This window comes from Rhinolophus sinicus, linkage group LG09 (assembly GCF_036562045.2).
Source record: "Rhinolophus sinicus isolate RSC01 linkage group LG09, ASM3656204v1, whole genome shotgun sequence".
Lineage (NCBI taxonomy): Eukaryota > Metazoa > Chordata > Mammalia > Chiroptera > Rhinolophidae > Rhinolophus > Rhinolophus sinicus.
In genome coordinates, this window is record NC_133758.1 from 92,859,758 (window position 1) to 93,003,936 (window position 144,179).

General features: G+C 34.5%; 1 protein-coding gene across 12 annotated transcripts; it reads right to left on the bottom strand.

Moving 5' to 3' along the window:
* Positions 1-1,287: 1,287 nt before the first annotated feature.
* Positions 1,288-93,748, bottom strand: ETV1 (ETS variant transcription factor 1). 12 transcript variants are annotated; one of them, XM_074340796.1, is made up of 15 exons: positions 93,305-93,677; positions 93,047-93,206; positions 92,745-92,876; positions 91,844-91,931; positions 90,363-90,410; positions 81,184-81,237; positions 75,930-75,965; positions 46,661-46,790; positions 42,873-43,061; positions 38,595-38,842; positions 21,802-21,870; positions 20,114-20,182; positions 16,941-17,110; positions 11,832-11,933; positions 1,288-6,363 (listed from the first exon to the last, which is right to left on the bottom strand). In XM_074340796.1, the coding sequence occupies exons 3-15, from the start codon at positions 92,787-92,789 to the stop codon at positions 6,142-6,144; spliced, it is 1,470 nt and encodes a 489-aa protein (XP_074196897.1). In that variant the 5' UTR covers positions 92,790-92,876; positions 93,047-93,206; positions 93,305-93,677; the 3' UTR covers positions 1,288-6,141. The 12 variants fall into 12 exon arrangements, with proteins under 12 accessions (XP_074196897.1, XP_074196894.1, XP_074196895.1 ...); XM_074340793.1 differs by having other exon boundaries at positions 93,012-93,206; XM_074340794.1 differs by having other exon boundaries at positions 92,745-92,903; positions 93,012-93,206.
* Positions 93,749-144,179: the final 50,431 nt, after the last annotated feature.

Sequence of the window (144,179 nt, forward strand, 5' to 3'; positions counted from 1 at the left end):
AGCCACTGAATTGTACAATTAAAAATGATTAAAATAGCAAGTTTTATGTTATATATATTTTACTACAATTTTTTAAATGGAAAAAAATAGAGAATTCAAGGTGTAAGAGTATTTTAAGTATAAAGTAAAATATTTCTGTCAAATTAAAAGGTAGGATAAAATTTTGCAGTTTAAAACATAGTGCCACATGCATTCTTATCTTCTTATTTTATCCCCCACCACATTTTTCTTCTGCCAATAAAATTCACTTTCTACAGGACAAATAGTTTTACTGGATATGCAGAAAATTAAGAGGTATGTAAGAGGTCACAATCCCCTTTGCAGCAATGTGACTTTTTTTAAATTAAGACTATTTTTATAAAATAGTTTCTATGCTTTCAGTTCTACCTTCTACTTCAAAAATCCAGTTGTTGTTTCTTCTGAATCATGTGACTTCAAATCTTCTAGGTTTTAAAGTGTTCTGGGGAAAAGTCATAAAAGCAGTGTTAATTTTCTGAGGAGTTTGATCAGTACATCTGTCTCTGGAGATCATTAAGCTCTATCCCTGTCCAATAGGAAACAAAAAAATCACTTTGATTTCTAAATACTTAAAGACTCAAAATACATACATATACATACATACATGCATACATACATACATAATTATGGCTTGTGTTGGTGTTGTTTAAATAGTACTTCATTTTCTTTTCAGATTTTTCTGTAGACTATTCAAAAATTGTTAAAGAAATAAATTCTAAGTAAGAATGTTTAAGGAAAATGTGAGTCATGGTTACCTACATTTTTAAGTTATTAAAAATTTAAATCGAGAAAGGTGCTAAGTCCAGATTACACAAAGAAAGTAGGGCTTATGAGTTTGCTTGGGATCACATGACATCTTGACACAAAGACATTTTGGTTTTACCATTAGCCTCAGCTTCTCAAAGCCAATCAAGCGATGGAGGCAGTAATGTATGTCACGTTGACTGGCTCATGGGAGTCACTGAAATAATTTCGATAGTTCCTTTACCAAAATTTCTTGCCAATACGGTTGCTGAAGGGAAAGAGGAAAAAAGTATTTAAAGAGAATAGAACATAGAACTAGAAACAGTTTTATCAGGTATCCTGGGATCTGTTACCAGAAAGAGAATCATACTTGATAATTGACAGAAAGAGTACAGACACGACTCAAGTGCCTTGATCATAAATTAAATGATTAAGATGTTACAGATGCTTAGAAGCAAGTCAAAACTTTAGACTTCATCGGTTTTAAAATGTGCCGTCTTCCAGAGTGATCACGATAGTCTAATATTTTCAGTTTCTGGGCTTTTATTTTATATTTAAATTTTGAGTATATTTAATTTGCTATAATCACATAAATTTCATAGCATGTTTTCTTAATCCATAAATATTCTAATACATCCAAGCGAATTAAAAAATTTCTCAATAGAAACATCATTTTAGAATGGAATATCAGTCGATATGCAAAAAAAAAAAAAAAAAAAAACTACCTTACATGTGAATTCATAAACCATAGCTATTCTATGTATACTTTTAATTGAACGTTCTCAAATGATCAATATTTCTATAAAGGCATTCACTACTCTAATCAAAGTATCTCTTCTTAAACTATATTTTTCCATAATTTCTTTTTATAAATCTTTCTAAACCAAATCTTATAAGTTTAAAAAAAAAAAAAAAAAAAGAGCCAAGCCCTGAAAGTACTTGCTGTGTTGAGCAAATTGGGCCAAATTCTTCAGTATCATGTCCAACACTGATAGCTTATGGAAACTTGGCTTTTATGCAATTCTTATCATAATTGCTCAATATGTCCATTTGCTTTCTTTAACTTCCTCCTATTACTTTTACCCAATTACTATTTTTTAATACGTCCATTTCTCCCCTGCCTCATATCAAACTGCAACTGGAAAATATTTCGCACTCATTTCTTTTTAAGTTTTAGGTGTTCTCTTTTAAGATACCAAGTAAGGAACATTCAGATGGCCTTCTCCTCTGTAATGTTTTGTCATAAATTCTGGAAATGCTGCCTTATAGACAAAGCGGCTCACTTTAGAAACTCCTATAATCGAGCCAAATGCTATCTTGGATAATAGATTTATTTCCTTGTCATATAAAGGTAAGTTGACTCATTCTAGAATTGTTCTTCTGAGTAACAGACATATGCTACATATTATTACCTAATAGTAATTACTTGCAGATGTTAAGACGACATAGTAACAACTCACTAGCACCAAATTTATTTTAAAAAATATAATCGGTCTTGGACAACAGAATTAACTGTGCTACTACTCTGTAATTATCACACCTGTGTTTTTTTCCCCTATTACATAATGTTTACATGAAGGGGGATTAAATAATCTAAAAGCTTGATGGGATTACCAGATGCTTTGATGAAATAGATGAACTCTAATATAGAATGTGATCTGTACCATTTATGCAGAATAAAGCAGAGACTATCTCAATGGTAAACAATGTTTTTCAGTAATTTCTAATCACAGTTTCATCAATAGAACTTTTTAATCCATAGGTAAGTCAATCAGTATTTTTACTACAGTGTCTTCCTCTGTGTGGTAGGCTGAATAAAAGCAACTCCCCACTACCACCTCCATACTCATGTCCTGATCATGGGAACGTATGAATATGGTATCTGGCAAAAGGGACTTGGATGATGTGATTAAGTTAAAGATCTTGAGAGAGGGAGATTGTCTTGGGTTATCTGGGTGGACCCTAAATGTAATCACAAGTGTCCTTAAAAGACACAGGCAGAGGGAGATTTTGCTACAGTAGAGGAGAAAGGGATGTGACCATAGAAGCAGAGATTTGAATGAAGCCAGGAGCCAGGAGTCAGGAATGTCAGCAGCCTCTAAAAGTGGAAGATGCTAGAGTGGGATTCTTTGCTGGAACCTCCAAAAGAACCAAGCCCAGCAGACACCTGATTTATTCCCTTTAGACTCATTTTGGACTTAAGATCTCCAGAACTGTAAGAGGATACATTTGTGTTGCTTTAAGCTAATGAATGTGTGGTAATTTGTTACATCTACAGGAAACTAATACAGGCATACCTCAGAGGTATTGTGGGTTCCTTTCCAGACCACCGTTAATAAAGCGAGTATCTCAATAGTGAGGCATAATCTTTTTGCTGATGGACGGTCTTGTCTTCAGTTTGTAAAAAAAAAACACAACACCTTTGAAGCACAATCAAGTAGTGTGCAATAAAACTGAGGTATGCCTGTACAATCTGTAAAAAGTTTCAGTTAAATGACCTCCAAGATCCTTCTATGATTTGAGAAAACTGCTCTGCACTATCAGCATTGTGGATTTTTATTTTTAAGCATTTTTAATAGGCATAACTTAAGAAAAATTATGTTTCGTTTGTTATTTGGGATGTAAAATTGTTTGCTGTTATTTGTCAGTTGAGTATTAGTATGTCATCATTAAGAGACAGTAAACACTAGGGGAGATATTTTAGTTACTCTTACCAAGTTGAAGAAAAAATGTTTAATTTTTAATTGATTTCTATGTTTGAGTAGCCAATTCAGTTAGAAATTCAAAACACAAGAATGTTGCAGAAATCAGCTGCCAGATTTATTAATCTATCTGAAAATAGAAACACAACCAAACAAAAAGTAGAATAAAAATAGAACTTAAAGAAAAAAAACAAAAAACAAAAAACTTCAGATCCATTTCCCAAGAGTGTATAATGCAATGTTTTAAACCCTTCTGTATTGGAAATATCCTTAATGTTGGCCAATTACTTATTTTGTTCAGTGAGTCACTACCTTAAACAGCAAAATATATAGTTTGTCCTTAAATATTATATAATTAATAACAGTTTCTCTTTTGAAACCTTAAGATAACTGATAGCTCAATTCTTCCCTCCTGGCAAACTAGGAGTGTAATTTTAAAAAGGAAAAAAAGAAAAGGAAAAAGAAAAAGGAAAAGAAGAAGAAATAGAAAAGGAATACAATTTTCATTTAAATCATATTTTAAAGACCCACTTTCAATTTTTCCTTCAAAAAAAAAAAAGAATTATCCTTCAATTTCTCCAAATATAACAATTTTCCTCTCAATAAAACTTTAGCTGGCTATTTTAAAACCTGTTTTTTATTCTAAGTACTATAAATGGCTACATGAGCATAGTAGGGTGAAAAAAATGTTCTGATTTTTAAGGCATACTTATTAGCCCACAGTGGGCCTAATGGTATATAACGTATGTGCAGAACAATCATTGAAATCAAAGGTTACACACATCTTGAAATTAGAAATTTTTTATAGGATTAAATGTGAATAATATTTATTATGATATGTGGATTTCCCAATAACTGTTCAATTTAGCGATGTGTGGGAACATGGGTGGCTGGAACATCGTTCAACAATCTTTCCTGTGCCCATCATGAAATGGCTTTCAGGGGTTGTTTTCAAATTTGTGTTTAGAATTTTTTTTTTTTTAACATTTTGCTATAAACTCTTAAAAAAACTGTTGTTCCTCTGGGATACTGATGGACTGAACAAAATTCACTTGTGTTACTTGGCTTGGTTAGCAAGTTATTCAAGAGATACCATGACACCATTCACTTATGGTTGTTTCAACGTGAACGGAACAACATACATATCCTGCTTTCAAAATTTTCTCCAAATGCAAAACAGAAACAAAACAAAAACCTTTGAAACTTTAAATCTTTAAATCTTCTTTCAAACAATCCAATAACATTTACATGAGTGTCAAAACAAGATGATGGATATCAGTGCCAGCACTATGTCATACAGCAACTTCCTCATATATTTTAACAGTTTGTAAATAATTTTCCATTTCACGAAAAGTTACAAAAGTTTCCACAGTTTCCTTAGCAAGCTGAAGCTTACTCTTCATTTGTCAGTGTGCATCAAAGCTGCTTATAGCATAGCATGGCATAAGCTACTTCTTAAGCAATAAATGGTTTGAGTCATCTATTTTGTCCTGAAATGCTATCTGTAGTTAATTGCATTGCTTATAAATGTAATAGTAAGTTCAGCATGAAAGAGAATATTACAGAAAAGACAGCAGCAGAAGCATTAGCATTATCTAATATTTATATATGTTATCAACATAACACAGCAGTAAAAGGTTTAAATGCATATCAGTGGGTACCATCTCTAAAAATTACTATAGTACCTATTTAAGTGTATTGGATATTTTTCTTAAGGAATGCTTGCTGTGTCTAGAACAGCATAATATGTGATTTAGTACAGTTAATTCTTATTGATTAAATAATGTTTTTATGTGCTGAAGGAAGTGAAAAGACACGAATATTTTTTGCTTCATTGTGATCCCAGATTTAACATTTAAATGAAGGTCTCAAAGGACCATGATGTATCTTTATTTAACAGAAATGGGCTTCAAACTTTTTAAATGATAGTATGATTTGTATCTAAACAGCAAGGTGGCACCAGATACATGTAATGCTACTGGCCTGTGACTCAGTTTGAAGCCAGAGTCCAAAATCGTGCCCCTCATTTACAGTTGTATTGATTATTCAACTTCAGAGAGAATTACCCATTTTATGGTTATCCTCTGTGAGTCATATATAAAGCAAAACAAACAAACAGACAAAAAAACAGCAAATGCAATCTCTAAATACCTTTCTACAAGAGGTGCAAAAACAGTTATCTCTAACAATTAAACTGCCATTTACAGATTTCTTTGTACACCTTACACTCAGAAATGACAGGGGAAGATGCCCAAGGCAAATAGTCTCCAAGTGGATATTTACACAATGTGAATTAACTGTACCATAGATACCCAGAGACAATGAACATTTTTTTGTTGTTAGGAAATCAAATAAACATGATATAGCTTCATCATACTTAAAACCTGTAGGACCCCATCCCAAGCCTAAGTAAAAAGTAATCCCCAATGCCCCCCACCCATTATCTTCCTGTTACACAGAATAAATGTTTAGATTACTCCCACCCACCCTCAAATAAAGTGCGCAGTCCATGGCAGACCATAGAATAATGCAACAGGAAAAAGCCCCTTCTTGTGTATTATTATTTTAAAATAAAATACAAACAACAAAAATCAAAGATTCAAGAGAATTCAGAGATTCTCTGCATCTTGCAAAAAGACGGCAAGAGCAAGGAGGCCCTGCTTGGCTGTCACTTGTGTTAATATACGTAGCCTTCATTGTAGGGGTGGGGGTTGCAGCAACCCCCTTCAGGCATGTAGGCCATGCTTTCATCAAAGTGAGACAGCGGCACTGTGTCCTCTTCATTGATGTGACGTTCCATGTCTGTCTTCAGCAGCGGGCGCTGGTTATCTGGAAAGGCCATCGAGAAGAGGGCTTCTGGATCACACACAAATTTGTAGACATATCTCTCTCCAGCCACCTAATGAAAACATGGAAGAGAAAAACCCATCCTTATGTATGGAGCTGGATGTGAACTAGACTTACTATGGTGATCATTTAGAAATATTTACAAATATCGAATCATTATGTTGTACACCTGAGATAAATCTAATGTTGATTGTTAGTTATACCTCAAAAAACAAATAAACAAAATCCCACACATCTTCACCATACCAGATGGAGAAGGAAAGGGAAGGAAAAGAACAAAAACATGGTTTAATACACCAGAAAGGATGGATCAAAGAAAGAGCAACCAAGTATTTGCAGATACACATAAAAGAAAATAAAGGTTTTACTTTGTGAAATAAACTATGGTTCAATTGAGGGAAGTGCAAAACATTGGGTAATATTTACATTTATTCCACATATAAGTGAAAAGATTAGCAGTTTGCATGTTTTAATATAAAGGTAAACTTACATACATTGTTGGGAGAGGGAACAATGATTTCACGCACACATCTCACACTAAAAGTTTTTTTTTTCTTGTTTTAAAAGGTAATATCTATACGTGTAAAATAACTGGACCTTTAAGGTATAGTGTGTCCCTTCTGATATTACAGTTCTGAAATTGTAGAAAACTAAACTTCCAAACCGTAAAAGTAAAACGTGCTGTGTTCCTAATAAGACTAGACTAGTGATTCACCAATTCACAGGGTGAACTATTTTTTTTTCCCCTACTGTGTATTTTCATAAAAAAAAAAAGATGCATACCCTTATTTAAATGAAAGATGGATCAAGACGACAGCATTATCCTGGGTACATCACTTTTAAAAATGAAGGCAAGATGCATTAGACAGAAGTTAAGGATGTGTGTAAAGTGTCAAATTGAAGTAAGAGGTGTAAAAAAGTGAAAGGAATTTAAAGTACACAACGCATAGGAAGGAGAGGAGAAAAAGAAATGTGACAGCTACTTGAAATAAAGAAATGGCATAATTTGTAGGGAACGACATGTTCTAGACTTAAATTTTGAAGAGTAATGCTTTTCTAGGAAGTTATAAACAATTGAGTGAAACAAAGATGGTCCCCCTTCGACCCACCGCCATTAATAAACAACTCCAAGTTTCTCAAAACGGGGGAGGAAGGAGGTGTAAGGATGAATATGATTCTTTGTATTAACTTTGATAGTAACTTTTTGTGCGTATCTAGAGTTCAGTAATTTTAGAAAGGTGAAAATTAATCCTATCCATCAAATAGGCACGGCTAGTTGCTTTTTGATGTGGGGAATAACGAGTTCATAGTTTACTAACGATCTGTATATGTTTGGAAAAAAAGAAACGATTCCCAAAGAGCACTGCTGTTCTGGACTCAGATTTACAATATTTTTTGCTCTGGGTTTTTAACCCTGTAAGAGGAACCAATTTAGAGAATCCAAATAATATGAATACTCTTAGATTTGAAAACAGTCAATACTTAGTTTTTATGAATTTGGATATGTTTCTTAAACTGCCCTCAGTTCCCCCTTTCTAAAAGTAAAATGGGGATGGGAATGGCTCCTTGGAAAGAGCGTCTGTTGTAAGATTGAGATAGAAGTCCCTGGTATACTGCGTGGCAAACAGAGGAGCCTGGCATAAATGTATTCACTTTAATCCTTTATAAAAAGGAAATTAAGTTCATAAAAGTGAAATTGTGATATTACCATAAAAATAAAAATATCAGAAACAAAGCTAAGATGCTGAATCCTGGTTTTCCTATTTATATTTGTTCAAAGAATTTTGAGAAAAAAATAAAATGAATGCTTCTCATACCTCAGAGCCTCAGACCATTTAATAACCTGCTTGGTTTTGTTTGAGGCTGTGGAGAAAAAGGTACTTACTTTAGGCTACTGGAGTTTTTTTTGTCCAACCTGTTGCTATTGGTTATAATTGGAAATGATTTGATAAATCAGTGTGGAATTAAAATGTGTAACATGCAATCAAGATTATAAAAACCTCTTAAGGATTCTGCCTTGACTCACTGCTTCCTTCCATTTTTCTTTTGAATAAACATTTTTAAGACTATTACTATATTTATTGGACTATGTAAAAGACTGCAGAGTTTACAACAAGGGATGATAACCAAAGTAAGGAAATAACAATGTCTTCCATTACTAGAGTTGCAACTTCAAAATGGAAAGTATGCCCAAATTGCAAAGCTGAGATAAACAAAACATGACTTCTGCAAGAGAGATGAATCAGAATAAAACAAGGAGGAGTTTTTTGAACTGCGCTTTAAAAGACTAGATATTTAAATTATGTGTTAAGTTTTTAAATTTCAGAATACAGGGATACTGGAGGAAAATGAACAATTACAGATTAAGCCCCCAAAATAATGATCTATCATTATATCTTCCACAAATAACCACTATTAAAATATTTGTATATACTTTTCCAGGTATTTCTAAATTTTGAAACAGAAGTATACACATGTACTGTCTATAAGGTATAATAAACATTATTACTCTGCCATTTCTTAGTTCTCCCATGACTACTGAAATAATCTGTGTTGTGGTTTATTTTTTACACATTTAGATCCACTTGGTCATTTTTATTTTATTTTATTTTTATTTTATATTTTTATTTTTTATTTCATTTTTAATCTTTCCACTTAATTTTCTATTACATACAACACATATATAAAGTTTTAAATTCATTTAACAAGTGTAGTTGTATAAATATTTTCCCTTACACATTGAAACATATAATTCTACACCACAGTTGATTTTCTTTAAAAAAAAAGGACTGCATAATTTTCCTCTGAATGACTATACTAGAATTTACTGAACCATTGGAGTGGCACATATGTTAACAGATAAAAACAACAATTCAAGACATTCTAGAAAGCACGGATAATGAGGGAGTCAGGAGCAGCAAGCAGAAAGGCTCAACACGTGTGAGGAAGAAAAGTTAACATGAGCATCCATAAAAATTGTAAAAAGCCTTGATCGTTGTGCTAGTTATAAGTAGACTTCAACTTTTGCATGTTTCATAGTAAACGATTACCCTTTCTTAAGTTATACAGCAACACCCCAAAAGGTCAGTCATACATGGCATTTTGCTATCCTATATTAGTTGATGAATAAATACAGAGGGTGCCAAAAAATGTAAACACATTTTAAGAAAGGAAAAAAAAAGTATTAAAATTGTAATACAATGAATTACGCTAGCATTCATTCGATTAATGCACACTTTTGAGCAAATGTCATACTACACATTGCTATCATGTAATTCAATTCAACTTCGAAAAGTAATACGTAGATAACATCTCTAAAAATGTGTACATTTTTTTGGCATCCTGGTACTCGCAAATAGTTTTCTTTGGCAATTAGAGCCTAATAGGAAAAAAATGTGAGGAGCAGCCACATTTGTATCTGCATTTCAACATCTATGCCATTATTTATTTGATAGTATCTTGCCTTATTAATTTATTAAAATAGGAGGTAAATAAATGAGATAACTGGAAAAATAAATAGGAACATGCAAGTGGTGATACTAGTACTAAGAAGCATAAGTTTGAACACTTTTGAGAATATTTAAGACCAGCGATGACATCCTGGAGATAGCCAGTCAAACACTGTGTCTGAAAGCAGAGGTGTGTGTGCTTAGAGATCTTTTAATACTTTTTAGTGCCCTGTGAATGATATCTTTAATGAGGTGTTAACAGTTGAGACACAAAGCCAAGTATGCCTACATTGTGAGATGCACTCAGAGCTACCATTTGTTTGAGACTTTTATTGTGCCAGATACAATGCAAGTGTCTCAAACACATTATTTCATAATCACAACAACTTTTGAGAGGTAAGCACACCACCATTCAGCAGGAGAAGCTAGCTTATCTGTTCAAAAAGGTGATCCGATAAGAAGCTAGCATGCAAACCTAAATCATGACAGCATTTTCCTTTACTGCTGAGCAACACAGCCCAGGGGAATTATTGAGTACCTACTCGATGTGCACTGGAATTAGAAAGATGGTGATGAAAATGAAAGGAATGGGATGCATTTGAAAGGATTTGGCTACCAATGGAAGTGGTGAATGATAGAAAGGGAGGAATTAAAAATGACCCCAGGGTTGGGAGAGAGAAGAGAGGAAAAGCAGGTAGTAAACACTTATACATTTTGAAGGTAAGACTCAGAGACATAGGAAGCAACTGAGAATCTAATTCAGCCTTATCTTTTAAAGTATCCTGGAAGTTCTAACTTCTACCTGGCAAACTCCAGAGCACTGATTTCCTTTCGTCTAGAAAACTCAATAATGCTGTTCTCTCTGTTCTAGTGTTTCATGTACCAACTGGTCTAGTTATTTGCCCCAACTATGGTGACATAAAAATATGCCACAACCGTAACAGTTCATGCCCTCCCAAATGAACAAAAGATGCATAATAAAACTGTAAATTTCACAATGGACACACTGTAAACTTAGTTCACAGTCAAGACAATTAGATTGAATACATATGCAAGGCTGAAGGATGTTATAATAACAAATGTTCAAATATTTTACTTTCATTTATTCATTACTGTCTTCAAAAATGTTATATTCTAAGTGTAATTCATTGTTTTATCTCACTTTTTTAACTCTTTCGCTGCGTTGATTTCAAGGCTTTTTTCAAAATGTGTCAGAAATCCACAAAAAACAACAAAAAAGTTGGTATTTTGACTATTTTATGCATTTAATAACAATTTGAGATGCTTTGCATATAAATGACGTTATTTTTATGTATAAAGTTTCCTATTATTACTCATTCTCGCAAAACACAAAAATGTGGGAAAATGTAGATCTGCTTTCCTAAACTTCCTTTCTGGAAGTTCTTATCTGTACTCACGGATGTAAATATTCATTTGGATATTCCGACTATCGAGGCAAAAGCAGTAAAAAGCTACTTTCAAAGATTAAGGGAAGCTCATTTGAAATAAAACAAAATATATTTCACTTAATTCTACCAACAAAATAAGATCAAATACTTATTTTTAATAAATAGTTTAGGGTGTTAAGCTGTCAGGTATTGAGACCAGGCAAGATTTCAGGCAAGAAAAATGTTTTTCAGAATGAAAATAAGAAATGTTCTGAATGTTTTAGGAATCAAAACAAAGGGAGAAAAGTAAGAATTTGGTTAGAATTGGAATTTATAAGCAAAAGCATTTCAAAATTATATAATTCTTGAGAATAGCAGAATATTAACAACTTCTGGGAATACATACATGTAATATTAATGCAGAAACAACCTCTTTTTATGAAAGACAACAAAGTAGGAACTTCCAGAAAGTCTACTACTTGGTATATCATGTTATTACACATTTGTCTATGATGTCCACAAATTTAGAAAAGGAAAATCTTGTAAAAAGCAAAACCAAGAGCTAAGCATATGTTAAAGTGACTGAAAGCTTGCTTCAGCAATGCAATATGTGGTTTTTAAGTATGACATGCAGATTTATGTGCAACATTTCAATGAATTTTAATGCTGTATTAGCTGCTCACCTTTTGCATGATTCCTTTCTCATAATAATACCGGAGTGAACGGCTAAGTTTATCATAGTTCATAGCTGGCCTGTTTTTCTGAATGCCCCAACGCCGGGCCACCTGCCACCAAAACAGAATTACATTGTAGTGTTAAGTATTAACTTATCAACATATTCCATAGAAATTGTTCATTCATTAATTACATCCAACCAATCCAAAACACATCCAAATCAAAGAGGCAAAAGCTACCATAATCTGAATTTCCTGTGTTCCGGTTTGCTTTTTAAACCAGGCATGCCGTGATCACTCTGAAACATCACAATAGAATTCTTTGTCATTATTGTTTTGGATACAAAATGAAATGGAAATAAGGGAATGTGTTTACAGAGGGAATGAACAGGCTACAATTCACTAAAATGAGGCAAGTTTCCCATTCTGAGATACACTGTGGGGTTTTTTTTCCCCTTCTTAGTTTTTCAGATAAAAACTATAGATTAAGAGCAGCTTAGTGATCGCTCTATAAAGGTGTTTTTGTGAGGTTATGATAAACCAAAGGAAACAGATATCCTGCTTGACATTAAATAAAAGTGAACAAGTAGCACAGTGTGTATAGCACAGGAAACAGTATACAAATTAATAATCTGGACTATAAATGATTTTCATTGCCTGAAGCAGCATCAGAATAAAATTGTAGCCAATACCAAACTGGGGAATTAAACATTCATTTAGAGAATAGTAATTGGATGCTAAAAATAAGAAGGAAATGGAAAAGGTCACCATGTATATGAGCCCACAAACAAAAATCTCTAAAGCAGAATGTCCACTTTGTTGTTTAGCAAAAAATCATCGGAGCTTTCTATAATGTGGCTTTGGAGGGGCAACTTCTTTGGCAAAGAAAAGTCTTCTATGGAGCTTTAAGAAAACCTCCTTCCTCAATATTTATATATCCCCCCAGTCGCCCACCCCTAACCACCACCCTGGGCTAGCTGAAACATTATACAGACCAGTGTAGCTAAAGTCACGTTCTCATTAATTTCCACTTTTTATTAGTCTGAGCAGAAACTGCAGCTGCCACTCATACCTAGCCAACCCCAAGAGAGCATTATCTAACAGGGTTAGTGTTTTCTTTCATGTCCATGAAATTTCAAGTTGTTGCTATGTCACATATACTAAAATAGAAAAGAGAGATCACGCTGTCTCTCCACTTTATTCGCAATATATTTTCTCCAGCGTATTTTTTTTTCTTTCTTTTTAAAAACACTGATCCTTGAGCTATTTTCTCTCTCACTGACTTGTACTCCCTCAATGAAGATACAATGTAATTTAGTCACATGCATCAGTGTATTTTTTTAAGAGCACAGAGTTGGGATTTAACAGGGACATGACTATAGAGCTTAGCAAACTGTCACCGTGGCAGGTACATCTTCATTTTCCAAAGATAAACTTCATTTTAATGTAAATGTTCTGCGCAATAGTGAAATGGCAGGGTGGCAGTACGAAATGAAAGCAATACTTGTAGAAAATAAAATGTCTTTTAAAAACCTAACAATGGACATTGCTTAATAGATTTGGCAATTGAGCAGCATGTGATCCAGGAGGGGACGTGGACATAGATTATTAATATCTCCTTAAATAAACAATGATTTCTGGAAACTTATTCATTTACAAATGATTTATTTCTAGGAACTCACCAGGATGCATCGAGAAAGTAAAATATTTGCAACAAACTTTAAAAAAACATTGTGGAAGTCTCTGCGAGAGAAAGATACATTTTTTAATACTAGAAGCAGAATTTGACTTAGGATACCAGTGAATTCTTATCACTGTGGGTATTGGTAGACATTTTGAAACAATAAAATATGGTTTTAGAGCTGTAGCAATGTCACGTTCATCGTAAAGTTGAGGGAAACGGACCAATATGCCTATGAGATACAGACAAGCTATACAAGAGAAGTAGGTTCTAGAACTCTGCTGTACAACCCAGTGCCCGTAGGTAACGAACAATACTATATGGTGCACTGAAAATTTTGACGAGAAGGTACGTCCCATGTTAGGTGTTCTGAGCACAGTAAAAAAGAAAGATTGAAAGTTAAAATTAACAATTAGCATAAACAATTTCTAGGATAGTTCAGACCACCCACCAACTAGGAAAGTCCATTCAGCCCTGACATAGGACCCACCAATCACCACGACATCCAGCACCCCTAAAAGCCAAGGTACCGTTTTCAACATAAAGTGGGTGCCATGGTGGCAGTAACTGCCGTGACATCCTTATAATACTCCTGCAAATGAAAACTTTGGTTGGAAGTGAGGAGAGTGAAAAGATGATGGTGCTATAGGAGTCACTCTTATTGTCAAATGAATTAAATAGGAAAATGTAATAGTTCATTCAAGTATTATTCAACGTATTTTTTTAAAATTATGCTTGAATATGCAACAGTAAATAATGGAAACCACAAGCAGGGCCTGACTCTCAGACTTCTTGGTAACTCTTCCACCTTAAACAAGTGTAAATATCATCAAAAACTTCTACCCCGAGTCCATAGATGCTTTGCTATGTTAATAAATGTTCCCTGGAACAATTCCCTCAGATCCATGATTGATTTGAAAATAATATCTCATTGTCTTAAATATCTCAAAAAGGAACAGTTAAGGATGATATGCTTGCTGAAGTTATCCAAAGACATGGAGCGGATAATCAGCGCAGATCTGCAGTCTCACTCAGTATCATTTTAAACTGCAAGAGGAAAATATAAATGAATTGAACCCAAGGGTCATTTCAACAAGGACAGCTTCACAGCCACCTTTCAAGAGTGTGCTGACATCAACCCCCAACGAGCTGCTGTATAATACACAGAGGGTGAACATGGGCCACACAGGCTAAAGAAATTTCAAAAACACTTTCCAAAGAAGACATTTAAACATAAACAGCACCTTCATGGCCTGATGGAAGCAATTGCCACAGTGAACAATGCAACCATCAGAAATGGGATGTTTCATTTTGAACAAAGGCCTTAGGAGACATTTAGTGCGTATCGCACAATTGCCACTGAGTTAGTAGCTATTTGGAAACGGTCTACTGAGTCTGAATTACCCAGCCCTGTTTGACTTTATGAGTCTGCTATAGACAAGGTGTCTAAATGTTCGTTTGTTGTATGGAACAGATGTAATTGTATTTCTTCCTTGCATTAAAAAACAAAAAAAAATCACAGTAATTTACAATTTGATGGAACTTAGTGATCATCTGGTCAAGGCTTCTACTTAATTTGAACTTGATCATCATAAAAATCAACAGTTGCTATATAAAGAATTTAAACACTTGCGTAAGAATTTTCACTCTTCTGAATGGATCAATAATTACTGTCATAATTCAGCAATTTCCCCTAACTTAACAATCGTATGGAAAAACATTAAAGATGTGTTTCTGCTCAACTTTATTTTAATCATACATAGAGGGAAAGAACTGTTTGCTATAAATTCCTATTGTATGCACTCAGTTCTAGCATGAACCAACTCTTGCAATGATTATTAAACAGCACATATTTCCATCATGTTAAAGGGTTTTGAAATGACTTTATGTTAAGGGTTCCTAGTCTCCATTTGTTAGCGCTTCACGTTTGCATTTCTTTCACTGACCTCACTTAAGTACATCTACACAAAAACTAATTTCCTTTGACAAATTAAGCTGTAGAAACATTACAAAATTCAAACACTTATTTAGCCCATGCTAGATAACGGACACTTTCAATTTTTAGTATTGAGCCCTCTGTATGTGTGTTCTTGGTGTGGGCAAGGGAAAGGCAGCCAGATTAATCCCTAGTGTTACCAGTTACTGATATAACCTGGAGAAGACTTAATTGTGCTAACCGGCTCCTCTGTTTCTTATTTCTTTTGAATACATTTGACTCAGATAATCTCTTAAATCTTCATAAATTATGTGACCTTATCTTCAGGATATCAAATTAAAGCATATGATCTGATTATGACTGAACACATGGTTTCATAGGGCAGAAGATTTAAGATGTATAGGCCCATTAGCCTAAGTTGTAGTTGTCCAGTCTATGTGAATCTAGTCACTTTAGGTTCAAAATTAGCTGGGTACTTACTGAATTTTTCTACCTTTCTGGAATGTTTAGATACTATAGTCAGTATGACCAGTTATAGGTATGTTGGCTAAACGCCTTCCATTGCTTTCTCGGCTAATGTAAACTAAAGTTGATTTTAATAATAGCGGAGAAGATGTAAACATTTTGTATAACAGTCACCTTTCTATATGGGTCCAACATGTTATTGGTGGGTTATGCTGCAGTAATAACAGTAGCCTTAAGCCTAAAGCTAGTCCTGGGAGGAAAAAAAAAAACTGAACTGAGTTCTTCAGGAAAATACTCCACTTGTATGTACTTGGGAATGAGGAAGCAGTGGGGGACAGAGATAGATAAATATGTTTTCCATTTATCCGTATTATCTGTATCCGGAGTCCTCTCTCCTCTCGTTTTGGTAATGTCTTATGAATTATGGTGACATTTTAAGCTTCATCCCTACCTTCCAATGGATTCCACATGGCACAGTTGACTTGAAACATGTCACCAACAATCAAAGGGAAACAATGTTCCTGCCAGGTCTGTGTCTCCTGAGAATCACTTAAGGAGTGAAAATTCCCGACTGTGGCCCTTGCGTGCTTGATCCCCCCCCTCCCCACAGTTGTTTCTTCCCCATCCCATATTGCAGAGACTTTAGTCTCTAAATATTCCCCTCTAACCCCCTAAACCAAATCAAAAATGTTCAAATAATAACTGCTAATTTGCAAGAACGATACCTCTATATCCAAAACAAGTTGAACCTCAGCAGACACCCCCACTCTCCTCCAAATACTATCAAATGTCTCCAACTTAGATGCTCCTTTAGAGACTTCCTAAGCCCTGCATTCGTGAATAAAGGTTTATACTCATTTTTTATTTTTGAATATATGCATGCATTCCTCCCTCCCCGCCCCCCCAACTTCTGATTTGAGGGTTTTCTCTAAAGTTTTAAAATAAAGAAGGTACATATTTGGCATGTTAATCAAATATGTTTCTTTGTATTGTGAAATATCTGATTTTCCTAACTAAAATCTACTACTAAACTCACCTCTTCAGGCTCAATCAGTTTAAATTCCATGCCTCGCCCAGTCCAGGCAATGAAATGAGAATTTGAAGGGTCGTCCAGAAGAGCTACCAAAAACTGCCAGAGTTGAAGTGATCCTCGCCGCTGGTATGTGGGTCCTTCCCGATACATTCCTGGCTCTTGTTTGATGTCTCCTAAATTAAAATAAAAAAATTAAAAAAATTAAAGTTTCTATTATAGTATGACACATAAATTTACATTAGACCAATCGCTAAAATGGCTAAACCACAAATACTTTATTGGTTTATATGAAATATAATGTTACCATTAAGTAGCGATTTAAAATACCTAAAGGGTTGAATGTAAACCAGGAGTCTGCACAAACTTACGCACAACTATATATAACATATAAGGGTCAAAATAATTGCACACAGGTGCAGAATAAATCCACAGATGTCATTACTTATAAAAAAAAATTGTATTCCTTTTTTTTCCCCATTGATTTCTTTAAAAACTATAGCATCTAAACATACTTCTTTGCTTTTACTGTTAATGACATTTACTCACTGATCTAAGCAACACTGAGGAGGGAATAATCAATTTTAAACTCTGGGCTTTTTATTTGAAGAAATTATATTCTGTAAGTTACAATTTATAAATATCTCACTGACTCGCACATGACAAACTATTGCAAATTTAAGCTAATTTAATAGCATCTTAAACTCTGAATTAAGTAATCTGCATTTTATATAAATTAGGAAAATCTCATGGGCAATTCGGGGCATACTGGCTTACCATCATCTATTTCCTGCACAACTTCATACTAATACTACCACTTTCTCAACTGGAAACAAAGGAAAATTCTCTCTCATTTTTCTTTATTTCTAGTTTGTACTTCACTTACTTAAATTTAGTTTGCTACTCTTTATCTGAAAGTCCAGTTTAAAAGTGTACACACTAGAGCTTTCTGTAAATCTATTATTTTTCTGCAAGAAAAGTCTGTTATATTTATTTGGCATTCATATAAAGTGCAATAATCTATTAAATAGATTATAGCAATAAAACTGTTAGTGTTGAAATGCTTCTGGTATAAATCTGGTCAGTTATCTTGGTTTTACCAAAAAATTAAAACAAAAACAAACAAACAAAACTCGGTTCATCACTACTGATTATTTACTTGTCTCCTGCCATTTCAAAAATATGTGGAATTGGTCACGATGGGGATTGACTGTCTAGGGCCCGACAACATATCATTGTTAATGCGTGAATTTCTCTTCTCCACTAAAGAAACAATTCAGACAGAATATATTCAATCTGATCGACTCACATTAAGAATGAATTATAAAACAGACCAAATCACAAGTTTTTAAAAATCTTTCCTTTGGTCAGTAGACAGACATACACCTCTTAAAATAATTACAGAAAAAAAAAAAAATGAAAAAAAACAACCCTTTAAAAACCTAAACCAAAGTAAACTTACGGTCAGTAGCTGCTAAAAATCATTATATTATTTTGGTTTAAGCTAGGTCATATAGAAGTGTCTCTTCACATTGATTTCAATGACAGCTTTATTTATCTCAGTTTTTCCTTCTGAGATTTACAAATTTTTCATGGGAAAGCAGCAATTATAGAGACACTGAAACACTATCAAATTTTATAATCTCTAGATTGCTTCTGCCTATAAATGTGACTGATTGAACTGGCCTTGTATGATGAAAAAAATTAACCTTCTGTTACTCTTTCTTCTTGTTCTCTATTCCTTATAAATTGTAAAACTGAAGCTATCTTCCAAAAAAATGTTTTATTAGTGTAAAACTGAGGAGTATTTAAAAGTCAAAGGTAATAAATAATCAAGACAGTTAGCTTCCCTAAACATTAGTATGACTTTGGCCTGTTAGATTATGTCATAATCTTCTCTACAGTTTTGAGCTATTTTTCTTCCTTATATGCCCATAGTGATTACCAAGATTTCTTAAAGCTCACAAAGACTGAATGAAACTATAAAGGTCATTCCAAGAAGTAAAGGCTTTATGCTTTCTCTCAAGAGAAAAGGCTGTAGTTTTAAGAATTGTGATGCTCTACTAATGTTTAAAAATAACATAGATCACACGTCTGAAACTCAAAGCTTAAAATTAGTATCTATTGTAGGAAAAGGCCAAAAAAGTGACTCCTACTAGAGTTTTAACCCTGTGACCTTGAGTTAATTTAGCAATTTAAAGGAAAGCTAAGGAAACAGGTCTTCCCAAGACTTACCATCTTTTGAGAAGTATAAGAGTAGCAAAAATGTTGAAAATAGAATAGTCCACAAGCAACTAATAGAGACTGAGAAGCAATCTGAGCATGACTTTGCTGTTTAAATAACGACAATTAAAAACTTCTGAAAAAACTCAGTACAGCCAGGTTCCCCAAAGTTTGTGCAATTAGCTAATCAGAGGGTCCCTGCTCGTTTCCTGGTAAACAATCAAAGCAGGAAATATGGAGACCACGCTGAAGAACCACTAAATCAATTAACTGTTCAATTTTTACCCAAGCTTCCTTGTAGATGCCAATTTTTGCAACCGTTGTCAAGAAGATTCTGTCTAACTTGACACCCCTTTGAAACATCTGGGACCTTCTCATTGCAACAGCCCATGATATTACAAAAGGTAATGCTTTCCTAACTCCCTTTTAAGCAATTACAAAGTAATGCCACATTAGTAATGAACATCTTCCCAGAAATAACAAAAAAGGACTGACAATTACTAACTAAATGGGCAGCTATGTTGTTCCTGTGTTTCATAATGCATCTTTTCATGAACAATAAAAAGGAAAGAGGCTGCATTAGTCATCTGTGCATCCACAGTAGCATGCTTTCTGTTCTGCTTTGTTAATTATGGGATCAGCTTTCAATAAATCTCGAAAAACAAGCTGCATGTGCTCAGCAGGGCAATGGAAAGGCCCCTCTTATTCTACACAAAGCTCTGCAAGAACGACACTATGGTTATATTTCTACAAATGAGATGTTATGAGACAAAAGAAAAAAGCTTTCTAATGGAGGAAAGAAAAATAATTTATAAAAAGGTAAATTTTTAGCAAGAGCTGAGTGACTCGTAAGTGATGTGCATAGAAATCTTTAAGTAGGGATGTCGACTGTTTTCAAGAGACTGTTTTCAAGATTGCTCCTCTACAAAAATCTTGCAGCACAATGAAAAACCTACCATCAAATTTCTCTGGGACAACACAGGTGTCATCATAGAATTGCCTGGGACCCTTTTCAAACATACAACCTGTGGGTGGAAATGGGACACATTTATTCATGATAGAAATAAGGCTCACAAACAATTGGCGTAGAAAAGAACTCTGCCATTTTTCAGCTCTGGAACCTTGGACACATTATTTAACCCCTGTGTCTCAGTTTTATCAATAAAATGGGGATAATAACAATCCACTTACTTTATAGGGATGTTGTAGGATTAAATTATTTAATATATGCAATTTAGAATAGTGCCTGGCATACAGTGACATATATATATATATATATATATATATATATATATATATATATACACATATATGTCATAGAGTTAGCTATTTATATTACTACTAACCCAAGCACAGAGCTCACCTAATCACTGGCACACCTAGGAATTATAAACATATCATCTCTTTTTACATTTTCTTCCAAGTTTTATTATTCAATGAGACAAGAAGGAAATCAAAGTGAATTACTGATATTTGCCTTGCATTATTACCTTGATGAACTAAAAATTGATTTAGTTTAGCCCCTCCCTAGGAGAAATATGTATCTGGGTTAGGATTCTCATGTTTTTATCTTCAATAGACAAGGTAATTAAAAATAATAATAACTTTCCTTTTTTTTATAAGTCCATAAGAAAAAATGCAAAATAAATTGACAGCTTTTTACAATTATTTTCTCCCCCAAATATCCTTGACTGTGGACCTTTATTTAATTGCTGATAGCTTTAATCACCAGGAGGAAATTTCATACAGTCAGTTTTATTTCACAAATGTATTTGTCTCTATGCTGGGTACATACTAATAACAACAGCATCAACAATAACTGCATTGCATTGTGTAAAATTTTTGGTCTCAAATATTTTAGATTTACCAGCTCATTTTACTATCCTTTAAACAAAGGAATTTACTTCTATTAATATAATTCATACAAAACAACCAATATTAGACCTAACCTAAAAGAATGCATCTAAATCATCTTACTGATAACACAGTATTTACAACATGAACCATGCATACACATATTTTCAGAAATATTTAAATGAGGGTTATACCCAGATAAAAGTATGTTTATTCATTACTTTGCAGGTATCAAACAAAGTCCATTAGATCAAAGCTTTCTCACCATGATTACCATAACCACGTCCACATTAAAATCTCCTTCTCTTGGCCTCTTATGTGAATTTCCACTCTTAACAATTACTTGTCCAAAAATGTAAAATCCAGGGTATTTAAAGGCAAATGTATTTAAATCTGCTGTTTTATTTCCAAAACAATGACTTAGGGCTGTAAAGCAAAATTGAAAATTCCTCGAAGATACATTTCAGTACTGAGTAATAAGGTGGGGTAATCTATAAAGCACATGTTTTATTTCAGGAGGATGTGGTTGTTGCCAAAAAAAAAAACAAACACACAGACATCTACTTTTCAGCTTTTTATATGCACAAGACACTCATGTTAACCACCAAATGCAAGATATAATGACCTGATAAATCTTCCTTTTACTTTAAAAAGATAAAGTTTAAAAATAATGGTTTAGGGAACATAAGCAATGTTTCCCATAAAATATAATGATGAAGCGACTGCATCCTTGGGATGTGTGATGATTTTGACAGGTATTTATAAGGAATTTCAATAATGGAAAACTTAACTTCTGTTCTGCTGGGATGAGCCAGGAAGCCTTCTTGCCTCATATAAATCGAGTGGCAGCTAGGCACTTCTGAAAGAGGAAACAACAGTGGTCACACACAGTCTGGAGCTGAAAACATGTTGTAACAATGGACAGAGGGCAGATAGGAAAGTTACAGAAAGTGACATGAGTCTCCATGAGGGAAACTTGTCAACACATAGTGAACATTTCAGGCAGGGCCCACCTAAAAATGCAAGAATGAGTAGTTGATCATGTTGTACCAATTCTCTTGAACAGGCATGGGAATTCAAAGTTTTATCCACGTCAACTATGCTAAAGGTTGTTGGTTCTACCTACAATCCTACATGAATGTGATGGTATCTTTGAAACAAACAATTTCATGAGTTAAAATATATTTCAGGCCATTTATGTAATAAATTTATATACCCTATGGCATCAAAGCAAAAGTCAACAAAAGACCCCTTCATAGTTTATTTCATGAACACTGGATAAAATCATGAAAAGATAAAATCGTTAAATCTCTTAAAATTACTCCAGCTCTTTAAGGTAATTTTTTTTTTCCCTAGATAAAAAAGCATGACTGGCTTTTCATTTTGTTAAGTACACAGTTCCAACTAAAAACCAATGAGGCTATAAAACAGAAATCCAAAAATTTCAGCAAACACTATTATTATCCTAAGAATGGGGCCTTTCCTATGTGATCTAGTTAACTCATCACTGAGAAAATAAACTTGGTTAATGATTAAACTTGAGTCATATTGATGGCTGTGTATTTGATATGTTCAGTAGCTTAGAGGAAAAAAGGACAAGAAATATGGATTACAAGACAAAATATTAAAATTCAAGTCCTTCGTTCACTACTAATTAAGCTACATGACTTTAAACAAGCCATTTTGTTCACTGTTTCTATTAAATAAAGGGTTTGATCAGATGTTACCTAAAGTCTACTATAGTCCCAAGTTCTTTGATTTTGAGTACAGAAGTTCACTCATATAATCAGAGGTGGATTAATAGTGAAACCAATGAGGTTTAAACTTTAAGACTCTTCACTTGCATGAGTCCATTCTGAGGCCCTGAACCTAAATTTGTATATAGAATTTCATTTTCTTTTCTTTGAGATTCCCCAAATTTTGTAAGTTTTAGGTTCCACAACCCTGACCCAAAGCTGCATGTAACATATATAGTTTCTATAGGAAGGTATAAATATATGTGATCAAATTAATTCTAATTTCTATATGTATTATTAAAGCTTTTTAAATAACATATACAAAAATAAATTTATAAAATGTATATGAATGTGCCATTTCATATAAGAATATGTCCTCTGCCACCACTTGGAGTAAGCACATGACCTAACAAGTAATGAAGAGCATTTCAATTAATTTGAACCTAATGTCCCTTATCTCTTCTTAGCTATCCATCTATGGACTTTCATGCTATAATAGATAATGTGGCCCAGATGTCATTTTTCTTGACCTGGAATGTTCCATTTTTAAAATCTGTCTTATTTATTTTTAAATTTGTGTTGTGATGAATGTCAACCAAAATATGAGATTTCTTTTTTCACAGAAATTTTATCTTATGTGGGTTTGTCAAAAATATCTTATGGCAATCCATAATAGCAAAAACATTTGAAAGTATGTAGGAGTCAATAGCTTACAAGTTGAAAACAGTGTAAAATTCATTATCAAACATTTTATTATACCTCGCCTTCTTTATATAAAGTATTATGTAGTGTACATTCTGAACCTACAAAAGCAGCGTGAACCTTGTTTCCTCATATCAGAATTTATAATAGGTGGCAATGTAGTTGATCTTCTGGGTTACCAAATAGCTAGCAATCCATTTTATCCCAACATTTTAACCAATGGTACTTCAACTTAATTTTTAATATTATTTTGACTTATTACCAGGGATAAGGTCCCTCAAAGCAGCTGGGCCTGAAAGGGACAGTGTTAATGACTCTGCCATCAGCTCAGCAGCTGCTTAGAGGCAAGCATTTAGTTGTACCAATGTTGACACCCTGCTACAAAATACTTTTACTGACGCTGCCCAGCTGGAGTGTAGCTGTAAAACAGCTGGCTGGCTCTGGAGGCAGCTAGAGGAAAACATATAGGCTAAACTCTATTATATATAAGCGTGTGACTAAATGTAGTCTTTCCTCCCCAGAGGGCGAGAAAAAGAGAAAGAGAGGAAATGCAAGCTTTTCTGAGAAACCCACTATTCCAAGTTGAAGGAACATCTTATAAAAGTGTTCTAACACAAAATAAGCATAATCCTGGAAAGATAGACATTTGACATCAAAGATAGGATTTGATGGATAATTTTACTTATACTCATGTATCTTCTGAATGGGTTGATTTCTTGTTCTTGTTGCACTTACTCTGGAATGTTTATTAATCTATGATATTTAAAGTATACTGATTTAAAATACACAATGAATTAATGACATAATAAAGATAAAGCCAGAACCTCCATTACATTTCCAAAGGTACTTGGGATCTAAGTTCTAAAAAATAGAACTAAATGGCAATTTAGGGGGAAAAAAAATCATGAGAATATAATTGTGTCTTTGCCAGTTCTTAATACTATTTATTATAACCCAGAGTGAATAAAATTAACATTTAGCTCTTAAAATTGAGACACTGAGCTAGCACTGTTTAAATCCAGTCTATCTTTAAAATCAGTATCTTTCATACAGTCCAGAGAAGCCTGAAAAAATATGGCTAATAGGAGTTTATTCCCCTAAAGTAACTAAAGTCATGTTATCCTAAAGTGATATCAGTTAATTTATGACTATTAGAGTAGGTCAGACTCTAATCAAATTGTAGAAACATTTCCAAAGTGATTATTCAATCAAATGACTAACATGGTTAATTAGGAGCCATAAACATTGCTCTGAAGTTCATCAAAGTAATGACTTGCCCAGAAAAATTACTGTTAATTAAATTGCCTGCTGCTTTCATTTCTACCTTATCTAATAAAAAATCTAGCCAATGAAGTTTGGCATTACATTTTAACTTTTGCTAAATGCTCATCTAAGACCCAGCTAGCTAAGCGGTGACTTCAAAGGCAAATGTTTTGTGGAACAGCATGGAGGCATTGCATATGTGTTCACTTATATTTTTTCATGGAATAAAATTCAGCAACAATGATGAGCTGCAGTTTAACCTATGCACAAATGTTACTATGACAGCATTTTTGCATTGCACTCATCTATAGATTATAATCTTAGGGTTATTAGTATAGCCCAGTATTACAAACGTGCATCTTGTCATTAATTAGACCTGGTTTTGAATCTCATTTATGACATTTTGTGGGAGTAGGACATTTTGTTAGTTATTTAACATCTCTAATTCTCAACCTTCACATATGTAAAATGGGAATCATCATAGTGAAATCCTTCAAAGGGTTGTTGGGAGGACCATATGGATAAATGATAGATAACATTTCACCCCATATCTTTAAATAGTGAGGATTCCATATATAGTAATTATTACTAATAAAATAATCTATTTTTAAGTGAACTTCACAAATATTTAAACAGAATGAACTACAGTATTTAAAACTAGAAATAATTATACACATCCAAATTATTTTGTATCTTGATTTGCTGTTCCTATGCCACATATCTATTGAGATAGTTAATTTGTTGCTCATTAGTGCACTTATTCTGTAATACTCTTCACAAATCTACTAACCTGTGATATTTAAAATGTATCAATTTTAAATTCATTAGAAATGTATTATTTCTGAGTTTTAATTGAGAATCTCCATTTCATTTTAAAAATATTTGGAGACACCTCTTTTTAGCTTCTTTTTATAGTATCACTTCTTGATATTTGGTACTAAATAACCTTGGTTTAAAAAGTTTTAAATTCTATCTGTAAATCAAATTATGTAAATTCAATTTAAGAGAAAGGATTTTTTATTATTTTGAAATGTACAGATCAAAGAGCCCTACAACATGACATTAGTACTGGGTGAAATCAGCTTGCAGAAACTGAACTGCCTATAATTTGTCACAGATGAGTTCATGGTGATGAAAGCTGATCTAATATACTGCAAAAATTCAAAGCAGAAAAGCACTGTTGTCATTTGAATGCACTAGTCAGAGGAGGAGGGAGTTAAGAAGAATTGTAAACTAACACTCCAAGTTACCCAATTTGATTAGTCTTCATCTGTAGTAACATTGTTAAAATTCTCTTTAAATTAAGTGAAACTAAAAAGTTGTCCCTTGATTTGCATTTTAAAGCCATATTGGGAAATATAATACTGATTTGGGAAATTTTACCAAGTGTTTGACCACAAAATGTAGTTTTAAATTTGCACATATACTACTACTAGGCACTGCTCTGATTTGCATATCTGCTGCCTAATCACAAAGAATGAAGGTTTTCCTGAAGGGCATGGTTTGCCTAAAGTTTCTAGTAGCAACATCAGGCCAGATCAGAAAAAGATATTTATCACGACTGTTTGAGCTATCCCTACAATATGTTGAAATTGTTATCAAATAGTATACAAACCTGGATATATTTCAGATAGTAAACTCTAAACATGGAGGGGGAAAAATAAACACCTTTCATTTGATGCTTCTGGTTACACATCTATAGCAATTATCAGTGTGATAACTTAAGAGTAAATCTCTAAAAGTAAATGAGAAACCCCAGCAATTCAGGAATAAGTTTGATGTTGCATTTTAATAAGATTTTGCTTTCATATGCATGTCCAAAGCAAGGACAGATTGAGTATACACTTGACTAACTATTTGAGGAGGTAATATGACAAAATCAAGCGCACCTCAACTTGTGTATTATATATGATAGCGGGAACCTTGACACAGTAAATGTCCAGAGCCAAAATGTGTGTGTGGACATATGCTTGCTGAAATATATGTGTATGTGCATGTTTGTATTTCAGTGTATACATAGGAGTTTTAATAAGTTTTTTTAAAAACATGTATCTATTATCTAAAGAAATATTGAGTAGTATCAAGAACTAGTGACACCAATCTCATTCAAGATAAGCATTATGGCATATCTTGCCTAAGTTTCATCTGTGCTAAACTTCATACTTTACTGTTTTGTTCGTTGTTTTCCTCATTTCCTGCAATCTCAGGTAATGTTTAAAACCCAAAGATTTTCTAGAGTACATAAATAACATGAGTTTTATGAATATGTGTTTAAATGCAAATACATTCACATACATCCTAGTATAGCATCCTTTTGCTCTGCTATTTGCACGTGTACATGAATAGATTTTATGTAGCTAAAATTTTATAATGCTTCCTGAAAAGGATGCAAATGGGAGGGAATTTTTTATTCTCACATGATCTCTCTATTACAGATCAAATCTAAAAGTAAGCAACTCTAAAAATAAGGCCCAGTATTAGTATGTCTGAATTCATTTGAAAAATAAATGAATAAGTATGAAACCAAAACAGTTGAGTTTTATAAGGCCTATTTGTTGTCACTCACAAAAGCCTTGTTTCCCCGAAAACAAGACCTAGCTGGACAATCAGCGCTAATGCGTCTTTTGGAGCAAAAATTAATATAAGACCCGGTATCATATATTATATTATATTATATTATATTATATTATATTATATTATATTATACCCGGTCTTATAGTAAAATAAGACTGGGTCTTATATTAATTTTTGCCCCAAAAGATGCATTAGAGCTCACTGTCCAGCTAGGTCTTATTTTCAAGGAAACACAGTATAACATCTTAGTCACTGAATCTCAGGTGAAGGCAGGAAAAATTGGAATTTGTCTGAAATCTTAAGAAGAAAGTGATGAATTTAGTATTACCTCATTCACACTTCGATGGAATTTTTTTCCATTAGGATTGTAGTAAACCATGAATATATAAAACTCCAGAGCTATCTATCACTTTCACCACAGCTCAGGTGGATTGAATCTACTACTGTTGATAGACTTGGAGGACAGAAAGAGAATGTGCCCAGCATAGTATTTGCAAAATTAAAAAAAATAAAAATAAAAAAGTAATGCAGTCATCTGCATTCAGATGCTTTTAAAACTTAAAATCTATGTAATGTGAAAATACATAAATAAAAAATTAAACAAAAAACCTTAGAGGCTACATAATGTGAAATAACAGTGTGGAATTTTACCTACAAAACTACAAGCATCTGGGGTTTTTTTGGGGGGAAAGGGAGGGCAGTGTTCTATACAAATAAGGACCAGATTCAAACACGATTAGTTTATTTGATCTAATAGGCTCAAACTTCTACAAGTTTTACAAGGCTGGAAGGTGTTATTAGAGTTAAAAAGTTGAAGTGATAGGAAACATAAGCACAATTGTAACTTTGACTGTTTATTAGATAATGTTGTACTCTGACAATTAACAGATGTTTGAAAAAAAATACAAGAAAAGATGCCTTTAGCTGCCCAAATAGGCCAGAAAAAAATTCTAAAGAGGTGGAAGTTTTAATGTTGAGCTTCAATACTGAATCATCCACCTTCTGGACTCTACATGATTTGAAACAAATGCATCATGGGTTGCTTTGTCCTCTCACTTTCATCTCTCCTTGGATCACCACAACATTCAGACGATTTATTCTACTTGCTTTGTACATGAAACTACTAGTATTCAAGAAGTTCACTATGATTGTTTCATTATCAGAAACAACATAATAGTACAGTTATCATGTTTGCCTTGCACAACACAATCGTTTAAACATAAGGATATGTCTCTTATTTTATTATCTCCTCTAGTCCCAAAAAGTGTATTCATAAATATTAGAAATAAGAACGGCATCTTATTCAAACACTTGCAGTCTTTGAGGATGTCTCTGGAAGTCAAGATAAAATTGGAACAGAATTCCTTTATTATTGCCTCTACCAGTAATGCTATATCTGTAACTTTACAAACATAACCATATTTAATCCTTATAGAAACAGAAAAGTATGAGAATTATTTGGCCCCTTTCATAAATGAGGAAATTGAGGACAAAAGAAGTAACAAAACATGCTCAGTGTGACATAGATAGTAAACAGACATCAGGCCCAGGAGTCAGTATAATATTTTCAGTGTCATACAAAGTGGGTGGTTTTATTTTTTAATGCTAAGAATAACAAAAACATGTGGATGAGGCAGTGAACTGTGAGGGCCAGCACACTGAAAACAAGGATCGTCAGAATGGGGCAAAGATACTTTTCTAAATTTAAAAGAATAGTAAATAAATCACAACAATACATGCTGTCAATCTTTGGGTTTTGTTTTATTTGTTTTTCACATGTATCTTTGAATATCGATCCTTGTAAAATTTTCCAGAATTAGAAACAATTAACTAAAAAATTCATACACACACACACACACACACACACACACAACACATGATAAAAACAATCATCTATTTAATCTGATAATAATTCCTTGAAAAGGTCTAAATTAAGTTATTTATATGCTAGGTAAAATTATTTTATGAAACAAAAAAAGTCTTGTCCTCTAAACTATTAAATAGTTAACCCTCTTATTTAGAGAAATCCTTTAAGCGTAAAAAAAATTATCTAACTATATTCTAAATCTAAACTTTAAAAAAATAAATAATATTTATCTCCTCTTTCCTGTTCACATTCATGAAACACACACACACACACACACACACACACACACACACACACACACAAAGGAAGAGATCCAAATATGCACCCTTAAACTGTCTCATTTAATTGTAAATCTTAGTTGCACATATAAAAACAGTTATTCATTTCATCCACTTTCAAAATGCAGTTCTGGGCCTAAGCATCCTGACTGTTTTCTTTAAAAAGAAACTAAAATTCTCACACTATAAAAGTACTTTCTCCTCCCCCTTCTAATTCCCTTTTTTCAAGCCAGTACAACTCACAAGCAGATTAGCCCTCCCTTCCCCCTTTCCTGCCTGTAAAATCCAAGTTAGACAAACACTGTGTGGCTGAAATGACATATTTGAATGGAATTCAGACCCACCAGTTCCTGTTTATGTTTCTGATTTGAGAATGTTGTCTTCTCATTCACTATACATTAGGAACGCTGCAAGGCCATAAATAGTGTCGGGTTACATGCAGGCAGGACCAATGAGCATTAATCATTACTTCCAGTCAACTGGCAAAAGCAGCAGCTGATGGAACACTACACCCTTCAGCTCTGTATAAATGAACATTCCAAAGAGTAAGAGAGTGAGTGTGTATGCGCGTGTGTGTATGTGTGTGTGTGTGTGTGTGTGTGTGTTTCCTTTCAGTCTCCATTTTATGAATGAAACTCCAGGCTCTATAGAGTCCATTCATGTAAGAGAAATGCTTACGGATCTGCCCCTAGGGTCCAATCCATCATGGGGAAAACTGATGTGATTGGTTTAAGACAGCCTTCAGCCTTCCATTACTGATTTAAATGCAGTCCCTGTCCATTTGACCTGTGTTAATGCATAAAGAGTAAATCCAGACCGTAGTCTCAATTCTCAAATCAAATCACTAGCCAATGCCACTTACTGTAACCGTAGATTTACAGCATATTTAAGTATTTCTTAGAAAAACTGACAGAGTGGACCAGAGTACTGCTTTGGGAGATTTGCTATTTTAACTCATAAAGGAATGAGGAAAACCCATCTGAGATACACTAAACAATAAAAAGCAAAGTCAAATCGTAAGGCCTATCCATGACCTCTATTGTAATAACAAAAAATCAATTAGGAAGACATCACTGTCACTTTTCACAATTGAGGCACCTAAAAATCAGAGATCAAGTGATCCACAAATCACTGGTTGAGTAAAAGAAAATTATCTTTGGATGTTAGAAACAGGTAAGATGTTAACATTTTCTAAAGGATCAATAGCTCATTCCTTTAAATTCCAAAGTGTTTTTTCACTTGAATTTCTTGAAGCGATAAAGTTAGGAGGGTAAATAAATGAGCTGCCATGTTTCAGGAGAAAGTGTGGGCTAAGCAACTGCTGCTTAGTAATGGCACAGGGCAAAGGCTCGGCTTTTGGTAGTGTTATATATCAGGTACAAAAAGCCAAAGTTCATGGAACCATAACCATCATTATCCTAGAAATTACTAAAGATGGTTATGTTTAAAAATATTTACAGTTTTGAGGAGGGAAAAAAAGGCTATGTATGATAAATTATGGGACTGATTTGTGAAGAGTCAGTCCTATACTGCACACTGTTAAACATACACATTTTATCAGCCATCTGTAATCTGATCCTTCATTCCAGAGGAAAGAAAACACTTCTCTCTTCCAGTGAACTGAATCCATGTAGGAAAACAGTTGCAGTCAAAATCCCTATATATATCTCTAAACTATTTCTCACAGGATCTTCACCATGCCTGTAGAAGGAATGAGAAGGAGAAACATTGAAAATGCCTAGTTTTTGGTTTTAAACCTATGAAGGATTATCTACTACGATGTTATGACAGTTTATCTTCTAAATTTGTAATATCTAGTAAATAAAATGGCAGAGGATAAAGTTACTACCATATTTTGGAGTTCAAAATTGAAATACTTGACACAGCCAGATGTGGAGGTGATAAGGGCTCCTCTAATCTACCATCCAGAGAAAAGATGGAACAAAGCAAGACCACTGAAGAATAAACACACATAGAATTATGAATTCCTAAATAACATTTTTTAAAGACTTTAGAAAAATTCTGTATTCTTTTAGGAATTACTTTTTACAGTGATTCAAACATACGTAAATGAAAATGAGGAAAAGAGGCTAAATATTTTCAAATGTAATATTTCGTATTTTTTTAAATTTAAATTATAAGTATTAATCATGGGGCTTTCCACTTTGGAAATGACAAGCTGCTAGTTTATGGGACTAAATGTTCAAAATAAATATCAGGACCTTTACTTCCACTCCCTTTTTGCCATCTGACTTTAATTAGCATTTTTTCAAGTTTCCTTTTGTAATCACTGTATTCCTTGTGTTTCGTGAACAATATTTTTATTATTTATGTGCAACTCTATTTCCAAAGGACATAAGGAAATTTATTAGAATATATGCATGAGTTCAATTTCCCTATAATATATAACTCCTCTTATAAATAAATAAATATATACATAAATACATAAATAAAAATTAAAAAAAATAATATGCCCTAATGACAGAATTTCTGAGATATTGATAAAGTAATAATAGTAATATTCATAATGGTAATCATTTAGAGGTAAACTTATACTGAGTAATTTTAGCCTTCTGACTTTTTAGAAATTTTGTGCAAGTTGAGTTAGTTGATTGAGGCCCTGACAAATCATGCCCAAAAACATAAAGCACTATTTATTTATATTTCTATGTGGCTGATGAAAATAACTATGTTCTTGCTCTGATATCCACTGATTTCATCCTAAAACTTTCACTGTAAAACCATATTATACTACTCTGCCATAAGAACAGATGAAATAGTGCCATTTGCAACGACATGGATGGATCTTGCGATTATGCTAAGCGAAATAAGTCAGACAGAGAAAGTCAAGAACCATATGACTTCACCGTTACGTAGGAAATAAAACAAAGGAACAAGACAAACAAATAAAGAAACAAAAACTCATAGACACAGACAATACTTCAGTGGTTACCAAAGGGTAAGTGGGGAGGGACGTGGTAGAAGAGAGTAAAGAAGGTCAAATATATGGTGGTGGAAGGAGAACTGACTCTGGTTGGTGAATCCACAACGTGATATATAGATGATGTATTATGGAATTGTACATTTGAAACCTATATAATTTTACTAACCACTGTCACCCCAATACATTTTAATTTAAAAAAAAGAAAATGTATCTGCTAAATAAAAAATGGATATGTTTATAATTGAAAAAAAAAAATTATAAACTCTGCAAGAGGAATCCCCCAAGCAATGCTTATTAGAAGTAACATTAGGAATTACTTCCCTACTTTCCATACTGTTTGATTAAGATGTGTACCCACCAACACAGCAAAACACAGAATAGCATTTACAACATACAAACTTCCTCTTTTGTCATTTCAGAAACCCATGAGTATTTAACTCTCTTGACTAAAGTGCCAGCTTGGGCCTACATGAGTAGCAGGTATACTAGTCAGCTCTGACAGACGAAAGTTACATGTATTCCCAGTTTTAACCTATTTAACATGAGGAAAATATTTTTCAGTATTTATTTTATCATTTCTCAGTCTATACGTAAATTTTTGACATGCTAAGGACAGTTATTCTTTCTCTAAATTTAAAGTTTTGTTTACTGGCCTTCATCAAAGTCCCAAAAAGTGTGTGGGGAACTTGGGGGGGGGGGGGTTGTTTGGGTGAAGAATTAATGAATTTATAAATGGAAGATAGAAAAGGGCCATCTTATTCTTCCAAATGAAAACTTTCCTTACATCTGTTTCATACATTGCAGTCTCTCTTAAGCTTCCTGGTGAAACATGGATTCAGCTGACAAAAATTTAAAAAGACTACTTTAGTTAAATTTTAAGCTATCAAGCTATCAGGGGTTTTAACAAAGAGTGAAGTCCAATAAGAAACTTCAAACAAACTCAAAGTTCATTTAATCAAAGAATTTTAGATCTGGACGGGCCATTAATTTACCACTTTCCTTCTAATTATTAATTCAGCCATTTCCAGAAAAACTATTAGGAAAAGTCACTTCCTCAACAATCTCAAATCCTGACAATATATATTTTTTAAAAGAAAATAGAATGCAATGCTAAATATCATTTGAGGTCCTATATTTTCCTATCTTTCAACAGTGAATACCTAACAATTAACCTAAAATTTGGGGACCATCTAATGTGAAATGTACACCTCCAGATTAGGAAAAGCATATCCTCAGTCATAGTACAGATGCTTTTGTTGCCCTGGATCATATAGAGCTTTCAAAAGCCATAGAAAAATATTTAGTCCTAACTTAGAGAACAGGATCAATAATGTATGTAACTAATAATGGGTTAAAGTACTTATTTGGACAATTATATAGAAAGACTGTGAACTATGCATTAAACAAAAACTAAGAAAACCTTGGTTCTAGTTTTGGCTGTTTCACAAAACATTGATGTTACTGTTAACTTGATATAGTATATGTTCAACTGAGATTTGGATAAAGAATTTGAATAGGTAATCTCCAAGAGCTTTCATGAGTTTAAAGACTGATAATTCTATGACTCACATTTGTGCCAATTTCCCAATTTAAAATAGTGCTAACATTTGTCACAGCATCAATATTACATGCCTCCAAATGAAAGGAGGCTGCGTCAGTACCCACAGGAGTAGCCACAAAAAAATAAAACTAAATTAAAAAATACAAACACATTTTCTTCTGGAAGCACATGTCAGCTCTCTCCTGTACCCTCTACTTCTGCCTCTTTTCCCCAAGCTCAAGACAAGCACTTCCCCCTTTTTTTCATTCCAGCAACAGTCTTCATGTCCCTGAAAGTTCTTTCACCTCTTCACTCTCAGCTCTCAGATTATTACTCTAATTCAGGGGTGTCCAAACTTTTTTCAACGTTTTTCACGAAGAGCCATACGAAGTAAAATACACAAACAGCCGGGCCACTCACTCGAGGTGAAGTACGTATTGCCTCACCGGGTTTATTTAAGTAAACTAAATATATTTTTGGAATTTGCTGCAGGCCAATTAACAATGGATCATGGGCCGCAGTTGGCCCATGGGCCACAGTTTGGACACCCTTACTCTAATTAGTTTAAAAGATGCCCCTCGGTTGTAAAATTTTAGTTTCATTTGCCCACCAACCCTTTAAAATACTGCCCTAAGCTATCAAAATAAATAAGAAATAAAACAATAACAATAATAATAACAAAACAAACACAAGACCAACCAATCAAGTAGCACAATTCTAACAACATGGCGTTAAGAATACCTCAAATAATTGTCTCATGGGGCATTCTGGACCTGCAGAACCTCATAGGTGAGCATGAAATAGGGAAAATAATCACAATTTTATGAAAATGGAGCACTGCCTAAGGTACTCCAAATTAAGCATTCAACGCATATTCAACTCTTTTTATGTAGTCAGTTGGCCCTAAGGGCAAGAAAGAGAAAATTATGTTGGATTCAGGAAAAACAACCAACCAACAAAAAATCTGTGTACTGCTTGGTGCTGCACCATTAGGTTACAGAGTAAGGGAAAAAAATAATACTAGATATAATTGGACTAGTTTGAATTTAATAGCATAGTACAATCACGATCACATTGTATAGGTCCAGCAAATTGGCTCCAGCTATTGATGTTTTATCTCCTCAGTGTCTTCTGATCCAAGTGCTTTTTTTTTCTCTTTCCCTGAATAAAAATTTCTACTCTACTAATATTTTGCATTTTTTAGCTTAAATATTCAGCAGTCGAAATTGCATTCCTGTAATTATAATTATAACTAATAGACCTTCCATTTCCCATGTCATAATTAATGTCAGGCTTTATTAGAAGTATAATCATGCTGCCTTTTCACTTATACAGCTTCTTTTATTTTCACAACATTTACATTGTTATATTAAATTAAGCAATAGAGTTCTGATGGCCTTCCGAAAGGACAACCTTTGATCACAGATGCTGAGTAAACTGACTATGAAACATTTTTGACATTGTTTTCAAATCACATAAAATATTTCCTAATTGCTCTTTGTTCAATATCAATAAGTGAACCAAGAAATCAACGATTCAGTGATAAATACATTAGATGTCCTATAAAGTTTACTTAATGTGCCGTCAGCAAAGATAAAAGAACTAATGACAACAAAACAAAATATCTGGATATCATACTTGTTGACTCCAATGTATGACATACAGAGTCGCGCCAACTTAATTGCTGCAATTTGGTGGCACCATGTAGTAAAGTACATTTTGATACCCACTGATTAATTTTTCATAAGCCTTTGTTTCACTGTTATTACAGTTCTTTTAGATCACATCCAGAAGACACTATTTTACTAGTCAACTATTCAAGCAAAACAGCACTGTATCCTATGGGCAATATTAAAATTAGAATTCAAAGGTGTTGTACAGCTTTAGCAATTTGAAATGTAATTTAGAGGGGAGGAAGTTACATAAATTAACAGCTTCTCAAATATTCTCAAGTATTCTACAAGGTATGTGGTACGCTTATCAAAGCGATGCCCTACATACTTTTAAAATAGGATACCGGAACTGTTATGGACTGAATGATCCTGTCCCCACCATTCATGGCTGAAGCCATAATGCCCAATACAATGGTATTTTGAGGTGTGGCCTTTGAGAGGAAATTAAGGTTAGATTAGTTCATGAGGGTGGGGCCCCCAAGGTGGGATTAGTGTCCTTACAAGAAGAGGAAGAGAGACCAGAGCTCACTTACTATCTCCTTCCGCCATGTGGGGACACAGTGAGAGAGTGGCCATCTACAAGGCAGGAAGAGGTTCCTCACCAGGAACTCAATCTGCTGCCACCTTGATCTTGGTCTTCCCGCCCTACAGAACTGTGAGAACTAAATTTCGGTTGCTTAAGCTTCCTGGTTGATCATATTTTATTATAACAAACTCAGTTAAGACATGGGCTATGCTTTTGAGGTAATAAGTGACTGAATCTGTGCTTTTGAGGGTCAGACAATGACTGACTGGAGTTCCTATTAGTGTGACCCATAAATAATGCAGTTAAATCTTACGGCACCAGGTCCTATTTTTTGCCATCATTGGATTATTTAAACCTCTTCTTGTTTGGACCACATCTTCTCACAAAGTTATACATCCTCAACACCATGTTACGGGGTTTTTTTATATATAATATAAATATAAGGAATATATATGTAACCACACAATCAAAAAAAAATGGCTTCAATGTTAAACATTTCTAAAACACACAAAGAAACTTTTTAAAATGCTATGCTCTGCAATTGCTTTTGAGCCACTTATTTGAGCTATTTTATATGATTTTCATGTAAAGTTTCTTGAAACCATGGTGAATTCAAAAAACTGAAGCAAAGTAAAATATGGTTTGGAGAATAAGAATAACATCAGTTAACAGGATTTGAAATTTACAAAGAAAAAATGAATCTTATCTATAATAAAGTGCATTGTAATTCAGGGCTCTTAATTATGGACATAAATTATGGAAAACATAAAAGGTCCTAAACTGAAACCACTAAGGTACATTTCAGGATAGTCACCAAATTACAGGGTTTGGGGCAAGCATTCAACTAAAGGCCTTCACACCATATGTTCAAATGTTTTTCTTTACAAACAAGACAAACAAACTAATACATACGTTGTCTCCTACCATTCCTTGAAAATATATCATCACAACAACCTGGAAGGCTGGGTCAAATCTAGAATTTGGGTAAATCTCTAAGATTAGCACTGGAATAGGATGGTGTGGAGCCCACTTCCAGCCTTCAGATCCCCGCATACCCCACTTCCTGCCTTTCTTCCTATCATTCAACCCCTCATTGTGCCGTACCATGGGGTCCTGACATGTAAGCATATGAGACATCAAGCTCCCTCCTCACCCTCTCACAAACAGACATCACTTAGCTGTCTCCTTGAACCTAGAGGCACACACAGGTTCAGTGTGCTCTGCCTTCAGAAAATTAGGCCACGGAAGAAACTGCTCAGGCCCTAAAAGTGGACTCAGGGCCTGCTTGGCAAGGAACACATGGGTCTTGGGGAGCTGGTGCACTTTCCAGAAATGGAGGCAAAACCTCTGAATGGGTGATTCCTTTTAGGCCTTTGAACTTCTTGCCCAATGAGGAAGGGTGGCTAGAGGGAGAGTCTCAGTTATAGGGCCCTTCTTGCCAAGCTTTAAAGGGCAATTCATAATAAATCAAGTAATTTTATGCAACTTGGAAACTCAAGACCCAGAAACAACACTCTTTCCTGAAGTAGAAGTGACACAAAAACTCAGCAGAGTTTTTCCTAGAGAAGCCATAGTTCTTTCATAAAGAACATCCATAAATCTGTATCTAAACAAAAGAAAATTACATTGTTTTCAAATATTCCCAACTCCACAACCATCTATTGACCACAGTCACAATGTTAATATTTTGCAAATACATGGTGTCCCTCTTGTAAGTATTAGTTTTTATTTCATACAAAAACAAATAAATAAAATAAAACCCTGAGATATTTGAAAAGCAGACGCCCTGATTGTGAAATTGTAACAGGAGACACAGCACAAATGAGTTAAGTAATCCATCTAAGGTTTCAAGGTCAAATTTGGTGGTAACATTTGCAATAGATTTAAGAGTTTCTTACTTTTAGGAAAACTCCCTTTTCCATGCTGATATACTACTTTGTGGGGCCATTCTGGCTCAGTGAGCCTCCAGCTAAAGCTCTATGAATAAACCATAATCTTTATTTTTGTATTTTTCTCCTAATATGTAAGAATCTTATTTCTGAAACCTTGGAATCTTGCCACCAATAAAGGAAAAAGCAAACAGTTATCAGTAATAAGTGACCCCGTATAGAAGAATATCACTTTCTTTAAACACAGTTATTAAATAGTGAGTGCTGTAGCAGCAAAATAGAAAAAAAAAGCCAGAATCCAGAAAAGAATGATACTGTTATTCTCTTGGGCTGAGAGTGTGCCTAATTTTACAAATTGCACTCTTCTTTGGACTGGTTTCATTTCTAGACACTATTTCAACCATTGGCTTATGCCAAAATGGTTTGATTGTCCCACCCTTCACATATAGACAAAGATTTAAAGAAGGGGTAACATCAGAAAGATTGCACACACACAAAATGTCAGAAGCCACCCAGTCGGATGCCAATACTAATCCAAGTGACAAGCCAGTGAAAAAAATGTCTTACATGTAACTTAAAGCATGGGCCTACCTGAATCATATGCAAAATCTCTGGGTTCCTGTTTAATCATCAGAGGCGGGGGGAAGCTTTGGCTGGGCGCACCACCAACCATGGTGTTGTGTTCATACACTGGGTCGTGGTACTCCTGCTTAAAGCCTTGAGGTGGGAAGGGGATGTTTGGCTCAGACATCTGCCGTTGGTACATAGGACGTCCTTCCCTCGGCATTGTCGGCAAAGGAGGAAAGGAATTACAGGGTTCAGAAAGCTGGCGGCGAAATCTGGGAAATAAGAGAGCATGTTTCAAATAAAACAGTAACAGGGAATACTCTTTAAAACATTGGTATGATTTATAACTGTTTAGTTGATGAACATAATACCAACTGACAGGAAGTGTAAATCTTTAACGGAGACTAGATTTCTCCCTCTTAGGTCAGCAGCACCTAAGTGCGTCTTAATCATAACATGACTTGTGTTCCCCCTTCTAATTAGTCCTTTGCAGAATCATTTGGTACATTACAGCAAGTTGAAGGTGTGCTTTGAGTAGGGCTGGGAGAGCAGTGCACTACTTTGACGAAATACATACCATAACAGTAAAAATACCCAATTCTAAATCAATTGAATCATTTTTCAAATTTCCATATTAATAGAGGTTCTCAAACAATTATATACTAAAAAAAGAACAGGGAAAAAACAGAAAGAAGCTGATCTCAAACTGCATCCTCCATCTTTTAATTCTGTTACCCAAATAATCAACAAACAAGCAAACAAACAAACCCCAACCAAATAAAAACCTGCTTATTGGTTTTCATTCCCTCACCAACAGTTAATGAGGAAACAAGAGAGGAACGACTCTCTTCTCAAACGGACAGGGCTCTTAAATCTTCAACAGTGTTCTAAATAATATGGTATTCTAGTGATAAATAAAACTGTGAAGCAGAGAGACTAATCCAAGCTGGCTTTTAAAAGACCATCGCTTCACTGTCAAACAGTAGCACACAACACACTGACTTCCAAAAGCTTCAAAAAAAAAAAAAAATAAGATTGATAAAAATCAGCTTAAAATATACAGCAGCCCTTGAAAGATGGAAATGACACATATGTGTTGCATAGGTTTGGGACAGGTCACGCTGTTAGGAGATGAGGACGTTCTGAGGCCTTGGCAGAAAGCTGAAAGTAAGACTTGCTGCTCCTTCCTTCTTGGTTGGTTATACCCTGTAGTGACTGGCTAATCATCATAATCGTTGGGTTCTGTGTTTTTCATCCATAATATCATTGACCTACCACAAAGATATGGATTCATTAAAGATTTAAAAGTGCTCTAAAAATGCCCAGGAGTGTTTAAAAATAACCTATCAAACATCACTGCGAGCTAATATAAGCCTGTTAACTCCCTTCCCCCACACTAAACGCATTCTGGAGACTTTAATTTGGAACGTTAACATTTAATTTTGATAATGTTAAATGAAAATAAAGTAAAAGCTAAAGAAGTGCAAAGCAGTTGCTTTAGCATTTCTGAGAACACTCCATCCTGTGTTTTAACCCTCGCCTCACTGGCTGCCCTAGAAAGCAATGACATTCCACCTACACCTGCAGAAAATAAGCTTAGAAACTTGGATATTGCAAAACTGTTAGCCTTGCTGGCACTGCATTCATATCCCTTCCCTTGCTTATTTCATTAGTCAAAAAAAGAAACAGAATTTATCATTAAGAACTGTCAAGGAGTGAATCAGAAAATTGTAACTTGAAGTTAAAATAAGAAAGCAGCTCACTTGTAAAGCCTTAACAGGAAGTTAACAATACTTATACCAAAAACTTTAAGGAATCAGCCATTTGTTTTTACAAATCAACCTGATTCCAGTTGGTACTTGCTGAGGACCACATTATATATCAAACAGACATGCTTCATAGGAAGCTACACAATGTTGGTGCCATTCTTATGAGCTGCCAACCAATTATAAAGAGAAAGTGACTCAAGAAGCTTCTGAAAGAGAGCTAAAGATAAGGAGAGCATGCCGATGAGCTCTGGGATAAAGAAAAACAGCATATAAGTGGTGGGAAACACTGAGGAAAAAGAGACAGGGCTCCTGCACAGTAGGTTCAGGAGAAAGTGCCAAAGGGCTGGCCTGAGGAGCAGAATGAGCCTGAGGAAAGGAAGCAGGGTGCAGCCCAGTTGGCCACAAAGCATTCCCAGAGTGAGGTGGGGTGCCTAGGCTGGAGGGGGCTATTTGGGGAAAGGATCTGTTCCCAGAGCAAATTTGCCATTTATAACTGAGGGACTGTCATTTGTTGGCTGGAGCCCTCCAAGAAATCCTCCTCAGAAACATACGGCTCCAAAGATTTTCCTGGGATTGGCCAGCTGGTACTGTCCTCAAAACACAATGGGGGGCAGTGGGAAAAGACCCTGAGCTTCCCTCTTACAGTTCCGGACCGGCTGTTCTCAGTCTCAAATATTTGACTTCAAGTAGAGAAACTAAAATGGATTTGGCTAAAGCATTTCAAGTTAGGTCACCTAAAAGCAGGCACACTGCTTGTTTAGCCGTCACCTTCCATAAGAAATAACTACTCTGCATAAAAAGCAAACCCTGCAATCTAGAATTCCAGCACTCATTTGAAGAGCACGAAACTCAGGTATCAAGAACTCTGGGAAGTCACCAGAGTGGACAAAATAAAATTTGCTTTTTTGTTCATACTTTTTTTTCCCCTCTTAGCCCCGCACAATGTGCATCTGTTTAATGACCCACCCTGCAATAAGATTTCTTTCATCTGTATTTACAAAACTGTTTACACAGATGCACATAACCATTATGCTCTGACAAGGTCTTAAGTCTACAGGGTGAGAAGGGAAAGATAATAGGAAACATTTAATAACTAAAGCAAAAGAGGACTTAGTGATGGAAACAAAGGAACAGCTTAGTTTCACATTGGAAAGAATGCTTTCATCTTATCCCTTCACACCAAAAGAAAGTCACTGAATTTGAGATTGGGTCACATTAAGAACTTTTAAAAAGCAGATTTGAGTATTCCCTCATTTTCAGCAAGTTGCCAGTGGCACATCTTCCGGTTTCCTCTGCTGATCTAGAGAATTCCTTCACCTGAGTTATTTTTATAATGGTGTGTCAGAGCCAGGTTGCACTAGCTTATTGTTAAATTTTCAGAAATGCTGTGAGTCCGTTGTTAAACAGCCATTATTAAGAAAGCAAACTATGTAAATTTATAATTATATATATATATATATATATATATATATATAGACACAAAACAAATTCAATTAATACTGAAAACTCATAACTTCCTACTTATTGTACTATATTTTACTACCAATTATGATCTTGAGGTTATGACTGAAGTATCTGTATGGTAGAAATACTACACAATGGTGTGCTACTGCACATCTCTTTCCAATTCCACATTCAAGGTTGTCACATTGGTAACTTAGAGTCAACCATGGGAGTAATAGTTACAACACAGATTCACCAAATGCTACATATTAGGTCTTTTGGATTTTTCTCCCATAGAGCCTGTTGTTAAACATTTACCAGCACACCACTGGCTCTATATATAAGTACAGGGAGAGGGGGAAGGAAGGATGCTCTATGTAATCAACCTGTGTTTTAAGTTGTATTAGCAAGACCTCTAAAGGTCTCCCAATATTTGATTTAAATGTGAGTTAACTCATCTCTAGGAATCAAGAATTAATTACCCACCACAGCATTCTCCCTAGCTCCTCGCTCTGGTTCTTGCCTCACTCCTTTCTAAGTAATAATAATGTGGTCTCTATTGCCTTAACTTTATACTCTCAGTGTCCAGGGTCATGTATCTACTGACATTAAATATTCATCACTTGGAAAGGATGGAAAATACTTTTAATCAAATAAGTTCTGTTCTGCAAAACTGTGTATGCCATTCAATATAAGGTAGAGAAACTAATTCCATAAGCCACCTACTAAAATTAGTCTAACTTTATAGAACAAGTACACACATATGCTCATAAAAATGGGATGATCTGATTTAAAGTTTAAGTGAAGCAATTTAATTCAGGCAAAGCGAAAGGGAAATGTTCAAATGTCAGTATATAGATTAATTTTCCATTTTAGCAATACGTTAAAATGTTTATAAAAGGAATATTTATAAATGACCTTCTCCACAAATTACAACTATAGATAAAGGTCTTTCTAAAATTATTTTTCACAGATGTGCAAAATTAATATGCTCACCTTGAATCGAGTATAGGTCATAGGAATTGGTAATAGTAATTTCTTCCAAGAATACTAAAAAACAGTTTTCACAATAATAGGATTTGCTGTATACCTGTGGTCCATGGGGTAGCTGCTGTCTTGCATGGACTGCGATGGAGGCAGGTGAGCTGGGAAAGCGCGGTCTGGTTTTGGAGTATGAGTTGAGTTTGGAGATGCATGATGTAATGGGGACACTGGAGTGCTGGATGGTGTTGGGGGGTTGGAGGGCCTCATTCCCACTTGTGGCTTCTGATCATAGGCACTACCCAAGGAACAAAAAAGAGAGAAAGACAGAGACAGAGAGAGAAAAAAAAATTTTTTTTGTTTCTTTGGAGCAATTAAAAAAAAAAGAAAGAAAAAGAAAATTCTAACCCAAGGAAAGAAAAACATTTTAGCCTTAAGTCATAAGGAAGTTAGAATTTTATGTTCTTGGTTTTTGTAATTCTAGAACGTGCAATCTTAAAAATCACCACACACTTAAATAGAAAGTAGGATACTTAATATATGACTTGGTAACAGCATAAATATAGAATGTACATATTTGTAATACATACAAACAACTTAGTATAAGGAAAATCACTGCTTATGAAAGTGTTATTATTTCCATCTGTTCTTGGTATGTCTCCTTGAGCAAATTGCACAGACCTTTTCTACATCATTAAATATTTCTGGTATAATTCTTCTATATTAAATTAGATTTTACAACAAGAACAAACACCAGTTAAATAAGATGGAGATCATACCTGGCTTGACATTATGGAAGAATTTTAAGGAGATGCTGTTGCCTTATTTTCATTATTTTCATATAAAATAAATGATGCTTGGCATTGACTTCCTCACATGGGATAATAAAAATCAATGAGGCAAATTAAAATCCCTATGATATATTTAAACATTCTTGGAGTATAAGAATAAGTACAAAATCATAATGTTCTTAAGAACAAAGCCCTATTGTCACAGTCTAACTTCTAAACACTCACAAATGAATAAGGTTATTTATTATGAATTTCAGTTGATTTCCTATGTGTAGCCTTTGAGAATGTGATTTAACTTGTTTTTGTAATCTAAATATTTTACTAAAAACAAATTTTACTTAAATTTCCAAACAAAAAGATATTTCTAGGTTATAATACTGTATTTCTTTGTAAAATAAAAAGCATTCATCAATACATACTTTTATTTAAAAAAGGAAATTTTTTTTTTTTGCATTAACTTATGTGATAATTTATTCTGTTGCTCCATTTATACAAGAGAATTACAACCAAGTGCAAAAATACTTCACAGAATTGAAGGAGTATGTGCTGCATAAGTCTAGTCTTGCCTTAAAGTCAATAGTATTAATATGAAGAAGATTATGTTTGGCTCTTCTTATTTTCTTTACCAATATTTCTAAATGAGAATCTACTTCTTTTATAAAATGGTTCACCTCTCTCAACCCACCCCACCCCCAAAATAAAAAAACATACATCTTTTGCTCTGGGACATTACTTTGTCCCCCTATGAAATGTTGTATTTACAGTTTGCATAGAGAAGAATATAATCCATATTTCACTGTGGGAATTATTGGTTCTCAGGGAGAACTTCAAAATATTCAGGCAATTCCTCTACTGTTAATTTATGGATGTTATATGTGTCACACGAGGTGTGATCAGAAAATATGGTGAATACTTAAATTTTTAAAAAATATATATATATTATAGTAAAAGACACACTGCCGTTAATCCCTCTCACTTCAAACACACTTATCCCATAGTTCTTGCCACCTTCTGAAGCAGTTCTGGAGTCCTCTCTCGTGAGTTCTTTAGTTGCGCTGTTGTGGCTGCCTTGATGTCTTGAATTGACTCAAAACATTTACCTTTCATTGTCAATTTGACTTTAGGGAAGGGCCAGAAGTCGCACGGTGCCAGATCCAGTGAATAAGGTGGATGAGGACACACCGTAATGTTTTTATGTGACAGAAGTTCCCATACCAGAAGTGATGTGTGACATGGAGCCTTTCCGTTGTGACCAAAGAATACAGTGAATGCTGCTGCCGAGTGCCATCCAACGGAAAGACAGGTATCTTCAATTTGGAAGCGGCGTGGCGAACCTTAGTAACAGTGAGTGACAAGTTTCATCTTGTTCACTGCAATCAGTCAGATGTGAGCTACGGTTGAGAATAGGTGTGTTTTAAAGTGCATGGTAAATCATCCTCCATCGTGACAATGCTCAGTGTCATGCATCACTTCTGATATACAATTTCTGTCAAATAAAAACATTACAGTCTGTCCTCATCCGCCTTATTCATTGGATCTGGCAATCAGCTACTTCTGGCTCTTCCCCAAAGTCAAAATGATTTAGGGCATTGAGGCAGCTATGACAGAGCAACTAAAGACACTCACGAAAGAGGACTTCCAGACTGCTTCAGAAAGTGGCAAGAGCAATGGGTTAAGTGTGTTTGAAGTGAGGGGAAGTATTTTGAGAGGTATTAATGGCAATGTATCTTCTACTGTGATTTTTTTTATTTAAACATTCACTGTATTGTTTGATCACACATTACATATAGCACTAGTTATTTCAGTCACATTTCTGATCAATGCTGAAATGCAATGACAATTCTACATTTATTTGGTTCATTAATTTAAAATTCTTTAATATATTGAATAATTATTCTGTGAACACATAACACTCTTAAGGAGAAAATGCAAAACTTAAAAACAGTATAAAATAAAACTTAGATTGATCAATATTGTTTTATGTGAAACAACTATGCTTTAATAGTTAGCTTCTACAAGACATCTTTGGTTCTACAAGATAGCTTTTCTATAAAAGCTTTGTAGTTTTAATTGAACTGGCTCGTAATTTCAGACTCTGGTAAACCTCCTAGAAAAGCAGATATAAAAGACAAGTTTGCAAGAATAAATAGTAATCAAATATGCAAGTACTGTTCAGCTTCCAAGAGACTGCACAAATCTAAGTTTCTTGAATCTTATATATCCTGGATCTAGAGAGTACCAGCAGCAAACATATGAAGAAATAGAAGACCTCTTTGGATAATAATGTATTACAAACTTGAATCAACGTAACTTATAAAGCTGCAAATATTTGTAATCACATTTTTAAGTTTCCAAACTAACTCCTTTTAAGAACTACGTGTTTACTATAATTGAGAGTAATAATACTCAATATGCAGAGCCAACTTCTTCCTTATGCAATTAGAGGCCAATATGAAAAATAGCAGAATGCAATTTACTATGAAGGGTTTTTAATGAACATATATGTTATCAAATTTGACAATGTACTTTTACTGCTCCACCCTTTATTATCAGAAGGAACACTGGCTTTTTAATACATAATAGCCTCTAATAAGCCTTATAAAATCCTAACTTTATTGCAATTGTTCATGAATGCATCTTATAGCTCATCTGCAAAGCCTGTCAGATAACTAATGTACTGCTGAGACCTGCCAAATGTTTCTTTTTTTTTTTTTTTCCCTATAAACTCTATCTAAAGTGCATAATGCATTCATTTTAATGAGAATTTTCAATAGCTACTCAGGCCAAGTAAGACCCTCTTTTCAAGCCCAGGATACATCACTACAGTAGGAAAGCAACCAACAATGTGGATGAAAAATACTGCTTAAAAATTTAATTACAATTACATTATTATTTTATTATTTTTCATTAATAATAGTGAAATAATAATAATGTGTGATCAGATGGTACATGGTTCTTTGAAGTTCTGCTACACATATTACCTAATTAGCTTGTTATATGCTGAAGATGTAAGTCTTATGAAATATGACTCAAGATTTTATGTTATTCCGGACTTTTTGTTTCCATAAGAACCACCATCCTCTATATATACACCTGATTGCTTTACCTGACATTGTACAGGCACTTTTCTCCATAGCTGAATTTAAAGGGCTGTTCTTGACTGCAGGCAGAGCCAAGTTCTGAACAGGGACTGTGGGGTTCTTTCTTGATTTTCAGTGGTAGGCCATGAAAAGCCACTAGAAACAAAACAAAAATACCCATAAAAATGAAATGCAGTTAGCAATTAAAAATATTAACCTGACCTACTTCTCTTGGTTAAAATGCCATTAAAACTTCATATTAACTTACATATATAAAAAAAAGTCAGATTTGATGAAACTTCATGGAAGATTCTGGAGAAATCTCTGTATACTCCTTTTCTGTTTTTGCTAAGAAACTATTTGCTTGAACGTGCTCTCATTATTTAAAGTGAATCACTTATAATTTGCTTAGCTGATACCAATAATACTAGAGGCTCAGTTTTCAGAAACTACATTTTGAAAACATTTCAGAAAGATTTCCAGTGATTAAAGCAGAAAAAATACAACTGGTTATACAAGAATTAACGGAAGATTGGAACAGAGTTTTAAGCATTACTGAAAGGAAAACATCTCAAATCCATCAATAGTAATGGTTTAATGGAATGATAACTGAACTAGGCGAAAGAAAATCCAGGTGCAACTGATGTCAATTTGGTAACATCTTTGAGTCAAATGCTCATCTATAAAATAGAGAGAGAAGTACATGCCTACCTACCTCCCAGAATTGTGAGGAAGAAATGTGCGAAATATGTGAAAGTTGTCACATGTAATCCACCATACAACAATTATTCTCCATCAAATGATATTTTGTCCTTTTTCATGTCTTATATGTGATTATATTTATTTACATTCATTAATGCTTAATATAATACAAAGAACATATAAAATATGAAGGCTAGAAGACATGTATATTTGAAGAGAACCATAGCTTTAAAAACAATAAATACCATGTAGTTTTTTTTTTATTTTTGTATATGAAAGTGAAAAAATAGCTATTAGAGATCTTGTCAGAATAACTGAAGTTTTACTATAAACGGAAAATCGATAAAAGAATAAAGCAGACATGAAAATGGATTTTATTTTTATGTATAATATTCACAAGTATGACTAATCAAGGGATAAACATAAGAAGTACACACGTTCTAGAGATTTATAGTAACTACTATAAAAACTAGAATTAAAATAAAATATTAAGTCTGTATTCTATAAAAATGTGACAAGAGAAACCTTGTAGTTTATGATACCATTCGATCTTGATTATATTATGGCATAATAAACTTGTACCAGTCTGAATGTTATATACAATTTTAATATAAAAATTTGATATCAAGAACTACTAGCTACAGGAAAATAAATGCTATTTGTTTTACATGTACATAATTTTGACAAAATTGTTCAATGTTACTCAAAAGCCATCTGAAACATCATAGAAAACAAATTTGCCTAAGAAACAAATTTCACCAAAATCAATTGTTTAAGGAAAACTTAATAAATAGTAACAAAATAATTTTACTCGGTGGTCAGTTTAATATCTGTAATGTGTGTTTAATATACCTATTCACTGTAGAGAGTAGAAGAATAGAAACAAAGGGAAAATTACACGTCTTCATATGCCAAGGGTGTTCATGTTCATTAACTTTACCAAGTCAGAAAGTTATAATGTATTAATCATTCAGATAGGAGAGATTTAAGAACCTCAAGAATCAATTATAAGGACTTGTCAGGGTTCTGATTTGAACAACTAAGTAGAGAAAGAAAACTTTGCAACAAATAAGACATTTGGTGTTAGATATTTAATAAATTATTGTTAATTTTGTTGGATGTAATAATAATGGAATGGCAGTTGTACAAAAAAGGTTTGAAGTTAGAGAATCACAACGTATTTCCAGAAAACAATAAGGTATCTGGGATTTTCTTTAAAATAGTCTAGAAAAAATGATGGGGGATGATGCAAATTAGAAAAATGTTGATAAATGTTAAAATCTAATTGATGGGTAGATAGAAGTTCATTATCTTATTCTCTGCTTTTATCTACATCCCAAATCTGCAGGATGAAAAGTCTTCATAATGTGACAAAAAAAAAAAAGAATTTAAAGTCATATGTATAAAAAAAATTATCTTCCTGTGTGTGCATCTACTACTTAGAATGACAAATATTGTATACGCAACCATTAGCCACATATTTGTTGCTTTCTTAACAGATCATTTTAACTATTTATTACATCTTTGCACATATACAGAAAATGTGGATACTCAAGGTTAGCACTTGGGATTAAGTTTTAAGTTCTATATTTTTCTAAACAACAACAAAAAAAATCAGTAGTAACATATAAGGAACTCAATTTGTGATTCAACGAAGTAACAGATTATTATACCTGAGAGATCAGAACTAATTTATAAGAATAAATTTGATAAGACCAAAAGAGTTAAATATGCAGTATGATGCAAAGTTTACCACATTTGTCAAAATGTCCAGTATATCAGAGACTAAATGTCTTTGGGACCATGAGGTAGAATAAGATTAGTGAACAGGACACAAAAATCACTAATCATATAAGAAAATAATCTGAACAGTAGGTTTCACTGAAATTTAAAACTTCTCTTTATCAAAATACACTATTAAGAGTAGAAAGTAAGGGAGCCAGCCCGGTGGCTCAGGCGGTTAAGAGCTCCGTGCTCCTAACTCCGAAGGCTGCCGGTTCGATTCCCACATGGGCCAGTGGGCTCTCAACCACAAGGTTGCCAATTCAATTCCTCGACTCCCCTCCTGCAAGGGATGGTGGGCAGCGCCCCCTGCAACTAAAATTGAACATGGCACCTTGAGCTGAGCTGCCACTGAGCTCCCAGATGGCTCAGTTGGTTGGAGCATGTCCTCTCAACCACAAGGTTGCTGGTTTGACTCCCGCAAGGGGTGGTGGGCTGTGCCCCCTGCAACTAGCAACGGCAACTGGACCTGGAGCTGAGCTGCGCCCTCCACAACTAAGACTGAAAGAACAACAACTTGAAGCTGAACAGAACCCTCTACAACTAAGATTGAAAGGACAACAACTTGACTTGGAGAAAAGTCCTGAAAGTGCACACTGTTCCCCAATAAAGTCCTGTTCCCCTTCCCCAATAAAATCTTTAAAAAAAAAAAAAAAGAGTAGAAAGTAAGCTACTGACTACATTGCAATACAAAGATCTGACAACTCATATTCAACATAGTACTACAAATCATATTCAACTGCTACAAATTAATAAGACAAAACTAGTAACCCAATTAAAAATGGACAGAAGACATGAACAGGCAATTAATAAAAGAAGACACCCAAATGGCAAAACAAACAAATGAAGAGCATAAAAAGCATATATGAAAAGGTATTCAACATCTTTACTCATCAGGAAAATGCAAATAAAACCACATGAGATTATTACTATATACCTACCAGAATGGCTAAACTACAAAAGCTTGGCATTATGAAGACTGAAGTTCTAAAGCAACAGAAACTTATATATGCTATTGAGATTGTAAACTGATAAATAAACTTTGAAAAATATTTTGGCAGTAGCTGCTAAGGCTCATAAATCTACCTTATGTCCAATAACTACACTCTAAGGTGTATATCCAAGAGAAAGGACTGCATATGTTCACTGAAAGACGCATATGAGAATGTTCGTAGCAGCTTTATTCATAATGGCAAAAACTGGAAAATTCAAATGTTCATTAGCAGGAAATAGATAAATAATATGTGGCAAATTCATACAATGGAATACTATGCAGGAATAACAAAGAATATATTACTGACACATGCAGAAACACAGACGGTCTCACAGACGTGAGATTGAGTAAAAGCAGCCAAGCATGAAAGTGTGTGGAGTATATGAATTTCAAAAACAGACCAAACTAACTGATAATGAAAGAATCCCCTTCTATTTGTGGATGCAAGTAACCTGCTACAGTGCTGGAAATATTTGATATCTTGCTCTGGGTGATGGTTTTATGAATATATAAATCTGAAAAAGTCATCAAGCTGCACGTGTAGGGTTTGCATTATAATAAATGCACATCTCAACAGTAAGTTTTTAAAACATGAGGACCATCAAGCAATGCTATACAAATTAAGATATTTGAACATGTCTGGCCTCCTGTTCCAGCAGAGACATCTGAGAATGTGCTTCAAATTCATAGGATAAGTAATTCCAGATGAGTGAGGGGAGGAATGACAAGTCTGATGCACCATCAGGAATGGTTGCTACCATGACAGTAGCCTTCTACCAAAATATCCACTGGCATCAACCAAGAAGCAAAAGGCGTGATCCATCCCAACGGATACACTGTCTATCTGGAGCTCTGGGGCTTTCAGATTGGACCATGAACTCCCTGAATTGACTTGAGACGAAAGGACATACGGATTCCCAAAGTGCCATCAGAGACAAGTTAATCCCTACAGTCTAGATCCCCAAATCTAACTAATCACCAAATTGCCCAGGCAACTTTTGAAAAAACAAAGATTCCCAGACCCCACATGTTATAGGATGAATTGTGTCCCCCCTAAAAATCAAATATTGAAGTCCTAATACCAGTACTTCAGTATGCGACCTTATTTGGAAGGTTAATTAAGATGAGGCCATTAGGGTGGGATCTAATCCAATATGATTGATGTCCTTACAAAATGGGGGAATTAGGGTACAGAACTACTCACAAGAGAACGCCATGTGAAGATGAAGGTGGAGATCAGAGCGATGCTTCTACAACCCAAGGAATGCCAAAGATTGCCCGCAAATCACCAAAAGCTGGGGGGAGGCATAGAACAGATTCTCTCTCACAGCCTTCAGAATCCTGCCGACACCTTCATCTCAGACTTGTAGCCTCCAGGACTCTGAGACAATAAATGGCGGGGGTGTTTTTAAGCCACCCAGTCTGTGGTACTTTGTTATGGCAGCCCTAGCAAATTAACATACCATTTGCAGAAGTTCCGATTCAAGAAGACTGGGAGATAGATAGATAGATAGATAGATAGATAGATAGATAGATAGATAGATAGATAGATAGATAGATATGGATTCTGTATCTTATAACATTTTTAGGTGATTCTCATAACCAGGCTAATTTCAAATCCATTGTAATGCTTAATAACACCTGGATCCAGTGTGCACTACATTGAAATTTGTCCAGTAATTGGAAAGACTTTAAAAAAACAACACTAACAACGTTGTCCTTTTCGTCAGATGTCGACACTCAGGAATTCTCACAGTTCCCCTACTTCCAGAAGTTCAGAGCTTCCCTACTTTTTCCAAAACCCATTCAATGTGTGTGGGCCTCTTAATCATTATGGGCCCTTGGAACTGTGATTGTATTTTTCTAATCATAAGCCAAATAAGTAATCCAATGAATTTGAGTTGGCTAGATTTTTTTTTTTTTTTTTAATTGTTGTGGGCGAGGAAAACAAGGAGAGAAGCCACCCTAAAGATCCTACCATTTTGCACAAGAACCACATGTTATTTTCCTCCTTTTCACTTTCCTGCTTCCGGGAGATTCTATATCACAACAGTGGCTTATCTTATTTATTCTTAAATAAGGGTAGTACAGAGACTCCCACCAGAGAGGGCTGAGCTGAGAACATGTTGGATATTTCATCACAGGGCTGAGAGTCTGAACGTCTGCTAACAGGCAGTTTTCCAGCTCACTGGCACAGGCACAAGTGAAAGCAGCACATTCATTTTGTGCAATTTGCTTTACCTTCCCACATGGAGTTGGTGCATGTAAAAGGCTGTTAAGTACTAAATTATTCCTTATCAAATCACCATCATCTGGAGTCATGATCAACACTAATTAAATTACTTTTGCTGAACACGGCTCCAGCCTGCTGCAGAGGCTGCGAGGTACATTTCATTTCTCTAACTGTACCATCCTTGCTGGGTCTGGAACAGAGAGCTACAGGCGTCTGCATTGTTTGTAGTTTTAATTAAAGTGAATCTTTCCTTCTTCAAGTGCATCCAATCAAGTGAGTTAACTCCTTCATTTCATTTACAAAGAAGTGATGGTTCAAAATGATATCACATTATATCTTGATCCCTGACTTCAGACATTCAGATAAATTCTCTTTGAATTCCGCAGTCTTCCTGAGGCACTCCTTGAACACATTTCCATGCAAACTTTATGACCTGTAACTCCTTTGGACAATCCAGACCTTTAGGAGAAGAAGCAGAAAGAACACGCAAGAGCTGCATCTTGCATTTTTTCTTTGATAGCAGCTTGACCTTTCAAACCACGTCATAAGGCTGACTAAATGATGACAGTTCTTCTAGTAGTTCAACTTAAAAGCTCCAAAATACCAGGACTTAAAAAAAAAAAGAGTACTTCCCAACTAAACTTAACCACTTCTTAACTCAAAAAGTTTACTTGGGATTATTGTATTCATTATAAAGTATTTGTTTAATTAGTAATCGTTTTCATTTTAGATTTATGAACTATGTGACATCATCTTGCTTCCATTTTTTTCTGCCTACATTTTTCAAACAGAGGCGCAAACTTGTCCTCATTCTATTGCAGCATAGAAATGCCACTGGCTTTCCAAGTGCAGCAACTCCAGTATAGAACCACATCTTTGGCTGAGGGTAGCTATATAATAAACCACATTTAAACACCTACAATGTAGATGAAGATAATGAATTTAAAAATCTGCTTATAGAAGAATAATTTCTAAACAATCAGGATACCGAAGCATTCTTTTTGTACTTTATATTAAAAACAGATCGTGTTTGTTAAAACTGACTGGTTTGTGTTCAGTCCAAAGAATAAACAATGTAACCTATGAATTGAGTTTTGATTTGCATGTCTATGGTTGTAAATTTAAGAAAGATAATGTGTTTCACTGTAAGTGTCAACTTATTCAATTGTGGTTGAGTTTGGAACAGTGATAGAAAACAGTAGCTGTAAAGCTTTTTAAAAAAACCTCAAGTTTACATAGTATTACAAAGTTTGCAAGGAAGCTTCACCTATATTATGTTTGATTCTCATTCGAGACCACAAAAAAATTTATTTTTATCTCCCCATTTTGCAAATTTAAAAGAAAACAACAACAAGAAAGAAAAAAAAATAAGGCGCTAAGCTTCCCCTCTAACTAAAGACCTAGAACTAACTTATAACCGGTTAAGAATTAGAGAGCCCTGAGCTTTTGACTGCAACTCTGGAATCCTTGAGCATATAATCAAATTTATTTTGAATAAATACGCTTCTGATTTCTTTCATGCATGAGCAGCACTATAAAATTATATCAGATGTTTTTTTATCCATTCATTTTTTTCATTAATTCACTCATTTATTGTGGCTCAGATACTGAGAGGAGGAGGGAATGTGGGGCTATAGAAAGAAGATGAAAATTGAGACAGTTTTACCATCAAGAGCTCACAGAAGTCCAATTAAAACTTTATTTAGGTGTTTTGTTTTGTTTTAAAGGAGTTTTCTCTAATAAAGATATTGGCAAGTCTTTAAGTTTGATTAATTCATGGGTATGTGATGCATATTTCTGTATACATGACCTTAATGATCTATTCTAGGCACTTGTATCTAAATGAACATATTTCTCAGAGCATTTGTGTTTGCTTTTAGGCATTCTGCCTTCTTTCAATTTATTACTGTGACCAAAGGCATTTAAAAAGTCCCATCACTCATAGTCCACTGAAGGAAAAATGGTGCTATCCAGCATCTAAAGCTTCCCCTAGACTCTGATAACCAAAATGTCACAAGTGATGGGTCCCCTTTTGTATGTGGACAGCGATGTAAATAAAACAAGTTGTCTTGGTGCTGACCTTCTACTCTGCTTTCCTCTCAACTCTTACCATAAGAGTGAAATAGAGTAGCAATTTCTGTGAGTACAAAACAATTACCCTAGGAAAAGAAACACATCACATATTTAATTACTTCTCTAAACAGAACCATGTTTTTAAATCAAATCTGTAGGTTTTGGGTTTTTTTTAAGTAAAACTAGCTAGGAATACAGAATCTTGATGACAGTCATGGATTTTGATGTTGAGATTTCTGGTCTGCTCAAAAATTCTGTTCCAGAGTAGTTTACTACTGTATGATGTTCTAGAATCGGGGTTGGCAAATTACAGTCTGTGGGCCAAATCTGCCTTCCCGACTGTTTTGGTAAATGGAGTTTTATTGGGACATTGTCCCACCCATTCATTTAACTGTAGTCTAGCTCTACTTTGAAGTTACAATGGAATTTTGTGGTAGACTCCCTATGAGCTGCAAAGCCTAAAATATTTATTCTCTGACCCTTTGCAGAAGAAAGTTTGCTGATCCTTATTCTAGATTATGGTCTACAATGAAAAAGGAGAAAGAAAACATGAAAGTGGCGGCATGGTACAGTGACATCTGCTAGTGACAGGGTGCGGCTAAATTAGTTAACAAAGGACGTTTAATTTTGCTTCATTAACTTTGTTTGTTCTGACTCAAAACCAAGTGTGCAGCTTGTATAGCCAATCAATGGGTATATATATAGAAACAAGATGATGAAAAAAAGATACAATATTGAGGCTCTAAAATACTACAAATGTATGTGATTTGAGGAATTTCAAGGCATTTACTTACCACGGCTATGTCTGATGTAGATAATTTTTTTTTACACTTGTCCACAAAGTATAACTGAGAAAGTCAAAACAAATTCTGTGGACACTGAAGTGCTTGTAAAATTTTTTTCCACTTGGCTATAGCAGTGAATTTATATACATACATATATATATATATATATATTATATATATATATATATTTATTTATATATATTATATTATATATATAATATAATATATAGATCTGTGTATACATATATATATCTGTATATATATATCTGTGTATATATATATATCTGTGTATATATATATCTGTGTATATATATATATCTGTGTGTGTATATATATATATATATATATATATATCTGTAAAAGGGTAAAAAAGTAAACAGTATACATAAATTAGATTAAGACCTGATACAAGCATGGCATGAAAAAACGCATGCAGCCTTTTATACAAATATATAGAGATAGTTAGGGATACATTCACTAATTGCAAAACATTCACTTTAAGTGAGTATCACTTCAAATTCAGGTGATAAATGGATAGCAATGACCTCAATTAGTACTCAGTTAAATTCCAGAGGCAAAGGGGAAGGCTTGTGTACAAATAAAGACAATAGTGTCACATCCCCTGTAAATCCATCTTCCAAGAAAGACACACAAAAAAGCAGTAGGCACTGCTTCCACATCTGAGGCTCACAAAGATTCTTTTCCAGTGCATTTACCTCTTCCGAGGCCCCCCACACACACACTGTACACACATATCATTCACACATACATACACCAACATCCATTACTAAAGGGCTTAATCTCAGCTATCAGCAGACTGCCTTTATGGGGCCATTAAACCATTTCTCTTGTTTACAGTGCCTGAAGAAAGATGTGAATTATGTCTGTGACAAAACAAGCGATAACATTTCTAAACTGCTATCAAAATGCAAACTGAATCACATTTAAGGACAGGGACCCTGATTCAAGTTTTCATGATTTTCCATTACTTGAATCATTTGGAAATACATTCACCTATAACATTTCTGAGACAGGAATTTAGACCATAGCACAGCAATCTGATACTTTTTTAAAAATGATATTCTTTAAGTAGAGCAGTTATAAAATAGATGATACCTTGTTTTTAAAGGACTATTATCAGTTGGGATAGATCCCATACCTAGTTCGCTCTTTGTTGTTATTTTGGCCACACAAAATATGCTATTTAGTAGTCATCACAAAGGCAAAGGAAGGGGGACTTTCACCCCATGTTATGCATCTCAGAATTTTTCAATTGAAGAGGATATTAGATATGAACACGTTTTAGGAATTGAGTTAGTGTTTGTACTAGGAAACCTTCATATGACAGGAATTATAAATGGAAAGCCAATGGGTAAACGGATAAAAAAGAGAAGGTACTTTAATTATTAGAGGAAAGCAAACGGTCATCAATATTCCCCTACCTTGCTCCCAGAAGTACTTACTCAGAATCTGTAAGGAACTTTCTGGGCAGTTTCGAAACCAAAACTGAGGCTCGCAGAAATCAAACACATTTCTCAGAAGAGGATATCAAACCTTTTTTTTCTAATACCAAACTCCTACAGTAATAGAGATTGCACATTCTATTGTAGGGACTCCTGAATGGTCTTTCCAGGGGCGTGCCTGGATAAAGAAGGGGATGTAGATTTTAAAAGTCCCAGAGGTGATCCTGCACCTCAGCAGAATTGGAACTAGTGCTGAGGACACAGCTGAAATCAGAAGTCAGGAGTCCACAGAGTAAAGCCTACTAATTAGGTTACAGTTTCAGAAGACAATTATTTCTTAAAAGTATACTTAATAATTCAACTTTCTCTACACTGCAGAGTACCATCATGCCATCTTTATAGAAAAGAATAGACCTGAAACACAGGGTTTGGCTTGTCTTCCTTCTCTTCAAAAACAGTGATAGTGAAATGCAGCCAGCTCTCTCATCTGAAGGTCACTTACCGTGTTTCCCCGAAAATAAGACCTAGCTGGACAATCAGCTCTAATGCGTCTTTTGGAGCAAAAATTAATATAAGACCTGGTATATTATATTATATTATATTATACTATACTATACTATACTATACTATACTATACTATACTTATATTATATTATATTATATTACTATATAAGACCGGGTCTTATATTAATTTTTGCTCCAAAAGACACATTATAGCTGATGGTCCAGCTAGGTCTTATTTTCAAGGAAACACAGTACTTATGGGTCTTGATGATCTAAACCAGAGGTTGCCAATGTTTGTTTGGTTCACAGATGGTTTCAGATTAATTTCAATTAGTTGTGATCATTTAAAAATCAGCTTCAAAACCTTTTTTTCTGGTTTAAAAATCTAAACTCCTGGATTCTCTAGAAAAAAACACTATATCCAACAACACTGAGTCCACTTTCCAAACTGAAAAGCAGGGAAGCCATTGGCTGAGCCCATTATCAGCTGCCTTTTGCCAGCATCTATAGTTTATTGTTTGCTACAGTCCCCACCATCCCCACCATTCCCACCACTCCACACCTCATTATCTTTTGCACTAAATAACTTCAATCACTTATATGCTTGGAATGAGTGTTTTCTACCCCTCATTTAACACACACCTAAGAAATCATTAGTGAATGTGTATCCACATGTGGACCTGCATGAGTGCACACACACACCCTCTCTAGTCAGCAAATATAAATATTACAAAATGCATGTTACCCCATGGCTCACATACTCAAATACTCATTCCTAGGCAATAAGGCATAGTGGCAAAGCTGGCAGTCACTCAAGTCTGCCTAACTTCAAATCTCGCCACTGCCACTTACCAGCTATAAGACTGGGCAAGCCACTTAACCTCTCTCTGTGCCTCAGTTTCCTCACCTATAAAATGAGGATAATAACACCCACCTCACATTTACTGATAGGATTAAATGAGACACTATGTATAAAGTGTATAGAACCATAAGTGCTCAATAATGTTAACTGTTGGTGATGTTATTTTTCAAACCCAGAAGCATTAGGCATTACAGCTACAGTAGATCATCCAGAAACTAGAATGGTTGAGCACAGGGACGCTGAATCTTGGCTTTGCTACTTACTAGCTAAAGGACTCCTGGTAAACCAGGTAACTGCTCTGTGACTTAGTTTCTCCCTAAGTAAAAATATGACGTTTATCACAGACCTTCCGCCTGGGGTTTGTGTGAGACTTAAATGAGGTAATTCACATGAGACTAGTACCTGGCACATTGTAAGTGCTCAGTAAATGTTAGTTATTACCATTATTCATCCCCAACAGCTTCCTTTCACAGAGGATAAACTGAGACTCAAGGAAATAAAGTGACTTATGATAGTAGCAGGACTCCCGGCCATCAGACTGTCACTTCAGTAATTTTTCTATTTCATCTTGTACCCAATTTCACTTTCTGTCAACTACATATTAAGAGCGAAAAAAAAAAAGTACACAAGAAGAATCTGTAGGGAAAGATACCTTGACTGAAGGAAAAAGTAAACATGTGGCCTGGTAGAATGAGCACTGGACTAGGAGTAAATTAATCATACCTAGATCCTACCCCACCCTTAACTAGCTGTGTGACCATAGACAAACTGTGCAACCTCCCAGGGCTTCTGTCCCTAATCTACAAAATAAAGGCATTGGACTAAGCAACCTTTCCTTGTAGCTCCAAAATTGAATGTGTGGGTATAGGTGCCTGCTTATCAATGTCAGAAGGGAAAAATGTAAAAATCTAATGTAATTCAGAGGGCATAATGTTCTGAGGACACACAGGTGTCTACACACCTCAATAATAACTGAGGGCGTTACTGCATTTTAGCAAACAGTGGTCACTGAAACTCATGATGATGAGCCTTAATCATCATGAAAAAGCAAAATCGGGTATAACCCACTATATTCAAGAAGGGAGGGTACATAATGCACATTAGAAAGGTGTACATGCAATATGGTTAACATTTTAAAACACTTGATGTTTAAAAGGTGTTTCATGGACCACCTACTTTCCAGATGATGTCAGAAAGTAATGTTGTTATATTAATAAAACAAAAGGCAGAATCAAGGATAAAGTTGCTTTCCTAATTTTAAAAGCATCAAACGCACCTTTAATTAAAAAATAAAGAAACAAAGTACAGAATGTATTGATTCATTCCTCTAAATTGTAAAGCCCAATCCTGCTATCATAGGGCTTCAGCAATAGTGGTACTAAATGAACCTCATCTTCACAGTCTAATTGCCTAGAGAAAGTGCCCTGGGAGGAAACTAGTTCTTCCATCTGGAAAAAGGTAAGGACAGGGAAAGAAAAGCCTAATATATGAACAATCCAAATCTAATCAGTTTTGCATTTTGCATTGGCTTCGAATCAGATCTTCCTACCCCTACTGGTCCAGTAGATGGAAAGCAGCACGACACTATATTTTTGGAAACAAATTCTGTACCGTGAGCCCAAACATACAGGACTTTATATCCAACTGGCAGGAATAAAACCTGAACAAGCTGCAGCTATTTGAGAAACAGACCTAATAAACTGAAATGAAGTTCTGAATCAAGATGCCCACCCAATTCCACACTTCTCAAAAATTGCTCCACTTAATAAATTCCCTCATTCTGATTATGACTTTTATGAATATACCTCTTCTGCAGAAATTGGTCTACTTTGCTTTAATATAGTCTTGGTAGCCCTACAAAGTTACAAAAGTAAATAGGACTTCTCTGCCTAGTCATTCTACAGTTTCTTTTCAATGATGGGCAACACTATTTGGGAAAGGCTTCCCAGTAACTATTATTATTCCTAGGGAAGGAGGGGTTGGAAGATCCCAGCACTACCTAGTGTTCTTCAGTGTGGCCTCAAGAAGTTCTGAGGAATGCTATGACAGATGGGCCCTGCAGAATACCCAGAAACCATGGGTGCTCAGCCCACGCCACTGTGGAACCAGAAAGACAGACAGGCCCTTCCCACAGTTAGAACGCATTTTAATAATAATAGGTAGGCTTCCTCTGTCCTGCCTCCCCTGCCTCTCTCTCCTCCAGAACGAACCCCAGAGTTCCACCCTTTGTACACTATCTGTATAGATCTCTAACAAATGGTTCTGGAAAAAAAAGTTGTTAAAAATATCATTTAAAATCCACCTATACAAAAAAAGAAGGCAGATAATAGTCATCAGACAAGAATTAATGCAGATGGTAGGATCTAAAGATATTTTATTTATATAATAAACAATGTGCTCTTCAATTTTCCTTCTTTATTAAATCACAAATATAGGAGCTCAAACCTAAAATTTTATATTACCTACTCTATAGACCATAAAAAACCTAAAAAAACAAACAAAATTAAGCTAATTATTTCATTGCCAAAGAAGACTGCCAATTACTAATATGCCTGTCATCATTTTGGAAAAATAGTCACTAAATGGACCAGCAGTTTCTATGATTTGTAGGTTTTACTAAGAACAATTAGACAAATAAATAAGTTTTTATGAAATAGAGTATAACCATTTCATCCAGCATTATTTTAAAAGCAATTAAACAAGTTATTAGTGATGCAAATACTTGCTTAAGTGAATTTATTACTGTGGTCTTCAGAACTGGAACAATATTAACTCAAAATTTAGAATTCATCTCACATGCATCCACATGATATGGAAAAGTCTTTAAGTAAGCCCAGAGATCAGGAAAATGGTACATGGCCTACAGAGTGACTACCACCACCAAGACAACTAAACCTACAAACCTACGTACCACACTCCTGAGTCTAACAAAATCCTATTATTGTTCCATTTCTTCAAATGTTTGAGCTTTACTTGTTTTGGTATTTACCCACTGAAAAGGATCTTTCAATTTTGATTTGATAAGCCTGTACTGCTTGAAAAATTCTATTTTCTTTCAAGTTAGTGAATCCTGACTTTTGATTTATAATTACAACATACTTTTTTTTTTTCCCCAGGCTGCATGTGAAAAGAGCCTGTAATTTGCATGGTCTTAAATCGATCAGGTCAGTACAGAAATGATACACTAGAATAAGTAGGAAGCAACACTTATATTGAAGCACACCTGCAGCATTCTGAGGTCACTCCACTAAAGACAGGATTGAGATCAATCCACATTATTAGCCACTTGGCTCCTTGCTCAAAAAGACCCCATTGGTAGACAATCAAAGCTGAAAATATGTTCTTAATACCAGAGCTAGAAAAGTTTGCCCAAAAAAAGCAAGCCAGCTGGCTAGGCCAAAAAAAAAGTATTTTTCAGGAAATGCCAATAAAACTCTACATGCTGTCAAAATAGTAAAGATAAAGTGATTACAAAGGAAACTTCGCAATTTTCCTAACAATAAACACCTTCTTAAAAAAAATTATCTGTCACTTGGCCTCAATTGTTATAGCTATTAATATTAGCTAGGGCAAATCCTGCAAACACATTAAACCAACTACTTACTAATTTGATGCAAAATTTTGAAATTTCTTCCCCAAAATGAATTTGGGGATTTTCTTTAAAATTGGCTTGTAATATTTAATTTTGTATATATTAGAGCCGCTTCCATGAGGAATCACCACTCTACGGAAAAATTTTTCCCCAAAGTATTTTGCCCTTCTTGGAAAATGTTCACTTTATCAGATTAAGAATCAACTCAAAAGGAACAGGGAACAAGCATAAGATATAAAATTACAAAAAAACAAAAACAAAAAACTATGATTTGGGAGCCACATTTTTTAAGCCCAAAAATAGCCTTTGTGAAGAAAAAAAGCCATCGTGCTTATGTAGAAACATTTAGAAAAGTGCACTGTTTCTTCATGCAGCAGATAATATTGATGTTGGCCAAAATTCCTTATGAAAAATCCATGAGACTTTCTTAAAAAGTGGGACTCATAGGTAAGTAGCAGTATTGGCTTCCTAAACTGTGACTATACCCCATCATCGGCACACCACCGGATGCCAGTCAAGCCATTTTGTCATTTCTTAACAATAAATATTAACTTAAAAATATCTAAAGCACAAGAGTGACATTAGAATAATTAACTATAGTCTCTTCTGACATAAGCCCAGACTTAACCAGTAAAACGAGAAGCAAACAAGCCAAACGTTGACAAAGAAAACCAACCAAGAGAGCCCTTAGGTTTAACATGGCTATGAAATTAGTCAAGAAACACCATGTAAGATACACTACACATACTGTGTGATTTTACTGTGTGAGTATTGAAAGAAGTCAATATAAATGATCAGTGTGTATACACAGATCACATTTCCATAGCTAAAGGATAAAATCCTAAGAAAACTGTTACTGGAATGAAGAGTTTTAGAATTAAATTACCATTTTGTGATTACTTATACTCATTTTTAATAGATTGTGTCCTTTAAATATAACCTTCTTTTTAAAAATGTGTTATATGTTAGATTAAAAAGTTATTTTTCTTCCCTACAGGAACACATCTCTAATTTTTCATTGGCATAACAGTTGGGAGTTATGACTCACAAATAAATGCACCAAGTCAGATTGCAAGACTTCATAAGGAATTTAAGAGATTACTCTGGTCCATCTTCACATTCTTTACAATGAGCAGCTATTGAGAAATACTTTAATCATGGATATACAGCTTGTTAAATCCGACTTCTATGCCTTGCAGGCCAACTTACATTAAGACCTGTTTAAATGAAGTTACAATTATATTTGACTTAGTTGATATGATCTAGGGATATAAAATTGCTAGAATAGCTGAAAATATAAAATCAAGTGTGATGCAATTATTCATTAGTTATATACACATGTAACCTAAGATGTTTTCTCAATTTTCATCCTATTTACAGTATTCCAGAAAGGTTTCTTAAATGTGTACAAACTTATCCTTAAATTTTTATCATGCATTAGTTTTTATATAACTTCCAAGCGGCTAGTTCAAAGGATGTCTGCTTCTTTTTTCCCCTACTCTAGAGCCTTCCTATGGCACCATCCACAAGTCCATCCTCAAGGCTGCATTACAGGGGAAAGCTCCGTATAGTACACTACACAGGTCATTCGATCCTTCAGGAAACAGGCCCTGTCTAATAGGAACCAAGATATCTCACCAGTTACTAAATGTGGCTCCATGCAATAGTGCCATGGCAACATTCCAACGCATGGGATTTTTTTTTTTTTTTACTTTGACTTGCTAACTGCAAATAAGGGGAAATTAGATAACCATCATTAAACATAAAATATAGAGCATAACTAGGTAGCAGTGTGGTACAGGTGTTATAAGATATAGACAATTACAGCACAAAGACAATAATACATGAAGATTACAAATCTTTTTACTTCTATCTTGGGCAGATCATTTCATGATAACATCAAAATACACATAAAATCAAATCAATCCTTGTGCAATGCAAGCCTTTATGTTATCCACAATATATAGATGTACTAACTGGGAAATAAATTCTGCATTTGATTTAATTTTCACATGAATTTCACTTAAATAAATAGTAGTTACTAATCCTTGTGGATTTTAAAATTTTAGGATGTGATGTGAGTTACACATAAATGGATCTCTAATCTTAAATGAGGTAGCATATTCAAACACTCAATGTATTCTTTCTTTTAAACTGTCAAAACTACATTTACTGCTATGTCAACCTAAAGCATCTACAATTTAAATTTAACCTTTTTGAGACACTTAGAGGTTAACAGTATGCTCACAGGAGTGCAGATATTATAATGCCTGCTATAGATCACAGAATATACAGGAATAATGATTTTTCTATAACTTAGTGATCGAAGAGCATAATACACAGTAATGACAAACAGCATTCTTTCAAGTCTCTTCTTCAATAGTTTACCAACGCAACATAGTGTAGGAAATTCAGGTGTAGAACGGATTTATTTTTTTACATTTCCTTTTCATTTTATATTCTGAAATATAATCTAATTCTTTAGAACACAGAGCCCTGCCACTGTCTGTGCTGTAAACTCCAGGTATAAGAGGACTATTAGGTGTGTCAAATACTGTAGCCAGTTGATATATTCAGCAGCTTATATTATCACTTAAACACACAAAGGAGATTTATACAGACCTCCTTTGTAACTCACCGTTCCAAAAATCTAGACAAATATGAAGATGAAAGTACTTTGGTTTCCTCCCATGTGTGCAAATAGAAAAGATGAGCTTTGGAGAAACACATGGATACCACCTGCAAAACAACTGTATGATTACAAACATAATAGGCCTGGCTTGCATTCTCCTCCTCACCCCTTTGAAGTTAATAAGAGCTTTGTAAATTGAGGGTGTGCATAGGGATAAATATTAAGTCACATGAAGTTTGAGTCTCCTCTTCCCTTACAATACATACGTACATTCTTAGCCAGTGCACATTTCTTTGAATTACCACATTAGATTCCACTGACATAATTATAATGTCTGAAACATATGCATTATTTAGTATGTATTTGTTCTAAATATGGTTAACTACAGTGTGCATATATGGTAAAACACATTTACAAAAAAATGTATTATACCCCTTTGTTTTTTCCTCTCCCTTTTCTCTTCCTCAATAACATGACATCTAATTTCATACTCAGACATTTCCAGGCTGGGGCAGTTGTCCTTAGGAATAAACCCCAAGTGTATCTGATTGACTTTTACATACTCACAAAATATGACTGACTTTGACCTTTCAAACTTCATCTTTACCACTATCCAATGCACACGTCTGTCTCCAAATACTGCACCTTTTCCCTGTTGAGGGACAGAAAACGCTCATACCTACTTCAGAGCAATTAACACCTGTTCCCTAACAGGCTGTCCCTTCACCACTGGGTAATTCATACAAATCTTAAAGAGCCAACTGAGGTGTCATAAACACAGTAATATTGAAAATCAGTGGCCAAGGAAAATTAAATTCCACCTCTGTCACTTACTACTTGGGTACTAACTAGTTGTCACCTTGGACAAACTGTTTTGCCCCCACCACCTTATCTTTGGCACACCGCTCTATCTGAAACAGTGCAGGATATCGGTTACAAGTGTAAACTCCAGAGTCAGGTCTGCAACTTTGTCGTTATGTGACCAGAACAATTCATTTAACTATTCTGTGCCTCAATCTTTTTCATCTGACAAAAAGGAGAGAATACTGTGTTTCCCCGAAAATAAGACCTAACTGGAAAATAAGCCCTAGCATGATTTTTCAGGAAGACATCCCCTGAACATAAGCCCTAATGCGTCTTTTGGAGCAAAAATTAATGTAAGACCCGGTCTTAGTTTCGGGGAAAGACGGTAGTTCCCGCTAAATAGATCACAGAATATACAGGAATAATGATTCCCACTAAGTAAGGTTGAAGATTGGATGCATTAAGGTATATATAAAGCGGTAGAAGAGCAGCACACAGTGAATACTATGAAAGTATTGGTTATTACTGTTCATTAAGGGAGGATGATCTCTAGGTTCGTTTCATTTCTAATTATTTCATGAGCCTGGGTTTCCAGTTCCAAGTCATGTTTCATTTTCTTCATGAAGCCATTCTCAACTATTCCTATCTATATTGATCTCTTACTTTAAAAACCAAAAGAAACAACAACAACAAAAACCCTATAGCATTTATGGTCTGTACTATTGCTTTAATTTGCAGTCATATAGTATTTTTATTATTAATGTTATAGTAATGGTGTCAATAATTATGAATGCCCTGACTTCTTGTATCTTTGTTCCACATCGACAGCATCCTTACTATTAGGTGCCCCTTCGTAAGCTGAGAAAATGGAAATACTGGGAGATTAAGTGACTCACCAAGCTCACCCAGCTAAAAAAGTAGCAGACAGGGGGCATGGTGCCTAACTAGTAGCACTCCAGAACCTGCATGTTTGGCTATTATATTTACTCCTCACTCTACTGTATCTTAACTATCCTCAGCATGTTTCCCCCTCTTTGTCCAAATTTCCTAGTAGGTTTCTTGAAGTAAGGGATCATGAGTCTTTTTTTTTTACATATATTTATGCATGCAAATTTTATCCTATGTAAATAAATACTTAAATATCTAACTATATTTACCTTGGCATTAAAACTATGCAAATAATTAATGCAATTTCTAAAATGAAATGACTCTGTAAGCAATGGTTTAAAAATAGTTTGGTCTGTGGAACCATTTTTTTTTTTTTTTCAGTTAGTAGTCATGAATACAGTGTTCATCCTTTTTTTTTTTTTAACGTGTGTTTTTCCAGGACCCATCAGGTCCAAGTCAAGTAGTTGTTTCAATCTACTTGAGGTCGTGGAGGGCTCAGCCCAGAGTGGCCCATGTCGGAATTGAACTGGCAACCCTGTTAAGAGCACCGCACTCTAAACAACTGAGCTAACCGGCCGCCCCCACAGTGTTCATCCTTTTAATTAAAAGAAATATTTAGAGCAGTGTGCATAGACAACCTACCACACAAATTAGAGAAGGAACAGGGCCTTCCACAAATTTGTAATGTATATGCTACAACAGCTGCAGAGTTTCCTCCTTTTGGATTGGTACAAGGAGCATAATAGAAAGGAGTGTGATATTTACTTTTTGGAGAAAAATCTATTCATTATATCTATCTAGGGAAGATACACCAACTACCTGCATGTGGTAGGGAGCAGGAATATCACAAACCAACATGTTTCACTGCTAGGCCAAACAAATGCAATCATTCTGAGTTATTTTTAACTGTATTATTGGCATTACTGTTCTGAAACTGTTACTGTAGCTTACGAAACCCTCTGTCCTCAGAAGGGTGCATATATTAAATAGATATTGATAATGTCTTATTTCTATAGAGCTACTGAGTTATCAAATACTAACCTGTGTGCCCAAATCTTGACGTAAAATATCTCATTTAATCATTGCATTAACCCATTCACTTTCCACTTTTACTTACAAGGTTTAAAGATGTTAGATAACAGCCCAAGATCACTAATATGATAAACAGGGGAACTAAGATTTGAACCTAGACATGTTGGGTCCAAAGTTGACATGTTGCTTTGTGAAATTATAGCTACTTTAAGATCTTCAGTGCTGAACAATCCTCTGATGTTAATAATTCTACTTTTTTTTAGTTATAACAAGAATCTACTTTTCTTAAATTTAGCATGCAGTGTCCCATTGCTGGGTTAAACATATCAGGTCTGGTAGAAGTTCAGCCACTGCCTAATAATTGATTCATTGTAGTAGCTATTTTATAAGGATGATCTTAGGTCATTCACAATTTAAGCAGCCAATTACTTTTAAATGAGTTTCCAGAGGCCACACCTAAACCTGAGTATCATTTTATTGCAAGTAGTGGTACAGCAAGGGTTCCGTGGATTCATTTTCATTATTTAAATAAGAAATGATCATAAAATTAGCACCTTTCTAATATAGTTCTCATTTTGATTATTGCTATTTAACTAGTGAGATTTGTTCTTCAGGCTGAGTGAACACTATAATTATTATTGCTTTGCATTGTAAAGGTTTCATCTTAATTGAAAAATCAACGCTTTTTTTTCCCTTTCAATGACTACATCAGTTTCAAAGTCAACAAAAATATTGAAGATGCAGGCAATTTTCCTAGACCCACAAATTAGGGTGTCCTTGATCAATCAGAATCCATAACCTGTAATCTTAAACATAACATGGTAACTGATCTTACAACCAGGCCTGTATTTCAAGTACAAAATGTCTCCAGCTCAACTTTCTCTTCATGAATCCTCATTGTCACAAATGATAGCAGGCTTGCACAAACAACACTTCTAAACATTTTCTGACAGTATCACTGTGTATATGCACTGAGCTGCTTAACGTGATAAACCGTAAAAGGACAAGCTGTTCTCATAACTATTTTACAGTATGTGTAGATACAGCCTATAAGTTGGTAGCTATAGATATAATTTCTGAGCATGGCAAAAACAAACAAATAAAACAAAAACAAAAAGAAAGTTAAGTGGATCAAAATGCATGCATTTGTGATATATGAATTATGCATTTTGTATATATTTGAATATATAGAGAAAATGTATATAGAATGCTTTTTATTTGCCAGACATATATATCACTTACATATTTCATATAAACATGCACAATTTACCCTAATACTCAAATTATTCTAGGGAAAAGTAACATTATTATTTCTGTTTTAAGTAGGAGGACACTGAGGCTCAATGATCTTAAACTGCTTGTATCGTACAAGGTCACACATCTAGTAAAGAGCAGAAATTGGAACTCAAATGTCCTAGGTCCAATACCTTGCTCTTATGCAGTACACCATATTCAGTCCCCCTGAAAGAATTACATCATGTTTGTATTATATGACTGTAGTGCATAATCACTAATACTATAAAATGACATGGATAGATATTTTAAAAAGTAGTATCAGACAAAATGCCAAATACAATGTTCAATTAATCTCAGCATAATATTAGCAAATGTTTCCGGCCAAATTATACAATATCTAAAGATAAAGTGTCCAAAACTGAAATTTAAAAATTTTCCTTTGAGAGCATAATTATTTTGTTAAGCAAATGTTCAGGATTTCTAAAGCTCATGGCTTCTGTATACATAGGACTTAACCACACTTCTACAATTCAAAGCATGGGGACGAAGATTTCCATAGCATAACAGGGAACTTAGAGGGCTGTCTACTCCACCCTTGCTTTCCATATATGTGTAATTTTGCCCATGATGTGAATAGACTAGAAGAACTCTATAAATAATAAGAAATATTTTTGATGCTTTCCATTTTCCTTGATCTTATACAAACATAAATTTCAGTATGCATACATACATATGGCAAAAATATTTGTATGTATTTTATTCACTTGTATAGTCATAGCATTTGAATGAATGATTAGTACATTTTGTTGTGATGTAACCAGAGAAAAATGTTGCAAGCTGAGTCCTGGTTCTGCCATTCACTATCTGAGACTTTGGGAATCACAATAAACCTGTAGGAGGCTTATCTGCCCCGCTTACATCCCAGGGCCAATGTGAGAAGCAAGTAAGATGTGGGATGTGAAAAAGATCTATGAATTTAAATTGCTAAACAAATATAAGAAATTAGTATTATCACTAATATTATTTTTACCTTTTATTCCATAGCACCTAGTATAATGTGTGGCACTATGAATATCTGTTAAACTTAGTTTTCATATTAAAAAAAAAAAAAAAAGCCATGGTAGAATTTAACTAAAAGAACAAGCTGCATTTTACCAAAATAAAGATGCCAAATCTTAACATTCTAAAACTATTATCCATTTAACTATATAATTAATAATAAATAAGAGTTGATATTTTATTTCATAATCGCAGCATCTGTATCTATTTCACAACATTTATAATTACTAAAATTTTACAGTAGAGATTTAGGAAGTATTTTAATACTAGTCCTAACCTCCTCCCCACAAAAAAAAGGTTTTATATATTTAGAAAAAGAGAAGTTTGCTGATGATCAGAATTTGACAAAAATGTTAAGTGAGAATGCAAAAATAAAAGGAAAGAAAAGAAAAGAAAAAGAAAAAAGAAAAAAGTAAGAATGCAATATTTTAAATTAAATGCAGATGAAGTCATTTCTACGTGTGGATCTGCTTATGTGTACATCACACACACAGAAATTCCTATGACTACATCCAAATATACATAAGATAGGTCTATACATTCCATAAGCACATTCTCCAAATCTCCAGAAATTGCCATTTAAAAACTAAGGGCCTAAATTTCTACTTTGATCAATGGGACAGCTTTATTACAAGATGGGGATGACTGAAGTTTATTGATTAGCTGATAACCTTCTAATACACCAGCCTTTAATCTGCAATACAACAGTGAATGAGAGTAGAGCTTTCAAAAAAGAAAACAGGGTTTGATTATCCTAGAAGAAAACAAGAACATGGAGAGACTCAGGAAGGCAAAAATATCCAGAAAAACAGAGCAAGACATCCAGTTACTTAACTTTCCCTGCAGATCGTGAGTTGAGATAACTGTGTCACCTGACAGTCTAGCCTCAGTGCCAAGGACTAGAGAGTCAAATCAAATCAACATAATAAGGCTGTTGTGTCCAGGAGGATAAAGAACAACCTCAAACAGCAGCAAAAGTTCATTTCACAGCATGACCGTCATTTCAAAGGAAAAGCTAACATTATTAAAGGGTTTACTTCAATGTTATCCATACATCTTGATAGGAATGAGCCACTTTTAATGGAGTCCAGTGACTTGATAGTGTTTGACAGAATTTTCACAGACAACTTTATGGCTGGAAGGAAATCTAAGAAGAGCATCTTATGGTTAAGGACTGAATGTCAGTGTTAAAAGTTCAGGGGGAAAAGTAAACAAAGGGGGAGATAAAGTTTCTTTCTGATCAAAACGTATCCAGAAGTTTGAACTGGTTTGTAAATTTTGGCCATACTTAATGTGAAAAACTTAAGTAACAGTAATCGAAGAATTATGTAGAGCTACATTAAAATTGGTAGATAAACAGAAGCATGGCATAAAGATGTGTCAAACTGAATTCATTCCTTTATCCAACAAATACATATATTGTGCTAGTGAGACAAAGGAGTTTAAAAGGGCCTTCTTTAACAAGAAAACGGTTGAAAAGTATTCCAGTCACTAATCGGTAAGTATATGGGTTCGTATAATTCTTAATTTGCTATTTCCCCAACACTCAAGTAAGAACATACAATATTTCTTATAAAATTAGACAAACCAATAACCTTTTTGGATTTCAGTTTGTCACCTTAAAATAAGCGTTTTAATATCATTAATCTACAATGTCTCTTCAAGCTGCAGCATTAGGATTTTCATGAATATTTATGACTACTTTGGGAACTCCATGAATACTGCTACTATGACTAGTACTCTACTACCACATCTACTGTTGCTACTAGTATTACTGTATTAATTGTTCAAACAGACCTTCTCCTCCAGTGAGAAAAATGTTCCCCGTCTGAAATATTTCAGAGGTCAAAAACTGTACATAAACAACATGTAAGTATACAGTGTTGCCATATATCTCTCAAATTCTAGACAAGTAAGATCAAATCTTTGAGGCAGGGAAATACAAGCACTGTAGCCTAGATGAGAATTGGCGCAGTTCCCCAGTACCAAGGCCTCCCATCTTGCTTTCCCACAGTTATTAGCACAAACAAGTACCCAGAAAATCTTGAGACAAACCCCTGTGAGAAGGTTCTCTTGGTCTCTCTCAGTTATGTCATACCTTGATAGAAAAATTTTCAAACAACATCAATGTTCTATATGAATAACATTCTTTCTTGGTAATGTAGTTTTTTGTTTTTTTTTTTCAAGAGTAAAACAGTTTTGAAGCCTTCAAGTGGGCTGAGTACTGGCTCTTAGAGAAGGAAGACCTCCACAGAGTAAGCAAGTATGAGCTGGGGAGCCAAGCTAGTAATTTCAGTCATCCCATGCCTCAGTCATAACGATTATTTTATGTCCTAGGTTTCTTTCTATATAAAATGGGGATAATACCAAGTCATTTCAGAGTATTTGTACTAAGTAGAGATTACTGAGAAATGTATTGTGAGTCTCAAATAACATTTATTAGTCAGCCCCAATCTGATAAATGAGACTTAGCTCTGTTACATAAATGCAAACAGCTTCCCATTACCCCTCAAAGAAAAATGAAACATGTGAAAAATAAAGGCAGGTATGTGTATTAGATTTCAAACAACTTAAGCCACCTGTGAAATGAATATATTAAAAAAAAAAAAGTTTCTGAATACCAAAAAGCTATTCATTCAATTCAATTCAATATTCACTGAGTGCCCACAACATCTGAATTATATGAGGATAAGTAGGACGTGATCCATCCTCTACAAGTCAACTGAAAGCATTAAAATTGATATGTATATAAAGCACTTACAGGCACATAGAAATCATTAATTCTGACTAAAATAATCATGGAATAATGACATCTGAATTGAATCTTAAAGAACAAGTATGATCTCAAAAAGTAGAAGAGGTCAATATTCTGTGTATACAATAATTAACATCAGAGTACATAATGTTTAGAGAGCTATAAGATATTTTTCTTAGTCCCCCATCACAGGAATTTAGGCATAGGTTAAAGAGACATGAACACAGACACTGATAGTCGTCCACTGGAAAATGCAGTGGCCACACCTTAAAGCAGAGTGTTTTTTTATGGAAATTGACATAAAATTAAAACACACACACACACAATACAAAAACAAAAAACTAAGAACATTTTCTTCAGAATGTAAAAGATCAGCATGTGAATATACAATGATTATGTATAGATACTGACCCCTATACAATTTCACATCCCTTGAACTGGGATGAATTAAGACTATATATCAGTTACATACAGTTAAGAATGTAAGTTGCATGAGAGCAGAGGTATTTTCTTGTTTGTCCACCAATGTATCACCAGTGCATAGACAGAACATGACATAATAGGCTCAAAATATATTTGGTGACTAAATAAACTTTCAGGGTCTTATAAACTTATAAACCTACTTAGCATCCTCAAAAAAATATCCATCTGTAGAAATATGTATCCATAAATAAGTGAAACTAAAATTTCATAAGTAAAATAAGAATTGTTACACTATGAAGACTTATTTTTCCTATTTTTAAATCATAAAAATTAAGCTAGTGACAAGGCTCGCATTAGTAAGAATACAAGCATTGTAATTTTGCAAACAGAAATATGATTATAAGATTTACCTATAAGAAAACATAAATAAAGGAACATTCACAATTCAAACTTCTCCAGGATCTAAAAATCACTCCTAACAGGATTACACAGCCAAAGCTAGGAGGAACTGTGAAACAAACCTCTGAATGATTTAACAATGTGGCATCTACAGCAAAATGAACTTCTTTGCTGAACCTTAGATTTAAATAAGATTTAAAGATAGCATTAAAAATGATTACACCAAAGTACTTTTTCTTAAAGTTTAATCAGACATTGTATAAACAGGATTTTTAATCTAGCTTTTCATGATAAATTGTTAATAATTGAGTTCTTGAGTTAGCATCTCCCTCACCTAACGTCAAATGCAAGTAGTCCTTGTTGGGGTATAATTAATTACATTTTAAAAAGCAACCACATAACACCAACCATTTTACTCACTGAGACACCACACAAAACTCTCATTAGGAGAAAATTCAATAACAGACAGCAGCAAATATGCACTGTGCATATTAAGTGCATGTTCAATGTTATAAAAGAGAAACAATGGGGAAAAGAATTATATAAAAACCCCTAAAAACACTAAACATGCAATTATGACATAAAGATTCAATTTAGCTTAGATTATTTCCTCTTTACACCTGATTTCATGAAATTTACATATTCTATGAAATGATGGCCCCAAAACGTACTTATTTTCATGACTACTTTGGCTTTATTTGCAAATACTAACAAATGTGTTGGAACACTATACTTAAGTGTATGTATGTGTATTAAAAATCCTGAAAAAGAATATTTGGTTCTGCAAATAATTTTCCACCTTCATCCTTCACCTAATTTTCCAGCAAATACTGTTTGGGTCTTAGACTAATAAGTCCAGTTAATATATAACAATATACTTATTTAATATTGAGTAAGGTTCAACCAAAGATGGCACAGATCTTTTTCTCAAAATAATTTGTTACTAATTATAGGCAGGGCGAGTGAAAAGTATTTGTTGACATACGTCCTTTGAGCATGCTTCTAAGGTCAATTTCTAGGATGATTTGTTATACTAAAGACAAAATTAAGAGGGTAAATGAAATAGGAAAGAAAAAGCTAAAAACCTGTGATATATAATTTCAGCTTTCAGCTATAAATGGAGCAAACCTCAGTTTTGCGGGGGGTCGGGGGAAGGTTGTTGTTTTGTTTTGTTTTCATTTTTATTTTGTCATTAAGCCTGAACTACTATCTATCTTAGGAAGAATTAACAAATAAAATAATTTTTTTTAAAAAGGCTCTATTAAAACAAACTTTATTAAAATGGATGTAATTTTCTAGCTATAAGTATATTGTCATTTACAATAATTTCTATTTCTCCATTATTTCCCATTCATTATGTTTTTTCTAAAGTTCACTTTTAAATTCGAGCAAGAATTCACCACCATACTTAGATGTTATAGTTTTATTTTTTTCCAAGTGTGGAAAAAGTATTATAGGAAATCATGTCCTGTGCCTGAGAGATTATTTCTTTGTCATAAGTAAATAAAGGTTAACTGACATGCCCATGGTGTATGATTCAGATTTTGTTTCTTCTATTGAACTTAATCTATACCTGGGAGCTTATCTAAAACAACATTTCTTGCAAGATATAGCTTTTATCCCCACTAGGCTTCTCTTTTGATTCGAAAAATACGTTCCTTGTGAAACAATCAAACACCAAACTAAAATGTCTGTTTTGCTGAAAAGGGGACCACTGGACTCTAACCTGTGACAGATATGGGGTAGATGTGCACCACCCATGGAAACGTGAACTACCAGATGACAAGACGTCCTACTGAATGAACCTGGAACAGGGTAGGTCCCCAGGGCTCTTCAACCAGAGTTGGGAAGATTTCACAATTTTACTAGTCTTTCTGACTTCCAATTGATTCTAGCATGACAGGGAGCTATAGTCTGCAGTGACTTTCTCATAGCTAAGGGTAAGAGAAAATAAATAGAAACTAGTCTTTGGAATTGGAAAATACAAATAACTCTAGCAAAGATGACAAAACTAAAGAAACTATTTTAACAATATCGTTTTTACATATACTTCATTTCTCATTTCCTAGAATATTTAAATAATACAATGACAATATATTACTTATATACAAAATTTTTAGGAAGTGTATTGCATAATGAATTGTACATGTGTATGAAGAGCAGTGTCAATCTCACGACTTAATTGCAAAAGACTGACATTGCCCACTTTATTCTACAAATAAGTAAATAAATGACAGAACGGGTAAAATGTCTAACTTTGTGTTCCACGGAACACCTGCATCAGAATCATCGAAAAGCTCGTTAGAAATCTGGGGGCCCAATTTCAGACCTAAAAAGTCAAACTCTCACAGGATCAGGAACATGAAACTGCATTTGAACAAGCTTCCCAAAGGATTCTTAGTCATAGTCACATGTAGGATTACTGGACTCCTGTAGAATTACGTAATTGATCACATTCAGGAAAATAATTAAAACTCACCCAAAGTTTCTCTATAGAGCAACAGATAAAATCTGATAAATCAAGAACTTGTAGTACAAGCATATTACTTAGTGGTTGCCTCTATAGAATAAAAATGGGGAACGATTTTGTGGGGGTTTTTTTCCTACTCTATGAATATATTGCTTTGATACAATTTAAACTAGAAAAAAGAAACAGCCGAAGACAAAAAACAAAGCAACCAACGAACACCGACCAAAATAACAACAAAAACCCATCCACATAAGACCCAGAACCTTTAAGAGCCAGCTATTGCTTTGAGCTCAGGCACGCTATCTCAGATGAGGAAACAGGAGACAATTCATCTCTGAATGGAAAGCTTCAGTCTGACTGCAGTGACATGTTTAAATACGCCTTTTTTTTTTTTTTTTTTTTTTTAAGAAAACAAAACACAGTAACAAATGCATGTCCTCAAATCTCAGAAATGGAATTACTCTTTGAATGTGTGCTCACCTTCTGGTAAAAGCAGTCAGAGGAATGAAAAGACAAAGTCTTTCTCCCCAGTCATACCCAAAAATTTAATCAGGCAAGAAAGGTTTTCAAATTAGTAACAAAAAGTAAAGTTTTATAAACTACTCACTATATGTGTAGAAAGGAACAGAAGGCAGCAAGGCAGCTTAGAAGAAAGGCAAAAAATTAAGAAACAAACCATATATGGAACTTTCCTCTCTGGGGCAAGCCCACGTTAATATAAATCATTCAGTGAGGGTCTACATAGACCTGTCTGATTTCAGTTTTTTTAAGAAGCAGATTTGTAACAATAATCTACGTTATTTTTTCCCCACTTCACTGTTCAAGAAAAGTGTTACTCTTTAAAAAAATGCCTAAGAAAATGAAGCATAGCTATGCCTTCTGTTCGCTTGAACAAAGCATCACCCATGTATGGCTTTAAACAGCCAAGTACCCACACACCAGTTTGTCTTGATTATTTTCAGATGGGTCACTAGGATTGTAGGACAAATTTCAGTTAAAGCATAGAAATTTGCAAACTTTTTATATTTACTCTATAAATATGTCAGAGAAGAGTGAAGATTATTTTTTCTTTAATGACATTATTCTCATTGACTTGCATTCCAGTGTCCTTTCTTTAGTGTAAGAAAAAGGAGTAGAGTTACAAGGATCTGTCCTGCCAGACATTTTATAGAACCCTGGATATACCTCCGTGATTGGTCTGTGAGGATGCAACATATAAATGTGAACATCAACTATTACATGAGTCACTATAAAGAAGACACTGAAAGGAACTAACGCAACTGATGGAAACAAACTAGAAAAATAATAACACATAACTTTGTAATGAAGAAAATGAGAGGTGGTAGATTTTAAAAGATTAGTGATATGACTAAATTTAAAGTATATAATTTAACATATAAGAGCACTGATATATTAAAACACAGGATTCAGAAAAACTCAGTTTACAAACAAATTTATATGTATTTTGGAAAAATAAGGCTCATCCATGTTCTAAATAATTTTTAAATTCTCTTTTCTGAAGAGATACAATTCTACTTCCTCTGGACTAAAGCATATCCTAAAGTAATTCATTTTTGTTTTCCCCAGGAGAGTGGCTGAGTTCTAAAAAGATTTGTTTCTAAGAAACACATAATTTGTTAGAGCTACATAATTGTTTCTCTTAGCCTTCATGCATTTCTTAGGATGTACTTATAGGAAGGTTTTTGTTTTTTGGTTTGTTTTCGTATGTCTATACGTGCTTCAAAAGTCAGCATCTTTCAAAGGTTAGCAAGCTATAGTGTAACATCATTAGACTCCAGATTTCCAATTGATATATTCTATAAATAAAAATAAAGAATGCTCGGGAATATTTTTAGAGAATGCCCAAGTGTTATGGTTTAATCTCACTTTCACAATTTTTGAATGCTCTATTCTCTAATCTTCTATATATATTCACACATGTTATAGTCAAATGTATGTTCTATAATCTGGTGTTGAGCAGAATTTTGCAGTTCATTCTCCTAACCTATATTTACCAAAGGGCTAAAGCAGTAAAAGCAGAAGCATTTTATTTGATTGAGGCATGAAAGGAAATCTGATTATTCATGTTTGAAAAAATAGGCCCATAGAATTTATAGACGGGCCACACAGGTGGAAGGGAGTTTCTTTCTATCCCGAGAGATAGGATGCCTCTGAGCATTCCCAGACAGACAAGATTCAAACATTTGTAAAGGGCATTTAGGAGACAATACAACCTTTCAGTTCCAATATTTGATAAACTTCTCTATCCAAAAATCCTCCTTAGAATCGAATCCATATAACCTATTCCTCTTTTTTAAATAATTTCTCTCTTGTTCTGTCCTGAATGAAGAAGATTGAAACTAGATGGTCATCATCATCTTAACAATAGTCTTTTATGTCAGTCAAACCTTGAAATAAAGCATACCTCCACTTTCTTTTCAGTAGACTATTTCAGATTTCGGTTTACCTTTGTTTACAGGTTCCCATTATAATTAGTTGCTTTATCCACAAATCTCACAGTCCTATTTGTTAAACTATAAACATTCACTAATTGAAGTAAACTAACATTTTGGCATTCTGAAATTGTTTGGTTAAACATTCACGGTTTCAGCATGTTTTTCCAGAATGAGATTATATGTATTCCTTGAAGGCACGATCACGTTTCTACCTTAAGAAGGGAATTAAGACTTTGAAAATACTTAGGAGGAAATAAGCACTAAACAGCTGACTGTGATTTTGATGACAATTTTACTTATTGTGCTTTTATGACATGCAAGGCATACTGAATATGACATACGCCTAATTCTCAAGAAGTTCAGACTTATCAAAGACATGCATCTAAAATATTATACTATAATAAACACAAGATACGAGGTGGTATAAAGTCTAACTCTGTAAGGTAAAGATGGCAAAGGAAAGGTCAAGAAAGATTTCAATGAGATGAAGTCTAAACTGAGTCTGCAGAATCATCAGACCATGAGGCAAAAGTGAAAAAAGTATTCAAACAAAACTAACATGTGCAAAGACAAAAAGGCATAAAATAGCTCACTCTGAAGAACTGAAAAATTAGAAGGGCTCGAGCTCAGAGAGTGGGGCGAGACAGAGTGCTGGAATGACAAGAGTTAAAACTAAAACTGTAGTCCAGGCTCAGGTTATAGAAAAATGTTCTGTATAGTTAAAGATTTAGGACTTTGTCCTGAAAGAAGTTTCAGGAGAAAATTAACAAGGGTAAACGGCTGTGTGATAATGCCTCTGCAGAGAATAGACTGGAAGGAGGGAAAATGGAAAGCAAGGCAGATTCACAAGTTCAGTCTAAGCAGAATGTGGGTATGAACTAAGGAAGTGAAACAAAGATGGAGTAAGGCCATGAGATTAAGATATTTTTGAAAGGTAGACTCAATAGTTTGGCAGCAATTGGAAGATAATGGTAAAGAACGGGAGCGACTGAAGATAAATCAAAGGTTTTCAGCTTGAATGGTGAGGCCATCAACTTAGAAAGGCAACAACAGAACTAGAAGTCAGATGTTAGTCAGAAAAAATAATGATTTCAACATTGGATTTACTGAGTGAATTGTCTGTGGAGCAGCACATGGATGGTTGGGGTTGCTGTGTGAATCGTGTTTTATGCTGTCGCTAAGCTGAGGGCTGAGGAGTGAGTCCAGCGGTGTCGCTTGTTTCTAATTTGCACAAGGACCCCAGCGTTGGGTCAGGGAAGATGCCCAGTTGGCAGGGCAGAGTGAGACCCAGGCTAGAGGTAACAATGTGGGAGAGCTAGCCACATGTGCCTATTTAAATTTAAAGTCACAATAACTAAATACAATTAAAAATTCATTTCTTCAGTCCCATTAGCCACATTCCATGTGTTCAGTGACCATTGTGATTAAGGCTACTGTATCAAACGGTATAGATATAGGTTATTTCCATCATTGCAGAAAGGTCTGTGGGACAGTGTTGGCATGGCACATGTAAAATAAGAGGAAAGGCCTGGGAACAGAATCCCGGGAATGAGAAGGTAAGGAAGATGAGCAGAGTGAGGAGACGGAATTGAAGGAATAAACAAAGAAAGGGAGTATCATACCCCGTGACCACGAGAAGAGCGTTCAAGGAGACAGAATGGTGAAGAATAAGAAAAGCTGAAAAAAGGTCAAATAAGGAGTAAAAAATTCCTTAGGATAGCTATTTTACCCTGGCATTTGGTATAGTGTTGGAACCAGGACCAATTTCTTCGGAAGCAAAATGACTCAATGAGATGAATTCTCCCACTCAGATGACAGGCTTAGCTTTCAGAAAGAACTCAAGTGCCCCACAGGAAGGAAAATATCGGAAATATGACCATTCTCTTCCCACACTTTAATGAAGGGGAGGCCTCGCCTAGCCGTCATCCTTAGCTATCATCCTTCTGGGAGTTTCTAAGTCTCTAATTAAGGTATACATCATTATGGTATAGATTTCTTGAAATCATATAGATAATAACTATATCCAGACGTCAAGCAACACACAAAATTATCTTCTCATATCAAAAATCAAAAGGCTAGAATAGCAGTTACCAGGGGCTAGGGGCAGGGGGTATGAGGAGTTAATTTTTCAGTAAGTACAGTTTCACTATGGGATCATGAGAAAGTTCTGGAGATGGGTGGTGTTTAGGTTTGGACAGCAAGGTGAGTGCCACTGAACTACACACTTAAAAATGGTTAAAATGGCAAATTTTCTGTTGTATGTATTTTACCACAAGCAGGGGGGGAAAAAAAAAAAAACAGTGAAGCTGAACTAAAAACGTTTAACATGGGAGAGAATCTGGAAGAAATCTCTTACAACGCTTGACACATGGGAAATTTAAGATACCAAACATAAAAGTTGAAAACAATGCTCACAAACATCTGTTACTTAAAGTAACATAGGTGATTGTAATAGATTTATGATATTAGACGTAAAAATATGGGTTTGATAAGTTGTCAGATATCAAGCATATCTTGTTGCTGTTGATAATTGCCTCATGTGAAAACGTCAATGGTCTGGAAAAATGAAACAAGTTAGAGCTTTAAATGGTGCTAACAGAACAAAAATGTATTAGGTCAGTTACATAATCAAGATGGTGTTTAAACCCTTTTCTTTGCTATTGGCACCTCAGGTCAGTAGCAGCAGTTAGCTGGTAGAACCACAAAGCAAAAATATCAGAAGTAAACCCCGAGGCAACCATGTTTGTACAGGCAAAATGATCACTCTGCAATTACAGGAGGGCAAGTACCCATGAATCACTCCTCCTGCATTCTCTGACAAGCCCAGAGCAAGGCTCAGGGAAACAAACTCTGAAGGGATCCTCAAAGAAGCCAATGGCTACTTCCATTTGTGTTAGTGCAACCACGAAGCAGAAAATGAGGCTAAAACTTAATCCAAGCAGGTGGAAGCTCATGAATGCAAAATAATACAATAAGCTAATGACTGTTTGGCCCAGCAGTTTTAGAAGTTACACAATAAATAATTTCATATGGATTTTTAACTACTGACTGTCTCCCATCAACATCCAGACTTTTCCTTGGGAACATACTGAAAAACTGAAGTAAACACTTTCAGATTCATAGATCTCCCTTTGTTTTTTCTCCAAGGATATTGATCAGATACAGAGAACAGGACCATCCTATAATCAAATCAGTTTTCCTTAGCCATTATTTGGAGTTCTGCTCAGATCATACAGGGATTCTGCTGATGTCACAACCTAATAAGTAAAATCACCTCATGACTGTAAGCTACAAACACACTGACAAAATGCAAGAACACACACTGGGAGTGGAAACGAACCAATGGCAGAGAATAAAAGAAGGAAGACAGAGAAAAACTCAAGAGATGAGTCAAGCTTTACTTACAACTTTCAGCCTGATAGTCTGGCACAAACTGCTCATCATTGTCAGGTACCTGAGCTGAAGGGGAAAAAATGAAAAAAATTAAGAGAAAAACTGCCAAGACAAGGAATATCAACTAAGATCTTTCATGTAAGATCTTTTTTAGGCTGAGATAAAATGTATTACTATTTGCCCATGAGCTCCTATTTAAAATGGTATTGATAGCAATACTTGGAAGGGGAAATAGAAATAATCATTGATGTCAACTAGAACACATGTGTCAGAAATATAATGGTGGCAGTCCCTCTGAATTTTACCTGCCAGGTAGAAATAAAAGACACATGCAAAATAAAAGCAGCTACAGGATTTCCATGAGGTACAGGGTTTCTTTTTGCAAGAATGGAGTAAAAAGTATTTGAATTCACCCACTGCCAGTGCTTAAGCAGCCCATTTAATGTAACCACATAATTCTTTCAAATGATGCACAGTTAACACACACACCCCTCTGCTTTATAGAAATTTCCGCTTTTGGTGTGTTCTGTCAACTGCAAATAGACTACCATGATTAAAAATGTTTGCCTTAAATTTGGCAAAAATATGCGACAAAATTTCTTAAATTACTGTCATTGATTTTGGTCATATATAATAAAATGTTATACTTCAATTATTATGGTCATAATAATGCAAATAAAAAATAAACTCCATCTTTTCACGCAAAATATTTTTCTAGTGACTATTTAGCATTAACAAAAAAGAATACCATTATTTCATCAGTCCTAATGTCAAATGACTTCCTTATTTTCAGCAAAGGAAAAAAAAATTACTGAATAGAAAGGACTAATCACATTTGGCAGTAATCAAAACACAAGTAAAATTTTTCACTTTTACAATCTTTTCATCATGGTTGTTTTAAACATTAAAATAGCCTATTCCAAAATGACAGAATATTAGAAAAACAAGTTTTCACATGCACACAAATGTGCATACTCACACACATACAAACTACATAAAATAGAAGTTAGGTTACTTTTAATTTGGTAAAAATACATGAGTGTCCTAATTAACTTTAGCTGTGATCTGATTAGCTAGTTAGTATTATTTTATTAATACTATCTAATAATGAAACTTTTTATCCAATCATATCATGTTAAAACAGATGTCAATTAATTTTTTAAAAAGAGCCTATTCTGTATGAGGAATGCTCATTAAAATAATCAGTCTCTGCTGAAAATGTTATGGGTTGGTAACTGAATGAGTTAAGAAAAATTCTACATAAAAAAAAGTCTATATTTGGAAATTCTAATAAAAAGGATTACAACACACACAGAATTAAAGGTTCTTTTTACCGGCTTATTTAATAGTATTTTTTAAAATAGAATTATTTGGCTAAATAAAATTTGTTACATTATTAAGAGTAGAACTAATGATAATCTTGCCTATTATCAAAATATATGCAGCTTGACATTCAACCATTTTCTAACAACTTTCTTCTTTACACCAGTATTTAAGCTCACTAAAGGCAAATTCCATCCTCTGTCACAAAATGAAACCAAACAAATTAAGAACTTTTTTCCAAATTATAACTGATGGCTATTTCTTCAGCCTATATTAGAAGTGTTTTCTCTTCCTATTCCACTATTGTCTGATATCTAACTAACTAAAGTCATGCAAACTTCAAATCATAGTTCTATGACTTGCTACATTAGTTAACCTCTTTGAACTGCATTTCATTCCTCAGTTCAGTAGTGATAATACACGTTTTTTTTATAAGTATTAAACAAAATATTCTAAACAAAATGCGAGGCAATGCCAGATATTCAAGGAAAGTTAGTTTCTTCTTTCCAAGTCTCCACCACCCACCCATTATTTTTCCATTTCACATGCAAAAAACTACTTTACTTATTATAATGCAAGTCTAGTATCTTCTAATGAGTTATATTGGACACGGATAAAAACAACTGCTAAAATTTGTACATTAGCATTCTCTTAGCTATAAACATTTTTCTTGACATGACAAGTAAACTTGAGTTTTCTCAGACTTCCAAATTAAAACTGGAGGAGTGCCCCCCAAAAGTTACAAAAATATTTTTAACATCTATTTAATAAATAAAAGGAAGTAGACAGAATCAAATCCCGCGTACTTTTCCCATCATAGCCACATGTTTTGGTTTTCCTTCTAAATTAACATCTAGATAGATGTAAGTATTGAGATGCAAAAATTATCAACCACAACAATTACTATGCTTTTCAAAAACCAACATTTACAAGAACCTAATAAAAATGTAATATCCCTTACAGGAATAGTTAAAAATAGCTGATGAGTAACAAAAGTATATTTGTAACTGAATATGCTCGTATGAATGTACTACAGGCCAGACTTCTTTTTTTCTTACTATCATAAAACCAAGTTGCAAATCCATGACACATATCACTTCAAGAAAGGCATAAAAATCTCTGGTGGGTGTGTGGTACGTGTGTTGGGACATGTGTGTAAAAAAAGGCAAAACTTTAGGAGCAAAAGAAACTAGGAGTTCTACCTCACAAATACACAGAAAATAGCTGCATACTAGCAATTTGTAAAAAGAATAAGAATTGCTATTTCTGTTCTAACTCCTTAACATACTGAATAAATACTTCACACTTATGCTTGAACATATTACAGAATTTTAACAAAAAACATATGACTCACATTTTTACAGAAGCTAATCTTCAGAAACTGAATAGACCAAATGAAGCAGCATGCTACTTAAACAGACAAAGGCTTAAGTCTACCTCTAATTTGAAGTTAGAGTAAAAGGAAAGCAGTTAACGAAAAACACAAGTTGGATCTGGACAAGGAAAATATGACAAAGTATTGCCACACTCGTATCATACATTTCCTTTTTTTCCCTCTCAATTCTCGGGAATTCTGTGAAGTAGCAAAATGCAGCTGCCTAAAAATTTGTGACAAGTCATACCAACTCCAAAATGGAAAATGAACAATAGAGGCCAACCGAAAAAAAGAAAAAAAGTTTGTTTTCACTACTATATATTATAAACTATGCTTGGAATAATCACCTTGGAGGAATGAAAATGTTTCCCCACATTATGTAATTAAAGAGGAAGGGGAAGGAGAAGAAAGGAGAAGAGGGGAAAGTATATACCAAAAGACCAATAAAAGGCTTTCAAGGAGATTAAGCAGGTGGATTTTATTGGTAATAGCTGGAGCTGCTCTAACAGTTCATTGCACATTAATAGACAAGTGGCCATCAAGTCTCAGGACTTCGGCTTTAAAAGGGTAGTGTCTGCACTCTCAGCTATTTGCTTTACCTAGATTATTATCCAAAGTTCCTTCTCTCTGTCTCTCTGTCTTTCTCTCTGTCTCTCTCTCTCTCTGTCTCTCTCTCCAGCCTGCAGTACATATCATGATAAACTAATGAAAGTATTAATTCTGGTCTAGATGTCACAGAATCACTATCCTTTATATTTAATTTTATTATATACTTTTTAAACTAACATTTCCTGTGGGGGGGGGTAAATAGAGCTTGCCTTTCTGCATATTTTAAACTTTCAAATAAAATAATAAGCATTACTTAGGAAAACGTTGAGCGTTTAAATATTTTCCAAGGTTGGCTGCAGGCAGTTAAAAACTCCTTTTTTCTTACAAACTAGGCTCCTGTTGAGTTTTCTTTTAAAGCTAAGGGGAAAAGTGGAAAAATTACAAAGGAAACAAATTGTCAAGTATAAAAAGGGTTAATATTTAATTAAAACCAGTTCTATCCACTGTAACAATGACCTGGAGCCAAACAAGGCGGAAGATGTATGAGTCATTCTTTCTGCCCGTGAATGAGACAGCTGATCTCCTCAGCAATTCCTCCAGACAAGCAGGCAGAACTGGAGTTCTGCCTCCATTCACAAAAACACAGTCCAGCATGAGCCATGTGGCCCAACCACAATCTTTTCATGTCACACCCTTCTAGAGAGCTGAAGCAAGTCAACTTGAACTTGCAATATAAACACAATCTTATGTGCTCTATCAAATACAGTTCAGATCCATTAAGGCATACATTTAAATAAATGGCAAGTTTACAAAATTAAATCCATATATTTTACATATTTAACCCATCCTGCTTTGTAGGGTAACTTGTCAAAGAAACTTAAATGTACAAAACTAAGAAGGAAGGGAGGAAAGAAGTAAAGAAAAAAAGGATGAAATGATGGAAGGAAGGAGAAACACCCTTTTCAAAATGCCTTATTTTTCTGGCCTATTATTCAAAGTTTCTGATCCTAAGATTATAACAGATTACTGCTGACTCTGTAGCATTTCACTTTGAATCAAAGGGTTAAAAACAACTTTCTCTGAAGAATTTTAAATCTTCAGTAAAAGTAAAACAACAAGAAAAATCAACCTTCATACAGTGGTATTTTGTTTAATGCTAAAACGAAGCTTCAGGCCATGGAATAAAATAATCATGAGGCCACTAAGCCTGGTTTTATACCACATCCGCTTTCAACATTAAAATGATTGTACTAATGTATAAGCATTAATTAATGCAGAAGTATAAACATATTTAAACAAACCAAAAAAGGGGGCTATTTCCCCACGACAGGAACATCTTTTATATTTTGATAAAGACATTCTATATGTTCTAAAAGAAAACAGCACGTTTTAGTTGTCTTTAGTCTCAAATTAGTTCCAATTCCTAACTCTAAACTGACCTATTATAATGACTTGAACATTTAAGGGTAGCTCAGACCTGTTGTTTCCAGACAAATATTTTTATTATTTTAATTACAAGTTTGTACACAGGTCAAAGGGAATGAAGTTATATCATGAATTTCAAGAAATTACACATTTCCTGTAACTGAACTAGAGAAGCTTAGCAATATTTCATAAACATTTGTTAGGCCCTCTGGAAAAACTATATTATGCTACACCGAATCCAAATTCTATTCTTAAACATTTCTATTTTGCAAATAGACCTCAAATGAAAGGCATTTCTATAATTCCAATGAATATTTAGAAATATAATACATTACCTATCTTTTAATCAAGTACAAAGGCGAAGTGTTTCTTTCCCAGTTTCGAGTATTTTCTGGTACAATGCAAAGAGGGGTAGTAGCCCCACCCACCCCAAAATGACTCTTGCTCAATTCTAAGAAATAGTATAGATGCTGTTATTTTAATGTTTAAATTCTCAATTCCTTTTTTATGTAAACCACATAAAATAATGTTTTTAAAGGTTTTATTCTTTACTGTATCACAGGAAAACATTCATGAGCACATATCCAATTTATGTTTTATTAAAAAAAAAAAAGGCGTAAGTTTTGAAAAATAGAAATGAGTACATTATAACTGCTGAGTATTGCTGGATGACAATGTGTATACCAAAAACAACAGCACATAATATTTAAGGAACTTCATAATAAATGACTTTGAATATAAACAGGATCACCACTGAAGTGAACTGATAAGATACAAGGATAGCTCTACTTTTAAGTCAACCTGATTATTATCTGAAGGTCACATAAAACAAAAGAAAACAATTTAAAAAAAAACAGCCTTTTCTACATGAGGTACGAAACTTTCATGTAGAAAGGTTGTTCTTGGAAGATAAAAATTTGACTCAAGCGTGGTGGCAGCATGAAACCTGACTTACTACAACTCCATGGAAAAACATTTTGCCCTAATGGCAGGGAATCGTTGATGACTTTTTCCCTTAATATTACTGAGGAAAGGGAACCTCAAGAACAATCTAGACCAACAGCAAAAATAAGTACTATGCATTTCTATTAGATACATACGAAATTTATTATTTCTCTTTAGGTTGTGTTAGTAGGTAAACTTTAATAAACAACTTTATTAGAATGTAATCTATTTAAAACTCAAATTTGCATACTTCTATTTCTGTCCCCCACGTATAAAAGGGTCCATTTTAACTATGAATTTCTGGGCATCTTTCGCTAAAGCACCACTTAAAACAGGTTGTTAAGAACGGACGTTACCGTGATGTTGATAGGATTGATATTTGAACTCATTATTTCATGGGATCAAATAATTGAAATTGCCTTTCTGTCAGTAGCAATCTAATTCAAAAGGCAAAGAATCAATAAAGAGTTGTACATAGTTAAAATTACAATATTAAGTAGCTATAACAAAATATAAAATAGATAGTTTCTACTTTTTTGTTTTTAAACTGCTACGGTGTTCACTGAAAACATTACCTTTTCGATTTCCTTCAGAATGAAACATGGTTATTTTAAATTGTGGTATATATGTTAAAAATATTTAAATTGCAGCATTAGTACTTGGAAAGTGATACTAATATAAAGTTACAATCTTCACAAACACATTTTTAATCCCTGTTTGAAAATAAATTTTTTGAGAGAATGGAAGTCTAATTTTAGAGATAACTTTAATGAATTAAAAAAAAAACTGATTCCAAACCCACCGTCAAATAGCCCTGCCTTATTACCCAATTTCTCCTTAGACGTAAAACATATTTCTTACTCCATAATAATTTACCTAAGACCAATCCATATGTTGCACTTTTGGTCTAATTCATAAAATTCTTATAGGAAAAATAAACATGCTAAGATACATCATCTCCCAAGTATTTAGTGACTTCGAAAATTTTTTCTTTTTTACCTGATTTTCATATGACACAGGACTAAACTTGACTCTCAGGTCCAATAAGATTTTTTGACCTGGTTAACTTCCCAGTGGGATTCTAACTCATAGGAGAAACTTGGTTAATTGTCAATGATCTTCTTTAAAAGGGTCAAGATGGTTTAAAATTCCATGGTCAGTTTCTTGGCTACAAATTATTATGAAAAGAAATATGTACACGGTGCATGGTCAGCCAATTTGGCAAGGTTATAATTTCTGAATGTCCAGAGGGACATAAATGGACAAATCTAGCTACGAATAAACTAGTGTAATTTTGAGATCTCTTTTTAGCTAAAATTGTTCAAGAGTGGAATAAGTCAAGTTAAAATGCTAATGCCAGTAATACTTAGCTATAATTGCTAAAAATAAGAATAAATACCCAGTATAACAAATATTAAAAACAAACTTCTCACTATTAGATTAAAAAAAAAATCATAGTAACAACTTTTTGCTTATATCATGATGGGATAAGTTAATGTAAACTATTTTGGAAAATGTTACAATTATTCTAAGTGCAATTGTATCCATAGTTTGTAAATAGTAGCCCACCTACGTATTTAATTCTTGAATTTGGGGATTAATTCCTGAACTTATTTAACATTATGAATTGTTTTCTAAGTAAAAGTCCATGTTCCTCCAAATACATCAGTCATTTTCTAGGTTTATTTTATATAAAGCTAAATCTTCAGATTTGATTTACAGGCATGTTAATACACATGGGTAAGAACAGTCAGTATAGAGTTTTGAAAGATAAAGTCGGATAAATTATTCAAATCACTTATCCAAGGCACAAAGAAACAAAACAAGTCCAAAGTGAAAAATTGTACTGAAACTGATTATAAAATGGTAAGAGTCTGTCACAGATTCCACATTTTAAAATTCCAGGAACAGAGTTGCTATGCACATTCAAAATCTGCCAGCAAGTGCACCGAGTTGGAATCAATGAGACTTAAACATCTTAAAGAAGAAACCTACCTTCCAGAACAATTAAAATAGATATTTTAAGTTATTTGGGGTAAGCAAATAAATTCTCTCATAAATGTAATGTTCTCAAAACCTTCAACTTTCCAGACTAACAGAAAAACGTTAACACAAGAACCTCTGTGCATTTTTTTCTTGAAAAAGTTACATTGAAGTATATGGCTTATATTGCAATAATAAGTGATGTATTGCAATAAGTTTCATTTACAGAGACAAGCAAAATGACCTTTAAATATAACTAAAACTTTCATTAGTACTTACCTTTCATTAACATACAAATACAATCACCCTTTCCGAAGGGCTCCCAGGAAAGCTATTTAACTTAAAAGATTAAAAAAGACTACTGCAAAAGCTCTTTGGAGATTTAGAATATCAGCAAAACAAAGAAACTTATTTTACATGCTAACAGCAACTTTATCAACTGCAAGCAAGACCACCGATAAAACACAGCAGTCGGCCTCAAATAGCGACAGCAACACTTGGGTTCCATTTAAAGAGACCCTGCCTCTTCTTTTAAACACTTTAAAAATGTGTTCTAAAAACTATGTTTCCCATATAATGTAAAAACAGAAATAAGACAGTTATACTCAATGCTTAAATATCTATAACTTTCTTTGTTTCCCACAAAACACATAACAGTACAAAATTAATATTTCACATTTATTAGGACAGATCCAAAAGAAAAATTTCAAATTATGGACACCAACAGAAAGTCCCTCAACATTAGACATTTCTCAAGTTGTATAAAGCTGTACTGAAGCAGTATCTCATTGTTCCTCTAAAATAAAGTTTACGCAATAAAAGGTACCATAGATTGCAACACAATTTTTTATCCAAAAGTAGTCAAAAATTAAAATAATGCCTTTAAATGTCTCCTTGCTGTATTAAATAAATCCTAATAGAAGTGGCATAATAGCAAAGGTCATTTTCAGCAAACATCACATCATAGTAACAACAAATAGAAAACATTTTAAAATTCCTCAAAGCCCCCAAAGATATATTTTAAAGCCATAGATTTTCTAAGTATTGGATACACACCTAACGTTCTGTGTTGTGAACAAGGTGGAAAGAAGACACTTGCACTTAAATCTTGAAGCATCCCGTCCTGATGAACCCAGAGAAACTAATTTCTGCCATCAGAAAAGTCCTCCACCAGAACACCAAATAATGATATGCACTGCTCTAAAGGAAACAGCAAGCTGGGTTCTGGCTCTAGGAGGTCTCTCGAGGTACAATAATATAAACCTGATCAATTGCAATTAAAATCTGAACAGAGGCTTAGAACTTGAAGTCTTGGTGCATTAGTTCTTGCCAAAAGCAGATGTGATTGTGAGTTGGAAGCAATTTCTCCTGGTAATTTGTGATGACACTGGGTAGTGCAGCCCCAGATTCCCCAAAGACAAACTCATCAGAGGCTCTAATGTATGCATGACACATGAGGTGGCTCTTTTAGAGCTCAATTAATTGGGCTGAACATTAAGACAGCAAGTTCAGGACTCCCTCCCCCCCCTTCGAGTTGTCTTTCCCCTCCTTTTAAAGGAATTTTATTTTATTTTATTTTATTTTGCCTTACCTTCTGCAAGCCATGTTTCCTGTAATTGACTTAGATCTTGAAAGAGTTCTAAAAAACAAGTGAAAGACAAAAGATGTGCAAACCTTTAGGCTTCATTAAATGGAAATGTTTGTCATACAACTAGATACACACACACACACACACACACACACACACACACACATATCAATTTATTTGGGGGAGGTCAATACAAAAAGAAAACAGAATTCATAACTTAAATATCTCAATAATCCTGCTCCTTTTGATGGCTATCAAACAATACTTCTTTAAGAAATTACTGCAGTCAACTAAATAATAAAGTCAATATATTTTCCCACCTTTTTCAAATAGCTTAATAAGTTTAGGGACACCAAACAACTCACATACACTAAGATTCAAAAAAAAGGCTGAAGTGAAGATGTGCCTATCCATGGAAACCTTTCTTAAATATATTCAACTCTTGTAAAATAGTAACAGGGAAAAGATTAAAGACTGAAAAACATTTTATTTATATCTTCCGAATTTTATAAGAAAGATGTAACAGTACATGGTGTAACTCTCAAAGTAATGTACATTTTTGGGTTCAAAGATAAAAGGGACAACTACTAAATGCTAGTTTTCAGAGGAAAATTTCTATATTAATAAGTTTACAAAAGTCAAAGAAAGATAATTCCCTGGCACCTGTTTATTATCAAGTGCAAAACTTTGTATTCTGTCATAGTGGGGAGGGAGAGAGGTGTCCAATAATTATGAAGATTTCAGGAAGTTTCAGAATTTAATATACCTAATCTAAATGGCAGACTGAACTTTGATAATTAAATCTAAGTATATTAAGTTTATTATTAATGCTCCCATATGGCTGGAATAATTTATAATACATTGACTTCCTACCAACAGTTCATAAAAAGAATCTGTAACCTAATTTCCCAAATAGGTATTATAATTATTAATTAGGCCTTAATTATAATTCAGTGAATACTTTAATACCTATAAACAAGATATTATGAACTCGCCATGGAGTCATCGAATTCACCCATGAAAAGTTTGATAACAGTATATGGTTTTAGTGTAAGGGGGATGGGAAATCAAACAATAATTTATATTGTTTAACTTCTAATAAAGTAAAAAGGAGAAACTAAGCAGTGTTCATCGCTCCTTGATTTGTCCCACTGTGTTGGATATTTTAAAATTGTTACCTTAGTGTATGGGATTAGTTATATGCCATATGGGCAAGGGTATTTAAACATAAAAGAATGATTAAAAGAAGGACATCACTGTTAACTTTTTATTTCCTTCTTTCATTAGTTTGTGACAGGGCCATGAAATATCCTCCAATGCAAACTGTCACATTATGGTAATTGCTCTAAGTAAAAAAAAAAGTCTTAGTTAAATACAGTAATTTGAATGTTCATTATTTTTAAGCAAAGATTGAAGTGCTCCTCTTCTTTGTGAGGGTGGGGAATATAGGGAAAGGGGGAATTCAGCCCAAAATAAAACCTCACCTTCTGAATCATGAGCCAGATCTCTGTTAATGAATTTTCTTTTCCTGACATTTGTTGGTTTCTCGTTACAATTTCTCCCACGCTGATTCTACAAAGGGAAAGATAAAATCCTTTAAAAGAATGTAAACCTCAAATGTCACACACACAAAAAAACACATGCATACATACGTCTACTGAATCCTCTCTCTAGATAGAAAAATTAAAGTCCACAGTATCAATTCTAATATTCATTTTCTGCATTAATTTGACAGTGAAAGCTTATGCTGGGATTTCAACAGCCCGGGAGGGTTGCTTCCCAGAGCCGATCCTAACACACTACTAGTTATTAGTTATATATTCATGGTATCTCAGCATCAAAACAACAGTAAGCAATTACACTTCAAGTCGTTTTTAAGCTGGGTCAAAGCTAAATTAAAATACAATGAATTTTATCCTGATACCCCCCTCAAAAAAAAAAAAAGAGAAGAGTAGTGAAATGAAAAACTACGAGAGAAAAAGACGGAGGAAAAAAAAAGAAACAAAAACACCCCATGTAAACAGAAAGTGTCAGTATTTGTCTCAACTTCATTCTTTTCAATGTGGCAGACAATCCCAGCCAAAAACTTTGAGTGCAGCAGCTGCTGCTGCCCTCCATCTACTCTTCCACTCATCTTGGACACTTTAATCAGGAAAAAAAAGGGGGGGGGTCTTAAAAATAAAACTATGCCTTATCCAAATCACTGAAAGGTAAGCTCATTTTGAAGATTGGGCTTCTAGAAGCAGAGTCGCCCTACAGTGGCAACAAAGCAGATAAAATATCTGCAATCCCAACCCCCTTGCCCCCTCCCTTCTCATTCTATCCCCCCCGCCCGCCCCCCCGGAGTCAAGTTTATAAACAGCAACTTTCGAACTGATCACTCACATTGGTGACCATGTAAGGCACTTGCTGGTCATAAAATCCATCCATTCTGCTGCTCTTCGCAAATCTCAGCTCAGTGTTTTATATTTTGAGCATTTAGCAGGAGCTTTCCTCGGGATCTGGACTTCTGTCAACCTAGAGGGGAACAAGATGGCTTTTAGGCTAAAAAAAAAAAAAAAAATCATGAATGAAGCTCTTGCATTTGCATAGCTAATTACCCTCCGACAGTCCCATTCACAAAAATAACCCTCCCTACACCGCCTCCTTCACCTGGATCCAAAGAGAGCCAAGAGTTCACAATTTACATATTTTCGGCGGTAGCAAAAATCCGAACAAGAGACGATGTATTTATGTACACTCTCGATGTTTCCCTGGGCGGTCGGTGTACCCCGGGCAGCTCTGATTCGCAAACGTGTGCAAAACTAGCAATGGCGATCAACGAGACTTGCTTTGCACCTAACGGGACTAAAGAGACGGAGACACCTCTTTCATAAGGATAGTTTTTGCAACCCAGAACCATGCAATTATCTGGAGAGACATAAAAAGTTGTTGGAAAGACCCACCTGAAGGCCACGCTAGGCGAACTGCTGCAAAAAATTCCCTCCAAATTTAATAAAAACATTAATTATTGCCCAGCACTTCCCCTTGGAAGCCGAAAGCGCCTCTGACAGAGCTCAATTCGGTGGTTTTTCCTCTACTTCTCCTCCAGGGGCCTCCAATCCAAACTGATGGATCGCTGCCTCCCATTGGCTCCGCGTCTCTTTCACAAGATCAGATTTCGGGCTGTCAATCAGGCGGCTTGCTGCCCCTTCTCCAGGATCTCGCGCGCCCCTCTGTCCAAGCCGGTGTTTGGTGGACTGGTGCAGGGTCCACAGCCTGAAAACGCCACAGAAGAAAATCGGCTGCCTTCCTAACCCGCTGCTTATTGTTAAGGCGCCGGGGCACACTGGATCCATGTGTAACGAGTCCTCAGTTCTTACTGGTGTTTGGTCCACTATTGAGCTGATTTCCTAAAACACTTTTGTTCAGTTCGGGTATATACTCTGAAGCCTGATCCACTAAGCCCGTGCCTCCTTACTCCCCCGCCTCCCCTCCCCTCCCTCAAGATCACCATCCCCCCAACACACACACACACACACACACACACACACTTTTAACCTGATGAGCCCACCTCAGTCTGTTGCGTTGTTTCCACTAAGTTTTTGGCCCAAGTTCTTTTGCCGTTTCAACACCACCACCATCACTATGGTTTATAAAAAACTTTTTTTTTTTTTTTTTAACGGCCTTCCTCAAGTAAAACAAGACCCTATCGTTCAGGGAGCAGTAAAATAAAGAAGCTGTGGGGAAAGCACCTGGGAAAAGCAAAGGGCTTGCTTGTTAGGCGGGGTGGCGCTGGGAGGGAGAACTGGGAGGGCTCCGGAGCAATCTAGGTGAGGAAAAGTATAAAAGTCAGATTTCTCCCCCATGTGCACTGGGACAAGGTGCTGCCAGTCCACTTTGGAGGTGGGGAGGCACAGGGAGGGGGTGAGGTGGCTCGGATATCCGAGGGACCCGCACATTTCCTGAGCTTTTGTTATGTATACACGGAGACAGAGGGTGTCACTTACTGAACTTGACGCTTTCACTTCCTCTTCAGCTTTTAAGCGCCACAACCCAGAGTTGGGGGCGAGCAGTGAGGGAGCTCGGGTTTCAAGGACAATGACTAGGACGTTAAAAAGTGAGGGCTGCAACTCTGAAACCAATTGCTCTGACCCTCGTGTGGGGCTTGGCGCTGTAGACTCACTTAGGAAACCACGACCCAGCAGGGGTTGGGGATGGGGATGGGGATGGGGATGGGGATGGGACCAGGGACTCAGTGGTGTTGAAATTCACTTGTGATCCTAGTGGCGACCAGAGCTAGAGACCAAAGGATGTTTCCGGCAGCTGTTCCGCCCGTTGGAAAACATGCTGCAGTTCTCAATTTCTATTTGAAAGTTTCCTTCCTTAAATGGAACGATATGGAGACGCATTAAAATGGAGTGTGAGCGCACAAGACTCCACAGGAACCAGAAGGGGAAAGATTTTTAAAATAGATTTTTAAAGAAAACGTATTTCTGGAGAAACACCAGTAACTGTGAACAGCGAGGACACAGACCATGCATTCCCTGAAACTCATAAATCATAGTAGCGGGTGCTAACGCGCGCACCTACGAGCATTTTTTTTAGCGGGAATTGCACTTTAACCCCAGCCAGGAGGGGTTCCGGCTACAGCCAGCGCCTGGAGGCTGGGATACTGAGGCTCTTGGGAACTTTCTGAGGGTGCAATCAGGCCGTGAGCCAATAGCAAGGGTGTCCCTCCGCCAAGCACTCCCGGGATAACCCAGCCTCTGTAATCTGAGCAACAGTTTCCAAAGACCTTCTCAGCGGTCGGAGCCTGACAAGTATCCAGGGTAACGGGGAGGGGGCGGAGCTTCAGCTCAGGGCCCCGCGCGGTTCTCGCCGCAGCCAATAATATACCGTATGTTCCCAGCCTATTGTTGTTTATTGCTGACCCCGCAGCGCTCCGCTAGGAGATTGGCCGCTTTAGGGAAGGGGGAGGAGCCTCTCCCCGCCCCTGCAGCCACCTTTCAGTTCCATTCACAAAATTCCGGCCTGTCCTGGTCACGTGGCTGGGGGCGTGGAGGTGCAGGGGAAATGACACAACAAAGGCCTAAGTTTCCCAAACCACGAAACTTCTGCCTTGCAACCTCCTCTATGTACCATTACTGAACAAATACTAGAAAATGAGAAAAAGGGCCCCTAGTGCAGGGAGCAACAACAAGAGAGGGGAAAAAAAAAAAAAAAGAAGTCTCATAGGGGAATAATTCCAGGGTGCACTGCAAGAAAAGCTGCGATAAAAGGGATGTAAGAGAATTAAGGAGAGTGGCGAGAAAGCTTTAAGGACAGACTGCTTCAAGGCATTGCCTTTATAAGTACAAACAGTCCCATTGTAGACGGATTTTTTTTTTTCTCACTTAACGTTCTGTAATTTTCATTTCTACCTTTGATTTATCCCTCAGGTTCTCGTTAACTTTTTTAAAGCTCCTTTTAGGAATATCGTAGGGTTTCTCTGGCTGACAGTTTTAGTTTCCATTTCCCAAATCCACACTCATTCACAGGTCCCCCCAAAGCACTCCTCCTCCCCACTAATACTGGATTGGCAAACGAGATTACCTAAGAAATTCCTTGATTTTACTCCATATTCTTAGGTGGATCCATCGAGTTTCTGATTCAGTGAGCCCGAGCTGGGGTCCAGCAAGCATATCACATCAAAATTCTGTTGCAGAGGATTTTATTTTAGTTGGTCTCTCAATCTTTTTTGAGAAAACGTGGATTGGAATTCTACCAGAAGTCCAAAAGAAGGCCTGCAATGTTTATTTGGGCAGCCATGTTTTGAGTAACTCACATAATGTTGACTCTCATGGGGAATTCATAGTCAATATTTAAAATTCAGATTTCCGGTATTGCTTGTCAAATCAGAGAATATGATAACACTAGGCTTAAATTCCCACATGGCAACCATCAACTTTTATGGGGAATGTGACACATTTTTGTGACACAGAAAAACATTCTTTGTGACATCTAAGGGTGTGATATTTATGTCACAAACAGCAGAGTATCTGAAGTATATAATTCAGGATCATAGTACCAATGTGACCTTTTAAAAAAAAAAATTATTAAATGAAAGGTTTGTACTAGATGCCCTTGAGACTCCTTATGAAAGAAATCCCCTGATTTTCTTATTTTTAATCAGTTGTTGTGTTGGATTCACTCACAGAAAGAAAAATAAACAAACAAACAAAAGGGATATAGTGGAAAGAGGATTTGGCATCAGACAGTCATGGATTTGAATACTGGCTCCAACACAGGCCAAATTACTTCATCGCTCTGAGTCTCAGTTTCCACATCTGTATGATGGATATGAAACCTATTTTCTAAGATTACTGTGAGGAAGAAATGAGCTAATGTTATTTAAGCTGCCTAGCAGAGTTATTCTCCATAAAAGTTGGAGATGAGTATGGCTACCTCTTGTAAGGAAGCATGGGCTCTCAATTTTGCCATGGTCCACACTCTTCCCCAATCTCTGTATTTTTTTGTTTATATTATCCACCCCGACCCCTGTTATCATTTGCATGTCTCAACCCTGAGTTATATAGGATATAACATGTTAAATGAAAAAAAGCAAGAGACAGAATAGAGTATCACATATCCTGCTTTTTTTCAAAACAAACAAAAAATAGTGTACATAAGGTGTATGTATATATAGACACATACAGATATATGTATATGTACATAGATATCAGTGTTTCTCAACATTTTCTTCATTATTCCCATTAAGGATCCTTTTTAGACATTTTTTTTTATTAATAGTTACTCTCCTCCTATTAAATTTTAATACCACAGATATACTATATATCTGTTTATGTCCTATAATCCTTTGGAGGGTCACAAATCACTCCAATAGGTAACATCCATCCCTTCAAGAAATAATTATCAACATTTGGGGGCAATCTCACCCCCATTGAAAATGTATAATATACACCTATACTTTTTTTTAATAGATACTATATTTACCTATTAAGATTCGTTTTTCAGAAAATATTACCTTTGTGGAAAATGTCTACAGAGGAGTCTATTCTATCCACAGAGAGGGACTCAAAAGTTGCACAAAGTTTCCACTACTTTTGAAAGTGAGTCTTTAAAAACATCAGTTTAGTAAATGCCAGTCCTTGAATGGAAAATTTCCTTTTGGCAGGATTTCAGGCATAGAATGGCAGAGCAGAGGCCAAGAGGCTTTGACATTTATTTACTTGTATTTTGAAATCCCATTTGGGTTTTGAAATAAGAGCTCTTGAGAGAAAGCTACCCCCCAAAAAAAGAAAATCCGTTTCTGAGTTTGGAAAGTTTTTAACTTGCATATAAAGCTATTTAAATCTTTATAGTTCCTTTAGTGTTATTTAATAAAGTAAAATATTCATTAGTTGCTTTTCTGCAGTTAGCTTATAGCATCATACTGAAAATACAAATTATGTTAAATAAAACAAATTTCTAAAAGCAGCAAAATATAAAAAACTAAAATAGCACTCATTGTTTTAAATGGTTAAGATGATTAAAATTAAATACAATTTATTCAAATTGGATTAATTATTAAATAAAATAATAACATATATAGCTTTTTTTTTAATACTGTATAAAGCAAATTTTTAATGGCCAAGTTTACACAAATAGATAAAGAAAAGGTAGACTATTAAATAGCCAAATGGGCAAAGTAAATGAACAGGTGAATATAATTCCAAAGGAAAACTTAGAGTCCTGCCATTATGGTAAAAAAATAATTAGTGGTTTTAGTGGGCTCCCTGTAGGAAGAGAAGCTGGGATTTGAGAGGACGGTAGAGCCTAGAAGAAGGTAAGCAAGGAAACTGACACTCTGTAGGTGTTGGCTCCCACTCTCAACCCTGACCTTGTCAACCAGCGAATATCCACAAACTTCCCGAGTAGAGGAAATGCAAACATATGATTAAAAAAATATTCTTAACTGCACTAGAAGTCAGGATATTATACATTATAAAAATACAGAACATTTTTATCCCATCACGTTGGAAAATAAAAAATCTAATAACCAGAGACATCTGTGTTGGGATAAGGACACTAGCATATATGGTTACAATGTAACGTACTACAACTTTTTAAAAGTAAGTTTATAAAATCACTAGACGCTAAAATGTCCAATATGTATTAGACCCTAATATTAGACCCAATAATCTTGATTTGGGAAACTCATCTCATAAAAATAAAAGCAATGTGCATGCGGACATTTACTGCAGTACTATTAATGGAGGAAAAAATTTAGAAGCGACTACAATACCCACCAATAAGGGAATGGTTTAAACAAAGTATGATAGTTATGATAGTTTTATTCTTTCAAATTTAGTTATTATTATGTAGCTGTTAAAAAGTATGTTATATCCTTGGTTTTCAAACTTGAGATTACATAAGAAATTTCTTGTTAAAAATTCATATTCTTAGGAGGATCCATCGAGTTTCTGATTCAGTAAGCCCGAGCTGGGGTCCAGCAAGCATATCAAGTGAAAATTCTGTTGCAGAGGATTTTATTGTAGTTGGTCTCTCAATCTTTTTTGAGAAAACGTGGATTGGAATTCTACCAGAAGTCCAAAAGAAGGCCTGCAATGTTTATTTGGGCAGCCATGTTTTGGGTGACTCACATAATGTTGACTCTCATGGGGAATTCATAGTCAATATTTAAAATTCAGATTTCCGGTATTGCTTGTCAAATCAGAGAATATGATAACACTAGGCTTAAATTCCCACATGGCAACCATCAACTTTTATGGAGAATGTGACACATTTTTGTGACACAGAAAAACATTCTTTGTGACATCTAAGGTGTGATATTTATGTCACCAACAGCAGAGTATCTGAAGTATATAATTCAGGATCATAGTACCAATGTGACCTTTTTAAAAAAAATTATTAAATGAAAGGTTTGTACTAGATGCCCTTGAGACTCCTTATGAAAGAAATCCCCTGATTTTCTTATTTTTAATCAGTTGTTGTGTTGGATTCACTCACAGAAAGAAAAATAAACAAACAAACAAAAGGGATATAGTGGAAAGAGGATTTGGCATCAGACAGTCATGGATTTGAATACTGGCTCCAACACAGGCCGAATTACTTCATCTCTCTGAGTCTCAGTTTCCACATCTGTATGATGGATATGAAACCTATTTTCTAAGATTACTGTGAGGAAGAAATGAGCTAATGTTATTTAAGCTGCCTAGCAGAGTTATTCTCCATAAAAGTTGGAGATGAGTATGGCTACCTCTTGTAAGGAAGCATGGGCTCTCAATTTTGCCATGGTCCACACTCTTCCCCAATCTCTGTATTTTTTTGTTTATGTTATCCACCCGACCCCTGTTATCATTTGCATGTCTCAACCCTGAGTTATATAGGATATAACATGTTAAATGAAAAAAAGCAAGAGACAGAATAGAGTATCACATATCCTGCTTTTTTTCAAAACAAACAAAAAATAGTGTACATAAGGTGTATGTATATATAGACACATACAGATATATGTATATGTACATAGATATCAGTGTTTCTCAACATTTTCTTCATTATTCCCATTAAGGATCCTTTTTAGACATTTTTTTTATTAATAGTTACTCTCCTCCTATTAAATTTTAATACCACAGATATACTATATATCTGTTTATGTCCTATAATCCTTTGGAGGGTCACAAATCACTCCAATAGGTAACATCCATCCCTTCAAGAAATAATTATCAACATTTGGGGGCAATCTCACCCCCATTGAAAATGTATAATATACACCTATACTTTTTTTTAATAGATACTATATTTACCTATAAATATTGATTTTTATCATAAAAAGGATATTCATTTTTTATTAATTACATGTATCTCTAGTATGTCTGATTAGAGATATAAAAGAACATAATTAAATTTTTCTTTTGTTTTGGGGGTGGTTTGTTACAACATGCTTGTATCACAGTCATATTTTTTAATCCATTAAAGGGATGAACAAATTAGTAGTTTAAATTAAAGTTAGTTTTGTAAAAACCACAGATATTTTCAACAAACAAAACAAGGAACAAAACGTAAATCCTTTACCTTCCTTTAGAAAGACCACTTGCATTTTTTTTAGACTTGAAGGCATGTTGTTGATAACTTTAAAATAAATAGTAAAACATCATCAGAGTTCACCAATCTCCACTCTTGTAGTTGTCTAGAGATATAAGTATGGTTGCTGTGCTTTCCTGAAAAGTAAAAGACAGCTTATTAACAAAGGCAAAAAAGGATTCTAAACATATGTTTTCAAAATAGAATTTTATTCTCCTGGGACACCATTTGATTTAGAATGATCTAAATCACTAACAATATAGTTAACCATTTATGTGTATTATATAATTCACTGGGAGGACTCTTATTTTCAGGATGACTTCCCAAATACCTCGGCGGGGTGGGGGGGAGAGTCTTCCTAGAAACTGTTTTCCCCAGTTCTGGACTCGAAAGTAGCATTAGGGGAACTCCTTCATGTGGGCTCTCAAAGCTGGCATTTTCCCATAGCTCTAAATTCTGTGTAAATGATTATTACTGTCCTCCATTGGATAAACTCCTTAGGACCCTGATTACACTTGTGTTTTAGCTACTGGCATATAGAAACTGTTAATGCTTGCCGTGAGCTGAATGCATCAATGAATGAATAGCATGCTTCTGAACTGCCCTGCTCTGCAAATATAAACAAATTTCAAATATTAGCTAAGCCATGTTAGCAATGACTGTTCAGAAAACAAACAAAAATTTACTGGACCATTGTGAAGCATTGAATACCCAAGTACAAATGGCTTTAAGATAAAAGTTTGCTCTTAAAATGATTGTCGAAAAGAAAATTAAAAGCTGCACTGAGCTAAATATATTTCTCGTGAGTGTAGATTCATTTCTTTTTCTTTTTTTTTTTTTGTGACACAGAAAAACATTATTTGTGACTTCTAAGGGTGTGATATTTATGTCACCAACAGCAGAGTATCTAAAGTATATAATTCAGGATCATAGTACCAATGTGACCTTTTTAAAAAAAATTATTAAATGAAAGGTTTGTACTAGATGCCCTTGAGACTCCTTATGAAAGAAATCCCCTGATTTTCTTATATTTAATCAGTTGTTGTGTTGGATTCACTCACAGAAAGAAAAACAGACAAACAAACAAAAGGGATATGGTGGAAAGAGGATTTGGCATCAGACAGTCATGGATTTGAATACTGGCTCCAACACAGGCCGAATTACTTCATCTCTCTGAGTCTCAGTTTCCACATCTGTATGATGGATATGAAACCTATTTTCTAAGATTACTGTGAGGAAGAAATGAGCTAATGTTATTTAAACTGCCTAGCAGAGTTATTCTCCATAAAAGTCATGTTTCTTGTCCCTGAGAGCTTTTCTCTAACATAAGCAGATAGAGCGCTCCTGTCTGGGTCAGTCCTTATTGGCCTGATGCTATAAATCTGTCTGCATCACCTTCCGGATGACTTTTAGAACTGTCCTTGACATCTAGGCACAGTCGGCTGGACTTCCTGCTTATGATTAAAACAATTTCCCGGCTTCCCATCTAGGTGGGAGTCAATTACTAGTTTCTAATACTTCCCCCTCTTGGGCAGTGGACTGATACGTAAGAGTCCTCTCCCAACTAACTTGATGCCTGACAGAACTAGCCAATTTATCTTGCAGTTAAGATCTCCTTACTGAGTTCATAATAGTTGCAGGAGAAAGAAAATGTTGTTTGACAAGAAAGTGCAACAGAAGAATCAATCTCAAGAAAGTAAAACTGAATAATGGTCCAAAACAGAAGTTTCTGAACAGGGGAGGTGGGGAAAGGCAAAACAGAGCAGTTTCTGAAAAGGGAGCAAAAGAATGGCCTCACATCCATCACTTTCTTAAAACCTAGAATTTCTTCCCTGAATGAGAGTCACCACTGATACTTAAGTCAAGCTTCTTGGTATTTGAAGAACAATGTGTCTTTGAACTTTGTAATAGTGATTTCATTTCTTTGTGATCTTGCTGAATTCTCTTTTATATTTAAAATGTTCCTTTTGTCCTGAATTTCTTCTCAAGTTTAAAAATAACCGTTTGACTACAGGCATTTCATGTGAGCACATCAAAGAAAGCTACAAATCTTTGTGTCTGTATGATACAACCTAAATAAAACTCAGGTTTTCACTCTTGGTTCGGTTTTATGTTCTAAACTGAAATTACTCCTTGTTTCTATTATGTCAAATAATATCAATGCTCATTGGTTTGTCAAATATATTTGGGAGCAACACAGTGCTCCCAGAAAATAAATTATTTATGAATAAGTCTTACCTTTGTTAGGAAAGCTTTGTATCTGACACTCTTGACATCATTTGAGTCAATAAAGGAAGGCATTCAGGAATCAGCACCCCATTGCCCAGGTATGTGGATGGATGACATCTAAAAATAATCTTTGCATTTAGAATTAAAACAAAGACAGTCTTTCCTGTATATACACACATATTCTCACACCCATTCCCACTGAAATCTACTCAGAATTCTTAAAATAATAAGCATCATCAGTTAAAATAGGGGAAAAGGCCTTGCTATTTATTATAGGTAGCTCTTAGCATTTCACTCATTCATGATGCAATGGGAGATATCAGTGCTTGGATTCTGGATAATTCAGCCTTACAGCAGGAAGAGGCATCAATAGTTCATCTACTTTGTTATCAATGTCTTAACTACTCTTCTCATTTTCTACCCCATAGAGCCATACTTACTAAGAGCTTGTCAATTCCTAATTAAGTCTTCAATATCTGACCATTGATCAAGAACACTCTAGAACATTGTTTGTGAAACTATCTGCTGTGAATGACCTGTATTAGTGATCTATCACTGAGTAACAAACTACCCCCAAATTTAGCAGCGTAAATCAATCCACATGTATTCTCACAGTTGCTATGAATCAAGAAATCTAGGAGGAACTTAGTTGGGTGTTTCTAGCTCAGGGTCTCTCTTGAAGTTGTAGTCAAGCTGTGGGCTAGAGCTACAGTCATTTGGAGCTGGGAAATCTGCCTCTAAGCTCACTCATGTGTTCATTGGCCATCTCCCATCTCAGCTCTTTTGACTACTGGCCATAGTGTTCACATTTTTACCATGTGGATTTCTCTGTAGAGCTGCTGATGACTTGGCTTCCCAGTGCAAATAATCTGAGAGAGAGCTGAAGATGGAGGTGATAGTCTTTTACAACTTAATCTTGGAAGTGCTGAACTATCACTTCTGCCATATACTATTGGTCCCACAAACCAATACAATGTGAGAGAAGAATGTAACAATGGCGTGAATACCAGGAGGCTGGGATTCTTAGGGGCCATGCCAGTGGCTGAATATAAGAACTTTTTTTTTTTTTCAAATATCCAACCCATCACAGATTGGACAGATTTGCCATTCTAATTTATGCAAAATATTTTCCACAGCTAGACATAGGGCTCCAGGAGAAGAGGGACTTTATCCCATTCATGGTTGTATTCCCATCACCTAGTTCAGTGATGAACGTTGAAGGAATTAATAAACACACGCTATTTTTAAAGCTGCTGAAAACAGTGTTGTGGACTGAATGTTTATGTATCTCCAAAATTCATATGTTGAAGCCGTAACCACCAATGTTGAGAAATCAGGCCTTTGGGAGGTCATAAGGGTTAGATTAGGTTTTGAGGGTGTCTCCACATGATGGGTCTAGTGGCTATATAAGCAGAGGAAGATGGATCTTGCCTCCATATTCTCTCTCTCTTTCTCTCTCTCTCTCCAACATGCTTGTCCTGTGAACACACAGTGAAAAACCAAGCCAGAAAGAGAGATATCACCAGAATGTAACTATGCTGGCACCATGATTTTGAATTTGTAATCTTCAGAAATACATTTCAGTTGTGTAAGCCACCTAGTAGTCTGTGATACTTTCTTGTGGCAGCCTGAGTAGACTAAGACACAAAGGAAACACAGAATGTCAAGTTACAATTCTATTTAGGGATTTAACACTTCAGGATTGGGATATGTTTAGTAATTACTAAATTAATCCCTTATGCTGAAGTTTAAACTTATTTCTTCATATTAAATTCTCTATTCATCTTTCATTACTACAGTGTACAAGTCATTATGTTATATCAGGAATACACAGAAAATATAGCACCACCCCAAAAAATGAAAAGGCATAAACTACAAGTAGAGATATAATAACGGCAAAACACCCCTTTAGAGAGTCCTTCCATAGCCACCCCATTTTGTTTCCTCTAACTCTCTAACATACTGATGTTTTATTTTCATCATAGGACTTAGCTTGTTTAATCTCTTCCTACTTGTTTACATATATGGGGGGGTGCCAAAAAAATGTATACAAGTGGACACATTCGTCACTGTTGTTCAGCAGTAGTTTGCCGTAATGAGAACTGTCTGGAGGCTGATGGTAACCGTTGTGAACACCTTTTGTAATTGAAGAAGTCAAACATGACTTGTATTCATCTTTTAATATTGGCATATATTGAGTATTACAATTTTAATATAGTTTTTCCTTTCTTAAAATGTGTATACGTTTTTTAGCACCTTCTGTAAGTCCCTGGTTTTTGTTCATTTCCTGACCCCCCTCCTTTCCAAAATGTAAGCTCCAGGAAAGTAGAGTGGATCCTGGTGGTCTTATTCATTATTTTATTTATAAGCCTTCCTAGAACTGAACTTGGCTCAAACTAAGCATTCATCAATTACACATTGAATGAATACAGTTAACTAGAGGTATGTTCCAGGCAGGATGGAATCTATTACTAGTATTTTCTATAAATCCTGTCTTAGACTGTCTATGACAAGGCCTAAAGTTCTCTTTTTTGTCATTTATGCTTTATTTAAGAGCTTGTCTTTCAGGATTTTGATCACTGTTTTGTTCCTCCACTGAGTCCTCTTCTTCCAGTTGTTTAGGTTGTGGAGCCACAACACGAGTACAATATTCTTGTGTCAGTTCGGTGATCCTGCTTTCATCATTTATATCACCTAATTTAGTTTGGAACTAAGTGATGTCAATGGGAGTTTTGCATGAATAAGGACTGAAAATACATCTGTTCAAATTAAATAGAAATTAAAGAGACATTTTCAAGGACATTTGCTCTAAAAATTGATCTGCTTTGCAATTAGTCTTACATAATATTATTTTTCAGTAGTCATGGAAATATCAGGTAGCCCATGAACAGAAGATGATTACAGTAGATCAACTCTTTGGAATTTATAAAAATTGGGGTAGTAAATTTATTTTGTTTTTCAGTTAGATTTTTTTTTAAATGTAAAAAAATGTAGATTTAAAAAAATGTTTATTTGTAAAATGTAAGGGGTGAGTAATGGTTGGGCAAAAATATTGAGTTATCTGTGCTAAGCTGTGCACTGGGCACTTCATGTATTACATGGATTCTCTCACTGGATCTTCAGAACAACACTGCAACAGCAGTACCAGTGTCCCATTTTACAGCCAAGTCTGTAGACACAGTTAATCGTAGCAGAGGTCAATATCATAAAGCATAGGACTCAAATCAATTATTTTACTAGGCCTCATTCATTTAATGAAGAGCCAGATTAGGGTGGTGGTGGTGGTGGTGGTGGTGGTGCTGTATATATCATTGGTTCTAAAGAATCTCAGATAAATTACCATTACCAAGAATGGCTAAAATTACATTTAAGTGCAAGCCAATTCTTACGACTTTCAGGACAAAATAATATTAACACCAAACATACAAGTGAAGGCCCATGCATGTGTGGAAACCTGAAAAGTCTGAGTCTAAGGACAGGGCCCCACAGGTGTTTCTGGGGGGGGTCATGAGTCTCCCTAGAACCCTGGCACACAGATTATTAGATTATAAAAGCAAATTATTAGAGCTGAAAACAATAGAAGCCCAACAAATTCATGAGTTTGTTACCTCTGCCTGTCTTGCCAAAACAGATTCAAATAGAAAAACCTGCTTTAGGAAGGGAACCTTAGCATATTCACCTCAGCACATATGAATTAAGTGTGGCAGACAGGGAGGATCCCAGCAAAAATCTGTCCCTGTGTTCCATTGTTTCTGAGAGACCCTGCAGGAATTTGTTTGCCAGGTGCTTGATCTTTCTCATCTGCCTATGAATTGCTTACCTCTCCCTCCTTGGTCCAAGAAGACGTGTGTACCTCATTTTGCCTCACTGTCTTTGGAATTTTCATGTTTACAGGAATTCCCTGTGCTCACATATTCAAATTCGGTTTTCTCCTGTTAATCTGCTGTAAGTCGTTTGAATTACTCGACCAGCCAGAAGACCTAAAGGGGTGAGGGGAAATTTCCCCGACCCCAAAACTTCATCATTCTCACTTATTCCCTTCTATTCTCTCACACTTTTAAGAATGAAAGGGAGTAGAACGTATATGTATATTCGTAATCTCATTCTAATGGTTGGTTTGTGTTCAACAAAAGTCTGGAATTCAGTGAAGTGGTATAACTTTAATGGAAGAATAGCAAAGAAGGGGGATTTGCATTTCCTGTTTGGTAATGTGAATACAACAGAGAATTTAGGAAGTGGCTGCTAATACCATCAGGAGGTGGTTTACACACTATTACAAAACATTTGCTTTCCAACTAAGTCCTATATATGGGCATACTCTGGGGGTTTATAAAGGAAAGAGTTGAGAATTTAAAATCATGGATTAAAAACCTGGGTACTTTAGGGTAAGTCTATGTTTATATATATAAATACATTTTTTAAATATAGAGGAGGAGAGAAAAATACTTACAACATATTTGTCTGTTCATATAAAGTTTTCCTCCAATTTGACTATGTAGCTTATTTTCTCTGTGTTAAGGAAACCAAAGAGATGATTTCTTTGGCGTTTACATGTAAAAATTTCATAGACCCTTTATAAGATAGGCTGCACCCTCCACAGTATTATCTATTTTGTGTTAATTACTTATTGTTTCTTTAAGGAGTGGGCATAAACTTGCTTTATTGGCTAAATATTCTTGCATTTTATTAGGCAGAAAGCTTTAACTGAGAGAATTAGTACATCTGACTTTACGTATTTTCATCAAATGAAAGTTAACTGGCTTGAGTTTCTTTATGTTTTAGACTTAGTGTTACTTACTCCATAACTTTGTGGATCTCACTTACTGACGTCTTTGCTTCAGTTTTCCTAACTATAAAATGAAATTACTACCTTTTTGTCTGGTTTCTTTCCTGCCCTCAAACCCTGTGGACAAATTTGTGTATTCCTAGTTCAAGTGAATGCCTTTGTTTAAATCCCATTAAAATATTTTAAACAATTCCCATTGATAAGGCAAAGAATGTGTATGCACATTGTGATTGTACAGTTATTAAACTGATTTCCAGCAAACATTCCAAATCTTTAAATTCAAAAAATGCTGGCCCCTTGATATTCTGGGTCCTCGGTTAACAGCGGGTGCATGTCTAACAGAAAAGGGCACTTCTTTTAAAAAAATCATAAATAAATAAAAAATCAACATACATTCCTTATATTAGTGAAGTGAATAAACTATATAGACTAAAGGATGACTATTGCAAAGACACTTCCTTTGCATAAAACACTTTCAGATCTTATCCTTTGTAGCTGGCAGTACATTCTTGCTGAATAAGTTTAATATAAAAGAGTCTTTGTGGATTTTCTTTGAAACAACATAAACCACTTTGAGGGCATCTTGTGAATAAAACGGTTTAGGTAATGTTGCCTTTGTTCAAATATCGGTGTGAGTTTAATATCGGTGTGATAGCACTGGGACTCACTTTGTTGAGTAACTCAAATGGACTCCGAAGACTATAAAGAAAAAGAATCATTTATAATGTGACTCCTCTAACTGGCAATATAAATACATGAATGGCAAGGATGATGGCAGTTCTTAGTATATTTGGCTGAAGCCCAGGGAAATAAAGTAGTTGGAAAAAATATTTTTATAATAGAGAATTCAAGTTGGCTGAAGCTTTGGAATCTCTCATTATAATCTTTTTAATTTAGAGATGATACTACTGAGAATCGGAGAAGTTAAGCAATTTAATCAAACCTACAGAGTGAAGTCAAAAATTGGGACTAGAGTCAGGATACCCTACACACAGTAGAGTGTTTTTCCCACCACTTTATCATGCATGGTGACAAGTTCACTGGGCTGTCTCTCAAAATAACAGCTTTGTTATTTTAAGAGGTTATTTGTTATAATCTCTTGAATGTGTAGTGATGTACATGAATAAGTGCTAATATATATGTGTATATATATACACATACATATATATGCATATATATATATATATATATATATATATATATATATATAGATATAGATGTAGATATAGATATATGCCGTATTTATTGATTTGTTTAAATTTTACATTTCATCCCTTGAATTTATAAAAGCGAATTTGGGAGTTTTACAATTTTTGTGCATTAAAAAGTTCTAGAGACTTTTTATCTACAATGATCCCTTCTAGTGCACTACAACACTATTTCACTCTATCGTAACATATATGTATATTTGGCATCTATAGTTGGAACTAAACATTCAAAAATGTTTATAGCAGAGGAAAATAATTCTAACTTAATTGCTCAAAATTATGTTTGCAGATCATTTTCAAAAGTATTTTTATTGTTCACTACTTGCTGCCATTGTAATTTTCACTTCCTAAATACACGAGCAAGAAATGTCACATTATCTTTGTTGTCATTAACTCAAACTGAATCTGACTCCAAGCCTCTTCTTGTTTGGCTGGTAAGAGATCCAACTTCAGTCATTGTGGCAACACTCATCTGCCTCTCTGGGACCACACAGGAATCCAGAAGTTTTACAGGATGATTGGGAAATAGGGGAAGGCCTCAGTTCTTTAGTTAAGCATGACTGATGACATGCTCAATAAACCCAAGCTCACTTCTTCGTGAAGGTAGGTAGTGCCAAAGGAATCTTTGTTAAGTCTTTCAAGATTAGCCTTCCTAGAAGTGACAGTTAAGACAATGTTCCTTCTCTACTTTCATGCTTCTGCCCTCCTGCATCTTCCCCCATTCTTCTGCTTTTCACTCCAGCCTCCACCATAACCCCTCAATAAATTGAAGCTTTTGAAAACAAAAGCTAGAAAGGGAGTTTATCATCAGCTAACAAAAGGAACACAAATTCTGGCTACTGTTTGGAATGAGGGCGTGACATACAAATGTCAAAGTAAAAATAGCTCTTGTTCTCTCTAATCCTTCCATAGCAATGAAAACAAAACATAAATTAATATCTCAATAAATAATCCTGTCCTGTGCTCTACACTTTATTTTGATCACTATGAATATTGGTCTATAAAAATAATGACTAAGCACAGTTCTTTATTACTACAATAGCCTATTAGCAGAGAGGACCCTGGAACTAATGTAGTAACCATTCCTCATTTTGCAGGATGTGAAATTAAGAACCAGAGTGGGACATCCTCATTCTGACCATCCCATACTTTGGTAAAGTTAGTAGTAATTACCAGTCCAGCATTCTTTGTATAAGAAAAATTCAAATACTTTTCTTTATGAATAGGAATAAATAATTCTAATGAAGACAAAGATGTTTTTAAAGCACGAACATTGTCAAAGTTGACAATAATTTCAGAGTAATTTGCACATAGCTCTTGCATTATTTATACTTTAACCCTAGTTAAAATCAATTCATAATACATTGAATAATTATATATAAACAACTGGTTTTCATTATAAATTACTTAAAATTAGAACTTTCTTCCCACCTTTCCACCCCACCTTACAGAGACAGCAGAAAATTAAAATGTTTAGACAGGAATAAATTATTTCTTGTGTTTCCTCTTTAATGATGTGATGATAGTCTCGGGACCAATTTTCCAGTAGGATCTCTCTTATCTATTCCCTACCCATGGCAACTGCAGTCAAAGAACATAGCTAATGTGTCACCCTCTTCAGAATTCCTGGAAAAAGGAGGGAGAACCAGCAGTTATTAAGCTGCGTGTGGCAACGCAAAAACAAAGTCACAATCCTCAGGCTTATTTTGACATGAAATTTGTAACAAAACTGGGCTAAGAATTTTTGATAGCTAAGCCCTAAATTCTCTTTTTAATTTTGAGCTTTCTAAAACTATTTCATCTATAAGGGCCTTGAAAGGAATTTAAGGGTTTGATCATCCTAGTATTATTAGCAATACGTATAGCTAAATGCATAGGTATAGATCTTATTAAGTACTGTGGAGAGTAGGAAACTTTTTGAAATAAGGTTATGTAATATAATCTAACAAAGTGTTCTTATATAACATGGTGCTTAGTCTATATGCAATTACGTATTGGCAAACACTGCAGGAGGCAAAGATTTGGTAAAAATCAATAACTGTTGAATATTTTTTTTTTTTTTAAGGAGGGTGCATCTCACAGTGGCCCATGTGGGGATCAAACCAGCAACCTTGGTGTTACTACCACCATGCTGTAACCAACTGAGCTGACCGGCCATCCCCTGAACATTTTGTTCAATGATGTCATTTCCACATGGAAGTCAATGCAAATGTGTAAAATAGTTTGCAGTGTATTTACATAAACATGTTCCATGAAGTTTTCTTTAAGAAACTGCTTACTGAAACTGATTTTGGGAAACGTGTCAAGAGACAACAAGGGTAATTTTTAAAGATTCAGATCTTAAGCAATCTTCTCATGAATTTTATCACTGTAGATTCAAAATTACACATTTTAATTTTTGTGTTTAGTACAAACAGGAAACAAAACCCAAGTCTCTTAATATTTTAAAACATAGTTTTACTTATTGAAATTGCTAGCTTGAATGAAATCATTGTAATTTCTCATACTAGTAGAACTATGAGTAATAAAGAATAATTAGTACAGAACTGCCACATAAACATGTCAAATATAAGACAAAATTGGATATATGTTTTTTTCCAGTTTCATAATGCAGATATAGAAACTAAATTTCTATATTGTTTAATTTTCACTTATTTTCTTACAATTGAATTTGTTACAAGGAGTATCTACAATTGCATCTTTAGAAATCAACGATTTTGACGTATACTCATATTTCAGATATAAAATATAAATGTAAACTTAATAAAAGCTAATTATAAAGACATGAGGTACGTAGATTACTGGTCTCGATTCTTCACATCCTTTCTGTACATTTATGCACTTTGCCATGTGACTTTGGAGCACTGATCTTGGGCTAGGCCAAGTTAACTTCCTTTGGCTCCTAGAATGCGAGCAAAAATGATAGTGGAACAGTTCAGTCTATTTCTTGAGGTCCAGTGACGTACCAAGAAAAAAAACCATTCCCAAGGTAGCCGCTGCCCCTTTAGCTTGACCGCCAGAAAGAAGATACATTAAGAAAACCTGAATCCAACTGTCAGTCCACAGTTAAGCTCACCTGGACTGCAGCCCAAAGCAGAACTCAATGTAGGTCAGCTGAAGTCTCATCAATGATAGTCTCCTAAGCATGAAGATGGATACTTCTTGTTGTATGCCAGTGGGACTTGGCGATTGTTGATTATACAGGATTGTTGAAGCAATAGATTAAGCTTATATAAGCTTATACAAGAGTTAAAAGTAAATACACTAATTCATGATGAAATCAATGTATAAACCATTGGGACATGGAATTAGTCCATCTTACTTCTGGACCCATGTTGTCCTTAACAGCATGAGTTGGGCACGTCCTGGTGGTTCTCAGATTTCTCAGCTGTAGTGCTAATGTTGGATGAGATGATTTCTAAAGTACATGTTCATTCAATAAAGTAAGGTCACCTTTGCATTCCAAATGTAATTAAAAGATCTAAAAGAGAAACATTTCATAAATTGTGTGTCTCTAGAAAAGCATTATTGCAGGTTACAAGTTACCATCATTTATGCATGTAGGGGTTACTTTAGAATAACCATCTTGTGTCAAGAATTAATTCCAAGCACCAAGAAGTATGAAGAAGAAGAGATGATAAGTTATTTGTCTACAAGAAATAAAAAACTCAATAGGGGACATAATACCAAAAGAAAAATCTAAGTGTTGTAAAAGTATTACTAAGGGCTTTAAGAAGGTAATCTCTTCCAGCTGGAGAGATTAGGAAAAGCTCTTGGTAGGAAGTGGCCTTCAAACTGGATTTTGGTGGACGTGATTTCAAAGGGAAGAAATTTAAAGTCATTTGTTGACTAAAGGAAGGACAGTGAAGCAGGACAGAACTTGTTATTTGAAACAGCAAGGTTTTTTGTTTTTGTTTTTTTCCCTTTCAGTGCAGTTTACTGTGTTGGGGACAGAGCAGTGATGTGACTAAAAAGAGAGGGACTAATTTTTGAAAATTTTGATTTCTATGTTCAGGAGCTTAAAATTTATCTTATAGAGAATGATTAAGAACTAAAAGATTTTGAAAACAAGGGTGTCTAATGAGGGCTTTAGAAACATCCAACTGCTAATGTGCAGGAAGAAAAGAGATGAGGAAGATTCAAGGAACTTTGGAAGCAGTTTTGAATGAGACTGAGCTAGGGTGGGTGAGAGAGGGAGTGGGTACTTTAAATGCAAATCCCAGCAGTGTGCATTTATTTTCTTCAAGGAAGATAGCATATTGATAAGATAAAATGATGGAGTTACTTAAGAGTGACTTTAAACTACTGGTAGATGATAAGAAAGCAGTATTAAAAGATTAAGTTCAAGTGTCTAAGAACTGTTTAAAAATTTTTAATGTGCATAAAAGTCACCTGGGATTCTTGTGAAAAATACAGATTTCTAGGTCTCAACCTTAGAAATCTTGAAACAGTTGGTGCTGAAAGAGACCCAGAATTTGTATTTTTACTAAGTGCCTCAAGTTATCATAATACAGGTGGTTTGCAAATCATTCTTCGACACTGGTTGAAAAATATAGAAACAATAAGAAGAAATGTCTATTGCCTGTTTCATATGTGACACACTCAGCTAAATGCGTGCGTACAGTATTTCCTTACAGCTTCATGATAAGCTTAAAATGAAGCTATTAATATTATTCTTCTCTCCACCTTACCGAAAACCAAGAGTTAAAGGGGTTCCATAACACTTTGAAAAGTCAAAGTGATAAATTTAGGATATGAATCAAAGACTGCCCAACTTTAGAAGTCATATTGGAGAAGATCATGATATTAATTACTGTTGCTTTTGTCTTTCTCCCTATACTTTCTCTTTTCAAAACTTTCAACGAATTGGGACTAGTGCCACATTTAACAAGATTGTCTGATTAAATTTACGCCAGTAAAAAATTTCATTCCTAAGTAGAGAAAGACCAGCTGGAACATAATCAGGCATCATAGTGGGATGTCCTAGATATAAAGATGCCCATCCTATCAAGAAAAATACATATGCACATAGCAGTAATTTTAAAATAAATATAGAAAATTTCTACAGCTTGTGTTATTATAACCATTTAAGTAGAAACACAAGGACTTTAAAGTGGGACATTATCATTGCCTTGAACATTTTTCCCTCACTGTCTTAAAATTGACATCTCAAAATAAATTCATGATCTTAAAGCCCAAGCATTAATTGTCTAAAGGAATGGTCTACAATAAAACATGCTAGAGGTCAGATTTAACTTTATTTTTCTTAACTATTTCTTGGTTCAAACTACTGTTTTTAGGCTGAAGGGCCAGTCACTTATCTATATTTCCTGTGATAATGGAAGCAGTATTAGTTTATGTTGTTCCTAAAACAGGAAATGGGTTAACCATGTTATGGGCCATATTGAAAATGCAGTCAGCTGAGTACAGACACTAATTCTCCCCACTTTGAGAAACACAAAAAAGAGGGAAAAATTAACAGGTCTCCCTCCCCCCTCCTAAAACTTAAGGAGAAATGAACAACAACGTAAAAAAGTTCAGAGTTGAAGCAGCAATTGATATGTCATCAGTTGTAATTTTCCAGTTTTAAACCCAACTATTCGTTGTTTGTTCTTGAAGACAATGACTGAGCAAAAGGTAGCGATAACATGTTATTACTTTAAACTGATAGTGAAGTTTTTGTTTGTTTGTTTCTTTGTATTTTCAGTTTCAGGTGTACAACTCAACACCAACAACCCAAACGAAAAATGGGCAGAGGACATGAAGAGACACTTTTCTAAAGAGGACATACAGATGGCAAACAGACATATGAAAAAATGCTCAACCTCACTAATCATTAGAGAAATGCAAATAAAAACCACAATGAGATACCACCTCACTCGTATCAGAATGGCTATCATCAATAAATCAACAAACAACAACTGCTATTGAGGATGTGGAGAAAAGGGAACCCTGGTGCGCTGTTGGTGGGATTGCAAATTGCAAATTGGTGCAGCCATTGTGGGAGACAGTATGGAGGTATCTCAAAAAACTGGAAATGGAACTAACTTATGACCCAGCAATTCTACTCTTAGGTATCTCTCCAGAGAAACCCAAAACGCTAATTCAAAAAAATCTATGCACCCCTATGTTTATTGCAGTGCTATTCACAATAGCCAAAATGCCCATCAGTAGATGACTGGATTAAGAAACTGTGGTATATTTATACAACAGAGTATTACGCAGCCATAAAGAAGAATGAAAGCTTACCATTTGCAATGATATGGATGGACCTAGAGAACATGATGCTAAGTGAAATTAGTCAGACGATGAAAGACAAATACCTGATAGTGAAGTCTTTATTTGCATTTCTTAATAGTGAGTGACATTCTTTCATGTAATAGCATTTCTTTCTTGCTCCTAGAAAGGAAGATGATAGTTTTAGAAAAAGTTCTTTTCATTTTCAGACTTAGTAACCAAAATCAATTTATGAAGATTTTTAAATTATTTTTCTAGGCCTTTTAGAGGTGGCTTTTATTTAAAGTTTATTCAGAACTATGTCCCAGAGACTATGCTAAACTATACTCAGGGCACCAGTGAGTACTGATTTCTCTGCATTTGAATACAGCTTCTTTCCATTTGAATACAACTTGCTGTATACTTTTTACATCCTCAAGGAACTTAATATCCTGTAAAGAATAAGGAAAATATAAAAGCCTACTTCACCATGAGCAAAAAGTTTGATACACGATAAAGGATAGATATTTGAAAAATACATGAACTGAATGTTGCAGATTTTATTTAATTCCCTTCTTAAAAGAGATACATCATATAACCATTCAGGATCTCATTCCATATACATTCTCCGGTCTACACTTCAGTTTAAACTTTTTGATTGTTTGATAATGTAGAAGGAGCCAGGCAGCTGTTTATAGAAATGGAAGCCTGAAAAGAGAGTTCCAAAATGATTTACTTAGGATATGATTATTTATTGGGAAACCAAAGAGAATCAACTGAAACTGTTTAATATCAATGTATAGATACAAAAAGTAGATACAAAAGAAATACATCTAAATCAATAATAGTCTTACACTTAATCAAAAAATACTTTGAGAATAAAAAAAAAAATTCTCACTCCTAATAAAAATAAAACAAAATAGGGGTGGCTGATTAGCACAGTTGGTTAGAGAGCTGTGCTCTTAAGTGGATTCCCGGTTTGATACCCGCATGGACCACTGTGAGCTGTGCCCTCCACAACTAGATTGAAACAATTACTTGACTTGGAGCTGATGGATCCTGGAAAAACACACTTAAAAAAATAAAATAAAATAAAAATAAAAAATAAATAAAACAAAATACCCAGTAATGAACCTTTAAAAAAGGACAGAACTTATATAAAAAAAAATATAGAAATTAGTATCTTTTTATATAACTAGTTTGCATAAATGGAGAGCTAACAGATGTGAATATTCAATATTGCAAAGATGTCGATCCCTTCCAAGTGAATCTATAAATTTAGCACAATTCCACTCAATATCCCAATTAAATTTTTCTTATAAGAATATGTCCAAAACTTTTGTGTTAAAAAGAGCATTTGAGGTAACATTTAAAATGCATTATTATTATTATTATTATTATTAATACGTTGTGGTATGAGCACACAAATTAACAAGCAGATAATTGGAATGTAAGAGAAAAATCTAGAAACAAAACATATAAAATAATTAAGAATATAACGAAGTAATGCTTGAATTAGGAGAAAATATAATCAAATATTTGGTATTAAGATAATCGGCTAATCATCTAGAAAAATATACATCAATAGTTCCCAATCTCATACCTTACACCAAAATAAGTAAAAATAGTTAAGTGAAAGTTAAATTAATGTGATACTATTTTTCTATTCATCAGATTTGACAAAAATAAAAACAATGATAACAATTATAAACTAGTTGAAACATTTGAACAAGGAATTTGGCAACATGTACCAAAAGCTTTAAATCACACACATGGACTAATAAATTAATTTTTAAGAATTTATGTTAAGAAATAAAATGACAAGTGTCATACTCATACAGCAAGTTAGATAGCAAGAGAAGGCAAGCAAATTTGGACACAGAGTCTTTTGTAACCTAATCGTGGAAGTGATAACCCAAGATTTTTGCTGCATTTTCTTACTAGAAGCAAGTCACTAAGTCCAGCCCACATTAAAGGGTTGTATGTTAAATAAGAACATGAAGACTAGGAGGGGGGCCGATGTTGGGAGCCTACTTAAAAGATCACCATTGCAAATTAACTGCACCTTTCATTAAACATCTGACTTTCTCTCCTGCAATTTTCCCCTTGGTCACTCTGCATCAATTACACTGGCTCTTCTGTTATTCCCTGTGTCAGTTATACCCCTTTAGGCCATTTGGGCTAGACACAGGAAGAGTAGTTGTTGTTGTTGTTGCTTTTAAAGGTTGTATCCAAGTCCTAAGAAGTTGTCTAGAGCAACAAGGATGGTAGTGATCTCATCTTAATTTCACAGGAATCCACCGTCGTCCTGAAATCAGTAGCAGGTTTAGTCTTACTGTTGAGAGTGGGCTATGTAATTAACGTGTTACCATGAATTTATAGTATCGTGCATGATGGAAAGTACCTCAGGAGTCCTACAGAGCTGGCTTTCTGAACTAAAGGATTCTCTTGACCAGTTACAATTTTATCAGCAGGTATGAAGTGAATCTCAGTTATCCCAGTGCTTATTCATTAACTAAGATAAGAATGTTATGGTGGCTGCAATGCTCAGAATGATCCAAAAAGAAATACAATGTAAAAAGTCAAAGTAAATATTCAGATGCAAAACAAATAACTTAAGGCTAAACATTAAAAAAGAAAGAAAAAAAAAAAAGAAAAAAATTAACAAGAGGCAAACAAAATTACTACAAGAAATGACCAGATTGAGCTTTACAGAAACTTGAAGGGAAAGCTACAGACAACATGAAATGTCTTTATAAATGAAGTGAAAATTTGGTATGATAGGATATGGGTAAAATATACCATTAAGATAGAAGAAAGACCAGTGATGTGGCCCTAAGTTGTGACTGTAAAATGATATACACCATCAATCTGTTTTGATGGAACAGTGAAAGGAAATAAGAAAGTCTAAAGGACAGAAAATTATAAAAAGAAATTCATTTTGATAAAATATTTACCTTTGCTTCACCAGATCTTCCATTAGTAACTTCTTATAAAGGTTAGTATACATTCTTTCAGACAAAGATCAGGCTTTATGGGATTCCAGTTAACTTTATAGATACTTTGTAACTATTAAATAATTAATTTCAACTCAGCAAACAATGACAGGATCTTCAATAACAGCACTACATTTTTCTGACCATTACATTATCCACAGATAAATAGATTTTTTTTAAAAAAATGACTGAATACAGTATTTATTTAGAGTACTTTCATTAATTTACCATCTCCCATAAAACATTTAAGCTCATTTAATATGAAATCATATTTGCTACTTAAATACCAAGATAAAATTTGAGTATTATAATTACCAGTATACGTTATTAAACACTAAGAAAGAATATTTAAAAAGAACTAATTTTACCATATTATTAAAAAAGCCCAGACCTTTTAAAATTCTTATTCTGTGAAATTTTTCTCTAAGTTAGATTACTAAGGCAAACATTTTCAATTGCTATATTGCATAAATAGTAAGGTTTTTAATATTACATATTAAGAAGAAGGGATCATGGTTTTTATTAAATGTATTCAAAGGTAACTAATCATATTTGGAGTTCTCTTTACCTAACATTGTTAACTTGACATTTAAAAATTAAATAGGAAGAAATGCATCGAAATCTATGCTGCACATTTGAAATTGATCGTTTATATTTGGTATAAAAGGGATAAAATTTATAGTCCTGAGTGACAATTTTATGTAACAAGGCATGAGAATGTAAAATTCCATTCAAATTCCTTTCTTATCACTATTCATGAAAACCGCATTTCTCAGCTGGGAAAGCTAACAGTGATATTACATGGTGACATTATTTCAGAAGAGTTGTCTACGATGCAGAATATCTAATTTTTTCACACATGAGTAAGGACTATGCAAAATTTAGCATTTAATTTGCATTCTATATGCAAGATTTTAAAGGGCAAGGTTAAGTATTTTTTGAAATATTATAATAACCTGAAATTAATTTAAAAATAAGAATTTAATATTTATGTACCTCCTTTCTTCCAAATCTTTCTAAATAGCTTTTCCAAAAAGAATAGTATATCTTGATATATATAGAAGATACAAACACTATTATTGCTGCTTTAGAAAAAGGAAACTGGAGCATGGAATTGCATAAATGATTTTTCTAAGGCAACCCCAGTAAAATGTAAAAGTAGAGAAATCATAATATAGCCACAGCTTCACTATTCCTCATTTTAGTGCTTGACACTGTTCTTTTAAATATTAAAACCAGTAGAACAGCCTAATAACATTATACGCAAGGGACAAAGCTGTTAACTGCACTGTTTTCACAACCTTATAGCATCAGTCGATGCAAGACCCTGCAATTCAATCCCCTGTCTTTATGGACAAGGAAACTTAAATATAAGGGGATTGTGACTTTCCCAAGGCCATAGAGTATATTAATAGTACAGATAAGACTCCAACTCAGGTGTCCTTTATGCCCTGTATAGTGCTGTGTTCACCGTAATAAAGATGAAAGAATTTATCAGGTACCCAGATACTTTGATTCTTTATGTAACTGATACAGTTTTGTTATAATACATTTTGACTTTAATATGTTACAAATATAACTATACACATTGCATTGTTTTTTTACTTGCCTTTTATACTTCAGAGGCAACATAATTTAATCATCTTTCTTACTTAATTCAGAAATAGATAAAATGTTTGCTACTCTTCATATCTGATTCTTTACGTATTTATTATTATTATTATTTAACAAAATAGCACTAACTCTTGTATTCCTGTAGCTTAGCCTCTAAAGCAGTTGTTAGCAAACTTTTTCTGTAAAGGGCCAGACAGTAAATGTTTTTGTAACTACTCAATTCTGGTGTCACTAGCAGTGTTTATAGCACCAAAGCAGCCATAGACAATGTCAATGAATGGAAGTGCCTGTGTACCAATAAAATTTTATTTACAAAAACAGGTGATTAGTCCATGGGCTATAACCTGTTGACCCTGATCTAAACAAACTATAGTGATTGCAGATGAAGGCCCCAAATGATGATATGCTGTGGCATTTCAGTTCAAAAATATTTCAGTTCTCTAACAAAATCACCATCAAAGTCTGAGAGTTCTAGTGTTGTTTTTTTTTTTGGTTTTTTTTTTAAGTGATATCTATAGACCTGCTGAGTTGGCATGCCTTTTAAAAAATAAAACTTATCTTAACCTCTCTCAGACTTCTCTTTCTCTGTCTGTTTTCAAAGTTACCTTAGTGTTATCATCAGCATTATTTTCTTTTCAGGAGAGAAAACTGAAGAATTAGACAATGCATACATTGTAAAGAACACACTATATACTTTCTTAATTTAAACACACGTATTCCAAATTTTTGACCTGCACACCCATTTGTCTCATTGTTCATCACTGCCTCTTGAGAAAACCAACAAAATGCCAATAAAAGAATTTAAAAAGGTATAAACCCACAAGGTTGCAGAGAACTAGAGGAGATACATTGATGGGCCAGAATTTTAAGCACGTTTGGAAGATGAAAAGCAGAAGGAGTGATGGTGACACACTTAGGAGGCTGAGCGTAAGGCACCTGTAGAGAAGGGCACAGATGAGAAAAGGGCCAATCCAAACTTCAAATTGCAAAATGTTGGGGAGACTCAGCACTTGAAGTTAATAAGGAAGTTAAGATGCGAGGCATTGGAGTGAAGATAGGAATATTGCTTTAAAGTTTGCATGTCAAATGTATAGTTGCCTTCTCTACATCCCCAGGTTTCCAACTCTCTCACAGGCCTGCATCCCCTGAACACCTCCATAATCAGTGGGGACTGGAAATTTACTCTGAAGTAACTGTGCCAGAGATGCTCAGGGATTAGGGACACCCAGTTCAATGAGAGGAATGGAACGGAAAGAAGGAGATCAAGTTACCGTCACTACAGTAAATTTGAGATCCTCTAGGCTTCATTTTCTACCTTGCTACCAGAACACCAGCCACAAAGCCCGAGGAGGCTACACTTGCGAAACCAATAGTCCAGGAGAAAAAAAAACAGAAAACACCAAAACATTATATGTTGACACATGAGGGTCCAAATTACCCAATTTAAGTACTTATACTTCTTTCTCCCTGTCTTTCCTCTCCAAACCATCATTTCTTTAGGATGTGGCAGAAGAGATCTATGTATGATGACTGACAATTAAGTTTGCGAACTTATCCTGAAAAGAGTGCTACATACCTCATTGTTGAATATCACTACAGTCACTGAAGCACTCTCTTTGGGAAGCTATGCACCAATGCCAGTGCCTACTCCACCCTTCAATGCAATTTTGGAACTCTTTTTCTGGAATGGCCGTCAGAGCTGTCATTGTATTACCATTGATGTCCTGAATGTCATCAAAATGTCTTCCTTTCAATACTTCCTTTATCTTCAGATAAAGAAAGAAATCATTGAGCCAGATCAGGTGAGTAGGGAGGGAGTTCCAATACAGTTATTAGTTTACTGGCTAAAAATTCCCTCAGAGGCAGTGTTGTGTGATCTGGTACATTGTCGTGATACAAGAGTCATAAATTACTGGCGAAAAGTTCAGGTCATCTAACTTTTTCATGGAGCCTTTTCAGCACTTCCAAATAGTAAACTTGGTGAACTGTTTGTCCAGTTGGTACAAATTCATAATGAATAATCCCTCTGATATCAAAAACAGTTAGCAACATTGTTGCAACAAGTTTGAGAACGTGATTGTCAGCGCTCGCATAGAGTGCCTGAAGGCTACATGGCTCTTCATGTCTCTTCTAGTGCTGGATACCCAGGAATCTTTACAATTTCTAGGGAGTGTAAGAAAGTGGTTGGGACTAGATATTATAATGGGGAGTGGCCTGTGAATAAATGACTCGACTCAGGGAAACAGAGGAAAAGAGGAGGAACAGGACCTGGGGTGATGCAGATTCCAAGGGAGGGAAAAGGAAGCTGTGCCAAAAAACAAACAAAAAAAAAGTAGAAGTGGAAAGAAAACAAGTATCAGAATTGCTGATTTTACATAGTATATCACCTCAGCATTTTTCTCGGCATGTGAAACACTGTGCTGTATTCAGAATATCGGTTTCACCCTATTCCTTTCTGAGGTATAAATCTTTCCATCTGAAATTTCTATTTGTAAAGTTATTACTTGGTTTCAGAGTTATTCAGGCTCAAATGGCTCCTGCCCCGCAGAATTTTCCATTTATAATAGTGTCCTAACTAGTGTATCTTTTCTGGGAGGATAAATTACTACAGCTGTGGCTTTATATCTATGGTTACTTTCTGACCTCCTGCATTTTTAACTGAATTTACATATCAGACTCTTCAGAGAGAAATATGACTAAACAACCAAGAGAAGGTTGCATTACCTAATCCAATTGTACATTAGTGGCAGGATAAAGACAAACTCTAGGCCCGATAAGCAAGGTAGACAATTTCCTGAAGACTCTTGTGTCTCCTGCTGCTCTATTTAGCTTTTACCTGGGACTGACGCTAGTATGATAATTGTAACAGTTATTGATACAGAGGCATCCATATTTTTATGAATCCCTCCCCACTAAACAGGCAACATGACATTTGTATTATAAATTTAATAGATGGAAGACCACAGAAAGAATAAAAACGAAACTGTCAATAAAAGATTAATTATAAGGAAGCGTTTCCATGAAGATGGCAGGTAAATCAGGTCAATCTAAAGGAGATGAATTTAGTATAAGCAGGAAACATTATGAGCAAACAGGCCTGAATGGGGTTCCTTCCACAACTGGACTGCATGGGATATTATTTGATGTGGGCATATCACTTGACTGAGACAGTTTAAGCAAGGAGGAGGGGGGAATTGCTGGGGCTTGGGAAGCATCCTTGGCTTAGTCTCATGCATTCCTCAAGCTTTGCTGGAGGCTAGACCGTGATGGAACAATGTGCATACCTGCCTTCCTGCCTGCCTGCCTGGGTTTTCCTACCCAGAAATTTCTGGCTGGCACAATTAGCACTTATTTTCTTGAGAAATTTCTATTATGCCTAATATATTGGGTATATCAGTATGTCCTAATATACCCAATACTAATATTTTCCTGTATACTCAAATCTGAACAATCTAAGGAATTTACATTTTTCCTTCCAAATTCTTCTGGATTCTTATTATGGCAATCTTTGATGATAAGGCAACCTATATGATACTCTTCTCCCCAAGCTTTTTTAATGAATCTGTAATTTGAAAACTTGTATATATACAAGGTGTGATCAAACAAGATAGTGAATGTTTAAATAAAAAATTGATTACAGTACAAAGACGCATTGCCATTAATCCCCCTCAAAATAATCCCCCTCACTTCAGACACAGTTATCCCATTGTTCTTGCCACTTTCTGAAGCAGTTCTGGACATCCACTTTCCTTGAGTGTCTTTGTGCTGTTGTGGCTGCCTCAATGTCCTGAATCAATTCAAAACGTTTTCCTTTCATAGTCATTTTGACTTTGGGGAAGAGCCAGAAGTCACATGGTGCCAGATCTGGTGAATAAGGTGGATGAGGACACACTGTAACTTTTTTTTTTAAAGTGTGTTTTTCCAGAACCCATCAGCTCCAAGTCAAGTAGTTGTTTCAATCTAGTTGTGGAGGGTGCAGCTCACAGTGGCCCATGTGGGGATCGAACCAGTAACCTTGATGTTAAGAGCACCGTGCTCTCACCAACTAAGCTAACTGGCTATGCCTGTAATATTTTTATTTGACAGAAATTGCCATATACCAGAAGCAATGTGTGACACGGAGTGTTGTCATGATGGAAGATGAAGTAGACATTCACTAAAGTGGACTTCCAGAATTGCTTCAGAAAGTGGAAAGAATGATGGGATAAGTGTGTTTGAAGTGAGGGTAAGTATTTTAGAGGGATTAATGGTAATGTGTCTTTTACTGTAATATTTTTTTTTAATTTAAACATTTACTGTATTTTGTGGTCACACCTTGTATATGCTATATACGAAATAAATGGTATTTATATATTTTTATATTATATAATACATTTATTATATATAAATATGTTTTATATATAAATTGATATAGACATACAAATATATGACCATATATATTTCCAAATATATACAGAGGGTGCCAAAAAAAAGTATACACATTTTATGAAAGGAAAAGACTATTGAAATTATGCTGATGGTAACCACTTTGAGCACCTCTTGTAATTGCAGAAGTCAAACGTGACTTGTATTCATTTTCTGTTATCAGTATATATTGAGTAGTAAAATTTTAATACAGTAAAAAAAACTGTATTAAAAAACAGTTTTTCAAAAAAACATGCTTTTGTTGCTTTTGGTCAAATCTCTATTGTGCCTTTGTTTTTATCTCATTAAGTTATGCTTGTACCTCTAATATTTCTTCTCTGCTCTTTAGTTTTTATCTGCTTTTAAAAAAAAATTTGAAAAAAAAGCATTAAAAAATATGGTTTTAAAAGTATACCAGGAGGTATAGTTTATCATACAGATTGTTTAATTTTTATCATTAAATTTGTCATTTTATGATTCCTGAGCTTTGTGTCATTCAAGGAAGCTGTTTCACACATCCAAGGTAATAAAAGCGGTATCATATATTTCCTTTTAGTACTTTCGTAATTTATCCGTTGGTGCTATTTATGTATTCAATGCATTTGGAATTTACTTTTGTTATGGTCTGTGTTATTTTCTTCCAAGCTGATGGTTAATTGTCCCAACAAGGTTTAGCAAATAAATTTGATATCCTCTTTTGGAAATTATATGTTAAATTCCCAAATCTATCTGGATTTATTTCTGGATTTTTTTCTCCAATTTTTATTGGGGAATATTGGGGAACAGTGTGTTTTTCCAGGACCCATCAGCTCCAAGTCAAGCCATTGTTTTTACTCTAGTTGTGGAGAGCGCAGCTCACTGGTCCATATAGGAATCGAACGGGCAACATTGGTGTTATGAGCACTGCACTCTAACCAACTGAGCCAACTGACAGCCCCTATTTCTGGATTCTTTAACCCATTCTACCTAGCTGGTTATCAATCTGTCTTGTGGTAATATACTGTTTTAATTAGAGTTGCTTTATAGACAATTTTAACATTGAATAATAAAAGACTCCTCTCATTATTCTTATTTTCCAACAGTTTTCTCCGCTATTTTCACATACTTATTTTCCTTGATTAACTTTATTTCTTTTAAGATTTGGTACTATGCACATGTACTACAAAATTTATAAAAGGAAATACAGAGAAAAGTATGTCTTTTTGTACATTTCTCACCCAGCCTCTTAAACCTGTCACTGGAGACAACTCCTCTTACCAGAGACATTCTATGCTATAAAATAACATAGATATGTTTTCCTTTCATGCTCATAAAATAATAGCATTTGTGATGTACTTTGCTTTTTTTCACTTACTACCTTGGGCATTTTGTTGACATCAGACATAAGAGGCTGTGCCTGATTAACTTCAGAAGTAATATGGCAAATTTTCAACAAAGTCTATATCATTGAAAACTCAAACATATGGCCAAATGTCATTTTCAAATGCTACTTCTAACAACTTAAATCCACAGAAGTAATGCTTTATCATGTCCTATGAGGTCAACATTTCAGCTCAATCAAATAACAAATTAAGTCAACTTATGGATAATATTCTTTGAAAGCTGAGATATACCAACTTTCATGTCATCACACTGTACCGAGGAAATGCTAATTTAAAGCACAAACATACATATACGTATACATATACATATACATATACATATACATATACATATACATATACATTTTTTTCATAAATTTGGGCAAAGTACGTATTCTCTCTCTGCTTTAGTTTCCTATCTTCAAAGGCATTTTTGAATGAAATAACTGAGATCACTTTTAGTCCTTTGAAAAGTCTATTTTATTATATTCTGAAAGGAATTACTTCTTGTTAGGTCAAACATGAAAGACAATGTAATGGACGGATAACGGAATATATCTTTGACTTCTTGGAAGAGGTGCGCATTTGTATTTAAAAGTTTTGTCATTATGGCAGCTTCAGTGGCCTCAGCAGTAGCCAGCCATGGGCCTGCTCAGCAAAGTATTGCCATTAATGTGATTCAAGCCTCTAAATTTCCCTTTTTGATACTCTGGTTTTAAAATTCCATTTTTCTTATAATGGTGTATCTGGATTGACTCAACTTGAGACTCCAGCCACCTCTGGCACAACAGGCAGAAGATAGCAAGATACCTGAAATAACAGCTCCCCTTGCTGGAGCACTTAACTGGGAATTGAAGCTTCTCTGAAAAGACACCATTGTCATGACCTTGGGAGCTATACCGAGAGGTATTTATTCATCTAATGTGATTGGTATGCATAGTATAATTCTGTATTCCAAATATATTCTAGTTACTGTATTACATTTGCGAAAAAAAGTACTGGACACCATTACTAAATAAATATTTCAATTTCACAAAGTGAATTCAGTAAACACTAAATTTGCAGTGCTTTATTTCTATATACACAAAATTCTTGAATTTCTTTTGTGTTCCCTTCTTCTTGTTTTGGTGTGGGATTACTGCCGAATGTGTTTTATTCCTTAGAGATATTGGAGTCTAATAGACAATGGAGTAAGCAGTATTGATTTTACTAGGAAGTCAAAGAATACAATTTCTAAGACAATACACTCCTGTTTGTTATTATATACCCGTAACTATTTGTTTAGTGGATAGAGCAGTTGGATTGAAAATGAAAGCAGGTGACTTTACTTATGTATGAATGAGGACTAATAATTTTGACCTATGCATGAAAAGAGAGACTGTGAGGAGTAAGTAATGCATTTATAGAAATTTAGGAATGAACATGTTGAAAATATGACATTGTAAAAATTTATTCATGGTCTAGCTTTTCCTTAATAGTTTTACCAGATAATTGCTAGACTCTTAGCTCCCTAAGCACAAAAATCAAATCCATATCACTTATTATCCACTAGAAATTGTGGCAAATGATCAATGCCTCTGTATTTCATAGAAGGAAAGTGGTCTTGGGGGGAAAGAGAAATGGAATTACAATACAAAATATACTGAAAATGAGACGAATAAAACCATGATTGTAAAGGTGAACTGGCACAGAACCTAACAGCAATACACACACAGAGGAAACAGAATTGGTGAATAAGAAGGTCATAGCCAGGCTGGTCCAGAAAACAGGCATCTGCAGAATGACTCGACCAGCTCTCAAACTCCACTACCCCAGGCAACTGTCGATCTTCCTCTTGTCCTTGTGCCAGCCTGTCACTCTCCCCTGATTCTTTGAAACCATATAGATTCTACAACAGTCCAAGGAATATTTCTCCTTTATGGTCTTGAATCTTTAAATCATATTCGGTTGATATTTGACATTCTTGTTGACAGCCTAAATGGATTTTTTAATAGTGTAGCTTAGATAAATCTTTCCTCTGTTGTAGGGGAGCCAAAAATGTTTTTACGGCTAACTCTAACTCAGCCAGAGTTTTAAAAAACTGCAACCATTTAATTTTTAATATGGATTGGTTCCTTTTGGTAATTAAAAACAAACATTTTGTAAAACTGCCAACACATTAATCAGAATAATATAGGGTTATGTACGTCAGGCATTTAAACATGTTTTAAACCTTTTGAGATGGAATCATAAAGTAAAATTAAAACAGATTGAAACAATGTTCTTTATTGCTTATGCCTGGTGTAGACCAAAGGTCATAAAGTTCAGTTAGGGCCATATTAAATTTCAGTAGATTTTAAGGTTTACTTGGTAATACATATATAAACGTGTGTGTATCATTATAATAACATGTAGCACCAAGAAATAAAAGACATATGCATCACCTTGGTTATGTAGGCCTCAAAGTTTTTGCCACTGGTCAAGTTTGATCAATGACAATAGAAATCTCTTCTGTTTTTCTCATTAGTAGCAATGCTGACATTCTGCTCTTGAGTCATCATAACAATGTAGCTAGGTATTTCTTGGCAATTTAGAGATGGAAACCCTCTTGTTTTATCCAGCCAGAGTGCAAATGAAACAGCCCCAAAGGACAGTTTTCTTTCTTTTTTGTGCTTGAATGGCTATGTTGTTAGTAAGCTGACAGACATAAGGATTATCAAGTGTAATCATTTTAAGACCCTTGAAATGGGTATGCTTTGTACAGCTCTCTGGACTGTGCTCTCATTTCATTTACTTCTATTATTTCTGTACTGTCAGGAGTAGTTCAGAATTCTTTTTGCCATTTTAGCCACTATATCAGTAAAATAGAAATTAAATACTAGTTATCTTACATTGGATTCTAATAAAAATCAATACGTTAACATTTTTGTCTTAATATTAAACATCATGTATCTTACTCTTTTACTAATATCTTACTAACTTTCCAACATCAAATCATAATACGTATCTATGTATATATATATATATATATATATATATATATATATATATATATATGTTATTATGCCACACTGGCAGCTCTTTTGGTTTAATCAGAATCTTAGATCATTAAGACATTAAGAATGATCAGACATTGTTGAAACCACTAAAATTCCCAAATAGCCAAAGCAAGAAAGCAGAAAGAAGCAGGAGGTATCACACTTTCTGATTTCAAAGTATATTAAAAAATATGGTAAACAAAATAGGATGGTTTTGTCATTAAAAAAAAAAAAAAACAACAAAAAAAAACGACATGTAGATCAATAGAATGGAATAGAGAGCCCAGAAAGAAATCTGTGCACATATGATCAATTAGTTTTCGACAAATGGACCAAGAATATACAATGGGGAAAGGATAGTTTTTTCAATAAATGGTGTTGGGAAAACTGAATGGTCACATGCAAAAGAATGAAACTGGATCACTGTCTTACAGCAGATACAAAAATCAACTCAAAATGTTTGATTAAAGACTTGAAAATAAGACCTAAAATTGTAAAAACTGTAGGAAAGCTCCTTGACAATGGTCGTGACAATGATTTTTTGGATTTGACACCAAAACCAAAGGCAACCAGAAGCAAAAAGAAACACGTGGAGCTACATCAAATTAAAAACCTTTTTTACAGAAAAGAAAACCATCAAGAAAAAAAAAAATCAACCTATGACAAGCAATACAATATTTGCAAACCACATATCTGATAAGAGTTAATATCTAAAATATACAAGTAGCTCATGCAAGTCAATGGCAAAAAATCAAAAACTCAATTAATGGGCAAAGGATCTAAATAGATACTTTCCAAATATCCAATAAGTACATGAAAAGGTACTCTAAATCACTAATCATCAGGGAATTGTGAATCAAAACCACAATGAGACATCACCTCACATCTCCTAAAATGTCTATTATTGAAAAGATAAGAAATAACAAATGCTGGTGAAGATGTTGGTGGGAATGTAATATAGCCACTATGGAAAACAATATACAGGTCTCTCAAAAAATTAAAAATAGAACTGTCATATGATCCAGCAATTACACTTTTGGGTGTATATCCAAAGGAGATGAAATTGCTCTCTTAGAGAGATGCCTGTACTCCCACGTTTATGTCAGCTTTATTCACAATAACCAAGATATGAAAACAATTCAAGTGTCTGTCAACAGATGAATGGATAAGTAAAATGGTATATATACATATAATATATTTTCAATCTTCAAAAAAAGAAGGAAATCCTACCATTTGCAACAACATGGATGAAACTGGAGGGCATTATGCTAAGTGAAATAAGCCAGACAGAGAAAGATAAATATTGCATGGTGTCACTTACATGTAGACTCTTAAAAAATAAAAAAGAAAAGTTGAACTCCTAAAAATAGAGAGTATTAGAGAGTATAGATGATGGTTGCCAGGGGCTGGGGGTATGGGGGAATAGGGAGAGACTATAAAAAGGTACATACTTTCATTTTCTAGATGAATCAGATTTAAAAATTCAATGTATAATATGGTGACTCTAGTTGATAACACTATTGTATAAATGAAATTTGCTAAGAACTTAAGGGTCCTCCCAAGAAAAAAAAAAACAAATAACTATGTGAGGTGATGGATGTGGTAATTAACTTGATGGTGGGAATCCTTCCACAATGTATATGAATATTAAATCATCATGTAGTTCACTTTAAATATACAACAATTTTTTCAATTATACCTCATTAAAGCTGAAAAAAAGAATGATCACACATATTCTGTCAGTCTCATTCTTTCAAAAGACTGAGCTGAGAATGTGATAAAGTTTTTAATTCTGAATTTAATTTTCCTCAATAAATAGAGCTAGTTTAATAATATTAAATGATGATCATCAATGAAATGATGAACTCAGTGAAGTAAGTTTAACAAACTGAACTCAAAAGGACATTCCCTCTGCTCAAAGACAACGCAACATTACTCATTTTTAGAAAACAAATAGGTTGCAAGAGCTAATAGTTTGGCCTACATAACACGTAGAAATGTAAAGCCCTTTGAAATAATGTAAAAGTATATGTGGAGATGGAATTGGTCTGAAACTTGAACTACCATATAGATCGGTCTGCTTCCTCCTGATTGTTAGTTTTTCCATGTATTTTTGCAGGACTATGAAGGTGAAGAACACCAGACTCTCATTTTCTTTATGTTGATGGAGCCACTGAAAGCCCCAAACCACCACAAAGTCAGGAAATGCAACGTGTGGTCACTTTCCACAACCTATTATGAAATAAAATTGCTTAGTATTCTTGCGTTATGTGAGGTTTCAGTTATTGATTTGGAGCATAGATCATCAATAGTGAATGCAGACCTCTTTCCCCCCTTTATTTTCTATAAAGAAACAGCCTCATATTATACCAGCCACAACTTCACTGCCCCCCAAAAGATTAGTGTACATGCATTATGAAAATCAACAATTAATGTGTTTTTTATTATTGTGCATTATTAATGTGTAGTTTATTTTTGTGATGAGAATCTAAAATTACTTTTTTTTTTTTTAATGGTTTCCTGTAGTTCTGTGCTTGGGAAATACAAGTATCAACATTAAGAAATGCTTCAGCTGAAATGTACTGAATTTTCACTTTTGGAATATAAAGTTATTTTGTAGATGCCACTGAACTGAAATGATCTTTAGTTATTTACTATCCAAAAGATAAGACTTACATTTTGCTAATTAATGCAGTTCTCCAGGTAAAAATGTATAGTCTAAGACAAGCTAACATTTAAAATAAATTTTCTCCACAGAATCAATTGCATATGTTCTTTAAACTTTGGGTGTTTTCTTAAGAAGTAACTTTATCAATTTTCCTTGAAATGCTCTGTCTCATTTGCAGCAATTAACTAAGATCGTTAACAATTTGAAAAGTCTCAACAGTTTCTCTAAGGCCTCCAAAAGTCTGTAATGCAAAAGACTATAGGATTTAAATTTGTTCTTTGTTTTAGCATCACTCCACACTTTTACACAAAATAAAACAAATACAGGCTAAAATCCAAAACAAAATCTGTAATTATAATGTAGTTGTTGAGCGTGTAGGATTCGGAACCACATAAATTTGGGTTTGAATCTCAGCTTTCCTTCATTACCTTGAACAAAATATTAGCTCTTCTAAGATTTCATTTCATATGTAAGATTCCAGGCAATGATTGCTTCAACCTTCAGATTTTTGGAAAGATTCTGTGATATATTCTGTTTAGCAGAGAACCTCCCACTCAGCAGCCTGGTTATCAGGCAAATGCCTGTTGGCTATTATCAGACTTTTCTTACATTCATGGGCAGAATTAGCTTTTTCCAAAAGTCATATGTTGAAGCCCTAACCCCCAGTACCTCAGAATGTGACTGCATTTGGAGGTAGGGCCTTTAAAGAGGTGATTAAAGTAAAATGAGGTCATATGAGTGGGCACTAATCCAATATGACTGATGTCCTTATAAGAAGAGATCTGGATAGACATGTGAACACAGAGAGGAAAGACCAAGAACACAGCTATCCAGAAGCCAAGGAGAGAGGCCTCAGAAGAAACTAACCCAGATGGCACCTTGATCTGGGACTTCTAGCTTGCACATCTCTAAAAAAAAAAAAAAAAAAAAAAAATTCTCTTGTGTAAGCCTGTGGTATTTTTTTATGGCTATCCTAGAAAACTAATATATCTACGCAAGACAAATTTCTCCTCTTGTTTTGGAAACAGATCTTACAGCATTGGACAAAAGCATTGAACTTATGACCAGGCGAAGCTGTGATCATTGCACATTAGAACAGCCATAGTCATTTGTCCAGGCCCCAAACATGGTCTCTCAAAGTCCTACCAAAGGTCTTTTCTGTTAAAGGAGGTGAGATGGTTGTCTAACTCATCATTAAAGATTGTGTTCCTAGAACTTCTGGTAACTTCTGGTACTCAGCAGGTACCTGGTGAGAAGCAAACATGAGAAGAAGCAAGGGAGAATCCCAGGACTGCCCTTTGATTCAGCAACACTCTTTAAATTTGCGAGCATCCCTCCAAAAAAAAATTATTTTTAAGTTGTATTGCAGTTACTTTCCACTAAGAGAATACTGACTATTCTTTTGATTTTTGTTATAAAATTGAACATATGGTTCCATGAGTGGACAAAAAAAAATCCTTACATCAACAGAATTGATATGTTATGGGTTGAATTGTATGTCCCCCTCCTCCACCCCCTCAAAAAAAAAAAAAGAGATGTGTTGAAGTCCTAACCCCTGGTACCTCAGAAAGTGACTTTATTAGCAAATAGGGCTTTTGTGAATATAATTAGTTAAGATCAGGGCATCCTGTAATAGGGTGGCCCTTAGGCCAATATTATGACTGGTGTTCTTATAAGAAGACAGCCGTTTGAAGATACAGAGACATATGGGGGAATGCCGCATGAAGATGGAGGCAGAGATTGGAGTGATGCATCTGTAAGTGAAGGAATGCCAAAGATAGCCGGCAAACTACAGACGCTAGGAAGAAGCAAGGATTTCAGACATCTAGACTCTGGGACTGTGAGACAACACGCTTTTTTTTGTTTTTTTTTAGGCTACCCAGTTTATGATAATTAGCTCCAGAAAACTTAGGAAACTAATACAGTTTATGGAAAAGGGGTTAAGTCCGTAACACTGAATTTTTTAATTGAGATCCCATGTTTTGAGCAATAAGGCCCTCCTCTTATGTCCTTTAGTCCCTATTTGCACTCTTCATATTTTTAAAAAGCATAATGCTATTTATATTGCTGTTTTAACATATATCCTCTATCAACAACTAGATGATAAACATTTTGAAGTCAGGCTACATGTCTTTTAGCTTTCCACATCCAAGCACAGTGAATAAATTTGTCTCCATCACCTTGTTTTCATTGTCATCATCATCACCATTATCATCACCATCATCGCCATCAATCAATGCCATTAATACAGCTACCATTTATTGATCACCTACTACCTTGCCAGGAGTTAAGAAAGGTACATGCCATACATTATCTCATTTAATAGTCACGAGACCTGTGGCAAATAGATATCAACCTATTTAAGGAAGATAAAGTGGCTGCTAAAAGAGATGAATAAATTCCCCAAATTTGCACAGTTGGTGGGAGAGGGACATGAAACACATTTCTATGTGTCTCCAAAGTGACAGCCTTGATGATAATGTGAGTGTTCTTTCCTAATTTTGTAGCTGTTATATATTCTAGAATCTCATCTATGCTGAGTCATCCGAAATACCCTACACTTTTTTATGGGGGCTATGTTATATTACTATATTATTCGAATAATTACCATGTTTCCCCCAAAATAAGACCTACCTCGAAAATAAGCCCCAGTTAAGATCGTCAGCCAGATGAATGCATTTAGTACGTATGACAATATTCCAGAAGAAGATGACATGATGTATTTGAATAAATGTAGATTGTTGTACAAGAAAAAATAAGACATCCCCTGAAAATATTCCCTAAAGCATCTTTTGGAGCAAAAATTAACGTAAGACCCAATCTTATTTTTTGGTAAATACGATATAAGACCCAGTCTTATTTTCGGAGAAACACAGTAGGTTTGTAATACTGATCTCTTCTTTCTCTTCTTTCTTTTCCTCTCTCTATCTCACTTTCTACCATCCCCCTCTTGCAATTTCCTTAATCTCCTGGCTGCCATTGTGATTTAAAGTTAGGTGAAACGAAATTAGTACTTTTCCAATACCATAGAAAAAATTCCAAAAACAAATTTTCATGAATTGAATGATATAGACATTAGCTATTTTTATAATTTCCAGGACAAAACTAGGGCTCCTTTAAAAACCATTGGGGCAACCTTGACTTCTTTTCAGTCTCAACAATGAACTAGCACTACTTCATTGTTTTCTCAGAAAATGTTTACTTCTCACTCTAGATCAATGCCCACATTATATATTAGAACAGTACCATTCCCTATTCTTTGGTAGCAATTATTATTATTAATTTGTTATAAACTTGCTCACCTGATTTTTTTCTCTTTATTCTTATATTGTTGTTCTCCATTACTTTGTAAACATCATGAGGGTACTACAACTTCAACTTTTATGCTCACCTCCATGTTCCTGGTAACTAGTTCAGTGCCTCGTATGTAAATAATATTTAAAAAAAATTGAGTAATGAATAAATAAATGACCCTAAGTGCACTCTCCCTCACTTCTTTCAAACTTCATTCTATTTGGATTCTATATGATTTGTTCCTAAAAGTATATTTTCCATGGTTTCTATGACATGGCTCCCCGGCTCTTCTCCTATTTCTATACCCACACTTGATATCTTTTCTGGATTGTCTTTTTCTCACCAATTAGTATGTGCATTTTTCTTCTCCCAACATCCCTTATGGGACAGTCATCCTCAGTTGTCATCCTGACCTTCCTCCTCAATTCTTTTTCCGGTGCTGGCTTGCAGCCTATACCTGATGCATATTTCCATTATGGCACCAAAATACTTCATAGCATTCACTTGTTTAGTGTGTCTGTCTACCCTCTCATACTCCTTCAGTGATGGAAAGGATTTATATCTTATTTGTTTTACCTAATATAGGGCTTCACACATACATTTATAAAAAAATAATTGTTTCAAACTTTGGGTCACTACTTTCTTATACACTCGTATAAGAAGAGAGTCTGTCTCTTGAATTGTTGATTTTGAATTTAGTCTTTAACTTTTTTTGCTATTACATTATTTTATTTCACTTTCCTATCTTGCTTTTCCTGTTATACTTTTAGTTTACATACTAGACTACTAATAGTATGAAATATACAGATACATGAGCAAATTTTAGGTCTATAGTGCAACAGATTATTTTATATGGAACAAATCTAGTACTGACAAAGATTACAAATAGTTCAATAAGTATGTCAGAAAGAGTCATAGTAGATAAGTTACATATAATTTAGTAATGGTATAGAGTCTTCTATGGAGCCATTTTGGCTAATCATTATAACTTTGTTATCAATAAGTGAAAATCACGATATACTGGGCTTTTGATACCATATGAATGCAAGTAACAATCACTTACCAGAGAAGAAAAATGTGGAATTTAACTGAACTGTTCATAATTTTAGAAATATTTTCCATAATATGAGTAAAAAATTCCTGGACTGAATTTCAGAAAGTCAGATTGAGGTTTACTGCTTAATATTTGTGATTTAGAACCAAGTGACTTAAATTTTTAGTATCTCAGCTTTCTTTCTTATATATTGTCTTTTAAGGTAAATGAAATGGGGAGACTTATTTTTTCTCTTCTTTTAACAAGGTCTTATTCATACTATGTGTGAGGGTTCAGCCCTTTCTTTAAAAGCAAAAATTCATGACACAACTAGTCCAGAGAAGTTGTAGAACTTCCTAAAATGAAGAGTTAAGCAGATGTGTAACTGACACACAACAGGGAATCCAAGCTATGGTTTCCTCACTTAAACATTATGTGTTGGTCATGTTATATAAACTTAAAACAAAATGAAGCATGTTTGACTCCTCTCCAACTGACCACTCAATTAGCATTCAGAGAATTTTTTATTTGAGTCAACCATATTACTAGCTAAAGGGATGGGAAGAAAGAAAAGGAAGGCATCAAAGCTGCATCCGCAATAAAAGGATCTAAAAGACTAAATGATTTAGTGTAAGAAACTCTAAACTGCAGCTATTACAAGGAAGGCACATTTTAATAAAATTCTATGTCAGGGGTTCATTACCTCACATCTACCAACCCCGGGGCCCCTAAATTTCAAAGGCTGTGTGAACTTGTATAGGGAAAACAATTACATCTTTATTTTCATTAACCTCCAACTGAAATTTAGCGTTTTCTTTAATTATGAATGTACCCAACAATAGTGGTAGAATCACCTATAATTTAATCACCAGAGGAAATCAGATACTTTAAAATCACATTATAGTTGTTAATGATATCCAGATTATTGTTTATGCTCATCACTGCTTTGATAGTTATTTCACATATTACTAGGTCTTGTTATTTAATGTGTTCATAGAGTCACACACTTTTAAAAATATTTAAATAGCTGCATTTCAACATAATTGGTTACGTTTATAAGTCTCTGTTTTGTTTTATACATTTGAAAATATCATTCTGAGAACTCAGTCTTTAATCGATTACCAAAAAAAATTGTTTGCACAAAAAAAGATTAAGAATCTCTAATAGGTTGATATTTTGTATTGAATTAGTATTATTTGCTAAGATTAGTCTGTAAAACCAATTTAAAGGGCAAAATAAAATAAGAATTGGAACAAAAACTCCTTAAAAATCATAAAAATGGTATAATGAAGACATTACCAAAAAAGTGTTGTTGATAAGAATATAAATGAAATTTATAAATAATATGTATTATAAAATGATGGATGTGTAACTACCTTCTAACAATGTATATCAACATAATCTAGAACACTGACTCCAGGCCCAAAAAGAAAGCTTTATGACCTCTCTCAATACAATTTCTATAGAATGGGCATTTCCCTTCCAGAGAGGAGCTAGCAAGACTTTCCATTAACTTGACAGTGTCTTTGAAGTTACTGGTACATGTGTGAAAATTCTCTCATGGACAATTAGATTTTTTTGATATGTTTAACATCACCTCCTGCATTATTTGCACATTTTTGTTAAGAAATTTTCTGGACAATATTGCCCTTGTGACAGAAGCATAATGAAAAACAAGTTTTCTTTAATAAAGCTTAAGAAAGCTTTAATTGTAACATTGGATTTGGAGCACCACAAATATAATTTCTATCAATCTCTATTTTTAAGTGCATCTCTATTTTTGGAAAGAGATAACTAAAAATGTTTCTTTTTTTTTTTAATTTCTGAGAAATTATTGAGATATATTTTTCCTTCAGTTTTGTTTTTTGAAGTGGAGATAAAATGCACTTTATCTTACCATTGCACTTTAACAAGCTCTATAGGCACTGAGATAATCAGATTGGTTCTGAAGATGAGAGGGAAGCATATTAACAAACAAAAACAAGCCCCAACATCAATGACAAAAGTGATTGATAGCTCAAGAATAACCTAACCTAATTTAGAAAAAAAATTAAAAAAAAAATATATATAGGCTTAAAAATAGTGTAAATAAATATTATTTTTAGAAAAGTCATACTCTGTTGCTAAGTGATTTGCTTATTAGTTATGACTTATACATGAATGTGACCCCAAGTTCCTCATTTCTTATTCGCTACATTTATCTTTCTTGAACTTGTGGGGTTGACTGAAGGGGTGAGGAGAAGTGATGATGAGATGATATTTTAAAAGTTCTCTTTGATCTTACTTGAAAAGTTTATGGCACAGTGGATACCATCTCTTCTAACCATAATCTAAATGCCAAAATAGAGATTATAATAACCTTTAATCTTTCCATTGGTAGTTCTAAAAATACATTTTATGAGAGGTTAAACTAGAAATATTCTTTTAAAAAAAAAATTAGGTAAATCTATTTTAAAATTATGAAACTAGAGCCACATGTTTTAAGTAACCATCTAGCTTATATTTATTTCTCCACTTTGGTAAACCATATGAGCCACAAGCTGACAAAATGTAGAGAGTTCACCAACATAGTTACTGTCTATGCACAGTGAAAAGGATGTCACCTTTTGAAGTGTTAGTAGTTAAATCTTTTTTTTTTTTTTTTTTTACCATATTTCTTATTATCAAATAGAAAAGAATCTTCACATTGAATGCTACCCAACATTCCAGAAATAACTGACTCATAACTTAAAGGAATCTTTTAGAAATTGTATAGTCGGTCCTTCTATCTAAGAGAAAAACATATTTAAACAGCAAAGTTACAAAACATAGAGAGATTAAATTGATCAACGTTTTAGACCTTGAGTGAAAAAAAGATTAAAGTGTTTCTCCATTTTTTATGGCCAGAAAGCCTTTTCTCTATCTCACCTAAGTGGAAATTTAACTTCTTGTTCATTAACTTGTTAATCATTCTGTGTTTGAGGATACATGGTAACTTTCAAGACAAATAAGGTAGGATCTGTATCTTCTGCTTTTCTTACTTCCTGTAACCCACTTCAAAATAATAATGATACTTGGCATTTATATAGCTTTTCACAAAATTTAAGCTCTCTCCCATACATTATTTTATTCAATCCCTAGTGAAATGGAAGAGTAGATATAGTAATGTCCTGGAGCCAGCCCGTCTCAGTTGTCTTAGCTCCTGAGAGCCAACTCTTAAATTTTTAGGAATAAGTTTAATAAAATGAAATAAGTTATAGAAATTTATAATTACATAAGTTATATTTGAAACAAAGGTACTAAATACTCAAGACTCATCATTTCCTGATTAATTTACCACAAATTCTATCAATCAGGGCTTTTTCCCATTCACTAACATAATTATTATTAGCCTAACTTCACTAAAGGGGAAAACTGAATCTTAAAGAGTGGAGGAAGTAAATGACTTACTTAACAGAGTAGGGACTAGAGTGGGGCCTCTAACCCATATCTATCTATTCTCTCTCTCTCTCTCTCTCTTTCTCTCTCTTTTTTGTCAGTTGCATAGTCAACACATATTGAGTACCTTCTAAACGAAAGTCATTGTAGTTGGAAATTTATAGTGAAAGCTTAACACCTCCTTCCCCATCCTCATTCTCCGCTGGTGATTTTGCTTTCTATTCCACAAAGAAAATAGAAACTCTAAAGAGAGAACTTCCTCAGGCTTTCTCAACCACATTTGATTATCCTCTTTGAATCAGACCCTCATCTTAGATGATTGATTAGCATCATTTGATAGTGTAGATTATTCTTCTTTGAAACTTCTCTGGGATTCCAGGAAATCACTGTGGACTAGTTGTTCTCCTTACATTTCTGACTGCAACATCATTTTTTTTTCCTTCTCATCTCACTTGCCTCTAAATGTTGGATTGTGACTATGAGATCTTATCATGTCTCATGGCTTTATAATCTGTCCGTTTGTATGTCTATTTATGTGTCTTTCTATCAGATTTACATATCTCCATTCCAGAAAGCTCCTACAGATCTCGAACTCTCACTGGCCTATTTGACATTTCTGCTTAGAAATCTTTCAAATAAATGGTGATGGAAGGAGAACTGACTCTGGGTGGTGAACACACAATGTGAGATATAGATGATGTATTACAGAACTGTACATCTGAAACCTATGTAACTTTACTAACAATTGTCACCCAAATAAACTTCAATTAAAAAAAAAAGAATAAAAAGAAATCTAAGACGCATTTCAAATTCAACATGTTTTAAGTTTGAAACTGAGCTCCTGATATACCTGCCCTCTACCTAATTCTACATCAGCTCCTCCTTCAGTCCTCCCATTTCAGGCCCCAAAGTTTGATTCCTTTACTTCACCCACACCCTAAATCTACCTAACAGTAAATTCTTTCAGTGCTGTTTTCAAAATGTATGCGCGATTTAATTGCTTTTCAACATTGCCATTGACACCACCTTGGTCTAAAGCAATCATTCAGTTCCTACTTTGAACATACTAGTAGCCTCTTAACTCATCTTCCTTCTCTTCCTTTAGGCACTTGTAGTTTGTTATCAACACTGTAACCAGAATGATCCTATTAAAACTTCTCAGAACATGCCACTTCTCTGTTCAGAATCTTTCAATGGCAACCCATTTCACTTAGAATAAAAGCCAAAATCAGTACTGTGCCTGAAAAGGCTCATCCTGATCTGCTCATGCTCATCTCACTCACTCTGCATCTCACCTCCCCCTTTCCCATGGCTCTCTGACCTCACATCCTAATTCTTCCCCTTGTTTAGTCTGTTATTCTTTAAACATATCTTGCACTTCGGAAACAACACTGGGCCGTTGTGTTTGTTTTTCCCTCCACCTAGAACTTTCCATGTATGCTCATAGCAATGGTCTTATTTTCTTAAAGCCTTTACTCAAAAGTGATTGTTTTCCTTGTGACCTTTCGGGGCCACCTTATGTAAAATTTAACCACCCCTTTTCTCCTTCAGTATTTCATATCCTTTTGCTTTGTTTTATTTCCTTTTCTTCTTAGCATGATCACTATATTAAAAGGTGTATTTAACTTATGCATTTTCTATATGGTATCTCCCTTTCTGTAACATAAGTTTCAGAGACCAAGGATTTGTTTTGTCTTCTGTTCAAGACATCCTAAAACCTAGAAGAGTGCCTAATGCATAACCGTTGCTAAATAAACATTTGCTGAATAAAAGATTGACAAGACAAATATATGGAAAATAATGAATGATCTAGTTAGGCTTATATTGGTATAAAGAAGAGAAATACAGCCAAGATTCTTCAAGTTATGAGGAAGTGATTCTGATTACATACACACCCACGGATACAGGAATTTTGAGGTTTATTATGAGGTAATTCCAAGTTAATACAAGAGACTTGGGCAGTAAGAGTTTATGGATTCGTACTCGAGCACTGAGCCATTAACTTCATTCAGCAACTCCGGGCAGGTCCCACTTTTTCTTCTCTCACCCTGCTAACTTACTGTCCAGACAATATATCTGTTTTGTATTGCATAGTTTTTATTCTTGCATGCCTTTGGCTTAAACATAAGCCACGTCAACACCCAACCCCACAACTCCACTGCTTGCTTTGTATATTATGAACTTTCAGCTTCAGTTGCCACTACTGTATACTTTTCTCTATCTCTTATATGGCATTCATAAGAGATAGAATCTTCTTTAGCAAATATTTTTAGAATTTTGGTAATCAACCAGTCTAAGCATTGGCTCTTTGTTTTAGACACATTCCCATGACACCATCCTGGTACAATGGCAGTGTCTCATAGCTCAAAAATGGTTTCCTAAGGACTAACTTTTTTTTTTGTAATGTTTAATATGGAAAAATTTAATTGAAGACAAAAATAATATTACACCAATTTTCTCAGCAAATCTCTAATTCAGGATTAATGACCACCAGTATCAATTTGGATTTAACATTTTCTCTACGACATCTTAATTTTAGGAAATAATGATAGAAATGCTACTACCTCAATTTATGAGCTCAATATAATAATTTTTGGTTAATTCATTTCATTGAAAATATTTAGCAGTGCTTACGCAAGGAAATGGGATATACCAAGAAACAAGATGGAGTCCTAGGACTAACTTTAGCGGAGTTTCGCAATAAAGCATGGTTTCTTAGAAAGAGTCATCAGCCAATTATAGTATCAAGACCGATGTATTCAGTAAATGTAATGACATAAGAAACATCAAACTTATCTTAAAAATATCATAATCATCACAATGAATGCTAGAGAGGTCAGTAATTCAACACATATTATTGAGCAATTTTTTTTTTTTTTTAAATTCTCTATACACTGTTCTAGGTACTACACCATTGGTGGTGAACAAAACATACAAGGTCCTTGCTTATATGGTGCTTAATGCTGGAGGACAAGATGAACAATAAACAATTAGATAAAAGAAGACAATTTCTGATTGCAATAAGTGCTATGTAGATAATTAAAATAAGGTGCCACATCCTAATTTAGATTGGGAAAGAAAGTGTCTCTGAGATGAGTATTAAGCTGAAATGTGAATGACAAAATTACAACAGTCATGGGAATATAGGAGGATAACATTGCAGGTCAGTGTAATAAACTTGGTAAACTTGAAGATATTTAATGCTGGGGTACTGGAGCCTAATGATTGAAGTATAGAGAGCAGAAACTTTAAAGTGACAATTTTAGATTATACTCTAGTTTGGATAGGAAACTACAGAAAGTTCTTAAGAAAAGCAATAGCATTATCTCATTTACATTCTTAAAGATCACTTTGGTTCCATTTGTTGTGTGTAAACAAGAGTGGAAAGTTGGCTACAAATTGGTAGACTGTTGCAATCAGCAATCATCCTGTTGAGAAATTATAGAGGCCTAGATAAGGAAGGTGTCAGTGGAGATGTCAAAAAGGGGGAGACAGGAGTTTTAGAGATTTAATTGATAGAACTTGATAATGGGTTAGGTGTAAGTTATACAGGAAAGAAAAAAAAAAATCAATGCTAAACCTTACAATTTTGTTCGAAAGGCTGGATGTCTTGTAATAGTACTTATCAAATTAGAAGTCTAGGGAAAGTAAAGTTTGGTTGTATCTACATATTGTTATTGTTGCACAACAATTCCTACCCTTTTAAATGGTCCAATTTTTCAATCACTGAAAACATGGAATCTACATTTCTCTAACTCACTTGTCAACAGTTACTAGTTTCAGTTTCGTCAGTGAGAGACTCCTGTATGAGATTTGAAAGATGAACAAGAAATAAAAGGCATTATTCTTTGTTGGGAGCCGTAGGAAGCTGCATGGGCATTTGAGAAGGAAAATACAGAATTTCCCCCAGTGGCTTCCAGATATCTTCCTAAGTGTCACCCACTTCAGTGTTCCAGGTAGCTGAGACCACAAACAATAGTTTCTGAATTTCCTACCTGTCCTGATTTCTTTCCTAGTGGGAGCTTCTCCAGACTTGATAATAGTTGTATGATTCTCTAGTTTCCTGAATTGTCACTTCCTGTATAAAATGCTCAGAGTGGTTATAGTTTCCTGAACAAACTGAATAATATAGGGAGAATAATCAATAATTCTGCTTTCTGCATTGAGAGAGAGAGAGAGAGAGAGAGAGAGAGAGAGAGAGATAATAGCTGGAGATAAAGATTTTGGAGTCATTTAGATAATAAATAGTATATAGATAATAAACATGGAACATGATAAGATTCCTTTGCAGATAAAAAAAATGAAGCAGGAGAGAATCCTGTGGGTTCAAACCTTTTGAAGTCAAATAAAAGAGAAGTCAGGAAAGAATACCAAGCAGAAGACTTCAGTGAATTAGAAGGAAATTCAGATGTGTATGGCATAAATACCATGGGAATAAATTGTTTTAATGAGTACAGAGTTCATTGAAGTCTAGAATGGTCAGGGATGGTTTAGTTGGAGATGAAGGGCCTTGAAAGGTGAATGTATTTAGGATTAGAAAAGAATGACTTTTTAGCTACTTATTGAAGACAGCTAGAAGAGTTTGACCATAGGAACAGAAGTACTAATTCTTATAGGGCTGTTGCATATGGAGTAGGGTGGAAAAAAACAGGAGAGCCATTGAAGGTTTTGGATTTGATGAAAACTATAGGTGAGGCAGGTCATTCAAAAAATAAATAAATAAATAAGGTGAGATAAGCAAAAGGCTTCTCAGTGAAAGATATTTAGAACGCCTTGAGGGCATTGAATAGTGACATAAAATAGACAATTTTGGTCAATATTAAGTTGAAGTGATTAGAAGTAGGACAACATTATTCTCAAAAAGGGCAGTTAGGAGATGGAACTAATTCTGCCTTTTTTTTAATAGAAGTGGCATTTTTTAACAAAGAATAATCATCACTCACCAAAATAGATGAGTTAAATCATTTAATCAGAATTTTATATGGAAAGACATTGCTTTTCTCTTTTGTTCTCTTTTTATTATAGAAATTCAAAACTTGTACCAAAGTAGAGAGTAATATGATAAATCTTTACATTTCTAATATCCACTTCCACATGCCCAGTGTTGTTTCACTATAGCCCCATCTACTTCCCCTTCAGCCCTAGGTTATGTAGAAGCAAAATCCAATTATTGTATCATTTAACCTGTAAATAGTTTAGTAAGTATCTCTAAAACAGAACTCTAAAAAAAATCAAAACTATAATACTCCACATACCTAAAACATTAGTAGCAATCCCTTAATGTCAGTGTTTAGTTGAAGTTCAATTTCCCTGGTTTCTCATATTTCTTTGTTGGTTTGATTTAGTATCCAAATTATGTGGACAATTGTCTTTTTAAAAACATTATGTAATTTTACCACTCATAAATGGGTATACATATAATATATATGAAAGATATAAATCAAATAATAAAACAAATACTATGAACCTCAAATCCCAACTCAAGAACTAGAATTTAACAATACTGAAGAAT

What these genes read in the sequence shown, in the direction of transcription:
- ETV1 (XM_074340792.1), bottom strand. Translation starts at nt 92,493, where the DNA reads ATGAGTGGAAGAGTAGATGGAGGGCAGCAGCAGCTGCTGCACTCAAAG. An exon ending in GGAAACATGGCTTGCAGAAG is followed by an intron (nt 81,238 to 90,362) that starts GTAAGGCAAAAT and finishes TTTCCCCTTCAG; the next exon opens with CTCAGGTACCTGACAATGAT. An exon ending in AGCTACCCCATGGACCACAG is followed by an intron (nt 38,843 to 42,872) that starts GTATACAGCAAA and finishes CTTATTTCCCAG; the next exon opens with ATTTCGCCGCCAGCTTTCTG.